At 40.4% G+C, this 144,179-nt stretch overlaps 2 protein-coding genes and 1 long non-coding RNA gene across 4 annotated transcripts in view; all 3 read right to left on the bottom strand.

Annotated features, from left to right (window-relative positions):
* The window catches only part of LOC143883675 (uncharacterized), a 2,663-nt gene extending 818 nt beyond the window's left edge, over window positions 1–1,845 (bottom strand). The window contains exons 1-3 of the long non-coding RNA XR_013252476.1: window positions 1,701–1,845; window positions 156–877; window positions 1–59 (exon numbers count right to left, since the gene is read on the bottom strand). The exon at window positions 1–59 is cut by the window's left edge and continues 8 nt beyond it. This is a non-coding gene — a long non-coding RNA (uncharacterized LOC143883675). The remainder of the gene's footprint in view (window positions 60–155; window positions 878–1,700) is intronic.
* Window positions 1,846–46,103: 44,258 nt separating this feature from the next.
* LOC143883096 (uncharacterized) lies at window positions 46,104–46,889 on the bottom strand. The gene is made up of 3 exons (XM_077386458.1): window positions 46,865–46,889; window positions 46,416–46,683; window positions 46,104–46,305 (listed from the first exon to the last, which is right to left on the bottom strand). The coding sequence occupies exons 1-3, from the start codon at window positions 46,887–46,889 to the stop codon at window positions 46,104–46,106; spliced, it is 495 nt and encodes a 164-aa protein (XP_077242573.1).
* An 8,899-nt stretch (window positions 46,890–55,788) lies between these two features.
* Window positions 55,789–132,048, bottom strand: LOC143885391 (phosphate transporter PHO1 homolog 3-like). 2 transcript variants are annotated; one of them, XM_077389546.1, is made up of 13 exons: window positions 131,363–132,048; window positions 126,590–126,914; window positions 126,373–126,421; window positions 86,083–86,154; window positions 85,276–85,405; window positions 79,145–79,265; window positions 78,404–78,662; window positions 77,066–77,170; window positions 76,936–76,980; window positions 57,424–57,573; window positions 56,547–56,825; window positions 56,323–56,459; window positions 55,789–56,152 (listed from the first exon to the last, which is right to left on the bottom strand). In XM_077389546.1, the coding sequence occupies exons 1-13, from the start codon at window positions 131,919–131,921 to the stop codon at window positions 56,053–56,055; spliced, it is 2,331 nt and encodes a 776-aa protein (XP_077245661.1). In that variant the 5' UTR covers window positions 131,922–132,048; the 3' UTR covers window positions 55,789–56,052. The 2 variants fall into 2 exon arrangements, with proteins under 2 accessions (XP_077245661.1, XP_077245662.1); XM_077389547.1 differs by lacking the exon at window positions 76,936–76,980.
* Window positions 132,049–144,179: the final 12,131 nt, after the last annotated feature.

The raw sequence follows: 144,179 nt of genomic DNA, 5'->3' as shown, positions 1-144,179 counted from the left end.
TCAGTCTTTCGCGCTTCAAAGGTCGATATTTGAAGAAACATCCCCAACATTTGAAAACTCTAAAAATAAAAATACAACTTTAATAAATATCAAGTTCCAAGTCAAAATCAATAGATAGAATTATAGAAACACACTAAAAGAATTAAAAATATTACCATTTTCTACGGTTTCAAGATCCTCCAATGCTTCTTCCACATTAATCGGACATGAAGATGATCGAAGCCAGTCTTGAGTACATATGAGAGCTTGAACTATCGCAAGAGTCAAAGAACTCCTAAATGCATCAAGAACTCGCCCCCCTGTGCTAAACGCCGTCTCTGAGGCAACAGTAGAAATAGGAACCGCCAACACCCACCGAGCAATTTTTGATAAGATGGGAAATCTAGGACTGTTAACTTTCCACCACCCTAAAATATCAAAGTCCTCAATGTCTTCTTCGATAGCTTCACTTAATTATCTTTCCAACGCCGATTTATTATCCCCACGTCCGGATTCAATGTTGTGCTTCTTAAACTTCTCCTTCATCATCTTTCTCACATGTTGTCTCGGTTCTTCCATTTGTGATCGGTTGGTAATTCAACTGAGTTTGCTTTGTGATATTGGCGGGAAATTGTTTGCATGAAGAAATATGATTCTTAAGTTCGGAAGTTCCATTTTTTCACGGATCAGCACAATACTCCCTCTCGCAATACTTACACCTACGCTTAGTTTCACCCTCCTCATCAAATTTTTTTATAAAGTGATCCCACACTCCTGACCTAGGCTTCATTGCCTTTCTCTTCTGTGAGGTTGCAACCATTTCACTTGAGTCCATGGGATTTGATGATTGCTCGCTAATAATAACATTAGGAGCCTGAGCGTCTCCTTCTTGCGACATCTAAAGAGATAATAGAAACAAATCAACAAGACACCCTTTACCCAACACATAATAAGATACCCAACATAAGATAATTATAGCTGTCAGTACTCACAAGGGAATCTGTTAAGAGAAAAAACAAGCTAAATTTAAGCAATCCAAGAGGGCTGAAATGAAAATACAGAACATTTAACAAATAGATGCTCCAACAGATGTTCTGTATTTTCATATGCTCCAACAGATTTAACATTTACAATTTATCTATTTTCATTTGCTAAAATGAAAAACAAGCTAAATTTAATCAGGTTAGAACTTAGAAATGGAAATCAAAACCCAATTTAATTCACAGCCCAATCCTGCAGAGTACAGATCATCCAAATATCCAATACACTTACAAACATTCAAACAACTTTAAACCCAATGCTTCAGAGTTCAGAGAATCAGAGTAACCTCAAAAGTCAAAACCCAATTTAATTCACAACCAAACCCACTACAAACTCCACTTCGATCCAAAGTTTCTACAATCTCATCTTTCTTTAATTCACAGCCAAACACACTACAATCTCATCTTCCTTTAACTTACAACCCAAGACAGAACACCCACCATGAAATATTGAAATCTCCAATCATAGCCACCATGAAACCCTAAATCCAAACAACCCAGCAGGCCAGCACCCACAGATCCACCATGAAACCCCAAATCCATACAATAAAACCCTCCCTTGCTCTCCAAACCGGCAAACGGCAAACCCACCACACTCATCCAAACCCACAACCAAAAACATGAAGAAAAACCCAAGAAGGCAAGAATATGCGTATAAATAAGGGAAAAGCTACAACATACCTTTGATTCTTCGATCTTTGAAGTGGAACGAGTGATTGATGGCCGTCAAAGGTCGAAAACCGCCGGAGAAATGGCCGTCAAAGGTCGAAAACCACCGGAGAGAATCTAGAGATGGCCGTCACGGTGTCGCGGTTCTTCGGATGGATAAGGTAGGGTCGTGGATCTCTCTCTAGCCCTCTTCTCAGTTCTCTCAAATTCTCAATTCTCACTTCTCCTCTCTCAGTGTTAAGGAAAAAACCTCAAAACCTCAAAACCCTAGAAAAAAAGAATCAAACGAGGTATATTATGATATATCGCGAATTCACAAGTGATTTTTTACTCTGGACGCCCCCCCTGAGTCATTACTACTCTTTTTTATTCTAGTGGTGGTTGCCCCAAGTAAAAAAAAGGGGTGAATATGACATTTTTCATTTTTTTCATTTTTTAAGCAATCCTCCCAATTCGGTTTTTCGGTTTAAACCGAATTGTTTTACCAAAAACCGACACATAAACCGAAAACCGAATTTGATGAGAAACCGAAACCGAACCGATTTAATATTTAACAGAACCGAAATAACTGACTGAAATCGGTTCGGTCGGTTTTATTTCGGTTTTAACCGCACAGTGCACAGCCCTATCTTAGACCCATCCCCTCAACATGCCTGTCAAACACCTTTTGACTAAGGCGTTTGGTAAAAGGGTCTGCCTCGTTATCTGCTGAGGCAACCTTTGCAATAGCCACATCCCCTCTGTCAATGATCTCTCGTATCACATGATACTTTCAAACTACATGCTTGGACATCTGGTGAGACCTCAGTTCCTTTGCTTGAGCAATCGCTCCGCTGTTATCACAGTACAACATAATGGGTCTCTCAATAGAGGGCACGACTCCAAGGTCGTCCAAAAACTTTCGCAGCCATACCGCCTCTTTCGCTGCTTTACTCGCAACGATGTACTCAGCCTCAGTCATGGAATCTGCCGTAGTGTCTTGCTTGCAACTTCTCCATGACACAGCCCCATTTGCTAAGGTAAACACAAAATCTGATGATGATTTCATGTCATCAACATCAGACTGGAAGTCTGCGTCGGTAAAACAGAAAACGACCAACTCGTCTGCACCGTAAACTAAATAATAATGTTTAGTTCTCCTAAGATACTTGAAAATATGTTTAACTATTATCCAATGCTCTAGACCTGGGTACGACTGATATTTGCTAACCACACTTACAGAGTGACAGATATCTAGTCTTGTACATAACATAGCATACATAAGACTTTCCATAGCCGAAGCGTAGGGAATGTCATAACCTGCTTATCCTCAGGTTTCTTGGGAGACATCTTCTTGGATAACCTCAATCCATGCCTGAAAGGAACCAATCCCTTCTTGGAATCTGCCATATAGTACCTTGCCAATATCTTATCTATGTAAGTTTCTTGTGATAGCCCAAGCTTCCTATTCTTGCGATCTCCAAACAATTTAAGTCCTAGAATGTATGAAGCTTCTCCCAGATCTTTCATAGCAAACGTGCTTGAAAGCCACAACTTTGTACTTGATAGCATTCCTACATCATTCCCAATGAGTAGGATGACATCTACATAAAGAACCAAGAACGTAACCACGCTCCCACTGACCTTCTTGTAAATACAAGCCTCGTCTATGTTTTGACAGAAGCCAAATTCTTTGACTGCTTGATCAAAACGAAGGTTCCAACTACGGAAGCTTGCTTCAATCCATAAATGGATCTTTGCAACTTGCACACCTTTTGATTACCCTCTGCTGTAGCCTCAAAACTCTCCGGCTGGATCATATAAATATCTTCCTGAATGTTTCCCTTCAAGAAGGTGGTTTTGACGTCCATCTGCCAGATTTCGTAATCATAATGTGTAGAGATAGCTAGTCAAATCCTAATGGACTTTAGCATGGCTACTGGTGAGAATGTTTCCTCATGGTTAATACTAGCATTTTGACTATATCCCTTCGCCACTAGCCTAGCCTTATAGGTCTCCACCATTCCATCAGGGCCCTTCTTCCTCTTGAAGATCCATTTGCATCCAATGGGTTTAATACCCTCAGGTGGATCAACGAGAGTCCAAACCTTATTGGAATACATAGGGTCCATTTTGGATTTCATAGGATCCATCCATTTTCCTACATCGATGTCTAACATCGCCTCTTTGTAGTTAAGGGGATCTGTATCTTCTGTATTTGCTTCACCCAAGTAGACAAGTCTATCAGGTTGTCTGACCTCCCTACTACTACGTCGGAGGGTTGGAATAGGTTTAGTGGGTACTTGCTCAACTTCCTTATATCTCTCTATTGGATTTTCGGGTTGCTCTTCTAAGGCAATCCTATCCTTTCCGCTCGCATCTTGAATGAACTCTTCTTCTAAGAATGCGGCATTCCGGCTCACAAAATAGTTTTGCTCACCAGGGTTATAAAACATATAACCCTTTGTTTTCCTAGGATATCCAATAAAGAGACACCTATTGGTTCGTTCCTCCAACTTTTCAACACATATCTTTTTAACATGGGCAGGACAACCCCATATCCTCATATGATTCAATGCGGGTTTTTTGCCCGTCCATATCTCATATGGAGTCCTTGGTACTAATTTAGTTGGTACACGATTAAGGATGTAGAGCGCCTTTTATAGAGCGAATTCCCATAGAAACAAAGGTGCTTGTGCAAAACTCATCATAGATCGAAGCATGTCTAACAGTGTTCGATTTATCCTCTCTGACACATCATTTAACTCTGGTGTTGCAGGTGGAGTCCATTGAGCAACTATTCCGTTTTCTTTTAAGTAGTCCTTAAACTCATCAAAGAGGTACTCTCCTCCCCAATCGGAGCGAAGTGTCTTAATCTTCTTGTTTAGCTGGTTTTCTACTTCATTCTTGAACTCTTTGAACTTTTTAATGTATCAGACTTACGTCGGATTAGGTACAGGTAGCCGTACCTTGAATGGTCATTCATAAAAGTCACGAAGTAGACAAACCCTCCTCTTGCAGGATGTGAAAGAGGACCACATACATCCGTATGTATCAATTTCAATACTCTTTCTGTTAGCCCAAGGGTTCCCATGGGTTCAACCATTCATTTTTTCCTTCTTGTTTTGATACTAGCAAACCTAAATTGATTAGCTTTTATGGACTAATGTATTGTCTTGTAGTAGTGTGCCTTAAACAGGAAAGTCAAATATTAAACTAAGTTAACACAACACATCTCAACACATAGCTTGCGGATCAACATGTACAATGAATCAAAGAGCTTGTACAGACAGTGGAGACATCATCCTTCGAAGATGTTCAAGTAAAGAGCTCAAGTTGAAGATCCCACAAGCTTGCCTAGCAAAGTGTCTAGAGAAGCTTGGAGATGAGCTAGCATTGGTGACCTTCTCACGTATCTCTCAACATGTTCGAAGAATGGAGGAAGTCACAAGACCCAAACCAAGTTGAAGAGATCACTCACAAGTGGAAAATGTCCAAGAAAGTGCTAAGGAGCCAAGCAATTCAAGTAGACTCAAGGTCATACCATTTTTAGATTGTATTGGAGTCCTCTTGTTTAAATGTGTTTGCACTTTTCAAAAAGGTTTTCAAATGGTTTTCTTAAAACAAATTTGACGTCGTTAGAAACCATCCACACACCCAAAAAGTTTGTTTTCAAATGGTTTTCAAATATTTTGTAGTTCATCTTGTCCATCTACATGCTCTTCTATATATTGTGATTATTCTGGTAGATATGGACATAACAAATCTAGATGTAGGCTTAGAATTGTAAAAAGTTTCAAGTTTGTTTGGATAGAAAAGATATACTCTAAAAAACAAACTTGAATGAACCTAAAGTGTTTTGGGTTACAAAGTCCCCCATTCAAACTATTCATTGAATATGTTAGTCTTAGGGGTTGTGATTAATGGTGATACCTCATGAATTCCTTCTAGATACTTCATCTCATTGCATTAATTATTCTATCTAGATTACATGAACTTAAATAACATATCTTTTCGTCCTTAAATGTAGATACTTAGGTTTATGTGTTTTCAATAGAATATATCTACATTATTGAACTTAATGATCCCATAATCTACTAGCTATAGTCTATGAAGGAACCAAAAGTACAATTATGCCGGACTATTCTTGTGCTACATTGAACATCTTTTTGAAAAATTCCTCTAATTGAAAAATCGCACCATTTCACACTAAGCATCCACAAATAGAGAGATCAACATGTCAACACCTTGCTAGATATAGGTCAAACATGTGTCACACTTCTCACTTAGCAAAATCTATCATAGAACATCCACAAAGAACTCAAAGAGAAAAATATGTCACTTCAATCACTTAAGTCAAATGGAAGAAAAGTGGAAATAAATTTTTAGATATCTTCACACGGCCAATGGAACAAATTTACAAGATCATTATAATCCCATGGAAAAGAGAAAAATAGGAGAAAAATGATTGGACCTTGAAATCCCTAAAAATACTGAAAATTTGAAATCAGGGAGTTGGCGGGCGACCGCGATAGGCTAATATGCAAAAAATAAAAAGATTCAGGTCATATGCGGAGGTCAAGCGACCCAGTGGCGGGCGACCGCTGTAGGTTAAAAACACAAAAAATAAAAATGGACAGAAAGTGTAGACACCCCATTTTGACCGTGCCCTGCACCTCCATGTTTTGTGCTTAACTTTCCCAAATCAGTGCGTTAGGGTCCCAAATTGCATCCTGAGCTAGCTTAGGGTCCCACCGAGGTCCCTGTGAAATTTCATCAAGATCCGACCACGTTTGCCTAGCGAACGAGCTAAGTGTAAACACCCCATTTTGGCAGGACCCTAAACCCGCGTATTCGAATGAAATCCCGAGGTCAGGCGGAAAATGAATGAATGCGGGGGCCGCTGATATGAGACCCGCTTGTGTGGGACCCATTTGTGTGGGGCCCGCTGATGTGGGACCCGCTTGTGTGGGGCCCGCTGATGTGGGACCCGCTTGTGTGGGGCCCGCTGATGTGGGACCCATTTGTGTGGGGCCCGCTGATGTGGGACCCGCTGTAGTGGGGTCCACTGATGTGGGATCCGCTATATTCACGGAGAGAATAAGGACAGTAATCATTTCCCTTGTTTTTAAATTGCATGTAATGAGTATGTTTTGATTTTTTATGGCATCCAATGCATTTGATTATTGTTTTTTATTTTTATTTTTATTTTTGCAAAAATATAAGGGAATTTGGGGGGGACAAGAGGGGGACAAAAAAATTCTCATTTTCTCCCATCATGATGACTCATGATGGGTCTTCTGATCTCTCTCGCGAAGAAAAAACGAGAAGAAAAAAAAAAACGACAGTAGAGAGAGAGGGAAGAAAAACCAGAGGAAAAAAAGAAAAAAAAAAGGGGGAAGGGGAGAGGGAAACCCACCTTCCCCCGTCTTCACCCTCTCCACCACCACGGCCAGCCGGAATCCGGCGAGGCCAAACCCATCTCCGGAAAGCCGCCATCACCGGAGCCACCATCTTCCACCAAGCCATCATCCCCAACCCCATTTCTTCTCCTTTCATCCACCATCCTTTGCAGATTTCCCAAAAACCCATTTCAAACCCCATTTTCGCCCAGCCACCACCTTAGCCATCATCTCTGCAAACCCATTTCATTTTTCCCTTTTTTTTTTACCTCCTTCTCCATCTTCTCCGATCCCACTCCGCCGGAGCTCCGGCCAAACCACCATCTCCAACTCCCCCAAGATTTAAACCCGATCCCATTGAAAACCCATCCACGCCATCCGATCATCATCGGCCATCATCCGCCATTTTTTTCGACCATCCAAGGTCAGATCTGCTGCCACCTCTAACCCAAAAATCCAACCCACCCCTAGCATCAACCCAAACCCACCTCCACCATCCCCACCTCTTTTGTCCACCAAACCCTCTTCCATTTTCCTGCAAACCCGATCGGCCCGAGTTCCACCACCATCTCCACCATTTCTGCTGCCCCATCACCCATCTCAACCACCACCACCGCACCCAAAACCCCTCTATAACCACCGAAACTCTCTCCTTAAACCCCATCCTCTCCGGCCGTCCTTGCCGGAATCCGGCAAACCCTATTCCATCAAAACCCATCTCACCAAACCCATCCACTCTGGCCGGCCAACCTACATTAAATCCGTCACCGCCTCTCCATCTTCTCCAAACCGCCACCTCCTCTGCCATTTTCGTCCCAACCCACCTCCATCTCCACACAGCCACCTCCATCAATATTCCCACCACCATCAGCCACCTCCATCAATCCCCACCAATATTCCCACCACCAACTCCGGCCATTAACCCCTCTCCTCCTCTGTTCAACTCCACCAAACCACCTTCCGGCCAGCCGCCCATCCCACTCCTCTAGCCACCATTCTTCCGACCCTCAGCCATCTCCATCTCTTCCCTCCACCTTCTGCCATCCCTAACCTCCATTAAACCCTCTCTTAAAAACCCACATCAAACCCACCTCCATTAAAAACCCTTGAAAACCCATCTCTCAGCCACATCTATTCCCAACCACTTCTCATTCCCATTTCCCAAATAAATCCCCCACTAAACCCATTCCCTCTCCATCATTTTTCTAACCCTCTGTTTCACGCCCATCCTCAAAACCCATTCCGACCCAACACCATTTCTCCGGTGGGTTTGCTGGAATCCGGCAAAACCATCGTGGACGCCATCATTTTTTCCCCTGAACCCATTTCATTTTTCCGCAACCCCATCTCTGTTACGTCCATCACCATTACTTCCAAAAATCCCATTCTTTATTACCGGAAACCCAATCTCTTCCATTAGCCATCTCCATTCTGATCTGCTGCCTTCATTCCCATCATCAGACCTTTGATCTAGGGCATTTTGAGGTCGGACCCACTTACTATCAACTTAAATCCGAAGTCTGTTGTAGTGGAGCTCAGCCATTTTCTTCGTTGATCTCATCAGCAGTGGTATCTTTTCCTTCTTGATAATCTTGGTTGCAACTCAGGTAACATCCCTAAACCCTTGTACTACTGAAATTTGTATGGTTATTTACCTTATCTTATACGGCATAAATTCGGGAGTTAGATATTACAGCACAATTTTGGATGCAATCTGATATTCTGTGTTTGAATGGATTACGGAGTAATGTATGTTAAATGGAAAATCTGAATCAGATGATCATCTGGCTCCACGTTGTGGGCTGTATGATTACATAGTTCATTTGATGGAGTATGATTATCACCTATTGGGTTGGATCTAAAGCATTTCTATCATATTTTAGAGTTATTCTCCTCTTCACCTGCAATGTTCAGCTGGTAGTATATGATCGTAATCTGAATCAGATGATTTGCACTATTCGATGTCCTTGACACGAATATCGTTTGATTTCAAGGCGGTTTGTAGAAATATTATACGTGTAGGAAATCAGATGATTACTTTGGCATCATCTGATTTCATTGGAGTCTCCGTATTGGGGTTTGTGGTTGGTTTTGAAGTGTTTGATATTGTTTTACTTTATTAGGCTATCCAGCGGCTGGTCTGGACTAATTAATGTTGTTTATCATTTTATGATTGCTATTCTTACAGATTGTGCACTCTTTAGTTGCTAATACTTGATTTGTTTTTATAATAATTGAATGGAAATTTGAGATTACCTGGTAGCATTTTTCTTCTCTATTTTGATTAGACTAACACAGTCTTATAGATTTCTGTTAAATTTCTTTAGATACTAGAATCCCCTCTCATTGCGAGGGCGATGAAGGCGCTAGCCCAAGCCCATCCTTAGGGGACTTGCTCAGTCCAAGTAACATACCCCTCATTTGTATATAGGAGACTTGCCCAGTCTCACTCTCTTGCTAAACCTCCTCTTTGTGCGTCGTTTGGTTTTGGGAGAACACCCTACTCGGCTTGGCAGCATACCCCTACCCTTATGGGTATTGGGTTGCACATTTGTTGCACCCTAGGGCTAGGTAGCTGTCCGGCCCGGCTGGGTGTTTTGCCTTTGCCAAATGTGCACAGGGTCTCTTATTCCTTTTTACGTCATTTGCGTCTCGGAGACAAGCCTTGTCTCATGTAGAGAGTTTCCCCTTTAGGAGGCTTACCTAGCCTCATGTTAGAGTGGCCTCCTCTTTTAGAGTTGAGTCTTTAACTCGGTAGTGTTATTAGAGAGTCTCTGACTCATTTGTTCCCCCCCTTTAGTGTTGTTAGTTCGGAGTTTCTCCTTTAGAGTTGTTGATTACTTCGCTCTTATTAGAGACTAACTCAGTCTTATTAGAGCTTTGCTTGCTTGGGATCTTGGATCGTTTTCTCTCTTCTTGGGACGCTATCTTTCTTGTTGTGGTTTGTCTCTTTGCGACGCTAGTTGCTTATTCGGGGTTTCCCCTTTTGGATTTAGGGCTTTGCCCTAGTTTGTGGTTGTTCTTGCATGTTCCCTTTAAGATTGAAAACATTTAAAGGTCCTAAGCATTGGAAAAGCTTTAAAATCCAAAAACATTAGAAATTTAAAACTCAAAAATATTTGAAAACTTTAAAAATATCAAAAACATTTGAAAAACATAAAAAACCTTTAAAAAAATCTAAAGTATTGAGTGTTTCTTTTAGAAGCGTAGTTTGAGAGTTCGTTTCGAACTACGTTGGCTTGATCCTCTCTCACGAGGTACGTAGTGCAGCTCGGGATTTATATCCCAAGTCCAGCCAAACTTTTTTTATAAATAAATGTTTTAAACTTTCTTCAAAAACCCTTAAAATCTTGTTTTCAAAAGATCTTCCTCTAGACTTAGGAGTTTCTCCTAGATAGAGAGTTTTAGAGTTAGGGTTTTTCTTTTGATAGGTTGTTTGATTGTTTGTTTGCTGTGTGCTTGTTTTAGAGTTAGGGGTCTGTCCTAGAGTTATAGGAGCGCCTCCGTCCGATCAGTCGGCGATCCACATCGCCGAGAGATGACTAGAGTAGGATACGCTAGTCCACCCCTGGTTTTCCTTAGGAAATACAGCCTAGTCACACATAGGTTGTAGGAACCACCTGCATTAGCTTAGGGCTAACCTGCATTTAGTTAGGGCATATAGGGTGTCTTAAAATTCACAATTCACTGGAATTTAAATAATCGTACAATAAACTTTAATAATTGGTCTGGTCTTTTAGATCGAGTCTAGGATAGAGGTCTAGGTGTCTTAGGCATCCTAGCTTAGAATAGGCGCGAAGAACTACGTTGCCTTGATTCTCGTGGAGGCGGGGATACGTAGGCTTCTTTGGATGAATACCAGACCATCCGAGGACTCGGGCTAATAATTTAGAGTCTTAGGATTTTGTTTAATTATTGTATGTTTTGATGTGTTTTCTTACTTTCTAGTACTGATCCTATACCTTTAGCTATAGCTTGCATGTGTTTGTACATCAGAACTTAGACACCCATTAAGCTTGTCACTCATAACCTAGCTATGCTTAGGTGACACATCTTTCATTTTATTTTATATGTGTTTATTATTTTTATCCTCAGGAAATGCATGCTTAGGTAGACGAGTCCTGAGGATTGTTCCCATTTCACATGATTTTTATTCAAACTTCTTTGGAGTTACTAAAAATGGCATAAGAGACCAGGTGCTTGCACTTGGGCGAATTGGGGGCGCCTAACCCCTTCCCCATTCGTAACCAGGCACAGACCTTTTGTATCTCTGGTTATCCATTGCAAACAGAGCATTTGTTTTGGTTCCATGGCGTGTCCATGGATGGTGACTCTGAGTTTATTTCAGGTATGTCTCGGTTTCGAACCTCGGTTCCGGATCGAGACATATCTCTTTCTTTTATATCGCCACTCATGCTATGCTGTGAGGGTGGCACCGTTTCGAGAGTTCCCTGGTAGAGCTCTCCTTCACGTTGTGGAGATCTTAGAGGATCGCAGGAGGGATCTCGCGTCCCTCGCCGCACTCGTCCTCTCAGGATCGGGGTCCACAGAAAGGTCACAGCGGGCGACCGCTCGACCCCGATCGACCTCGGATGTCGAAAACTGCTTTTTAACTGACCTTCCGTGATTCAATTCTTACCTTCCGCCACTCATTTTTCCTCTAGGGTTTTGCTTGTTCTTCCCTTCCAAAGCCTATTCCGACCAAGATTTGTCAAGATTAGGGTGATTAGGTAAGATTATTCCATCAATCTCACTCCATCTCTCGTTTTCTCTCATTTTTCTTCGATTTTCACCTTAACAAATCATTTTATCTTCCATTCCTTTCACTCTTCTCCACAAATCTATCCATCCCTCTCATAAATCCATTGATTCCTCACCTTTTCAATCCTATCTATCCACTCTTCATCATCCTACACAAAAATCTCAAATTTCTTCTTGATTACTTTATCTTCCTTAGAAACCCTAACTCTAGAATGGCATCTTCAAGGAAGACAATCGCTAAAAAGGGAAAAAGGGCTAGAACTGAGTCAGAAGAAGAAGTTTTTCCCATTGAACACTTCTTCAACAAGCAAGCGCAAGATAGGTACAATGCTCTTAAAGGTCGAGCAGTTATCTCCGGAAGGAAAGTTTTGTTCCGAGATTTTCAAGCCTACGACCTAGCTTCTCTATTCTTCACACAAGGTTGGATTATCTTTCTTGAGAATGGTTCTATGGTTTATCCTGAGTTAATTAGATACTCTTATGCGAATCTAGTTGTGGCACATGGGGGAGTAGTGATGAATGCATATGTTCAGGGAAATTTGGGTTAAATTTGGCAGAGTTGTACAACTGGATTGATGTCCCATACGCAGGTAGAAGGATATTCTTTAGGGGAAAAGATGAAATAGATAATAAGTTTCCAAGAGAAAAAGTATATGAGACATTAGGAACCAATCCTCCTCCAAAAGATAAGTTGAACATCCAGGCTAGTAAAATGAATGATATGGCCAGGGTGATTCATAGAATTGTAGCCTACATTTTCACCCCACGAGCAGAAAACTTTGATACTGTTAAGCCTTTCGAAGCCCTCATGATTCATTGTATTATGAAAAAGATCCAATTTAATCTACGTTTCATCATTTTAGGATACATGGAAGAGGCAATCAAGAGAGGACAAGGGGGATTGCCATATGGGATGCTCATCTCTAAACTCTTAAGGCTTAAGAAGGTGAACCTGATAGATGCTTTCGCTAGAAAGCCTGACCCTGTACTCAACCACACTGGAATCAAGGGTACCACAGAAGCAGGCAGCAGTGGAGTTGGTCCTAGTGCAGTTCCAGTAGATGAGGTAGATGAGGCAGTGAGAGAAGCAGAAGAAGTGGCCCAGAGAGATGCTGAGACATGGGCACAGGCTCACCAGCATCAGGATCCCACCGCTGGATCATATGAGGAGCTTGCTAGAGATATGGGGTTCTTGATGACAGGTCTCGACAACCTCATTACTAGTTTTGTGACGGCCGAGAGTCAGAGAGCCTCTGATCACACTTAGATGATGGAGTTCCTTGGTGCCCAGGGGAGAACCCGAGCAGAGGAGCATGCTGAACTGCTACAGGCCTTTTCAGGGAGCCGTGGCGTCCGATACTACACCAGGACTCCACCTCGTGACCACCAGCCTCCTCCTCAGTGATGGATGTACCAGCATCTCATGTTGCTGCTAGCTCATCCAATTCTATTCAGCTTCTTCCTGCCCAGACTGAGCTTTTGATCCTGGATGTTTACATTTCTGTTTGTTGGTTGATGTGTGTCTCGCCCTAGATGGGCTTTTGGATATTATTAGCTGTGATACTTTTTGTGTTGACATGGATGTTGCCCAGTATGAGCTTTATGGTTGGATATATGTGCCCAGGAGGGGCTTTATCTTTACTCTGTTATGGATGGTGGTGGCATGTTTGGCATAAATGTATATGGATGTTTGCCCATAGGGGCTTTATGTTTGTTTAGTTGTCTGTGTAGGGTTTAGGTTCAGAGTTCATTTGATTCTGACTGATGTAGAGATGATGAGAAGCACTAGACTCTCACACCCATCTATGTAACTCTGATATTTTGAAAGGATGTGAAGAAGGACTGTTTCTTCCATCTTTGATCATGTATATGGATCTTCACATAGTCTTACCCATCTATATATATATATATATATATATATATATATATATATATATATATATATAAACATGACATTTCTTTTGCCATGGATGTGTACTCTCTTTTCATTTTCTTATCCATGCACCTCTGTGTTTATATCAGACTGTACTCACTCCATTTCCACATCCTTGGTCTGACAATCATCCATCTGTATTCAAACTGTAATCTTCTTTCGATGGAATTACCTGAATGGGTAAAGGTGCTAACTTCAAATTAAAGGCTCTAGTGTCTTGAACTGTTATACTTAGATTATATGCACATAGTGAGGGGGAGCATGTCTTGACAGGATATCACATATTCTCACTTGACATCATTTAATGTATCCTTAGAAGCCATGCAATCTGTAGCCCACGGGTTGTTGTTCAACCAATCACCTTTTCAATCATTTTGCCTTGTCATGCCTTATCTCATAGGTTTTACCGAAGGCCAATGACAAATAATGCGGCGGAGAGCCAAATGGTATTATTTTCATGTTTATATAGACCATGGTGATGTGCTCACAAAGTCTATTGCCACATTGGTTGTGCCTTACATGTAAATCTTCTAGATCAAAATTAAAAAAAAATTGGGCTTATCCTGCACTTTACTTGATTTTTCTTCTGAAATCTCTCTGATAAGCATGATAAGACCTTGAATGTCATATCATACAGTATGTACATGGCTTATATGAGCTATTGTACTCTTTGACACTCTATTTGCACTTTCACTATTAAATCTTTCCTTTTTGATGTTGCCAAAAGGGGGAGAATTTTGGAATTGATTAGGTAGTCCATAATCTATATGTGTCCTTATCTTTACATTGTTATAGTTCACTTGTGCATATAGTGAGGGGGAGCAATGCTCTATTGTTATATCAATTGAACCTTATATGTCTATTACCTTGATATCTCCTCCCTCATAATCAATTTGTTTGCCATCATAAAAAAAGGTGCAGAATGTTAGCCCAAGGGTTCCCATGGGTTCAACCATTCATCTTTTCCTTCTTGTTTTGATGCTAGCAAACCTAAATTGATTAGCTTTTATGGACTAATGTATTGTTTTGTAGTAGTGTGCCTTAAACAGGAAAGTCAAATATTAAACCAAGTTAGCACAACATATCTCAACACATAGGTTGCGGATCAACATGCACAATGAACCAAAGAGCTTGTACAAATAGTGGAGACATCATCCTTGAAATATGTTCAAGTCAAGAGCTCAAGTTGAAGATCCCACAAGCTTGCCTAGCAAAGTTTCAAGAGAAGCTTGGAGATGAACTAGCATTGGTGATCTTCTCACGTATCTCTCAACATGTCCGAAGAATGGAGGAAGTCACAAGACCCAAAGCAAGTTGAAGAGTTCACTCACAAGTGAAAAATGTCTAAGAAAGTGCTAAGGACCCAAGCAATTCAAGTAGACTCAAGGTCATACCATTTTTAGATTGTATTGGAGTCCTCTTGTTTAAATGTGTTTCCATTTTTCAAAAAGGTTTTCAGATGGTTTTCTTAAAATAAATTTGACATCGTTAGAAACCATCCACACACCCAAAAATGTGTTTGAAAACTTGAACAAAAGCCTAAAGACCATGGCTCAAATCCCTGGAAATTTAACATTTAAAATAAAATTTTAAACAGAGCCGGTCGACTGGGGTGTCACGGGCGACTGCGGTAATGTGGCTTGAAATCCGGCACTTCCCAAAACTTAGCGGGCCGGTCGACCAGGGGTGTCCCGGGCGACCACGGATGTGTTTATGAAAAGTCAGAAACAATCCAGCATGGTTGGGATGGTCGACCGCGGATAGGTTTCTGGACCAAAAATATAAAGTCTAGAAAGCCCTCTCTACGCGACTATCATAGGCTCGGTCGACCGTGATGGTTTGAAATTTGAAAATAAAAAGGAGCCCGATAAGGGCGGGCGACCGCCATACCCCGGTCGACCGCCTCGGTCGGAAAAACTATCCGTTGGGGCTTGCGCAACTTGACTTTTTCAACCCAATTTTTTATCATATTGCCCCCAACGGTCATATTTTCAAATGGACTATATATACCCTATCCTAGACAAACTAAACAACCTTTTCGCAAATTATTTCACATCTATTTGAACCCAAACTTTCATATCAAAGGTTTATCCTCTCCTATGCCTTAAATTTGTGTATTCTACATTCAACAAGAGAATCCATAGGGATTTTACATTTAGTTTCGCTTGGAGAGTTTTGTGAGCTGTCATTTGTATATTAAGCCTAATCAAGAGGCTAAGTGAGTTTTTCTTTTGTTCTTCTTCATTATACTTGAGGGTCTCCGATTCGGCCCGTTAACAAAGGCGAATCTTGAAGTTTTAAGAGGGTCTCCGATTTCTCCTGTTAAGAAAGGTGAATCCGGAGTTGCAAAGAGGGTTTGTCCCCTTGGAGGCGGTACTCTTGTAAAGCTTGGGACTCGGCATTTGTAGAAGTCCAACATAGTGAAGGAAAATTCCAAGGAAATACCAAGTACTTGGGTGGTGGAGTAGGTCCGTTTGTGACCGAACCACTATAAATCTTTTTGTGGTCTCCTTGCTCTCTTTCCTACCTCCTTGTGGTGATTGGTAATATCTAACCTTTCTTTATGTTTATAATTATCTAAACAAAGGTCAGATTTTGACTTGTGTTAATTTCAAAATCATAATTGAATTTATAATTGCTAATTGCTAAAATTGATTTTTCCATTACACTTAATTAGGCAAAAATTTTAAATTGACCAACTCACCTCCCCTCTTGGGTTGCCCTACTTGTATTTCACTTTCGCTTCTTCCACTCTTGCCTTTGAAGGGAATTTTAGTCATTTTGCCTTGGAGACATGGCTCACAAGTTGGAAAGGGTTCCACTTGGATTGAATCAAATGGACAATCTTTAACTAATCTTGTGATCCGCTCTAGGCCAATATGACCTAATCGAAAATGCCAAAGATGTGTTGGAATTACCGTGTCCTTTGCCCTTTTGAGGTTTGGAACATTAACACTCGGAACATTCTCAACGTTGCTCACATTCTCTAAGGCGTTAATTAAGTATAGACCATGACTCATTGTACCTTCCACAATTAAGGAATTTCCCTTTATAATAAAAATAGAACTTTTATTAAAACTAGTAGAATATCAATCATCAAACAATTTTGAAACTGAAATTAAATTTCTTCTTATTGAAGGTACATAGAGACAATCTTTTAATATTAGATAACCGCCTGAGAATGTCAAAATGTAATCTCCTACAGCTTGGACAACAACTGTTGCTTCAGTTCCAACCTGTAGGGTGAGCTCACCCTTAGTCAACTTTTTTATTTTTCTGAACCCTTGCAAAATATTGCAGATGTGTGAGGTCTCACCTGTGTCAACACACCAGGAAAATACAAGTCCAATCATATTGGTTTCAGCAACAAACACTTGCAACATGCTTGGGGTTGGCTTGCTGCCCTGCTGGGCAGCTAGATAGCTCCTGCAGTTCCACTTCCAATGTCTAGTATTTCTATAATGGAAGCAACCATCGTTGCCCTTGGTTGACTTCTTCTTTTTAAAGTTCTTCTTGTTCTTTACCACTGACATGTTCTACTTAGAACCTTTGCCTTTTGCTCTTCCTTTCTCTTTAGCTTTCGGCTTAGGTGCTGAGGGTATATTACCCTCTTCTAGGAAGGCACTTTTCTTATTTAGCATTATATCTGAGGCCGCTACCATTCTAATATGTTGCTGCTGTAGCACATTGGACATAGAGCCAAGGATGTAACACTTTGCCATCTCATTGTCCTCAAGCCATTTAGACTTTCTACCGTTGTCTGCTTGAGGCGCATCGGGACCAGGTAGTTCAGGCTCCTCAGTGGTAAGAACCTAATAAACTTTAACGGCCGTGAGCACTAGCATTAGGTTCCCTTTCCAGTCGAGGTAATTTGGACCAGTTAACTATTTCATCTACGATCTTAGTTAATGGGTTGAATGAAGCAATGGTAACTACGGGCAAAGGAAAGAGGCATAATTAGCAAGACTACCATTTACTTAATTTCATGATATCCATCAGATCCGGAATTTTGATCTACGATGGACCTGTCCATTGCATGTCTCATTCATGGGACCCTCAACCTCGTTAATCAAGAGAAATGTATAATTTCTCCAATGGGCATCGGAAACTTATTCAACAACTTTGAATAAGTGGATTCATCTAATACTTTGAGATCTGATTTATGTTCGGCCTCCAAGCATTGCAGTATGTATATCCTTTGGGCGTCCATACCCTTTGCTTGGTTAAGTTATACCCACCGCCTGGGGAAACTATGCAATCTACAATGGCTTCTGCTTTGGCATGTGACCAATATATCATGCACATTCTCCTTATCCTAGTAGGAATCTAACGGTTTACTCTAGCCAAGAAACAAGATTGGCTTCTGCTTTAGCATGTGACCGTCCTATTTCTTAGACTAGCCAACAGTTAGATGGCTATGGAAGGCCACGAGGTCTTGTCCTTTCGATTTAATCCCGTTTATCAACTTAATATTTTTAAGAGGGTTAATTAATGTGGGAGTTACAATCATCATTGTGTATGTTTGATTAGGCATCCATTGCATAAAAGAAAAACATACATCGCAAACCAAACCATGCCATCCATCACATGAATAGCAAACCAAACCATGCCATCCATCACATGAAAAGCAAACCAACAAACCATGGAAATAAAAACATACCATCCATGAAACCCAATTTGGCATCTTGAGTCATAGGGACTCTCCCACTAACCTTAGTTGAATAAGAGAATCCTACAACCCCATCTTGCCAAATTGAGGGTGAATTATGGGCAACTTTGTGCAATGGCACAAAGAGAACTTCGCTGGCCGCAAAGCGAATTTCCAAAGGAGCGTAATCTGATTTGCCTCATTATATGAAGCATAAGAACATCAGCACGTTCATCCCTCTTTGGTTAGATCGAATCCGGCTCCATCTGCCAGTCAATCTGGAGCATCATTATGCCACAATATCCACGATTCATCGGTTGAGCGCCAAGAGAATGATCTCATCTTCAATTGGTCTTGGACAGACAAATATAAACTACCCTAGTTTCCTACACTAGCCTAGGTAATCTATACATCATAATCAATCTCCATGAGAAACCAGTCGTTCGCCCAACTGCTCAGATGGAGTAATTAAAAAATCAAATAATTAAATTACATTGCGGACTTTAATATTACAAACCATGAAATAAATCATCACATCAGATCATAACATCCATAAAAATATCATGCATCTCATGCATGAATTGAGGTCAAATCTCCTTTTTGCCCATCTTTCACCAATAGCGATCAATTGCACAAAACCGGGTTAATTCAGTTTTGATCAACACACAACCATCCCGATTTTAATTAGAAACATTATAAAACCTTTCTATATGGTCTAATAAATCAGCGTACCAAATTTTGAGTGAAAACAAGATCGTTTGATTTGTGAAAAACAAAATTGTTCCATACTGGGAACATAATCAGGATAGCATGACCTTTCGAGTAACTTTGAGTGGGATATAGTTACTCAAATGCTTTCTCAAGGATCTGATCATGCTACAAACACCCCAAGACATTATTAGAAAAGTCTATGCCTGGGTTATATATTTTTCAAGTCATTTTGGGTGGAGAAACAAAATTCTAAATCAATTTTGGGAATTAATTTCCTGAATTCCAATAACTTTTTCCAAACTTTGAGAAATCATATCTCCTAAATCGCTCGTCGAATTTCAATGATTCTTGATGTGATGGATTCGTATTGAAGTCTACTTTCCAACCATGTAAAGTGATCAGTCCAGAAATACACCATGTGGTTCAGTTTTGCTATTTTCCGACAAACAATCCTTTATTTATTAAAAACACACAAAAACTAAGAACCTTGGATAGTCGGGATAAACGTCTTGAGTCACAGCGGATCACCACATGATCTATCTTTGGTTCATTAGCCTCCTAATCTATTCCCTAGTTAGCTCTGATACCACTTGTTAGATTGGTTATCAAACCCTGAGCAAAATCGCTACATGTTGCATAAGAATAAACTTTGTAGAATAAAATTTTAGCTCTAACCCAGGATTCCTACGGACTAATTAATTTTAATGTGATTTAATAAACATAAATATAAATACCTTATTTTGCTGATGAGAAGAAAAACGTCTGCGTGATCTACTCCTCGAAAATCCACCAACAATCTAATCGATGCGAAACCACAAGTTGAACCGATGGATTCCTTTCGTTGCACAAATGATATTGTAAATAACTCTTTGTTTACTTAATAATCTGATCAAAATCAAATTATAATATGGGAATATGTATTTAGATCAATGGAGCTTGGTTGGATGTTTGTCTTCTTTTTATAAAAGACAAAACTAGTTGATGGAATTGAAGAAGAAGAAGAAGAGAAAGACTTTGGAGTGTCTCTACCAATTTTCAGCCTATGAAATTGTAGAAGAGCTCTTGAAAACTCCAGTCATATGTCTTACATTTATAAAGTTCTCAATTTTCATATGCACAATCCAAAGTTTCTAGAGAAATCCTAAAAACAATGGAAACTAACCATAATTGGAAGCTCCAATTTGGAAACAAGCTAGTTTGCTTTTTCAAAATAGAAACCAAACAATGTGGGGAACGATTTAGAAACTCTTGGACTTTTAGAAATCCCTAAATTGAGGTTTTCTCCAAGTAAAAAACGTGGCTGATTTATTTGATAAAAACAATCCCTAAAATATCTCCTACACTCTTTCCTTTTTCTACATTCCCACTATAAACCTGTGGGTCAAATTTCGACCTCATTTTTGGACAAGTAAATGCCCTAAATAGAAAAAATTATAAACTACAAAGTTGTAGATCTTTCAAAATTCTTTGAAACGAGTACTTAGACATTAATTTTTGGCCAATAGATGAGTAAGTTATGACTGTTTTAGTAAAATCCCTCTATAAGCTAAACTTACAATTCTTTATTTAATTTTTTAATTAAGTAAACATATTTCCTCTCATCCAATTGAATAAAAGCTCCATCCATATTTTTTAATTAAACATAATGCTTCGTTTGGTTGCAAGTAAAAAAAATGCCGTTAAATTTTTGTGGAAAAAGGGAGGAGATAAGGGAGGGACAAGCATTTATTAGACAATGATGTCATTATGAGTGGAGAGAGATGGAAGAGAGAGTGAAGAGAGAGAAAGAGAAAGAGAGAGAGAGAGCACCATTCTCTAGAAAATTACATGGGAGACTTCTAAGGTAATGCTGATGTCCCCAAGTCTCTTTGAGAGATATTTGGTTGTTTGGCAACCTTTTGGAGAGAGCATGTTGTCTCAACTTTGGTGGGGAAGACCGTAAGAGCTAACGCAGCTGGTATGGTCCTTTGAATGCTTCAAATTGGCCAAGAGCCAATCAGAATTGATTCTGCTAGAGGGGGTCCAACAATACCGGGGAGTCAATGTTCTATCGACAATGTGAAGAATTGACACCGAAGGGGTTGGTGAACATTTGCTAATGGCATCGAAATTGGTCGGGTTTGACAATTTCTATGCTATGACTCTGAAGGGGATGGTGAACATCCGCCAATGGTTCGACCGAGTTTTGACAAATCCATTGATAGAAGGATTGTACAAGAAAGGGTCCTTATTCAGGGGATGCCTAAAAGACATTTATATGCTATGACTCTACTGGGGAGACATAATTAAGCATTTGATTTTGTGAAAGATAAACCAAGGTTTATCAATCTTTTGGGTACATGTCATGGCGGCGAGGACTCTCTGGAGAGTCTCAGAGTGACCTTGTATTGACGGGAAGTACATTGCGCTCTGTTGGAGAGGCTTGGGGTGGCAGTAAGTTGCCTTGGAGTAGACCCATTGGTGAGTGAATGCTGATACACTCAGTTGGAAAGAAGTTGGGGCAATCGGGTGCCTCAGATTAATTTTGCCATGATAGGGGACTCCTTTGGAGTGATTGGGCTCTGTCGGGGATGATCTAGGAGGTATTTGATTGCCTCCAAGGATCCTATTGGAAACGCTTCTTTGTAAGGTGCTGACTGCCTCGAGAATGCTTTATAGAGACTCAGTGGGGAAAGACATATAAATCTTTGGCAATTTAGGAGTCTAAACAATTTGATTATGGGGGGAGGACACCGAAAAGATGCGCCTAGAAGCTTTGAGGAGTGCCCAAAGAGTTGTTTGATTCATCGTTTGAAGATTTTGGGAGTCTACGAGAGAAAAAATGGTGAAACGGGCCAAAAATGGCGACAAAACGACAGAAAAAGGGGCTGAAAGCCCGAAATTTCGAGGTCTGCGAAAAATAATTTCGCAGTCCGCGAAAATTTTTCACTTTTCGCAATTTTTCAAAACGTATATATATATATATATATATATATATATATATATATATATCCGTACGACGTTTGTTTTATTCATTCCCGTCCCTTTTCGTCTGTTTTTGCTCTGATATTTCGAGTTATGTTTTGCGCCTTTTCTGTGTTTTTGAGTTTTCATCTACTCTTGGTCATTATAGTGCACTTACGAGGGTGGAGGGATGCTGGGAGGGAGTCCTCTAGGGAAGAGGCATAGGATCGTGACCCTTGGTATCGAGGGACACTTCTCATGCGTACCGTGGTACATATCTCGTGGCACTTCTGCCACAGAGAGGTATGTCCTTTGGACTTCGTTTCTGATTCCTAAATTTTAGGATTGCTCTAACTTTTGAATTTTTCTCCCGTTTGGGAAGTATTTTGATTGTTCTCTTGGCTCTTTGCACAGGGTCTTCCTGCTATGACCATGAGAGGGTCATTGAGAGATCTTCGGGCGAGGTGGAGGACTCTCCATCCCAGAGCTCAGATCTACTTTGAGGGGTTGGGGCTCCACAAAGTCATCTCTCTGGAGTCAGAGGGAGTGGGGCTAGGCTTCATGATGGCCCTAGCAAAGCGTTGGTGGGATACGACCCACACCTTCCACTTCCCGATTGTGGAAGTTGGGATGACTCCGTTGGCTTTTTTTGCGCTGACGGGGTTTCAGATGGGAGGGATTCCCATCAATTTGACTCCGATTACAGAGGAGGAATTCAGAGAGACTCTGGGGGTGCTAGAGCATGACAGTCGGGATCAGCCCGGGGTGCCACCTCACGTCTCTAGGTCAATGCTGCGGATGACCATGTTGGACCACTGGCTAGAGAGACCAGAAGAGCCAGACGAGAGGTACTATCACCAGCTGGTGATGAGTTTTGTGATGTCCCTTCTGGGACAGAGCCTGTTTAGTGGGACAAGCAACACACTCAGTAGGCACTTTTTGAGCATGGTTCGCCACATAGACAGACTGGCTGACTACGATTAGGGAGGAGCTTCTTACGCCTTCCTGATCAGAGAGATGGACTTGCTGTCGCGAGGACGATGAAGTCCATGTGCGGGCTTTGGTACATCTGGGCAGTACGTCTTTTATCCTTCTCTTTTTGAATTTTGAATTTGTTCGCTTTTTAGTTCATTGCTTATGATATGAACTGTTTAAGAAACTTTTGTTTGATGACTCTTGTACAGGCATGAGCCTTTGAGTGCTTTGGCCTTCTTGCCCCTGAGCCCAAGGAGCCAGACATGGTTTATTTCCTAGCACATCTAGGAATAGGACCCACAGGGTCACGCCCCACTTATACAGCGGACCAGGTCCGCCGAGCCATTGACCGAATTCAGCTAGACGCTGTTAGTACTTTAAATTGTTTTCATTTTCAGTACTGCATTCTTTTTGCTTTGAGTTGTCTTCATGTCTTTGACACATGGCATGTGTCCTGACAGATTCGGTGGAGACCACTGGACGATCACCAGGAGGTTTTGAGAGGGGAGTTTGCGCACTCTAGGCGAATTACTCGGAGGATGGTGGTGTTCCACTGCCATTTGGGGCCTGCAGTTTACCTGCTGGACCGGATAGCCCGCCAGGCACTAGGGCACGAGATTTAGAGTATACCTCCTCCTGCTTTCGACAGCTTGAGGATCTTGGACTGGGTCGAGGTGGCTTAGCTAGAGATCCTGCAGACTCGAGAGTTTGAGATCCCTGAGGATCATTTCTTGCCTGGGGGCTACATGGCCTGGGCTTCTGTGGAGCTTATGCCTCCATTGACTGCATGACATGTATTCTCTTTCACGTTCCCCTATTCCTTTCAGTTTTGATTTGATCGCTATTGAATTCAAATTATTGATCTAAATCATTCTGTTTTCTACAGGAGGATCCTGAGGCAGAGGTTTCCCCTGAGGCTCCTGTCTTCGTAGGGGAGCCTTATGATGAGGACCGGGCCATTGATGAGGCCATCAGGGCCACAGCTGCCGTCATGAGAGGCGGTCCGATATTCAGAGAGCCTGATCCTGTCCCAGGGAGCAGAGTAGGGAGAGGGAGGCCTTCTACCCGTGAGAGGGGTAAGGGGTCGGCAGTGGTCGAGACTTCTTCGTCGAGGTCTTCTTTTCCCGAGTGACGGGGGCGTCGTTCTTTAGTTCAGACGTGGTTCACAGCCTCAGGGTTCAGCAGACGGGTTCTTCCTCCAACTTCGTCAGAGGCTGGCCCATCCACCATTCTAGAACACTACCTAGTGCCAGACTGGGGCGTCCCGGTTTCCGACAAGAGAGGGGCGAGAGAGATCTTTCTGACCAGTCCTCCAGAGGCACTTGGGTACCCACTTCCTGAGAGGTCTCTTGGGGTGAGTGATTTTCTTTATTCATTTATTAGTTTAAGTACTTTGAAATTGTTTGCATATTTCTACAAATGTGATCTTTGGTGTATTTGAACTTAGGAAATCCTCTAACAATTTCTTTTGAGGAGAGGGTCGAAATGAGATCCATTCCGGCATGACCCAACCTCCTATGCCACAACCAAGAATCTTCACTAATGGCATTAAGACAAGTCACATTTTGGAGTCTAAGATCATCTAGTCCAATAGTGTAAATGTTATTGTCTCTAGAACTTATGAATTTCACTTTTCCATCTATCTTATTTTTAACAATGCATTTGTCAGGGTTGAAGACTACTTCAAAACCATTGTCACACAATTGACTAATGCTAATAAGATTATGGGATAAGCCATCAACATAAAGTACATCATGTATGGGAGAGGTAGAGTTACCTATGGTGCCTTCTCCTTTGACTTTTCCTTTCTTATCATCTCCAAAGGTAACGTCTTCACCATCCTTGAGTGATAGGGATGCAAATTGAGTAAGATCTCCTGTCATGTGTCTAGAGCATCCACTATCAAGGTACCATGTGTTCTTCTTGTTATGGCTTTTAAGGCATACCTACATATGAATAGGCAAGTGAAATCCTTTAGGTACCCAAATTTTTTTAATCTTGATAAGTTCATTTGTTTTCACTTTGGAGTTCAATTTGATTTTATCTTGTTTAGCATATATGCAAGCAACTTTATAATGTCCTTCTAGACCACAATAAAAACAAGTTTTTGTACCACTAGAAGAAGCCTTTACAAATTTGTTTTTATAATTTGATATTGTAGTATTCCATTTATGTCAAAGTCCACTTTTATCATGTGACATTATTTGAATATTAACAAGCTTATCCAATTTTAATGAACTATGCTCAAATTTTTTAAAAAGTTTCTTTAGTTCATCATATTTATAAGACAATTTACTATTTTCATGCTTTAGCTTGTTGTTTTCAATAGAAAGTTCTTGACGATTTTCATTTAAGATTTTGATAGAAGCATTTAAATCATGAATTTCAACTTTATATTTTTCATTTTCATCCTCTAAAAATTCATGGTCTTTCTTTAACCAACCAAATTCTTTTGTCATGTTAGAAAGAGAATTTTCAAGTGATGCATTTTTACCAAATTCAATTTCAAGTTCATCATGTGCATTTTGCAAGGAATCTAGAACTTCTTTTAAAATAATGACATCATTCAAAGTATTTACTTCTTGATTGTCGTTTGTTGAGGCCATGAAGCAAATGTTTTTTGCTATCAAGCAATCTTCTCCATCATTTGGTTCGCCTTCACTTTCAATTTCTTCATCCCATGTGGCGGTCATTCCTTTCTTGCCTTCTCTTCTCTTGAAACGATTATTTGAGGTAGGCTCATTCTTGAGTGGACAATCCTGGCGAATGTGTCCAAGCTTCTTACATCCATAGCATCGTGGTTGAGAAGATCCGTCACCGAGCTCTTCTTTCTTCTTGAATGGAGGATTGGTTCTTCTATTTTTCATGCCTCCCATGTTCCTTTGCAAGAACTTGATCTTTCTCGTTAGGAGGGCAACTTCATCTTCCATGTCTTCCTTTGCATCTTCATTATCACCTACATTACAAGCAAAAGCAACACCTTTTCCTTTTTCAATTTTAGTTTCAATTTCGGGTGCTTTTGTTTTAAAAATCATCTCATGGGTTGTCAAGGACCCTATTAGTTCATCTAGGTTCAATGTATTCATGTCCTTGGCTTCGGTGATTGCGGAGGTTTTGGATTCCCATGACAAAGGTAGGGATCTAAGGATTTTGGTCACTAAATCTCTATTTGAAAATTTTTTTCCAAGTCCCCTTAGTCCATTTACAAGGTTAGTGAATCTAGTGTACATGTCGGCAATAGTTTCATCGGGTGTCATTTGAAAGAGTTCATATTGCCTAAATAGATGGTTCATTTTAGATTCTTTAACTTGGTTGGTTCCCTCATGGGTGACTTCTAAGGTGTTCCAAATTTCCTTAGCCGAATTCAAATTTGACACTCTATGAATTCACCGGGTGACAAAGCACAAATTAGGAAATTCATGGCTTTGGCATTGTAATTTGAGGCTTGTTATTCTGCTTCGGTCCAATCATTTAGATTTCTAGTGGGTAATGCATATTCATTATTAATGGCTCTCCACATTTGGTAATCTTGGGTTAAAAAGATTTTCATTTTGGTTTTCCAAAATCCATAATTTGTTCCATCAAAATAGGGTGGCCTAGTGTTTGAGTAACCTTCATGGTGTTGAGGATATTTTGCCATTTTTAGAATCTTTTCTCTAGACCGGTTAGGGTTTTTAAATAAATTAGAGACGAGGCTTTGATGCCAATTGAAATTAACAAGAGGGGGGGGGGGTGAATTGGTTTTACGGTGAATTGGTTTTAACACTAATTTATACCTTTTTAAAATTAAGTATTAAACCTAAATTAATTTTTCTTCTCTTGATTAGAATTTTGGTTAGTGCAAATAAGATTAAAAACAAAATGAAGTGTCAAACCAAAAAGAATGAAAGTACAAGATAATGAAAGGAACACACCGATGTATAGTGGTTCGGGCAAAGCCCTACTTCACTCTTCTTAAGATCGTCCTTAAGGATTTCCACTATGCGAGACCTCCACGATGCCCGGCTCCTAGGCGATTACACTTCTAAGGGATATTAAATAAGGATGCCCTTACACCTTTACACCGACTCTCCTTCTTCGCCGAGTTCTAAGCGATTGCTCTCTAGGGAATTAAGATAGGATGCCCTAGCCACCTTTACAAGATATAGAAGATGAAATAGCTTGGCTTCTCTTGAAAGCTTGATGCACTTTGTAGTCCCTTGATTGCTCTTCAATAGTGGTTGCAAGTGAAAGCTCTAAATCCAAACTTAATAGATTTGCAAGTGCAAGGCAAGTTTGGGGAGAAAACAAAATCTTAAGCTCAAATGGGTTGCAAGTTTTCTTGAATACTTAAGGAGGTTTTTCAAATGTTCAAGAGAGAGAAAATAATCCTCTTGAAGGAGTATAAATAGCTTCTCAAGAAAATATGACCGTTTGGGGGTGTTGTTATCAAAAACCAAAATTTAATTCAAATCCCAACGGCTATTTTCTAAGCTGTCGCGACGTTCTCGGAGTTCCGAGAACCATTCTTGGAGTTCTGAGAGAACGGCCAGAAGATGAAAAATTCTATTGGACCATTTCTCGGAGTTCCGAGAAAATGACCAGATACTACTGGACCATTTCTCGGAGTTTTGAGCTCGGAGCTCCGAGAAAAATCTCGGAGTTCCGAGAAGCCTAAAATAAGCAGATTTTTTAGTTTTTATTGCTTATTTGATTTTGGGCTTTTGGAACTCAACTCTTATGATAATTTTGGAATGTTTATGAGGGTCCCAACATGTTGGTCGACCACATAACCATTCCCTAAACCTTTTAAGTTCTTAAGTTGTTTTTGAAAAACTATTTTAAAACACTTTGCCTTGACTTAGAAATCTAAAGAAAAAGGATGTACAATGATATCTATGTAACCTTCAACTTCTCTTTAGTCTTGGTCTTCAATTGAACTTCCATCTTGTGTATGCTTGCTTGAGATGATGTGAGCTCCACTTAGCTCCTTTGACTCTTGTTTGGGACATCTTCAAGCATGACCATGTAGTGTGTTGGTTTCTTCAATGATCAATCCTATCTTAAACACAACACTTCAAGGCAAATTGATTAGTATTCAATAACATAATCAATTATGTTTAGAATCATCAAAACAAGATAGGAGAGTAGACCCTTAAGCTTACAATGTCTCAGGGGGATTATGCTGGCTTTGAACGCCTAGTTCAGCTACCATCTCTATTGTGAATGTGGGTGCAAATTCTGCTGGGGATTTGGTTGCAAATTCTGCTAGGAATTTGGGTTCTGATTCCACTAGGGATTTGCGTTCAAACTCTGCTGGGGATTTAGGTACGTAGTCCCTTCTGATGTTTTAGGGTTGAAGCTCTGAGATCGTACATTTTGAAGGCCTGGTACGAAAGATTACCTGGGGCCAAGAGGCACATAATTCGCTAGGAATATGAAATGTGCAACTCTTTGGGGATACAAATATTTTTGGGAAGGAAAGTCAATATTTTATCGACGATATCGAGAATCGATTCTGAAGGGGATGTAAACATCCACCAACAGCGTCAGAATTGGTCGTGTTTGACCGAATTTTGATGAATTCGTTGACAGATGGATTGTACAAGCATGAATTCGTGTCGAAAGGTGATTGAAAGGTCTTTGTTCACCTTGACCTTGCTTGGGTTAGGTTGTCCAGTTGGGGAAGAGGACTAAAGGCGCACGTTCTCTGTGGGGAGTTTAAACGTATGTGAATTGCTGGTGAGAATGACATGAGGATGATATGAACGAAAGCAGCATCTGCCGGGGAAAAGGGATTTTTCTGATTGCTTAGAACGACGTTTGGATTGATGATCAACTGAATCCAACTATATTGGGAATCGGCGTTCCGTCGAACATATGTAGGTTTTCGACTCTACTGGGGAGAGATATAGCTTTGATGGAGAGGATTTGGGTAGCAAAGGTTGCCTTGCATATTTCCAAATAGCGAGTACGCATTGGCATACTCAGCTGGGGAGAAACCGGGGTGATCCCATGCTCATGATTGGATTTGACGAGATGTGGAACTCGCTCAGAGTGATTGGACCTTGCCAGAGATGATGCAAGGTGTATGAGATTGTCTCCTAGGATCTCATATTTATGATGTAGGAGATTTTTTGATAGGCGTTGATGCCTAGAAAATGTCCTATGCAGACTCTGTGAAGAGGGATGTGCGAATCCTTGATTTTTCGAGAGTAGGGGAGACCTGATTCTGCTGGGGATACTCCGAATGAATGTTTTTGAAAATCTTGGGGACTGCCCAGAGAGTTTACTTGATCCATTGTTGGAAGATTGGCGAAATTCGCGAGCGTATTGCATGCAAAATGGGGGAATATTCCCCTAATTTTGCCCCAGGCGAATTCTAATTCGCCTTGGGGGAAATTGGGAGGGTACGGGTATATATATCCGTACGACCTTCATTTAATTCATTTCTTCTTCGTTTGAGTTGTTCTCTCTCTGGGTTTTTTTTGACTTTTTCTTCGCGTGTTCTTTGAGGTTTCTTCAGTTTTAAGCAAAGATGGTGCGCCGGCCTCATATTCGGGGGAGAGATATGGGGCTGGAATCCTCTGGGGATGAGGAGCAGGCTCGCGCTCCATGGTACCGGGGTAAACGTTTGAGGGGCACGACTACTCATATCTCGCGATTGTATCGCAGCGGAGAGGTATGTCCTTCGAATTAAGCTTTTTTATGATTCCTAGATCTTAGGAATGTATTTAGCATTGATGTTTGCTCTTCTTTCAGTAGTATAACTCTTTCATTTGTCTCTCGTTATTTTTGTACAGGCCCTTCCTGTTATGGTTACGAGAGGGTCAGTGAGATATACAAGGATCAGATGGGATGCTCTACATCCTCAGGCTCGAGCGTACATTGTGGGGACAGGTCTGGACAGATTTGTCTATACATATTCTAAGGGGGTAGGTGCAGACTTTGTATTGGCTCTCGCTGAGCGATGGTGGGACACGACCCACACTTTCCACTTTCCGATTGGAGAAGTCATGATGACTCCTGTGGCCTTTTCCGTGCTGACAGGACTTCAGATGGAAGGGATTCCCATTCTGCCGATCGATGTTACAGAGGCAGAGGTTAGAGAGCTCTTGGGAGTGCCAGAGCAGGATCCGCAACATGAGCCCGGTAGGCCTCCACATGCTTCCTTGCCGAGGTTACAGATGAGCCGATTAGATCACTGGCCGGCGAGACCAGAGGTGCTAGAGGATGACTACTATCGCCAGTTGGCGAGGAGCTTTGTTATGTCCCTTCTGGGGCGCACCTTGTTCAGCAACACAGGGAACACAGTCCGGAGAGAGTTTCTGAGCATTGTCTGCAACATTAACAGGCCTGCAGACTATGACTGGGGAGGAGCGGCTTACGCTTATCTGATTCGAGAGATGGACACTCTATCTTGAGACGGGTCGCACTCATTGTGTGGCCTCTAGTACATATGGGTTGTACACTCCTTTCTCTTCTTTCTTTAATTTTGAAGTTATTCTGGTTGCTCCTTTTAATTCATTGCTTGGTGATATGAATTGTTTAAGCAACTGCATTTGACTTTTGACTTTGATGACTCTGAATAGGAATGGGCCTACGAGTGCTTTGGCCTCCTTGCCCCTGTACCGAGGGAGCCAGCGAGAGTTTTATTTCCAGCGCAGATGCGTTGGGCTGTTGGATAGACATGGTCTCATCCCTTATACTCTGCGGAGTAGGTTCGTTGGGCGATAGACCGGATTCAACCAGATGCTGTGAGTACTTCAAATTTGCAAATTGCTTTCATTTGTCAGCACTGTATCTTCTTTTTGCTTTGAATTGTATCCATGTTTATGACACATGGTCTGTGCTTTGACAGGTCCGGTGGAGGCCTTTGGATGATCACTATGAGATCATGAGAGAGGCATACGCTCATGCAAGGAGCATTACTCGGAGGATGGTGGCGTTTCTCTGCCAATTGGGGCCAGCTGTCTATATGCCAGACAGGATTGCTCGACAGTCGCCTGGGCATGAGAGTTAGGGGGTTCCTTCAGATCCAGCTGGTAGCTTGAGGGTCCTAGACTGGTTACCTGCAGACCAGCGACAGATCCTGCGGACAGAGGGATTTGACATCCCAGAGGACTATTTCCGATCCGAAGATTACAGAGAGTGGGCCTCTGTAGAGCTGATGGGTCCTCTGACCTTAGGAGAGGTATTCTTTTATACCTTCCTTTTCCTTTCTGCTTTGGATACTTGCCTTTTGAAATTTGATCAATTGATTTGAATCATCCTGTTTTCTACAGGAGGTTATTGAGGTAGATGCTGCCCCTGAGGCTCCTGCTTTCGCAGAGGAGCCTTATGACGAGGGCAGAGCTATTGACGAGGATGTCCGACCCACAAGCGCCTAGGTCAGAGGTGGTCCGGTGTTCAGAGAGCCTGCACCTATTGCACCGGTGCCAACATGCAGGGTGGAGAGAGAGGGGCCTGTTACCCGCAGCAGGGGAAAGGAGCCAGTGGAGGCGTCTCCTTCAAGGTCTTCTTCTCCATAGAGGCCGGCTCCTCGTCAACTGATTGTGTTGAGAGTACCAGCTCGGGAGCCGAGCAGACGAGCGACCCATCTGACTTCGTGAGGAGCTGGTCCTTCTTCATTTCCCTAGTATTATCCAGTGCCAGGCTGGTCGGTACCGACCTGTGATAGGCAAGGGGAGTTTGAGTTGGTTCAACCGCTAGGACCCGCAGGATATCCCATTCCGGAGACTCTTGCCGGGGTAACTGAAATTGTTTATGCATTTATTTCAGAGTTCGAAATTTGCTTGCAAATTTGATTGGATTTTTCTTTGAGATTGTAGATTCCTCGTCACCAGGAGAACGATTTGCTGCTGTTGATAGGGTGCTTGAAAACTCTAGCCGGAGAGCAGATTGGCATCAATAAGCAGCTAGAGGCGGCTCGAGATGAGGACAAACAGCTCATTCTTGGACTTCAGCAAGAAAACGAGACCTTGAGACAGAGGCTGGAGGCGTATGAGGGTCAGCCAGCTAGACAGGTATAAGAGTTTGTCTTTGTCTCTGATTTTTGAAATTCTGCACATATGTCTTGATACATTTTTGAGATTCTGACGTACTTGTGGGTGCAGGAGGAGGATGTGTATAGGCCGACGATGCGTGTACCAGAGGGTCGTGACAGCACTGATGAGAGAGACGACGAGTCTGACGAGGACTACGTTGCAGAGGAGAGGACACAGAGGCTGACGAGACTATCCCGCCTGAGAGAAGGCGGGGTAAGAGACCGATGAGACAGAGCCACCCTCTGGCAAAGAGGGTGAGGATCAGAGTAGGTACTGGAGGGATGTTTGCTCCTCCTTCTACTGAGCCAGAGGCGGGCCCTAGTGACATAGCAGCCAGCTACTAAGGTGGAGTCATGTTCGACCCGAGATTTCCTTGATATTGGGATGGGGTCTAGTTCACTAGACCGCTTGTTGGGTGACGTTGGTGTTTTCCTCCTAGGAGAGTCTTCAGTTTCTCAGCCGAGGGTAGATGCTTCGTCTTCCCCGGGGGTAGTTCAGGATACTTCAGATCAGTGTCCGAGAGATCCTCCACCATCCGAGCAGTGATTCATGTTTCTTTTTGGCTCCTCCAGTTGGGGATGGGATGTATTTCTTTTTGTATTGATCAGACATATATACATATATATATATATATATATATACATATATATATATGTATATATATATATATATATACATATATATATATATATATATATATATATATATATATATATAGATCAACTTTGATTTGTTTGCTTTTATCTACAATTTTGTGTTGTTGTATTGAAAAATAAAGAGTATTTTTGTATAAATAGACGTCTGGTTTAGATGGATATTTATACAAAAAATGCCCCTAGTATAGTTCTTTAAACAACTTGGATTTTGAGTATTTGCATATTAACGAAGGCTAACTTGATTTTGAACATTATGCATAATAATGCAAAATGCCCCTTGCATGGTTTCTTAATTATTTGATCATGCATTTTGTATTATTAATCATATTTCTATGATTAATGATACAAAATACCCCTGGTTTATTCATTCCCATAGACAGGAGAAAGCTAAATACAAGGTGAAGAACAAAGGTAGCAATTTCTTTGAAAATAAAAGGAGAATATATTCTGAATGTCCCTGACAGTGGGGTTACATTTTTCTGTGCAAGGAGCACCTGACTGGATCCTGGTCTTCTGAGACCAGTATATGGAGCACTGAGCTAGATCTTGACCTTCTGAGACTGCGTACACGGAGTACTGAGTTGGATCTTGACCTTCTATGATAGGAGAATTCGTTGTACCTTCTTTTACTGTATGATTATCTTTGCTGGGTTAATGTCTTAGATGAAGAATATGAGCTTTCCTTTTCTGAATTCTCAGATAGGGAGGTAAGGAGGGAGACTTGATTTAACTGAAACAAACACTTTTGATTTATTTAGGTAAGTCAAAACCCTAGATAGATGAGTTTAAATGTTCTTCTGCATAGGCTGTGTTCCCTGCCTCTGGTTTTTTAATCATGGTCTAGAGACCCTTTAGATTGTTTGAAGTATTAACTCATCTTATTTTGGACCAAATAATTCCTTATTTGGTCTTTCCAAAGGAATGCCCCGTCGACAATTAAGTTGTCCTTTGTAGATTTTCAACTTAACGGACCGTTTATACCTTAACTTTTGCTAGAAACATGGTTCCTGTTGTGTTTCTACAAGTATGATGACCTTAATTTTTGCCTAAGCCGCCCTTCCAGGTTTTCGACTTAGCGGATCTTCAGATCTTCTTGTTCTGGACATTGGGAAGACTTGTGGGGATCCAGAAAAGGTTTGTCGGTTTCACCAACGGTGACCGAGCCTGAAAGGATCAGGTTACCTACGTACCCCCAGGAAAAGTTAGGATCAGGTCCGCATAGTTCGAGTTTTTTTGATGAGGAGTGTGAGTGATGGGACGAGTTATTTAGGCTCTGGTTGGCACATAAGGGCCTTTGATATTTCAAGAGTGATATCCTTTTAATTGATGGAGGTTGGTGGGTTCAGAAATTCTATCCCTGTTTTGGTCAAGAAGTCTGACGGCTTTTTTGGACAAGATTTCATCAACGATGTAGGGGCCAGACCAGTTTGGTCTAAATTTTTCCTGTGGATCGAAGACAGAAGCTCGCTGCTTTCAACCTTGTCTCATCCATCATACACAGCTCTTGATGACGAATGCGGGTCCATTCAGATTCCGGTAGACTGCTTTCCATTAGGATTCTGAGTGACAGGATTTTTAACTCGATGGGTAGGACAGCTTCCGTGCCATATGTGAGTGAGTACGGAGTGGCTCTGGTGGATGTACGGACAGACGTTCTGTATGCCCAGAGTGGGAACAGAAGTTTGCTTGACCAGTCTTTATAGGATCGAATCATTTTCCAAAGAATAGTCTTGATATTCTTGCTAGATTCTTCTACAACGCCATTAGTCTGAGGTCTGTATGGAGACGACTTATGGTACTTGATTCTGAATTCTTCACACAGGGATGCCACTTCTTTCTTGAACTGCGAACCATTTTCTGATATTAATTTGTGAGGGACTCCATATCTACAGATGATGTTGCCCCTTGATGAACTTCGCGACTGATGCCGATGATATCGAAGCATACGAAATTGCTTCAATCCACTTAGTGAAGTAATCGATTGCGACAAGTATGTATTCGTGCCCACTGGATGACTTAGGAGAGACCTTGTCAATGATGTCAATACCCCAGATTGAAAACGGCCACGAAGATGTGAGCGAGTGAAATTATGACGGCGGCACATGTATCAGGTTAGCATGGATCTGACATAAGTGACATGTTTTGATAAACGAAAAGCAATCTGCTTCGAGGGTAGTCTAGAAGTAACGAAGACGAAGGATCTTCCGTGCTAACATCTTGCCATTCATATGAGGACCACAGACACCGGAGTGAACATTTTTTAAGATTTCTGTGGCTCTATCTTCATCAACACAAAGAAGCTGGACTCCATTAAACGATCTACGGTGGAGGTCTCCTCCACAAATGACATACCTGGATGCCAGTTTCTGCAATGCTCTTCTCTCCTTTAAAGAGGCCTATGGGGGGTGTCCCCTGCCGGAGATAAGATTTTTGTATGTATGCTGGGACAGCATGTCGCTTTACTGACAAAGGACGGACCATAACCCAGACCGGGATATCAACCATAGACGCAAGAGTAGCTAACGCAACTGCGAATCTGTTTCTTAATCTAGAGATGTGGGTGAAACTGATGTTGTGGAAACTCTTAATCAGGCTCATAAGGTAGGTGTGATATGAAATCAACCTATCTTCTTTGGTGAGCCATTTTCCATTCGTTTGACAAATGATTAACAAAGAATCTCCGTATATATCGAGGTCTTGTATCTCTAATGACAGGGCTTCTTCCAGACCGGCTATGCAATCTTCGTACTCAGCCACATTGTTGGTGCAGTCGAAATCTAGTTTGATAGAGATTCGTATATGTTCGTCTCAAGGTGAGACAATGACAGCACCAACCCCTTTGCCTTTTGAATTTAATGCTCAATCAAAGTACATGGTCCATGTAGTGAGGCTACGCGCATCTCTGATTGACATGACTCCTTCGTCTGGAAACTCACGCCTCAGTTCTGTATCTTCAGTGGGTGCATCAGCTAATTTCTCTGCAATGATTCTGCCTTTGACAGACTTCTGGGTGACATATGTAATGTCAAATTCTGACAACAATAACAGCCAACGAGCCGTTCTGCCAATCAGGGCTGGTTTCTCGAAGAGATACTTCATTGGATCCATACAAGATATGAGGAAAATCCTCTTTGATAGCAAATAATACCTAAGCCTTTGAGTGGCCCATACTAACGCTAGACAAGTTTTCTCCAACTGAGTGTAATTTAGTTCATAATCCAGCATCTTTTTGCTGAGATAATAAACTGGCATCTCCTTTCTTATTTCTGGATCTTCCTGCACCAACATACATCCGAGGGACATGTCCGTAATTGAAAGATACAGAAGAAATGGTCGTCCGTCGACTACTGGTGATAGAACTGGTGGTGACAGCAAACAATCTTTGATCTTTTCCAAGGCTTTTTGACATTCGGGATTCCACTGTTTGGACGCATTTTTCTTCAGAAGATTGAAGATCGGCTCGCACGTACTGGTAAGCTGAGTTATGAAACGACTTGGGTACTGAACTTTTCCCAAGAATCCTCTGATTTCTTTTTCTGTTTGTGGAGACGACATCTCTTGGATTGCTTTGACTTTGGCTGGGTCCACTTCGATTCCTCTATGGCTAACAAGGAATCCTAGCAGTTTTCCAGAAGTAACTCTGAAAACGCACTTGTTTGGGTTAAGCCAGAGCTTGTATTTTGTGATTTTTTCAAAGAATTTCCTCAAAGTACGGACATGATCCATTCGACCTTTGGCTTTGACAATCATGTTATGGACATATACCTCTACTTCCTTATGAATCAAGTCATGTAAGAGGGTAGTCGCAGCCCTTTAATAAGTTGCACCAGCATTTTTGAGACCAAATGGCATTATCCTGTAGTAGTAATTCCCCACTGTGTAGTGAAGGCTGTCTTGGTCTTGTCTTCTGAAGCCATCTTGATTTGATTGTATCCGGAGAAACCATCTATACAGGAGAGCAAAGCATGACCTCCCGTGTTACCGACGAGGATATCGATATGAGGCAAAGAAAAGTCATCCTTAGGACTGGCTTTATTCAGATCTCTGAAATCGAGGCAGCAACGTACTCTTCCATCTTTTTTAGGCACAGGAACGATGTTTGTTAACCACTCGGGGTATGTGACGACCTCTAGAAAGCCTGCTTTCAATTGGTTTGTGACTTCATCTTTGATCTTAAGGAGCCATTCAGGCCTCATCTTTCGGAGCTTCTGCTTCTTCAACTTAGAGGGAGATATGTTGCTGAACAATGTCCTCACTTAATCCTGGCATGTCTTTGTAAGACCAGGCGAAGACTTCTTTGAATTCTTTTAACAGTTTGATTAATTCTGCACGCTCTTCAGGGGATACGGTTTTGCCAATCTTAATCTCCTGAAGCAGCGATTCAGTGCTTATGTTAATAGTTTCAAACTCATCTTCTAATGGTTTTACTCGATGATGTTCCCTTCGTTCGATTAAGTCTTTGATCTCGAGGGGAGTTTCATCTGTTTCCTCGTCTGACGAGGTTTGTTTGATGTTATTTATAGCATTTATTATCAAGAGACAAAGGCGAGTACAAAGAAAGTTCTTTCATTAATTCAAAAGATATATTGGAAGAATTGACTGGCGCGCCTTCTTTAGGTTCATTTACAATTGAAATATTTTTAGAAGATGAGTTCGAATCAGAAGAAGAATCTGACTCGGAGGACGAGAAGTATGTATCTAACGGGAAGATCGTAGTGAGGAGTGGAACAGAGGTGTTTATCGAGTTGGAGAGTTCTGAATTACCAGCATTGGTAATCATACTCTGAGGGGAGTGTAGTGGAACAGATTCCCTAATTATGCAGACTGTAAGAGGGTCTTTTTGGAACATTGATCGCATCAATACCGGTTCAAGGTAATTAGCCCAATCGAACTTCAAAGTATCTGCTCGCCTGTACTGTTTTCTCCACCAAATGCCATCTTCTTCACATGGACATGGCGTAGCAAGGAAGATCTGAAAACCAGGAACTCTCTCGCCTGTGATAGGATGTGTGGACCATTCTGAGAAACCATAGTAGGGGAAGTCCTCTCCTTCCCGACAGAACTGACCATTCAGTGTTAACTTGATATCTGGCATTGGCATGACCTCACCAGCTTCTCTGTATAACCTTCTTTGAGCTAGGTTGCGGTACATATCTTGTTCCTCCCGATGTGTGTTGCGGTAGCAGAGACCAGTTATCCCGATATTGGAAGGGAAATGAAGATAATTGAATTGGACTACTCGTTGCTGATATCGTCCTAATCCCATTCTTGGGAAGTATCCATTGATCTTGAGCATGGTAGATACAACAGGATCGATATCGTGAGGAAGTGTAACAAATTCTTTCTTGGCTTGTTCCCAACTGATATGAGTGACATCGTGATGGAAACCGTTGAGGTAGACACTACCTTCTGTTGACTTCCCATGGGGATCTGACAGGATGGAGCCAACTTCTAAGTCTTTGTCGCCTCGAACTGTGATGACTTTGCTACCTTTCATGAACTTGAGCATCTGATGCAGAGATGAGGGTACAACTCCCACTTTGTGAAGCCAGGGTCGTCCTAACAACAAATTGAAGGAGGACTTGATGTCAAGTACTTGAAATTAGACATCAAAGGTTTCACTAGCCATGAAGATGGTGCTGGACAAGGTTCCGACTACATCTCGTCGGTAGTTGTCGTAGGCCATGATGCCTTGATCAGATGGGGTGAAGTTGCTGGGACCGAAACGAATAGCTGTGGCCGTGCTCAGCGGACAGATGTTCAAGGCTGAACCATTGTCCATGAGTACGGCAGGTATTTTCTTCTGATTACATAACACAGTAACAAAGAGAGGCTTGGAGTGATTCTTTCCTTCAAGGGTCAGATCTTGGTCTGAAAATGAGAGGGACATGGAGGCCCTAACTGTTGAAACCAAATTCGTAAGCTGCTCGGGTGCAGTGTCTTTCGACACTTGGGAAGTCTGTAAACTTTTGAGGAGTACTTCTCTGTGTTTAAGGGAAACCAGCAATAGCCCCCAAGGCGAGATATCTGCCTGAGTCTTGCTGAGTTGCCTGATGATATTCAGATCTTCCTGATCAACCTCTGTGTTAATGAATTTTTGTTTGACAACATCGATCTATTCGTCTGACTTGAGTTCCAGGGGTTTGTAGTTTCTACAACCCCTACTAAGATGTCCGACCTCTAAGGTTTCAGGACCATTGATTCCGAGATCTTCTAATGAAAGGACGAACGGAGTTTTGTCTATTCCAGCTTTATCTAGATCTAGAACATAGGGTTCTTCATTGAGATCTGCGCAAATGACAAGAGGATATGGTTCCTCTTCGCCGATTTCTCGTATGTAATTATTATTATCAGTTCCCCACGGATAAGGTTCGATAGTGCAAATTAGAGATGAGAAATCGATTTGTGGAGATTCGACAAAGATGGCATTAGTAGTGGACGAAGATGGATTGTGATTTGGGAGAGGGTTGGTATCGATATTTGGCCCAGACGGGAGAATGAATTATTTTTTGTCCAGAAGGTCTTGGATAGCATGTTTCAGAGCGAGACATCTATCTATTTGGTGTCCTTTACCTTGATGGTACTCACAATATTCTCTGTTGTTCCAGATTCTGGGCAGAGGATTAGGAGGCCGACGAGGTGCAAGTAGAAATATTTTCTTTGCCTGGAGAAGCAATTTCATGATGGTGGTGGGGGTAGCTGGTAAGGGAGTGAATTCCTTGAGTGTTCTGTTTACAACAGGCGGTCCTGAAGGAGTGATGCCTTGTTGCCAAACTACCAGAGGTTCAGAGGTTTCTGGAACAGACTTGGTCTCATTAACTTCTTTGGATACAGGAGGATTTTTGGGTTGAGTGTTTCTAGAGTCAGAGGAGGCTTTACTGAGCCAACCACAAGCTAAAGAACCCTCGATCTTGTTGCCAGTATCTATGAAGTGTCTGAGGCTAGTGAAACTCTGAATGGCCATGGGCTGCTGGAACGACAAGGTCAGGTTCTGCTGCATCTTATCGATCTGCTCTTCCTCGGTGGGCCGATTGAGCATTTGAGCTGTCTTATGACGCCAATACTTCACAAAATCGGAGGACTCCATGGGTTCCTGTCTTGTGGTCTGAAGATCCCGACGGGAGGTTTCAGTGCCATCTTCATAAGAGAACTGCTTGATGAACTCATTCATAATTTGTTCCCATCCCATAGTTGGTAACTCAGGCAAACTCAGAAGCCATTACTGTATGACGCCTTTCAGAGACATTTGGAAGACAAGAGCGAGTTGTTCTTGGGAGAGACCCTGTGATCGCAACATACTTTCAAACACTGCGAGATGATTTTGACGAGAACCAGTCCTGTCGTACTTGTTGATGTCAGGCCATTTGAAGTTGGCAGGGAGCTACACATCAGGAAACAACGAGACATCTTGGAAAGAGAGTCATGTTGATCCTTGAACTTTGATAAGTTTGAGGTCTTGACTGACCTTGGCAAACTTATCTCCCCATTGCTTCAGAATCTGAGAAAAAGGGTGATTCTCATCCGCATACTGTTCTCCCAAAAACGGATCTGAAGGTTGAGCTGTAGACTGGTTAGTGGGCGGAGTTGGTATAGTTTCTTGGACTAGAGGAGTAGATTGTTGAGGTATAGCAGGCGGTGCATTGGCCTAAGGAGGTGATCTTAACACAGTATTTTCTTTTGAGAGACGTTGGAGATTCTAAGTGAGATCAGCTACTAGTTGTTGCAGTTCTTGGATAATCTGCGATTGATCTGAACACTCAGCCATGATGGCGAGAGGGATTGAAGGACTAGAAGGTTCTGAAATTGCTACCGAAGGAGTAGGAATTACAGAACTGTGTGGTTCTGAGGTCCTTTCTAAATGGGCTTGGGTTCGGGCCCAGGCTTTTGACTTCTTTGATGCAATGGTTTCAGGTGTAAAACCTTTCTACCTGTAGATGGGAAGGTACACTAGTTTTAGATTTTACCTATGCAAGGTGGAAGAGTTGTGCAAATAATTGGAAGAGTACAAACAAAGCTTTTTATTTATTCATATGTCTGACCAATATCTTACAACTTATGATAATACAAGGCCTGCGTTAGCCTGACTTCGAACCAACCTTTTTACAAGATTTTACAAAGTAAAAAAGAAACTTTGTTATATTCTGTACAAGAGTAGTAAAAAATCTGACAGTCCTGAGCTGAACGGATAGTAGCAAGGAACTATACATCTTCTGAGGAGTCCATAGACTCGGTCTCTGGAGGGATGTGCAGGATTAGTGCTGAGTAGTAGTCTAGATGTATCCTTTCCCCGTGAGGAACCAAAAGTTTGAAAATGGGGACTACCTTGCGCTTTTGCCATGCTGAGTATACAATATCGGCTTCAATTGCATCAAATTCCTCCCGTGAACGGAAACGTCAGAGAGGTTTCCATGGCTTTTGTTTTCCTTCAAATTGCCTCATGATTCGGTGGGGAATATAGAAAGAAGTATTTTGAAGACCTAGGATGTGAACATAATTGGACTTGAAAGTAGCCAAGGTAACAGAGTTGGGACCTCGGAGTTTCTAGAGTATGTCTTCATTTGAGAGGGTTCCCAGCCAATTATACCACTCGATCTCGCTATCAAAATGAATGTTATGGGTCCATGACCTGAAATTCAAGATGCAAGGAATCATATGCGGTTGAGGGGTTTCTACACGAAGTTTTAGACATAACCAAATATACACAAGGATCGGGCATCCCGAAAAGGGACGGTGAGGATATTTAAAGACACGATCTAACCCCTGAAGGTCTCAGCCAATATGGTGGGTATGGGATTGGCGTCTAATGGTAGCTAGTCCAGAACACTAAGGAGGGACAAGGAAGCTGTATTGGACTTTTGAAACAACAGATGCTTCACATATGCACAAAGTACGTAGGCTTCATGACGACATTGTTGAAACATCAAGTCATTCAGGTTTCTAATAGGAGCATAAGTCCTAATAAGCCTATCTATGTAGATACCTTCTGGCATTATGAAATCGCTGGGGTTTTGCCATGGCATGCAAAGCAGTTGATAACATAAGAATTTGTTTGACCCATACCTAAGCTCAGGGCGAAAAAGGGATCCATCATCTAGGTACTGCAAAAGAGTACAACCCTCTTCGAAGGTAGGACACATTTCCTCTAGACCAAAGAGGAAAACATCATACCGGGGATCCTAGTATCGGGTTGCTGCTTGAGGAGATTCCAATCTATTTGGATGGACTCACATTGGGGAAAGAACTGTTCATGGTAAGACCTGCGGTAAAACAATCGGAAGTTCTCGGGCTGGCTGTAATTTTGAATCCATTTGAACATCATTTCTGTAGACATGGTCTGTTCCATATAGAAGATAATAAAGATATTTTCAGACAAACAAAAAGGTTGATACAATACCTATGCACATACTTTTTATTTATTCACATTTCCTTTCTCTTTTATATAGAGGCCTTTGATAGGCTACTTACAAAGCAAAAACCGGTAAAAGAAAAGAAAAGCAGTGCTCTCTGTCTTCTTAGCAGGCTTGATCAAAGACCAAGAGTTAGCATTCTACTAGTTTCATCTCTATGTAGGGAGAGGTAATAGTTAGGCGATACCTTGTTTTCTTGGACTTCAGAGATGTAGAGGTTGGAGATGATAATTCTCTTTTCCCATCTGGCGGCGACTTTGTTTGTGGTACGCTGGTTCAATATTATTGGAGGACAAAATCGATAAATGGGGTGGAGAATTTCCTGTGTGGACCCATACTGACGCTTAATACAACCTGGAATATAGAAAGAAGTTTTTTCTAAAGCCAAAATTTCAACATGGTTGGATTATGGGTTGTTAGGGAGAAGGATGCATGTCCATCTAACTTCCACAATATGTCCCCCAACAATCGACTGCCTAACCAAGATTTCCATTCAGGTTGGGTATCAAAATGCGGTCCGAATGCCCAAACGTTGAAGTTGAAGATGGAGATATTATACTGAGATCTTGGGATAAAAACTTCGAGTTTAAAGGTGAGCCATATGTACAACAGAATGGGTGATCCTGAAAAGGGTGACTCCGATTCTGTAAAGACTGCATCTAGACCATTAAGGGTTTCTGCTAAGATAGTAGAAACATCAATATGATCACAGTTTTTAACCTGTCAGGTGATAAAAGCCGAACATCAGAGACCCGCAGGAACGTTGCAACCGCTTTCTATTCCTGAATGGAAGTGGGAGGAGATTACAATGGCCTTTGTGACAGCATTACCTGGTACTCCCTTAGGCAACGACATCGTGTGGGTGATAGTTGATCGATTGACCAAGTCAGCTCATTTCATACTTATTAGAACAGGCTTGGCTTCTAAAGGACTAGCTAAATTGTATGTTGAGCAAATAGTGAAGTATCATGCAGTGGCCAAGACCATCGTGTCTGATAGAGGCACTCTATTTGTATCTAGATTCTGGAACAGTGTACATTCAGCAATGGGAACTTCACTCAAGTTCAGCACCGCATTTCACCCTTAGAAGGATGGTCAGTCTGAAAGGACGATTCAGATATTGGAGGACATGATATGGGCATGTGTGATGGATTTCAAAGGCTCTTGGGACAACCATCTCCTTCTAGTGGAATCTCTTATAACAACAGTTACCAAGCAAGCATCAAGATGGTGCCTTTCGAGGTTTTATATGGAAGGAAGTGTAGAACGCCCTTGTGCTGGGACGATGCGAGAGAAAAGAAGCTTTTGAACACTGAATTAGTTCAGCAAGCCGTGGATAATGTGCAGATAGTTTGCGAGCGCCTTCGTACAACGCAAAGTCGTCAGAAAAGTTATGAAGACGACAAAAGAAGAGAGCTGAAATTTGAAGTTGGTGATAAGGTGCTCCTGAAAGTATCACCTACGAAAGGAGTGATGCGAATTGGAGTTAGAGGGAAGTTAAGTCCAAGATTTGTGGGACCTTATGAAGTATTGGAAAAGATTGGGAAAGTGGCTTACAGACTTGCTTTGCCACCGTCGTTATCTGGAGTTCATAACGTATTTCATGTATCGATGTTACGGAAGTACATTCCAGATCCTAGTCATGTCATTAACATAGCACTGTTGGAATTGAGCGAAGACCTATAGAGCTTAAGGAGTTGACATGACATTGGCGTAGCTCTTCTGCCTACTCTCCGCTGTTCGGAGCCACTCACTGATCAAGTGAACCTTTTCTTCTGCCTGTCGTACTAGGTCCGGGCCCAATATCTGCCTCTCACCAACCTCATCACAATGGATGGGAGACCTGCACTTCCTACCATAGAGTGCCTCATAAGGGCCCATCTGAATGCTAGATTGGTAACTATTGTTGTATGCGAACTCCACCAAAGGTAGTTGTCGATCCCAAGAACCTCTAAAATCCAAGGCAAATGCTCTCAGCATGTCCTCCAATATCAGGATCGCTCGCTCTGACTGCCCATCGGTTTGTGGATGATACGTTGTATTGAAGTTCAACCTGGTCCCCAAAGCTTTGTGGAGACTCCTCCATAACTGAGACACAAACCTCGGGTCTCTGTCCGACACAATCGACACTAGCACTCCATGCAGCCTGACAATTTCCTCCAAGTACCACTCTGCCATCTGATCCAGTGTCGAACCAACTCTATAAGCTAAGAAGTGAGCTGACTTAGTCAACCTGTCGACTATCACCCAAATGGCATCATTCTTCTTCAATGTCTTCGGCAAACTGGTAACAAAATCCAGAGTGATGTGCTCCCATTTCCACTCTGGGATAGGGAGGGGCTCTAACTTCCCTGTAGGTCTCTTGACCTGCTGGCAGATTATACAGCGAGCCAATAACTCTGCAATCTCTCATTTCATGTTATTCCACTAGAAGATTTCTCTGAGGTCCTTGTACATTTTGGTGCCTCCAGGGTGTACCGAATAACCAGAACTATGGGCCCATCCATAATCTCCCTCTTCAGATCTGTATTAGCAGGCACACACAAATGAGTTCCGAACCTCAAAAACCCATCCTCATGGATTCTAAAATCTGATGGGGATCCTTCTTCAACTCCTGCCTTGATCTTTTAGAGTCTCTCATCAGTATTCTGAGCAATCTTTATTCTTTCTAACAAAGTGGGATGAACTCTCAGGTTCGCAATTTGCACACTAAGCTCATGCTGCCACACCTCAAAACTCAACCTCCCCAAGTCCTCTATGATTTGCCTCTTATCAGTTATCAAAGCTGCCATTTTACCCTGGGCCTTTCTGCTCAAAGCATCCGCTACTACATTAGCCTTCCCTGGATGATAGCTAATAGTCAGGTCATAGTCTTTCAGCAATTCAAGCCATCTCCTCTGACGCATATTTAATTCCTTCTATGTGAACAAGTACTTTAGGCTTTTATGGTCTGCGAAGACCTCACATGGCTGCTCATAAAGGTAGTGTCTCCAAATCTTCAATGCAAACACCACTGCTGCTAACTCTAGATCATGCGTCGGATAGTTCTGGTCATATGGCTTCAACTGCCTGGAAGCATAGGCCACTACCTTTCCATGCTGCATTAACACACAGCCCAAACCACTCTTAGAGGCATCACTATATATGGTGAATCCTCCACTCCCAGATGCTATAGTGAGGATCGGGACCGATACTAACTTTCGCTTCAACTCTTAGAAGCTCTCCTCGCACTTATCAGACCATTCAAAGTTGGTTCCCTTATGTGTCAAACGGGTCAGATGTACGGCAATCCGTGAGAATCCCTCTACGAATTTCTTGTAATATCCTGCCAGACCTAAGAAACTACAAACCTTTGCGACATTAGTCTGCCTGCTCCAATCCACCACTGCCTCAATCTTTTGGGGGTCTACGGACACTCCATCCTTTGAAATCACCTGTCCCAGGAAAGCCACTCTATTAATCCAAAACTCACACTTCTTGAATTTCGCATATAGTTGCTCTGCTCTCAGTACCTGCAACACCTGCCTCAAATGCTCTTCATGCTCTTCTTGGCTCTTTGAGTAGATTAGGATGTCATCTATGAATACTACTACAAATCTATCTAGGAATGGCTTGAACACCCTATTCATCAAATCCATAAATGTTGCGGGTGCGTTAGTCAAACCAAACGACAACACCAAGAACTCGTAGTGTCCATATCTAGTCCTGAAAGCTGTCTTGGGCACATCTTCTGGCTTGATCCTTAATTGATGGTAACCCGAGCGAAGATCGATCTTAGAGAACACTTGAGCCCCCTGTAACTGATCAAACAGGTCTTCAATCCTCGGCAATGGATACTTGTTCGTCACGGTTACCTTGTTCAGCTCTCTGTAATCGATGCACAACCGCATACTCCCGTCTTTCTTCTTCACAAACAGCACTGGTGCACCCCAAGGAGAAACACTGGGTCTGATCAACCCCTTGTCAAGAAGTTCCTACAACTGCCCATTCAACTCCTTAAGCTCTACTGGAGCCATTCGATAGGGAGCCTTCAAAATGGGACCCGTGCTAGGCACAAGGTCAATGGAGAACTCGATCTCCCTATCTGGAGGCAACCCAGGCAAGTCCTCGGGGAATACATCTAGGAAGTCTCGCACAACTGGGATGTCCTCTAATCTGAGGTCCCCTGGCTGACATCTGATACAGTAGCAAGAAAACCCTGACAACCCTTCCTTATCCATCTGCTAGCCTTGCAAACTGAAATAATACGGGAAGATGTGCCCACTGGACAACCCATAAAGCTGAACCCTAGCTGCCCTGGCATCTGAAAAGTCACTAGGTTACTGTGACAGTCTAGGTTGGCATGATTCGTAGCCAGCCAATCCATCCCCAGTATAACATCAAAATCCCTCATCTCTAAGACTACCAATTCAGTGGGTAATTCCCTATCACCGATCTTCACTACACATGACTTGAAAACTCGGTCGGTAATCAGGCTACCTCCTACAGGTGTGTCTACACATAGCTCTACATCTAAAGGCTCATGAACTAATCCATGCTTCACAACAAACCGGGCTGATATAAAAGAATGTGACGCGCCCAAGTCAAATAACACATGCATGGACCGAAGCTACTAGAAGGGTGCCTACCATAGGTGTTACCTACTATTAACTAAGCAAACATCAAAATCCAATACCTTGAAATTCTAGATAAACATTGATAGGTATAAAATATCAACAACTAACTAATACCATACCTGCCACCACTGCGTTAGAGGCCATTGCGTCCTACTCGGTCAGTGCATAGACTCTGCTTGGGATCCTCTGCTTCTAATTCCCTGTCCGATTTTGTACTTTGGGTGGGACCTGTGCTGTTGGGGGTGCTCCTGTAGCCTAAAAATTCTTCTTCCGAGGACAATATGCTACCTTGTGACCTAGTTGGCCACAATCAAAACATGCCCCACTGACCCACGGGCAATCCTTTTCTACATGAGGTTTTTTACCTTTGGCACACAAACCAGACTCCTGTGTGGTAGGCCTCTGACCAGCATTCTGATGATGCGGTTGATGGTCAACGGACCGCTGCTGTGATCCGCCTCCCTAGTGGAGGAAATTAGGCCTCTTAGCTGGCCCTCCTGAACTCTGACCCTCCTGCTGACCTCCTATCCTGAATCTCTTCTTCTGCTAGTTCCTATGCTGCTGGGACCTGAGGACACCTTCCTCAACCTGTAAGGCCTTACTCAACACATCTGCATAGGTTCTAAGCTGGAAATCTTTTACTCGATGCCTGATAGGCTCCCTAAGTCCGTCTTAGAAACGACGAGCAAGAAGCCCGTCGTCCTCTACGATATGGATGCAAACATTCCCAATCTCGTAAACTCTGCCTCATAATCTATGACAGATTTGCTCCCTTGCTTTAAATTGAAAAACTCATTTTCCTTCAGAATTCTCACACTACCAGGAAAATATTTGTCATAGAAGGCGGTAATGAAATCATCCCATGAAATGATAGCGGTCCCCCTGACACGCCTCTCCATCTTCCACCAAGCATATGCGCCTCCTCTAAGCATGAAAGTGGCCGCAACTACTTTGGCCTGCTCTGCCATCCCAAGGAACTCAAACATTTTCTCTGTCTCTTGCAGCCATTCCTCAGCCACGAGGGGATCAGTGGTCCCTCCATTAGTATTGGCCATCCTCTAAAACTCAGTCATCCTACTCAGCGGCGATGCTCAACTTGTTGTGGCTGCGGCTGATGTTGCTGCTGTTGAGTCACTACCCCAACCAAAGTCTCCATCATATGCTCTAATCGGGGTCACCTGTCTCCTCTTGCTGAGTCCTCTCTAAAGTATGGACGATAGGTGTGGGAGCCTCCTCCTGATGAGTCCGCCCCGCTACATTATGGACAATAGGAGTGTGAGGCTCCTCCTCATGTGCCGGGTTTGGCTGCACAGGAGCCGGTACAGGGTTTCGCTGAAATGGAGTTTGCGCAACAACAGGGGCATGAACGAGGTCAGCCACTCTCCTCGTGCGAGCCATACCTATGCCATCAATACCAAACACTAGTAAGGCTCCAGGTCATAAAATACAAGCATAATAATAATAATAATTGAAACATAGTAAAAATACAATTTGCCTGAGGTACTGCAAGTTGCTCTTATACCACTTTAACTGTCACGTCCCAGCCCGAGATGCACGTTCAGCACACGTGACAGTCGCGCACGCCCGTGAGGTGACGCCACAAGCTTGCAAGGCTCACAAACTAATCACAATTTCCAATTCGATGCATACAGAGCTAGTTGTTAAATATTGGCATGAAATTTAATTTATCATCCAAGTCTAACATGATTGAATGGTTCTTAAACAATTCCAACTCCATAATACTTTCTATTATAAAATCACCTCAATGAATAACGTCTCTGAATAACTAAAATCTAATTTAAGTAACTAGAAATGAAGTCCGCGTTGCCGATCCCCGTGCTCCAAGGTCCAACAACGATCCACCTACTGCTTCTCTTATCTGAAAAATAGTTGAACAACATAATGAGCACAAAGCCCAGTGGTTTCCAAGCAAAAATGAATCAATGAACGATACGGCAACAACATGAAGAATACCTTTTCTACTTTATAGGTAAAGATCAACGTGTGTAAGGCAACTTTTTTTTAGCAATGCTCGTACAGAGGATAAATGTACAGTGAGACATGATAAACCATGCATAATTATCTGAAGTTCAATCCAAATCAATAGAACAGTTCATTTCTTATTCAAAATCAGACCAAAACTGAAAATTTCAATGGCATTACTTCAATCTTTTCCAAGGCCAATTTCCCATCCTATTGGCAGGTGGCGTACCCCCGAGCGAGCACACGTTCGCAGGACTCACCAGTCCTAATACAAAGTAAAGATAATCCATGCCAGAGATCAACCTTACTGGTAACCCGAGATCAACCTTACGGGTAACAAGATCCCTATTCCCACCAGAGATCAACCTTACTGGTGGGGCCCGAGTTCAACCTTATAGGTGTTAGGGTCAATATCTCCATCAGAGATCAACCTTACAGATGGACACGGGGTACTAAGATTTTCCGCCGGAGATCAACCTTACCTTACCGGTGGAGGGGTGAATTCCATACTAAGACTGAGCACGATCAAGGTTTCCCACAACTTACCAGGTGGGTTCACGAGCACTAAGTTCTTTTCAATGTGCTCTACAAGCACACACCCTTTTCTTGTTCAACATATTTTTCTCAAGTGTCGATCTTATGGAACATGAGAAATCAAGAGGGCCATTCACAACCCTCAACCACTTAAAATATTGGTGCTCAATAGGCGCTATCGTCAAACAACATATGATTGAACGATCAATACTAAGTCTTGTTCATTTCAAGCAGCCACTAGTGTTTTGTAGTCCATATTGTCAGTTTATTATGTAATTGAGCATTCAATATAGAAATATTATTTTAGTGGGTATGTACAATGGAAAACTACATAACTGTTAAAGGGTGTTATGGTTGATGCGGCCAATTTCATTGGTTCTACAGTGTTGACATGGATCTTAGGTCCCACCTTCATTAATGAGAGAAATAAGTTGAATAAAAAAATATCAAAATGCAAACATGGGCAGTACCAAGATATAATTTTCAAGTCAGGGATGGCTACTACATCAACTTGAGGGGTGGAAACCTACCTTGATCGCGATTCCCAAACCGAGCCCGCTAGTTGGAAAGATCCGGCGTGTTTGCGTCCTCTTATCCGAAACACCACTCTAGCATAAGAGAAAAATAACAAGACTATGTTACAATACTTGTTTTTGATGAAAAATATCCATCCCCCTCTCCCATCCAACAGGCCTTATTTACAAGAAAGTCAAATTGCCTTGATCGACCATGCCGAAAAAGGTATGTAGCGTAATTGGATTGGGCATATTGCCTTGTTTGCCCATGGCCAAAACATTTTAACCAATTATTTTGTTTATCCTAATGGCAATAACTCAATTGCCAATCCAAGATTCTAGACACCAACGAATTTGGCCTCATCTTTCCTACTTTCCTTCATCGAATAAGATTTATACGGAAATCTCTCTCTCTTTCCACTATCCTTAATGAATAACCATTTAGAACACATGGCAGTTTACTAATATAGCACTTTAGTAATCCAAGGGTTATCATGACCCATTAAATTTTAAAACACTTCCTAAATTGCTATTAGTTACTGAACTAAAATCCCCACTGAGCCAAAAATTTTATTCCTACTTTATTTAGAACCTTTACTTAAAAGCATAGCTATTCTTAATAAAACATCATACACAAGATTTTGATAATGACACCCAACTCAAAATAGCACTTTTAAAACTACCCTATTCTAAAGGCATGGGTTTTGATAAAGACACTCGCTTTCAAGCAATTAATCCTAAGCTCGGTTTTGGTAATGACACCCATTCCTAGGAAATTAATCATAAGTCTAATTTTGATAATGATACGCATAAAAAAAGGAGAAATTATATGATGCTCGACCGTGAGAATGTAAAGGGCGGGTAGAGACAAAGCCTGCTGCCTTGGTTTTTGAACCAAGGAAAAGTAAGAAAAATGGCTTTCTCTTGGATTAAAAATCAAGGGAGAGATGGTTTTCTCTCTCCGCCCTTTATAATCTCAAGGTTGGGCATCATATAAGTTTTCAAAAAAAAGTTCACATGGGGCCGGGTATTACAGTTATGGTTTATGGTTAGAGTTATGATTTGTGGAGGTTTAAAATGGATGGCTAGAAATTACGCTCCTATAGATCGGATGGTTAGGATTATGGTATGGAGATGGTTTCTTATGAACATCCTATCTATGTGAGGTGCTACAAATGAATGGGTTGGATGAGTCAAACACCTATGGGAGATGGGGTATTGTAAGCTCTAGCGTAGGCTGACCTCTAGCTCACGAGCCGCGCCCCCATATATATATATATATAGAGAGAGAGAGGAAACTGTTGGTGCACTTAAGCTCACCATTTTTTTGGTGCGCTTAAGTTGTTATAACGCCTGCCATTCGTTTAAATGTTTGGGTCCCGCTTAAGCGCACCAATGGGAGGCGTTATAACAACTTAAGAACACCAAAAAAATGGTGCGCTTAAGCTCACCAAACTTATGGTGAGCTAGCTTGCCCAATCACATGGGGGCCCACTTTGTTAGGATGATCCAAACCATTCATTTGAAAGTCCCTTACATAGATGGGGGGTGTACCAAAAATCAGCTCCATAAGATCATCCTAACCCCTCCATTTGTGGAGGACAAAAATGGGGCAGATTTGTGTCTGTCCATTTTTTTCCTCCACAAATGGAGGGGTTAGGATGATCCTATGGAGCTGATTTTTGGTACACCCCCTATCTATGATAAGGCCTTGCAAATGAATGGTTTGGATCACACCCCAAAATGTGGGACCCATGTGATTGGGCAAGCTAGCTCACCATAAGTTTGGTGAGCTTATATATATGAGGAAAGTGTTTGTGCGCTTAAGCGCATGAGAAATATGGTGCGCTGAAGGGTATTTTCGTTATTTTCGTTTCAAGTGGGTCCCACTAGCTAACGCAGATGAAAAACCCAAACGCCATTACCCTCGTTTTTTAAAAAGGTTGATATTTTCGTTATTTTCGTTTCAAGTGGGTCCCACTAGCTAACGCAGATGAAAAACCCAAACGCCATTACCCTCGTTTTTTAAAAAGGTTGTAGAAGTTGCAGATGAAAAACCCAAACGCCATTACCCTCGTTTTTTAAAAAGGTTGAAGAAGTTGCAGATGAAAAACCCAAACGCAACATACATACATACATACCCTCGTTTGGGAAAAAGCTTGAAGAAGATCAGAAGTTGCAGATGCCCTCGTTTGGGAAAAAGCTTGAAGAAGAGAGCAAAAGTTGCAGATGCGTCGTTTTTTAAAAAGCTTGAAGAAGATCAGAAGTTGCAAAATAGCCTAAATAGGTTATGCCCCAAAATTATTTCCATTGGTTGATTCTAACCCTCCGATCTATAGAGGGTTAGGATCAACCCTCTAACATTCAGATTGGAGGGTTAGGATCATCCTATGGAAATGATTTTTGGAGCATAACCTATTTAGGGTATGGCCCATCTAATGGACGGTTTGGATCATCCTATGGTGTGGGCCATACCGTACTTTTAATAAAGTGAGAGTGCGCTCATATGAAAACAGTAGTGTTGGTAACATTCCTTCTGTTTTTTATTTTATAACAATTTGCTACCAAACTTCTCCTATGGCAACTTCTCGGCATGTGGCCATAGGGTGCAAAGATGCGAACATGGCAAATATTTGGCAAATGTTGCTAGCAAAAAAAAAAAAAAGAAGCAATCATTACACGAGAAAAGTAAAATAGCTAAAGTATAAAGTTTTAAATGAAAAATTACATAGAAATGTTTATAAATTTGTAAAATTACGAAAAAAATACCAATAAAATCTCGGAAGTTATGACAATTACCGGAAAACAAATGAGGTCAAATCCGGAGAATTATTACAAATTTTTGACTGTCCAGATTTAAACAGAGGCCCTGAAAATCACTTTATTGTTCAACACCTACCTTGTTTAAATCTGTTGATACCACTGAGTGGTATTAACTCAGTGATCTCTCTCTTTAATGGATTTTAATGTTTCCTGAGTTATAACATTATCCTGATGATCTGTCCCTCACAAAAAATAATCGGACCCTTCCAAAGGAGCGTGGTGCAAGAACTGTTTGGAAAAGAAAAACTTATCTTTTTCAGCATTTCTTGTTTTTCCATCGTTTGATTACAAATGAAATACTAACATGAACCACCGTAGTTCAAGTTTTACTTAAGAAGGACCTTCAACTTCTAATGATTCATTATCCTCTAAATCATAGTAAAAAAATCCTATGAAAGTATTTTCCTTGAGAAATATTTTTCCTGCATTCCAAACAGGGTGTAATGGAAAAGGAAATGCTATCAAAACTGCCTTGTCTTAATAATGCCACTCCTTTCTTCATTTTACATTCTTGGAGAAAGAATCTTTCAACAGCTAATTAAGAAAGTGCTTAATAAAGTGAGGAGTGCCAATATCACTTCCAAAAATGGAAATATAATGTAACAGAAGGAGGAATACAGGGAGACGCTTCTCACCAAACAAAGCTAGAGACGCAATCTTCCCCAGAAACCCTTTCCCTCTCGCTCTCTCCTCCTCCCAAAACCCTCTCATTTTTACCCGATTCCGGCGAAAATCTTTGAAGATTTCCGGCGGAGAGCTCCTTTCTCTCGAAGAAAAACCTCGGCGTTCAAAAGTCCAGCTGTTTCCTGGATTACAGAGGTTAGGTTTTTTTTTTTAATGTTCCCCCATTCTGTTTCTTTCCATTAGCAAGAGAATGAAACAAACAGAGGTTAGTGTTGTTTCTAGAATGCAACAAAACCCTAGATTTGGAAAGAATAAAAGTTAACAAAAATAATTATAACACGGGATACTGTAACTGTCTGTAACAAGAGAAGCATAAGCAAGAAATTATTTTTAAACTGAGACTGTTAGAAACATTCTCAATCAAATTTAAGTACCCTTTGTTGATTGAATTTTTTTTGTACCAACATTTTTGCTTGTTTCTTTGGAGCATCATATTTGTTTAATTCCCTAAGGATCTGCTTGGATTTCAAGAAAAAAACATTTCTGGCAGAATTTTTTCTTGTTAAAGATAAATGATAAGATTATGGTTAATTTAGAGGGTTTTTCATCTGCAACTTCTTCAACCTTTTTAAAAAACGAGGGTAATGGCATTTGGGTTTTCCATCTGCAACTTCTTCAACCTTTTTAAAAAACGAGGGTAATGGCGTTTGGGTTTTTCATCTGCAACTTCTTCAACCTTTTTAAAAAACGAGGGAAATGGCGTTTGGGTTTTTCATCTGCAACTTCTTCAACCTTTTTAAAAAACGAGGGTAATGGCGTTTGGGTTTTTCATCTGCAACTTCTTCAACCTTTTTAAAAAACGAGGGTAATGGCGTTTGGGTTTTTCATCTACGTTAGCTAGTGGGACCCACTTGAAACGAAAATAACGAAAATACCCTTCAGCGCACCATATTTCTCATGCGCTTAAGCGCACAAACAGTTTTCTCTCTCTCTCTCTCTCTCTCTCTCTATATATATATATATATATATATGGAGAGAGAGAGAGAGAGAGAAAAGTGTTCCTGAGCTCGAGCTCAAAAACACATATGGTCTCACATTTTTGAGGTGATCCAAAGCATTCATTTGGAAGGCCCATCCATGGATAGAGTGTGTACCAAAAATCAGCCCTATAGGATCATCCTAACCCTGCCATTTGTGGAGGGAAAAAATGGGCAGAAACACGGACACACAGTGTCTGTCCATTTGCCCCTCCACATTTGATTGGGTTCTGATGATCCTATTGATCTGATTTTTGGTACACACCCTATCCGAAGCATTCATTCGAAAGGCCCTTACATAGATAGGGTGTGTACAAAAAATCAGCTCCATAGGATCATCCTAACCCATCCAAAAGTGGAGGGCAAAATAGACAGACACCGTTTGCCACAAATCTGCCCATTTTTGCCCTCCGCTTTTGGAGGGGTTAGGATGATACAATGGAGCTGATTTTTGGTACACACCCTATCTATGATGGGGCCTTGCAAATGAATGGTTTGGATTACCACAAAAAATGTGGGACCCATGTGTTTGGGCCCTCAAGCTCATATAAGCTATATGAGCTTCAAGCTCACAATCATTTTCCTCTCTCTCTCTCTCTCTATATATATATATATATATATAATATATATATATATATATATATATATATATATATAGGGAAAACGGTAAATGAGGTAGAGCTCATTTACGCTAAATGAGAGGTAGAGTCCCACAAAAACATGGGTCTCATATTTTTTGAGGTGATCCAAAGCATTCATTTAGAAAGACTTTACAGAGATATGGTGTGTACCAAAAATCAGGTCCATAGGATAATCCTAACCCATTCAAAAATGGAGGGGGAAAAGGACAGACACTATAGGGGACAAATGTGCCCATTTTCGCCCTTCACTTTTGGAGCGGTTAGGATGATCCAATGAACCTGATTTTTGGTACACACCCTATCTATGATTTGGCCTTGCAAATGAATGGTTTGGACCACCACAAAAAATGTGGGATCCATGTGTTTTGGCACCCTACCTCATTCAGCGTAAATGAGCTCTACCTCATTTATAGGAAGCCCATATATATATATATATATATATATATATATATATATATATATATATATATATATATATATATAAGAGAAAAGTGAAGCTAAACATACGTGTAGCTAACTTAGCTACACCGACGACTTAAAATAGAGTGGACCTCACATTGCTTGGCTGATGCAAACCATTCATTTGATGGGCCCTCACATAGATAGGTTGTGCCCAACAAATCAGCTCCATAGGATCATCCCAACCCTACGATTTGTGGAGGCTATCTATGTGAGGGTCCATCAAATGAATGGTTTGCATCACCCAGACAATGCTGGGCCCACTCTATTTTAAGCCGTCGGTGTAGCTAAGTTAGTTACACGTATGTGTAGCTAAAGTTCTCTCTCTCTCTCTCTATGTGTGTGTGTGTGTGTGTGTGTCTATATATATATATATATATATATATATATATATATATATTATATTTCTTGCACAGTATCCTTCCCATGCGCTTATGAGATCCGACCATTTGACATAACACAAGTGTTGTTACAAGAGAGATCCGACCATTTTACATAACACAAGTGTTGTTACAAGAAAATGTCAATTGACTACAGGCCGAACCCAAATCAAATACTTGATTGGCGATGGATTTTAGCTACTGGGGATATTCTCACATTGCTAAAATTTCTGTTTCTTCAACGAATCTACAAGGAAACTGCTGCGTCCTTCTTCATCGCCTCTATCACTTTGCAGACCCTTGTGTACTTACTATTCATCCTTGTCTTCGTCCTCATCATAGTTGAAAGGGAGTGGCACTGACTTGAATGCTCTAAACTTCCCTACATTGTTCAAGTGCTCATTCTCCAACCTGATTCATGAAATACCCCGACTATGTTATCATTAAGAAGGAAACGAAAAAAAATAAAAAATTATGCACACAGTACTTCGCACCAACGCAACTGAGTAGCTATGCTGTTCAAAGTACCTCACTGAGTTACTGAACATCAAGATGGTCCGAAAATTAATAATATAACTGACCTGAAAAAATTCCAAATCCCACGCCGAAGAATCTCCAGACATGCGACAATTGCACTCATGGCATTTCTATGTAGGAAAGACACCTCAAAATTCAACACTGACTGCACCCAAGCAAATCTCAGCAGGACATTAAGCACCTGCAATTTGCATGAAAAATGTCAAGGTATCGAGTTCGGCATGAGTTCTCAAAAGGTCAAGACAACATTATCTGATTTACTTCATACCATGGCTGCAAAGTAGACGCTTTTGTGTGGTACAAGGAGTTTGTCTCTCAACCATCGGTTTTTGGAATGTCGTTGCAAAAGTCCCCAGTCCATAACGATGTCCCAATATGTACTGTAAACTGTGGCAATGGCTGAAGTGAAAGCAGCCATAACCTTCCAAAACATTCCATTATTCAAGCCAAAAGCTGTCCTCATCACAACAGCGACAATTGTTGAAAAGTATTTCAGCCCATTATATCCCTGCATTGCATCCTTCTCTTCGAACATTCGTCGGATGCACTACAAAAGTCATGTGAACATAACCCCAAGCAAATCGAAATGGAAGCAGACTACTATCACGAAAGGGGCATGCATATGCACACACTATGGGAAAAAAAGGAAGAAAGGAAAAATGATACAAAAAAATTGGAATTTTGTCTATATTTAAGGAAATTTTAAATAAAGCCACTTGAAAATTTGAAGAATTTAAGGGTCAGGAAATGTTAAGGCCCAGTTCATTTTGGATTTTTAGAATTGATTTTGAGTCAAAACTGATCATTGGACTCAAAATGCAAGTCCAATAATCAGTTTTGGACTCAAAATCAATTCCCAAAATCCAAAATGAACAAGGCCGACGTAGAATTTTGAAAATATTAAAACAAGCTTTCCAAGGCTATGAGAGAATTTCGCAGAAAAGTTTATAAAAAAATAAGCCCAAAACAAGTGTAAGATTGTGGGTCTGATATGATCTTTTCTTGCAAATCTTCACCTTTTGTTTCCAAACTCTCTTTCTCCCTCTATCCAAAGAAGTTGTTGGGTTTTCAATGCCAGCTTACTGTTTAGGATGGGTAAGGTGGGTAGAAAGTTTATACATGAAGTTTTTGTTGGCAAGAGTTACCTGCATGAGGCGGGACCAATATGGAACCACTGCAATTATGAAGTAGAAGGAGTCAAAAACACTGCTTTTGCTGCAATGCTGCATTCTATGTTTGACATCTCCCCAACCATAGTAGCAGACGTAAAATTCGAGACACCGAATAGCTTGCACCTGAAACAATTCTTGTAAGAAATTTAAAAGTATGTTCTATCTGTGTTCATAATCAAGGTTGGACCTACAATACTCTCTCTATGTATATCTACACACACATATAACTACTATATATATATATATATAATATGTATAAGGGAAATGATATCTGCGCCAAGTGTTTCAATAAACATACGCTCCACTTGTTTGTCGTGTAGTATTTAAAGGGTTTAAAGAGCTTTTTGAGAACCGTAATATCCGCTGAAATCCCTTTAAATACTACACGACAAACAAGTGAAGCGCTTGTTTATCGAAACACCTTGGCGCAGATATCATTTCCTTATGTGTAAACATGGAAGTGGACATGTCCTTTCAAAATGCATCCATGACTGCTAAAAATCTTTTTGATGTAAATAGAACCAAATTAAACTTTATACGTAGCATATAGACAATACCAAATAAACAATGTATGGTGAAAATGCCTATATTGTTAGATTGGTTGTAAAACCCCGAGCAAAATCACTACACGTAGCGGAAGAATAAACCATGTAGAACAAATTTTTTGCTCTAACACAGGATTCGTAGTGACTAATTGATTTTATTGTAATTTAATAAACACAAATATAAATATCTTTATGTAGAAAAGAACTTGTCCGCATGGTCTACGCCTCGAAAATTCGCCGGCGATCTAATCGACGCGAAACCGCAAGTTGAATTGATGGATTCCTTTTGTTGCGCAAATGATCTTGTATATAACTCTTCGTTCACTTTATAATCTGATCTAAATTAGATTATAATGTGGGAATATGTATTTAGATAAATGGAGCTTGGTAGGATGTTTGTCTTTGACCTAGAAAATACAAAATTAGTTGATGGAATTGAAAGAGAAGAAGATGAGAAAGACTTTGGGGTGTCCTACCAATTTCCAGCACATAGAAATATGGAATAGCTGTAGAAAAATCCAGAAATATGTCCTGTATTTATAGAGTTTTTAATTTCCATATGTACAATCCAAATTTCTAGAGAACTAGTCATAATTGGGAGCTCCAATTGGGGAAGCAAGCCAACCCACAATTTGCAAAATGTTAGCCCAAGGGTTTAACAAGTACTCCCATTGACATGTTTTGATGATTAACAAATTCAATTTGATATAAAAAGACCTTATGTACTAATGATTTCCACTGGCTAAGTTATTGTATTCATAGCTTTAGTACATTCAAGATTGCACAACAAATGGCAAATCATTCAAGCTCAAAGTGATATTAAAGGCATCACCGTCACAAAGGCAATCCAAAGACAAGAGAATACCAACACAACGACTAGTCAAAGGTATTCAAAGACAAGGTTGAATTCAAGCCCAACAAGAATAGAAATCAACTCAATAGCTCAAGCTTGGCTCAAGCATCAATGGAGTTGAGTGAAATCATGTCAAAGCCTCTACTAGGTGCCAACAAGATTGAAGACCATGCAAAATTAGAAAGTAAATGGTCTATCATGTATAGTCTAGGTCTAAGGCACAAAGGAGAGTTAAAATCAACTTAAATAGGACTTAATTGGTTTGTGAATGTTCATAGTGCTGTCCCAACATTATTGGACCCTTATGACATTCCATTTATCTTGATAAAATAGAGTTCCAAAAGCCCAAACAAAAATAGCACAGACAACAGAAAAAATCTGCTGTGTGTAGGCTTCTCGGAACTTCGAGAAAATTCTCGGAGCTCGGAGCTCGGAACTCCGAGAATTGTTCCAGGTTCAAATTTTAAAGGGATTAAGGTCCACTCGGAGCTCCGAGCCCCGACTCCGAGAAGACTGTTGGGGAGCTTAAAAAAGGCATATATTTCTCCCCTCTATATATATGAACTTTGGGAGCTTTGGGAACTGTAAGCCCAATGGTTTTCATCTTGGCATTCCTATCTTATTTTGATGATTCCAATACACAAGTGATTTATGATCACTAATGTGTTTGATTGTCTAAGTTGTAGATCATAATTGCTTAAAGACATCATTGCTTGGATTAAGGCCAAAGAAGCTCGCATTGGACCACATTCGGAAGGCCAAAGACATCGAAGTCCAAGATAAATGAAGACTTGAAGAGTCCATTGAAGATCAAGTTATATTAGATTGTATTAAGATCCAATCCTAGTTTAGGATTTTGAAAGGCATAATTAAGGAAATAAACACACACCCTAAATTTATATGTGATTGTCTTTGTGGTGTTCCAACACCTTGGAACCCTCATAGCAATCCCAACTTGGTGTTAAGTTGGAAGCCTAAAGACATGAAGTGAAAATCTGCTCTTCATAGGCTTCTCGGAACTCCGAGAGAAATTCTCGGAACTCCGAGAATTCTCGGAACTCTGAGAAATATTCTCGGAACTCCGAGAAATGGTCCAGTAGACCTTTTTCATCTTCTGTTTGTATTCCCGGAACTCCGAGATTTTTTCTCAGAACTCCGAGAATTCTCGGAACTCCGAGAAATATTCTCGGAACTCCGAGAACACTATAACAGTCATATTTTAAGCCGTTGGGAATTTTGCTGGAATTACCACAATGCCATTGAACGGTCATATTTTGGTTTTTCTATATATATGGGCATTCTAAACTTCAAGACCATCAATCCTTACACTCTTAAACTTCATTTGAACATCCAAAGAGTGAATCAAACTTGGTTATGCCTCTCATCCTCTAAGATTAGGATTTGGATCTTTAGGCTATATTTGTACATCTTCTGCAAAGTTGTAAACCCTTGTGAGGGATTTTTGTTCTTTCTTTCTTATTCAAGAAATTGTATTCGGGCGAGTGTTCGGAGAAGCGTAGCCCACTCTTCGTGGTGAAGATTGCCACCAAGGTTAAAGGTAATCGGAATTTGTAATCGGAACCGATCTTCGCCGAAGTTAAGAAGATCACTTAGTGAAGCCATCAACGGGTCTTTGTTGGTGGAGTGGAGTAGGCCTCGCATTTTGAGGACCGAACCACTTTAAATCTCGGGTGCACTCTCTCTTGAACTCTAGCTCTTTATTTTGCATTGCACCTCTAGATTTAACTTGTATACTTGAATTTCATTTTGATCTCTTAATTTCCAATTTAGGTTTGAGTTTTCAAAAGATTAAAACTTGTTAGAAACCTAATTAATTTTCACTCCTCATAGTTGCCGTACTCGGGACCATCCTTGGAATTTCACTTGGTATCAGAACAAAGGCTCTTAAAAGATTTTCTTTTTTTATAAATCTTTGGTAAATTTTTCTTTAAAAATTTCAAACAAGGGAAATATCATAAGATCTTTGGCAACTTTCTAATTCTGAAATGGCGGATAGAAATGGAACCAGACTTCCGGAGGGCCATTCCACAACTAGACCTCCCTTCTTTAATGGGTCCAACTATGGACATTGGAGGACAAGGATGCGCATCTATCTCCTTTCGATAGATGTGGAACTTTGGCACATTGTTGAAAATGGATACATGTTGCCTTCCAAACCATTTGAAGAATGGAATGTCGTAGAAAAAAGGCATGCAAATTTAAATTACAAAGCTATAAATTCTTTGTTTTGCGCCTTATCTACGGAGGAGTTTAATCGATTTGCTCTTTTTGATTCCGCCAAGGTTATTTGGGATACACTTGCCGTTACCCATGAGGGAACATCTCAAGTTAAGGATTCCAAAATAAACTTGTTAAAGAGCAAATATGAAATGTTTAGAATGGATCAAAACGAAAGCATTTTCGAAATGTATACCCGTTTTTCTAAAATTTCTAATGAATTAGCAAATCTTGGTAAATCTTATCCTACTGATGAGCTTGTGAGTAAGATGCTTAGGTCTCTTCCTCCATATTGGGATCCAAAGGTAACCGCCATACAAGAATCAAAGAATCTCAAGACGCTAACCATGGAAGAGCTTGTAGGATCTCTCATCACCCATGAGATGCTCCTCACTAGTCGACAAGAGGAGAAGAAGCCGAAAGAGAAAGAGAAAGAAAGTCGATCTCTAGCTCTAAAAGCCTTCAAAGCAAACTCATCATCCTCTAGCGAGGCGGATAGCGATGAAGAAGAAGCTTTAAGGAAATTTAAAAGCTTATGGAGAAAGAAACATAAAAAGGATAAAACGAAGAAGAAAGAAGAAAGTAAAGTAGAAGGAGGAATAAGGTGCTATAATTGCAAGAAGGCCGGACACAAAAGACCGGATTGTCCACTTCTCAAGTCATCTTCCTCAAAATACAAGGGAAAGAAGGAATGGAAGAAACATAAAGCTCTTGCCGCCGGATGGGATGCTACTAGCACCTCGGGAAAGAGTTCAAGCGAAGGGGAAGAAAAGAAAGACGATCTTTGCTTCATGGCACTCACCCATGAAGACGAGGTAAACTCTAACCCTTCATGTTATTCATCTAGTAGTGATAGTGAAAAAATATCATATGATGAATTGTGCTCAACCTTGCACTCTCAAATTTCTAAAAATAAAGTTCAAAAGAAATCCATTTCAAAATTAGAAAATGAACTTAATTTTTTGAAAAATAAATTTTCTTCAAAATCTCAAATACAACTTGAAAATTTTAAACTAGAGATTGAAACCCTTAAGGGTTGTTTGGATGAGAAATCTTGCCAAATTGCAAAACTCCAAGATGTGGCAAGCTCTTCCAAATCTTATGAAGATGAATTTAATGATTTTCTAAATCAAATAACCCATCTTCATAATGAAAATGAAAGGTTAAGATTATGTCTCCATGGATTCTTAAATGGTGACAAAATTATTGACATAATCTTAAAGAAGACTAGTCAAAGACCTAAACATGCATATGATAGGACTAGCGTATCTAACCCTCATGTTAGATGCCATTATTGTGGAATAAATGGTCATTACCAATTCCAATGTGCATCTAAGATTAGGGATTATGGTGGAACCAAGAAATCTTGGGTTCCCAAAGCCCCCATATGATTTTCATCATATATGCTTAGATTAGGGGCTAATGCTTAAAATTGAATATCTTTTTCAAAGTTAATTAAATATCCCCTCTTATGTTGAATAAAAATTCTAAATAGGGGGAGTTCTAGGCTTGTCTTTTTCCTTGAAAAAGGGGGAGCATTAAATTGAATATTTCATCCCTTTGTTTCTCTTTTACCCAATCTTTTTGATTGATGCCAAAGGGGGAGAGAATTTAGTATTAGGAAAAATATATGTGCTTTTTATTAGAAAATCTCTTGTGTTTGTCATCATCAAAAAGGGGGAGATTGTAAGCCCAATGGTTTTCACCTTGGCATTCCTATCTTATTTTGATGATTCCAATACACAAGTGATTTATGATCACTAATGTGTTTGATTGTCTAAGTTGTAGATCATAATTGCTTAAAGACATCATTGCTTGGATTAAGGCCAAAGAAGCTCGCATTGGACCACATTCGGAAGGCCAAAGACATCGAAGTCCAAGATAAATGAAGACTTGAAGAGTCCATTGAAGATCAAGTTATATTAGATTGTATTAAGATCCAATCCTAGTTTAGGATTTTGAAAGGCATAATTAAGGAAATAAACACACACCCTAAATTTATATGTGATTGTCTTTGTGGTGTTCCAACACCTTGGAACCCTCATAGCAATCCCAACTTGGTGTTAAGTTGGAAGCCAAAAAACATGAAGTGAAAATCTGCTCTTCATAGGCTTCTCGGAACTCCTAGAGAAATTCTCGAAACTCCGAGAATTCTCGGAACTCCGAGAAATGGTCCAGTAGACTTTTTTCATCTTCTGTTTGTATTCCCGGAACTCTGAGAATTCTCGGAACTCCGAGAACACTATAACGGTCATATTTTAAGCCGTTGGGAATTTTGCTGGAATTACCACAATGCCATTGAACGGTCATATTTTGGTTTTTCTATATATATGGGCATTCTAAACTTCAAGACCATCAATCCTTACACTCTTAAACTTCATTTGAACATCCAAAGAGTGAATCAAACTTGATTATGCCTCTCATCCTCTAAGATTAGGATTTGGATCTTTAGGCTATATTTGTGCATCTTCTGCAAAGTTGTAAACCCTTGTGAGGGATTTTTGTTCTTTCTTTCTTATTCAAGAAATTGTATTCGGGCGAGTGTTTGGAGAAGCGTAGCCCACTCTCCGTGGTGAAGATTGCCACCAAGGTTAAAGGTAATCGGAATTTGTAATCGGCACCGATCTTCGCCGAAGTTAAGAAGATCACTTAGTGAAGCCATCAACGGGTCTTTGTTGGTGGAGTGGAGTAGGCCTCGCGTTTTGAGGACCGAACCACTTTAAATCTCGGGTGCACTCTCTCTTGAACTCTAGCTCTTTATTTTGCATTGCACCTCTAGATTTAACTTGTGTGCTTGAATTTTATTTTGATCTCTTAATTTCCAATTTAGGTTTGAGTTTTCAAAAGATTAAAACTTGTTAGAAACCTAATTAATTTTCACTCCTCATAGTTGCCGTACTCGGGACCACCCTTGGAATTTCAGGAACTTATCAAATGAGTTAAGCTAACATTCTAAGAGCATTCAAAGGCATTAATACTCATTTTCTTCAAGATTTTCACTCTCTCCCTCTCTCTTGTGCTTTGACCTTGGATTATTCTTGAGATACCTTAGGCTTTTCATTTGTACATCTTTTTCTTGTGAGAGTGAGTGTGCTTTCTACTTGTATTAGCCTATTTAGAGGCAAGTGAGCAACATCCTTTTCTCTTCATTGTATTTGGCAATAAATGGCGCCGTAGATGACCCTTGGAGCTTGGAGCTCGGACTGTACAAGGCTAAAGGAACGCCGTATTTAAGTTCCTTGGAGAAGATAGTGGAAATCTTAAGGAGCCAAACTTGAGAAGAGTGGAGTAGGTCTTTGGTTAAGACCGAACCACTATAAAAATCCTTGTGTCAATCCTCTTTGTCTCTTCACTCATTCTCTTGTGGTAAACTCTTTACTTTTATCTTGAATCTTAATATTGATTTTCTAATCAATCTAAAACTAGTGCAAATAAAGTTTTTAAATTAGTAAGATTTTAAAAGAAACCCAATTCACCCCCCTCTTGGGTTGCTAAGTGGAATTTCACAAACCCATATGGGATGTCCGGTTGAACCATATAAATGTCTTCCTGAATGTTTCCATTCAAGAAGGCGGTTTTGACGTCCATCTGCCAGATTTCGTAATCATAGTGTGCAGAGATGGCTAGTAAAATCCTAATGGACTTTAGCATGGCTACTAGTGAGAAGGTTTCCTCATAGTCAATACCAGCCTTTTGACTATAACCCTTCGCCACTAGCCTAGCCTTATAGGTCTCCACCTTTCCTTCAGGGCTCTTTTTCCTCTTGAAGATCCATTTGCATCAAATGGGTTTAATACTCTCAGGTGGGTCAACCAGAGTCCAGACCTTGCTGGAATGCATAGAGTCTATTTCAGATTTCATAGCGTCCATCCAGTTTCCCGTATTGATGTCTAACACCACCTCTTTGTAGTTAAGGAGATCTATATCTTCTATATTCACTTCACTTAAGTAGACAAGTCTATCGGGTGTCTGACCTCCCTACTACTACGTCAGAGTATTGGAATAGGTTTAGTGGGTACTTTCTCAACTTCTTCATATCTCTCTATTGGATTATCGGGTTGCTCTTCTAAGGCAATCCTATATTTTTTGCTCGCATCTTGAATGAACTCTTCTTTGAAGAATGTGGCATTCTGACTCACAAAATAGTTTTGCTCACAAGAGTTATAAAAAATATAACCCTTTGTTTACTTAGGATATCCAATAAAGATACACCTATTGGTTTGTGCCTCCAACTTTTCAACACCTATCTTTTTAACATGGGCAGGACAACCCCATATCCTCATATGATTCAATGTGGGTTCTCTGCCCATCCATATCTCATATGGAGTCCTTGGTACTGATTTAGTTAGTACTCGATTAAGGATGTAGAGCGCCGTTTCTAGGGCGAGTCCCCATAGAAACAGAGGTGTTTGTGCAAAGCTCATCATAGATCGAACCATGTCTAACAATGTTCTATTTCTCCTCTCTGACAGACCGTTTAACTATGGTGTTGCAGGTGGAGTCCATTGAGAAACTATTCTGTTTTCTTTTAAGTAGTCCTTAAACTCATCCGAGAGATACTCTCCTCCTCTATCGGAGTGAAGTGTCTTAATCTTCTTATTTAACAGGTTTTCTACTTCACTCTAGAACTCTTTGAACTTTTCAAAGGTCTCAGACTTACATTGCATTAGGTATAGGTAACCGTACCTTGAATGGTCATCCATGAGAGTCACGAAGTAGACAAACCCTCCTCTCTCAGGATGAGAAAGAGAATCACATACATCCGTACGTATCAATTCCAATACACTTTCGCTTCTCCCACTCTGGCCCTTGAAGGAAATTTTAGTCATTTTGCCTTTGAGACATGGCTCATAAGTTGGAGAGGGTTCCACCTGGATTGAATCCAATGGACTATCTTTTACTAACCTTGTGATCCGCTCTAGACCAATGTGACCTAATCGAAGATGCCAAAGGTGTGTTGGAATTACCGTGTTCCTTACCCTTTTGAGGCCATAACTCATTGTACCTTCCACAATTAAGGAATTTCCCTTTTTAATAAAAATGCAACTTTTAGTAAAACTAGTAGAATATCCATCATCAAATAATTTTAAAACTGAAATTAAATTCCTTCTTATTGAAGGTACATAGAGACAATCCTTTAATATTAGATAACCGCCTAAGAACGTCAAAACATAATCTCCTACAGCTTGGACCGCAACTGTTGCTTCAGTTCTAACCTGTAGGGTGAGCTTGTCCTCAGTCAACCTTTTGATTTTCATGAACCCCTACAAAATATTGCAGATGTGTGAGGTTGCACCTGTGTCAACACACCAGGAAAATACAGGACCAATCATATTGGTTTCAGCAACAAAAACTTACAACATACTTGAGGTAGGCTTGTTGCCCTGCTTGGTAGCTAGATAGCTTCTGCAATTTCGCTTCCAATGTCCAGTTGGTCCACAATGGAAGCAACCGTCGTTGCCCTTCGTTGACTTCTTCTTTTTAAAGTTCTTCTTGTTCCTTACCACTGGCATGTTCTTCTTAGAGCCTTGGCCTTTTGCTCTTTCTTTTCCTTTACCTTTCGGCTTAGGTGCTGAGGGTCCATTATCGTCTGCTAGGAAGGCACTTTTCTTATTACTTTTTTGTAGATCCTCAGCTGTCTGAAGTTGATTAATCAACTCTATCAAAGACGTTGTCATTTGTTCATGTGGTAGGTCATAACGAACTCTTTGAATGACCCACATAGGGAAGATGAGACAATGTTGGTCTGCGTCTCTGCATCCATGATGGTCCCTAAGATGTCGAGCTCGTTAAGATAGCCCATCATCTTTAGCATGTGATCCCTAACTAGGATTCCCTCTACCATCTTGGTGGATATTAGGCATCTAATCGCCAACAGCTTAGCTGTGCGATGTCGCTCTCCAAATATTTATTCAATATTTAGCATTATATCCGAGGCCACTTGTAAGCCCAATGGTTTCTACCTTGGCATTCCCAACTTATTTTGATGATTCAATACACAAGTGATTTAAGATCACTAATGTGTTTGAATGTCTAAGTTGTAGATCATAATGGTGTCAAGACAAGATTGCTTGGATTGAGGCCAATAAGCTCTCATTAGACCACATTATGAAGGCCGAAGACATCGGAGATCCAAGACGATTGAAAACTTGAAGAATCTATTGAAGATCGAAGTCTATTAGAATGTATAAGATCCAATCTTAGTATTAGATTTTAAGAGGCATAAATTAAGTTAATCTCACACTCCCTAAATGTATAAGAGATTGTCCTTGTGGTGTTCCAACACTTTGGAACCCTCATAGCAATCCCAACTTGGTGTATAGTTGGAAGCCCAATGAATAAAAAAACAGAATTGAAAATCTGCTACTGTTAGGCTTCTCGGAACTCCGAGAGAATTCTCGGAGCTCTGAGCTCAGAATTCTGAGAAATCCTCGGAGCTCCGAGATTTGGTCCAGTAGAAATTTTCCAACTTCTGTTTGTATTCCCGGAAATCCGAGAGAAATTCTCGGAACTCCGAGAAATATTCTCGGAACTCCGAGAACACTGTAACGGTCAGAATTATAGCCGTTGGGAATTTTCTCAGGAATTACCACTATGCCCTTGAACGGTCATATTTGGGTTTTTCTATAAATATGGGCTTTCCAAACTTCTAAACAGTCAATCCTAACACTCTTAAACTCTACTTGAATATCCCAAGAGTGAATAAAAGCTTATTTATGCCTCTCATCCTCTAAGATTAGGATTTGGATCATAGGCTCAATTTGTACATCTTATTCAAAGTTGTAAACCCTTGTGAGGGATTTTTTAGTTCTTTCTTTCTTATTCTAAGATTGTATTTGGGCGAGTGCGAAGAGGACGCGGAGCCATCCCAAGAGCGAGTGCAAGGAGACGCGGAGCTTTCTCCGGTTCGTGGCAAGTCTTGCGAGGCGGAGCCGAACCAAATTGTAATTGGGTTGATTCCTCGCCATTAAAGGAATCCTTAGTGAAGCCATCAAAGGGTTTGGTTGGTGGAGTGGAGTAGGCCTCGCATTTTGAGGACCGAACCACTTTAAATCTCTGGTACACTCTCTCTTATCTTTTGCCCTAAATTTGCATTGCACTTAGGATTTAACTTGTGTGCTTAATATTCATTCCTTGATCCCTTAATCTACAAAATTAGGTTAGAGGTTTTTAAAAGATAAAAACTCGTTAGCAACCTAATTTTATCTCCTCATAAGTTGTCGTACTAGGGACCACCCTTGGATTTTCACTTGCTATCAAAGCCTTGGCTCTTAAAAGATTTTCTTTTCTAAAAATCTTTGGAAAATTTTGTGTTTTCAACAAGAGAAAGATCATAAGATCTTTGGCAACTTTCTAATTGTGAAATGGCGGATAAAAATGGAACCGGACTTCCGGAAGGCCATTCCACAACTAGACCTCCTTTCTTTGATGGGTCCAACTATGGACATTGGAAGACAAGGATGCGCATGTATCTTCTTTCGATAGATGTGGAACTTTGGTACATTGTTGAAAATGGATACATTTTGCCTTCCAAACCATTTGAAGAATGGAGTGTCGTAGAGAAAAGGCACACAAATTTAAATTACAAAGCTATAAATTCTTTGTTTTGCGCCTTATCTACGGAGGAGTTTAATCGAGTTGCTCTTTTTAATTCCGCCAAGGTTATTTGGGATACACTTGCCGTTACCCATGAGGGAACATCACAAGTGAAGGATTCCAAAATAAACTTGTTAAAGAGCAAATATGAAATGTTTAGAATGGGTCAAAATGAAAGTATTTCCGAAATGTATACCCGATTTTCTAAAATTTCTAATGAATTAGCAAATCTTGGTAAATCTTATCCTACTGATGAGCTTGTGAGTAAGTTGCTTAGGTCACTTCCTCCTTATTGGGACCCAAAAGTCACCGCCATCCAAGAATCAAAGGATCTCAAGACACTAACTATGGAAGAGCTTGTAGGATCTCTCATCATCTATGAGATGCTCCTCACTAGCCGACAAGAAGAGAAGAAGCCGAAAGAGAAAGAGAGAGAAAGTCGATCTCTAGCTCTAAAGGTCTCCAAGACAGACTCATCTTCAAGTGATGCGGATAGCGATGAGGAAGAAGCTTTAAGGAAATTTAAAAGCTTATGGAGAAAGCAACACAAAAAGGATAAAAAGAAGAAGAAAGAAGAAAGTAAAGTAGAAGGAGGAATTATGTGCTATAATTGTAAGAAAACCGGACACATAAAACCGGAGTGTCCACTTCTCAAATCATCTTCCTCAAGATACAAGGGAAAGAAGGATTGGAAGAAACACAAGGCTCTTGTAGCCGGTTGGGATGGGGAAAGCACGTCGGGCAAGAGTTCAAGCGAAGGGGAAGATAAAAAAGATGATCTTTGCCTCATGGCACTCTCCCATGATGTTGAGGTAAATTCTAACCCCTCTTGCTATTCATCAAGTAGTGATAGTGAAAACATATCTTATGATGAATTATGCTCAACCTTGCATTCTCAAATTTCAAAAAATAAAGTTCTTAAAAAATCTATTTCTAAATTAGAAAATGAACTTGATGTTTTGAAAAATGAGTCATCCTCTTCCATATCAAAATCTCAAGCACATCTTGAAAATTTGAAACTTGAGATTGAAACCCTTAAGGGTATTTTGGATGAGAAAACTTGCCAGTTAGCACAATTTCAAAATGTGGCAAGCTCCTCCAAAACTTATGAAGATGAATTTAATATTTCTTTAAATCAATTAACACATCTTCATAATGAAAATGAAAGGTTAAGATTATGTCTCCATGGATTCTTACATGGTGACAAAATTATTGACATAATCTTGAAGAAGACTAGTCAAAGACCTAATCATGCACATTATGATAGGACTAGTTTATCTAACCCTCATGTTAGATGCCATTATTGTGGAATTAATGGTCATTACCAATTCCAATGTGCATCTAAGATTAGGGATTATGGTGGAACCAAGAAATCTTGGGTTTCCAAAGCCCCCATATGAGTCTCTTCATATGTTCTTAGATTAGGGGCTTATGCTTAAAATTGAATATCTTTTTATGGTTAATTAAATATCCCCTCTTATGTTGAATAAAAATTCTAAATAGGGAGAGTTCTATATTTGTCTTTTTCCTTGAAAAAGGGAGAACTTAAATTTGTAAATTTTATCCCTTTGTTTTTCTTCTACCCCATCTTTTTGATAGATGCCAAAGGGGGAGAGAAATCTAGGTTAAGGAAATATATGCATGCTTTTATTGGAAAATCTCTTGTGCTTGTCATCATCAAAAAGGGGGATATTGTAAGCCCAATGGTTTCCACCTTGGCATTCCCATCTTATTTTGATGATTCCAATACACAAGTGATTTAAGATCACTAATGTGTTTGAATGTCTAAGTTGTAGATCATAATGGTGTCAAGACAAGATTGCTTGGATTGAGGCCAAGAAGCTCTCATTAGACCACATTATGAAGGCCGAAGACATCGGAGATCCAAGACGATTAAAGACTTGAAGAATCTATTGAAGATCGAAGTCTATTAGAATGTATAAGATCCAATCTTAGTATTAGATTTTAAGAGGCATAAATTAAGTTAATCTCACACTCCCTAAATGTATAAGAGATTGTCCTTGTGGTGTTCCAACACTTTGGAACCCTCATAGCAATCCCAACTTGGTGTAGAGTTGGAAGCCCAATGGTTTCCACCTTGGCATTCCCAACTTATTTTGATGATTCAATACACAAGTGATTTAAGATCACTAATGTGTTTGAATGTCTAAGTTGTAGATCATAATGGTGTCAAGACAAGATTGCTTGGATTGAGGCCAAGAAGCTCTCATTAGACCACATTATGAAGGCCGAAGACATCGGAGATCCAAGACGATTGAAAACTTGAAGAATCTATTGAAGATCGAAGTCTATTAGAATGTATAAGATCCAATCTTAGTATTAGATTTTAAGAGGCATAAATTAAGTTAATCTCACACTCCCTAAATGTATAAGAGATTGTCCTTGTGGTGTTCCAACACTTTGGAACCCTCATAGCAATCCCAACTTGGTGTAGAGTTGGAAGCCCAAAGAATAAAAAAATAGAATTGAAAATCTGAACTCCGAGAGAAATTCTCGAAACTCCGAGAATTTCTCGGAACTCCGAGAACACTACAACGGTCAGAATTATAGCCGTTGGGAATTTTCGCAGGAATTACCACTATGCCCTTGAACGGTCATATTTGGATTTTTCTATAAATATGGGCTTTCCAAACTTCCAAACAATCAATCCTAACACTCTTAAACTCTACTTGAATATCCCAAGAGTGAATCAAAGCTTATTTATGCCTCTCATCCTCTAAGATTAGGATTTGGATCATAGGCTCAATTTGTACATCTTATTCAAAGTTGTAAACCCTTGTGAGGGATTTTTTAGTTCTTTCTTTCTTATTCTAAGATTGTATTTGGGCGAGTGCGAAGGGGACGCGGAGCCATCCCAAGAGCGAGTGCAAGGAGACGCGGAGCTTTCTCCGGTTCGTGGCAAGTCTTGCGAGGCGGAGCCGAACCAAATTGTAATTGGGTTGATTCCTCGCCATTAAAGGAATCCTTAGTGAAGCCATCAACGGGTTTGGTTGGTGGAGTGGAGTAGGCCTCGCGTTTTGAGGACCGAACCACTTTAAATCTCTGGTGGACTCTCTCTTATCTTTTGCCCTAAATTTGCATTGCACTTAGGATTTAACTTGTGTGCTTAATATTCATTCCTTGATCCCTTAATCTACAAAATTAGGTTAGAGGTTTTCAAAAGATTAAAACTCGTTAGCAACCTAATTTTATCTCCTCATAAGTTGCCGTACTAGGGACCACCCTTGGATTTTCACCTCTACCATTCCAATATGTTGCTGCTGCTGCACATTGGACATAGAGCCAAGGATGTAACACTTTGCCATCTCATCGTCCTCAAGCCACTTAGACTTTCTATCGTGGTCTGCTTGAGGCGCATCGGGACCAGTAGGTCAGGCTCCTTAGTGGTAAGAATCCACTAAACTTTAGTGGCTGTGAACACTAGCATTAGGTTCCTTTTCCAGTCGAGGTAATTTGAACCAATTAATTTATTTTCATCTAGGATCTTAGCTAACGGGTTGAATGAATCCATGGTATCTATGCGCAAAGGTAAGATGCATAATTAGCAAAACCACCATTTTAGTTAATTTCATGACATATTGATCGGATGTGAGATTTTGATCTACGATGGAACCGCCCATTTCACGTCTCATTCACGGGCCCCTCAACCTCGTGAATCAAGAGAAATGTATAATTTCTCCAATGGGCATCCGAAACTTATTCAACAAGTTTAAATATGTGTATTCATCTAATCTTATGAGATTCAATTTATGTTCGGCCTCCAAGCATTGCAGTATGTATATCCTTTGGGCGTCAGTACCCTTTGCTTGGTTAAGTTATACCCCACCGCCTAGGAAAACTATTCAAATCTATAATGGCTTATGCTTTGGCATGTGACCAATGTATCATGTTTATTCTTCTTATCCTACCAAGAATCTAATGGTTACTTTAGTCAAGAAACAGGATCAGCTTTTGCTTTGACATGTGACCATCCTATTTCCTAGACTAGCCGGCGATTAGAGGGCTATGGAAGGCCACGAGATCTTGTCATTTCAACTTAACCCCGTTTATCAACTTAATATTATTAAGAGGGTTCTTTAATGTGGGAATAATAATTACCATCGTGTATGTTTGATTAGGCAACCATTGCATAAAAGTAAAACATACATAGCAAACCAAACCATGCCATCCATAATATCAAAAGCAAACAAACAAACTATGGAAATAAACACACACCATCCATGAAACCCAATTTGGCATCTTGGATCATATGGATTCTCCTACTAACCTTACTTGAATAAAGGAATTCCTACAACACCATCTTGCCAAATTGTGGGTGAATTGTGGGCAACTTCGTGCAACAGCACAAGGGGAACTTCGCTGGCCTCAAAGCGAATTCCCAAAGGAGTGTAATCAGATTTGCCTCATTATATGCAGGATAATAATATCAGCAACAACAGCAAGTGCGTCCCTCTTTGGTTGGATCGAATCCGCCTCCATCTGCCAGTCAATCTGGAGCATTCCTATGCCGCAGTATCCACGATCCATTGATTGAGTTCCAAGAGAATGATTTCATCCTCAATGGGTCTTGGAAAAATAAATATAAAGTACCCTAGTGTCCTACACTAGTCTAGGTAATCTATACATCATATTCAATCTCCATGAGAAACCAGTCATCCGCCCAACTGCCCAGAGGGAGTACTTTAAAGGCTGAAATTACTAAATTACATTGTGGACTTTAGTATTACAAACTATCATATAAAACATCAGATCATAATATCCATAAAAATTCACGCATCTCGCTCATGAAGTGAAGTCCAATCTCCCTTTCGCCCATCTTTCACCAATAGAGATCAATTCGCACAAAAATCGGGTTAATTCAATTTTGTTTAACACACAACCATCCTGATTTTAGTTAGAAATATCATAAAAAAGTTTTATATGGTCTAATAAATCATCGTACAAAATTTTGTGCGAAAAGAAGATCGTTTAATTTGTGAAAAATAAAATTATTCCACACCGGGAACACAATCTGGATAGCATGACCTTTTGAGTAACTTTGAGTGAGATATAGTTACTCGAATGCTTTCTCAAGGATCTGATCATACCACATACACCCCAAGACATTATTTGAAAAGTCTATGCCTGGATTATAAGCATTACAAATCGTTTTGGGGTGGAGAAACAAAAACCCAAATCAATTTTTAAAATTACTTTCCTGAATTCCAGCAACTTGTACCAAACTTTGAAAAATCATCTCTCCTAAACCGCTCTTTGGATTTCGATGATTCTTGATGCGTTGGATTCGTATTCGAGTTTACTTTTCAACTATGTAATGATATAGTCCAGAAATCCACCATGCAATTCAGTTTTGCTGTTTTTCGACAAATAGTCCTATGTCTATTAGAACACACAAAGACTAGGAACCTTGGATAGCCGGGATAAACATCCAGACTCACAGCGGATCACCACATGATCTATTTTTGGTTCATTAACCTCCTAATCTATTCCCTAGTTTGCTCTGATACCACTTGTTAAATTGGTTGTAAAATCCCGAGCAAAATCGCTACACGTAGCGGAAGAATAAACCGTGTAGAACAAATTTTTTTCTCTAACCCGGGATTCCTAGGGACTAATTGATTTTATTGTTATTTAATAAACACAAATATAAATACCTTTTATGGAGAAAAGAACTCGTCATCTTGATCTACTCCTCGAAAATTCGCCGGCGATCTAATCGGCCCGAAACCGTAAGTTGAATCGATGGATTCCTTTTGTTGCACAAAGGATCTTGTGTACAACTCTTTGTTCACTTTATAATCTGATTTAAATCAAATTATAATGTGGGAATATGTATTTAGATCAATGGAGCTTGGTTGGATGTTTGTCTTTCACATAGAAAAGACAAAACTAGTTGATGGAATTGAAGGAGAAAAAGAAGAGAAAGACTTTGGGGTGTCTCTACCAATTTCCAGCACATGAAATTATGGAAGAGCTGTAGAAAAATCCAGAAATATGTCTTGTATTTATAGAGTTTTCAATTTACACATGCACAATCCAAATTTCTAGAGAAATCTCAAAAGCTAAGGAAACTAGTCACAATTGGAAGCTTCAATTGGGGAAGTAAGCCAACCCACAATTTGGAAACCCATATGGGACGTCCAAGGGTGGCTTGCTTGCTGCCCAAGCAACCCTTGGTTGCCCATGTGGTTGATAAGTTTCCAATTTTTTTTCATTCATTCTTTCTCTCTCTCTTTCCTATTTCATCACATGTGTTGCTTTAATTTGAAAAAACAAATCAAGCAATAATATTCTAAATATTATTTGAATTCCAAATTGATAATGGCACACCACATGGGGCGTGTGGACATGGGTCCACCCAAAATCGTCCCATGTGGGTCCACTTATCCAATTCAAATTTCCATTGCATTTCACCTTTAATTCTCAATTAAATTAATGCAATCCAATGCTATCCAATAGGATTTAAAGCTCCAATATAATTTACGATATTTTCAAAATACCCTTATGGTTAATACTTAACCATTTTGGTATTCCCAATGTATCCTTTAGTGCATATACACTTTATATACATTGTGTATATGCTTTCAATGCATCAAATGCCACGAACTAGTTCGTGTAAGTAACCAAATAAATGTAGGACCTCTATCTAATATATTATAATAGGTCAATCTAGTAGTGAGTGGGATCGTAGCAGGGATTCAACGGTAGATCCTGCAGAACACACAAGAGGCCTCCATTGCGATTATTGCTCCGTAGCTAATGCTACAATTGCATTAAGTCAGTGGCCTCCATCGAGTCGTAAGCCTGAAGATAATCGTCAAATCATCATACCTCTAATCACATCAAATGTGCATGTCCTTTCTCTAAGTCCACATCTGCCGAGTTGAGTCCTACGGGGGGGGGGGGGGGGGGGACATCAACTACCCTCTGGGCTCATTCATGGTATACCTTTCAGTCAAGCAGTGTCGGCCCGCAAATGCATTTGCTAAAACTATTTCAAAACGTATTTTGTGAAATCCTTTTGATAAACATTTTATGAAATCCACCTGGCCAGGTATTTTTCTAGGCCTACTGCTCTGACCAAAACCATAGATGTTATCCTATAAAATAGATGGAGAATTACATGTCGGGTATCACTATTGACCTCGAAGGTTTGTCCAACACTCTAGTACTACCCTCTGGTAACTCCAAGAGAATCACAGTTAGATAGACCAAAAATGAGAGACTCGCCAACATACCAATATGACCCCTCAGGTCAGAGGACATGCAAATGGTCTTGTCTGATAGAATAGCTCAATTGTCCCCTGTCCACAAGTTATTCTAATATGATCCTATTCAGTATGCAATCCCATTGTCATACCCATTCTATCTTGCTTAGAGTCAACTACCCAGGTGATTGAGATAAGTCACTCCACATCTCGTGCATATAAGCAAGATAGATGCTAGTTGTATATAGGAGGAGGTGTCCAACCACAACCACAACCCCAACTAGGAACTACTAAGGTCTGCAAAGAACCAGAATCCCATATCTCCTTGCTCCCTAGGATCTGTGAATCCATGAGCATGCGTTTCTTACTTTGCTACCTAAGGACAAATATGTGTAAATAGCAAGTAATATATCACACATATTCATTTTTTAGTACCCATTAATTGTCATTAAAAGAAATATTGATTGATTAACATGCGAAATATACTGCGTTTTAGGCCACCAACTCTAACATATCTGTTATGCTTGGATTTAAAGATTGATGGAAGGTGGGTGTCATTAATCTACCTAAGTTTTCCCCTTAGTAGATGCTATTGTTATGATTGTATTGCAACTGAAACATGTTATCATGAGTCTTGATGATCTAATGAGTCATAGCCTTACAATTTTTGTTTGTGCTTTGTAACCCATTTGATCTGAAGTAAATTTTAGGATTCATACATACATACATACATACATAATTATATATATATATATATATATATATATATATATATATATATATGTGTGTGTGTGTGTGTGTGTGTGGCATTTGCTAGGGACCTTTCCAGAAGGCCTTTCACCGGCCAGAAGTTGCATGAGAGAGCAGACACGTAGGCTCAGATTTTGTCTTATTCATTTAATTCATCTAAGGTGGTTGCTCTCTCATGCAACTGCCCACCTGCGAAATGCCTTCGGTTATGGTCGCTAGCAAATTCCTACACACACACACACACAATATTCATCAAACATGCATGATACCAGACCTGGCTAGTTAGCTGATCTGCCAAGAAAAAATCTGGGAGCGTAACCTGCAGAGAGAAAAAAGAAACATTTCATCATTGATTTTTTTTGCTTTTTAATGTGTTTTATGTTGCCGTTAAGTTTAAATTGTACCTTGTAGAGAGGAGCCAAAATGCAATGATAGGCACATCGAAGAAGAAAGAGGCGACTCGAGTGATATATGATTTTGAACGGGCAAAATGTTATAAGAAGTACCATCTGCATAGAAAGATCATATAAATCAGTTTCTGAATATTCTATTGTCACCCTGTAACTTTTGTGCACAACAAAGGAGAAAAGATGCATGATTAGATGCTTTAGAAACAAACCAAGCAGTTAGCTAGATGTTCCAGAATTATTAATATCCATGTAATTTAGACACCAATTTGTGTGTTGGCATCAGATTGAGTGATTGCTGAAATGGATGTTTAAATTACTCCTACCCACTCAAGAACTCACCAGAAAGTTTTTGATGAAGTTGACTCTAGAGTCACAAGATGTACCCAGAACGTTTTTGATGGACTTAGATGAGTGAATGGGCTTTTTTGTTGACTCCGTGAGTTTAAACTGAGTCGACTCAGACAAGTAAAAGGTAGTTCCATTGTGTTTTGAAACATTGTTGGATACTCGGCATGCGGGCATATTTGTTTGGTTACATGACAATATTAGAATATATACCAGTAGATAAATAGGAAACCACTATTATTGTCCTAATTCTTTTCTATAAGCACCCCTTTTTCGATTCTTTTACACCACTAACCCAATGTAAAATTCATTGAGTCAATTATTCAGTTAGTTGTATCTAATTGCTATTGGCCCTACACAATCAATCAAAAACTCCTTTGACTTGCCCATGTCGATAACCGCACCAATCATTTGACTTGCCCAAGTCAACTTGGGTTTACCTGAGGTAAGTTCTCTTGAAAACTAAACACAAAATCTTTCTACGGTTTGAAGTAAAATATTTTGAAACACAGAATAAAGCGTGCATAAATTTTGGAATAGATTTTCAACACAACGCATCCTAAGCTCTTACCACTTTGTTGGAATGAAAACAACTAGATGGAGGGAGAAGATGAGATTCAAGAGAAGAAAATTGTTCTTTTCATGCCAAACACACAAAGAATATGAAGCCATTTTAGTGAAATTTGAAGTATAAATTTGTTGCATCTTGACTAGTGCACCAACTCGGGTTTGCAATCCTAAGCTCTGGTACCAACTAGCCAAGATACTACAAATTTAGACTTCAAATTTCTCTAATATGGCTTCATATTCTTTTTGTGTTTCGCATCAAGAGAACAATTTTCTTCTCTTGAATCTCATCTTCTCCTTCCATCTAGATAAATAGAAACAAGCCAAGTTGCATCTTTGTCGTGGCAAGAGCTTTGACAAAAAACAATTTCCATGGTACACATCAACACTTGGAGAGAAATTTGGTAGAGAGATCCTTACTGTAACTAAGAACATAGGTTCCAATTGGGTGAATGTCTTGTACTCTTTCGTTTTTGGATCTATCTCCATGTCCATGTTGGAGAGGACAGCAGCCAGTGCCAGTACTGCAAGTGTCGAGCTGAGAAGGCAGACTTCTCTATAGCCCAATTCAGTCCCTTGCTTGAAACCAAATATAAATGGATAATTGACCCGATAGTGCCTCCAAAAGTAGATATTTCCAGCGTACATAAGCATATGTAGGATGATGAATAAAAATATGCTGCAATAAATTCCATGGCACTTCATAAGTAAAGAAACTAACTGTAGACACAAGTGTAATGAGTTTGAGAAAGAATACTTTTGTCGTACACTAGTGCCTAGTGAAAGAGAGTAGTACTTGAGGAAACAATTGTCAACTAGAGACATTATGGAAAATTATGCCATAAAATTGACAATGCAGGTGGAATTCTAGCAAAAACTTATGATCAATGCTCAAAAATTTGATACAGTTTGTAAGCTTGGAATAGATCATACAATCAAATTGAGTTGTTGGATTAGGAAATTCAATGTTTTGGCCTTATTACGATTCTTTCTTTTGAGATTGCTTGTACTACAGAGGAGCTTGCCACACTTTCTTCGTTCTCTCCATTTGCTTTACGAGTCACATTCTGAAAAATGAAATCATGTTTCTATATGTTTCCATCTAAATTTTATGCTTCTGATCTACGCACGGATGAACTTTATGCTGAGTTTCTTCCTTACCTGTAAAGTGGGAACATGTTTTCCATGTACGTAGTTGCCCCTCTTTGTGAAAGGATTTTATGAGCACGAATTACCAAAACAAGGGCCACCAGAAGTGCTATTGAGCAGCCCGCAGTAAAACCTACAGATGAAGATAAAAGATCAATGATTTACTTCGACACCTACATGATTTTAGAGAGTAATGTCTACTTTTTAAGAAAAAAAACAATGATTGAAATGGAAAACTAGACTTTCCTTTACCTACAGATAAGATTTATGGCACTTGTTATGCACTTCAAAACCAAGTTTTGTAGAAATAAATGATAGAATCTTCGTTCTTTCAACAGCCAGGTGACTATTTTAATTTTATTTTTCTTTTTGGGATTTTGTTTTCATATTTAGAGTATCGGATCTCATTGTTGTCGAGTACAAGAGTGATGTAGTCTTTATGTTCATACAAATTCTTCATCTCATCAACAACCCATTATTTGTGCAGCATAATTGGCTAAATTTAATCTACAATCCAAAATTCTTTCCAAGAATATCAACTTGTTACTAAATCATCTTTGAGAAGTTCACCGAGCTGTAATTTGCTACAGCTGGAGATTAAAGCATTTGTTTCAATTGCAAATCTATGTCTAACAAACAGCATAGAGGGGCTATAGGTTATATATATATATATATATATATATATATATATATATATTTTTTTTTTTTTCAAAAAATTCTGAATCTAGAACCTTCATTAAAAGAAACCTTAGAAAAAGACACAACTATAAGCACATAAATCCACATGAACAGGGCTGCACTCTCTCAATGCTAATGCATGAGTTGATGATGCAGGTGCAATCCCGGTACAAGCTTCTGACTAATTTTCAATCACTTTTTGGTCTATTAAGTGGCAGAATCATGAAAAATGGTAAACTACAAACTTGTAGCCTTTTATTTTATGTTTCGAACGGATATTTAAGATCTTAATTTGGCAAATTGGTTAAAGAGTTATGGCCAATTTAGTAGACTATTTTATGTTTCCAACAGATATTTAAGATCTTAATTTGGCAAATTGGTTAAAGAGTTATGGCCAATTTAGTAGACTGTGTCCCTAGGTCTTTGACTAGCCAATGTTTTGAAGTTCCTAAGCTATTTATGATGTTTGTATGTCCCTTAACTTGTAGTTGGCTAGCTTGAACGTTTCTTGTCATGCATTCCTCTATTTAAAGTCCGGCAAACATTTGTAATGGAGTTTCAGTTGGAAAAAGAAAAGCTTTTCTAAGCATTTGCAAGAATTTCACTTCTTGTTATCTCTCCACAAACCTAAGGATTGCGTTAGTCAATCCGAACTGTATTCAAAGTGGTATCAGAGCATCTAGGTGTAACCTTGCGACGCTGATCGTGAAATGATCCTACTTTAGTGCTTACCAATGAGAAATTTCTGCTAGATCAAGTTTCTCAATGGCCAATCGACGTCGCCGAGGTCCGATTGAAAGAGAGGCTTCTAATCGAGAGAGGGATTTTTGTGATATTGAGATTGAGGAATTGAGGCGTCAAGTCCAAACCCTCACTGAGAGGTTAGCTCTTCAAGAGCCTCAAGATGAGGTGGAGGAAAGCAATGGATCAGAGTTGGATGTCAACCCTTTTGCTCAACCACACCAACGCCAAGGAGAGAGTGACGTTTCTTCTTCGAGACGTCCCCCTTCACATCAACGTTTCACTGATGTAAAGGTGGGGATTCCTGAGTTTGAAGGAAAGATGCAATCAGATGTCTTCAGAGAATGGCTTGCTACGATTGAATGGATTTTTTATTTCAAAGAAGTTCCCGATGAGCACAAAGTGAAAATCGCAGCAATCAAACTTCACAAGCATGCCTCAATATGATGGGAAAGATTAAAGCTTCGTCGAGAAAAGACCGGAAAATAAAAAATCAAATCATGGGACAAAATGAAGAAAGACCTTCGTAAGAAATATTTACTGGAAAATTATCTACAAAATGATTTCGTGGATATGTACCAATTCCAACAAAGGACTCGTTTCGTTGATGAATATACAAAAGAATTTCACAATATGGTGGTGTGATGTGGAGTTGGCGAACCCGAAGAACAAACTATTGCTCGTTATCTAGGAGGTTTGAGGAATGATATTAAACAAAAGGTGCAACTCCAACCTTATTGGTCCTTCAATGATATTCATCGCTTGGCAAGCAAAGTGGAAAAAGAATACCGGCTACGGCGAGATCAAGGGCCAACGAGTTATTTTACAACTCGGAATTTAGGTCATGAGTCTACTCCTAACCAGGGGAGTACGTCTCATCCTTGTCCCTCTAATAATGTCTCTCGACCACCAAGCGTGATGTGGCACCGACTTATAAACAGCCTAATCCTTCGTCACCCCAATGTTTCAAATGCCAAGGATATGGTCATATTGCATTGGGGTGCCCCAATCGTAAAGTTGTCACTTCTGTGAATGATGAAATACAAGAGAGCGAAGATGAATAACCAACAACCGAACATTAAAAAGATGAAGAGGAAGTCACCCATAGTGATCAAGGCGAGCTCCTTGTGGTCCGAAGAGCTATGAACATGGACCGCTCTAAAGAAGACAACGACTGGTTTCGCCACAATATTTTTCATACCTGTTGTACTTCTCATGGCAAGGGTTGCAATGTTATCATCGACCAGGGTAGTTGCGAACATATTGTCGCAATGGTGATGGTGGAGAAATTGAACCTCAAGACTGAATCTCATCCACATCCTTACACTTTATCTTGGATTAATCATGAAAAAAGGTAAAGGTCTCTAAGCATTGCCTTGTTCCTTTCTCCATTGGTTCTAAGTATAAAGATGAAATTTGGTGTGACATACTACCTATGGATGTATCATGTATGTCATTTGCTTTTGGGACTCCCTTGGGAGTTCGATCGCAAAATCATCCACAATGGTTTCAAGAACACTTACTATTTTTTTAAGGATGAAGTTAAGATGATTTTGGATCCCTATAGAATGGAAAAAGGACTCAAACCCGACAAGGGGGAGAGTAACTTTTTTCTTTCCAAGACCGAATTTGATCAAGAGAGCAAGGAAAACGGCATGTCCTATGCTCTACTCATTGTTGAAGTTAATGAGGAGCATGATTCTTTCCCTACGGAGCTTGCGCCAATCCTTGAGGAAATTCAAGAAGTTGTGCCCAATGAAATTCCTCCAAGACTACCTCCTATGACAAGCATCCAACATTGTATTGATTTTGTTCCGGCCTCTTCTCTTTCAAACAGGTGGCTTACCGAATGAGTTCAAAAAAACATGAGGAACTTCAACGGCAAGCTAATGCATTCATCGCCAAAGGCATGGCGTGTGAACGCATGAGTCCATGTGCCGTCCCCACTTTACTTGTTCCAAAAAAGGATGGCTCATGGAGGATGTGCATCGATAGTAGAGCGGTAAACAAGATCACCATCAAATATTGTTTTCCTATTGTGAGACTGGATGATATGCTTGACCAACTTGCCAGTTCAAAAGTCTTCTCAAAGTTGGATCTTAGAAGTGCCTATCATCAAATCCTGATGAGACCCAGGGACGAATGGAAGACGGCATTTAAAACTCATGATGGATTATATGAATGGCTTGTTATGCATTTTGGACTTTCCAGTGCTCCAAGTACCTTCATGCGTCTTATGAAGCAAGTCTTCAAGCCCTATATCGGTAAATTTATATTGGTTTATTTTGATGACATTTTTATTTATAGTAAGAGTCAAGAAGAGCATTTGGACTATCTTTGGCAAATTTTCACTGCACTTTGAGAGGAGAAGCTATATGTCAGTCTTTCTAAGTGTGAATTCTTGACCAATAGCCTCATCTTTTTAGGCCATGTGATCTCAATTGAAAGCATTAAGGTTGATCCAAAAAAGATTGAAGCTATTACAAGTTGGCCGATACCGCTCAACATTCATGAAATCCGAAGTTTTCATGGTTTAGCAACTTTCTATAGGAGGTTCATTCAGTATTTTAGTTCTGTGATGGCTCCTATCACAGATTGTCTTAAAGGAGGAATTTTCCAATAGACCAAAGAAGCCCAAGATAGCTTTGAACTTATCAAGAAGTTGATGATGGAAGCTCCCTTACTTGCTCTCCCCGACTTTGATAAGGTTTCTGAAGTGGATTGTAATGCCTCCAATGTGGGTAGTCAAGAAGGACGACCTATTGCGTCCTTTAGTGCTAAGCTTGGTGATGGGCGGAAAAAATTATTCTACCTATGATAAAGAATTTTATGCGATTGTAGAAGCCCTCCGTTATTGGCGTCATTATTACATAAGGAGTTTGTTCTATACTCTGATCATGAAGCCTTCCGCTATCTCAACGGCCAACACAAATTAAGCATTCGACATGCTAAGTGGGTGGAGTTTATTCAATCTTTAAGTTCAATCAAGTGGCGGACGCCTTAGTCGAAGGCACACTCTTCTCTCCACTCTTGAAGTTAGAGTCATGGGTTTTGACTTCATCAAGGATCTTTCTGTTGAGGATGTACACTTTGGCAATATTTGGTCTCGATGCAAAGAAAGTCCTTGTGACTACTCAATCCATGAAGGTTATTTGTTCAAAGGAAGCCTTGTGTGTAATCCAAAATGCTCTCTACGGCAAGCCATCATTAAAGAGGCTCATGACAGAGGACTTGGTGGACATTTCGGAAAAGACAAACAATTTCTCTTATTAAAGAACACTATGGGTAAAGATGTTGAACGTCATCTCCAACAATGCCGCATTTGTCATATGGCGAAAAGTAGAGTGCAAAACACCAGTCTCTATACCCCCTTCCCGTTCCTCAAGCTCCTTGGGATGATGTGAGTGTAGATTTTGTTTTGGGCCTTCCCCTCATACAAAGGAAGAAAGATTCGGTCATGGTGGTTGTTGATCGTTTCTCTAAGATGGCCCATTTTGTGGCATGTAAAGAGACTTAGGATGCATCCAAAGTGGCCGATCTTTACTTCCGAGAGATTGTTAAGTTGCATGGTACTCCAAAAACTTTTACATCGGATAGGGATCCAAAGTTTGTTGGTCATTTTTGGAGAACATTATGGGCAAAGATGGGTACTAAGCTCCAATTTAGTTCTTCTCACCATCCTCAAACCAATGGCCAAACGGAAATGATTGATCGAACTCTTCGCAACCTTATTCGGAGTTATATAGGTGGCAATAAGAAACAATGGGATCTTGTACTTGCACAAGCCGAATTTGCATTTAATCATTCCACTAGCCACACCATAGGTGCTAGTACTTTTGAGGTAGTGTATGGGTGTAATCTTCAAGGCCCTCTTGATTTAGTTCCTCTTCCTATTACTACTAAGTTGAGTGGCGATGCGGAGGCAAGAGCGAAGGAGATTAAGAAAATTCATGAAAGAGTTCGATCTAATATCGAAAAGTATAAGGCACGGGCGGACAAGAATAGGAGAAAGGTTGACATCAATGAAGGAGATCTTATATGGATTCATCTTCGGAAAGAGCATTTTCCACCCGAGAAGTTTGCAAGCTTCAAGATCTTGCAGATGGTCCTTTTCATGTGCTTAAGAAAATTGGAGATAATGTGTTCAATATTGAATTACCTGGTGATTACGGTGTTTCAGCTACTTTCAATGTTTCTAATCTCATTCCATATCATGAAAATAACTAGGTCAAATCAGGAACGAGTTGAAATTCAACCTAGGGAGAATGATGCAGGTGCATTCCCGCTACAAGCTTTTGACTAATCTACAAAGTTGTATCCTTTTCTTTGCTGATTTCAACGGATATTTAAGATCTTAATTTGGCCAAGTGGTTGGAGAGTTATGGCCAATTTAGTAGACTGTGTCTGTAGGTCTTTGACGAGTCAATGTTTTGAAGTTCCTACGCTATTTATGATGTTTGTAAGTCACTAAACTTGTAGTGGGCTAGCTTGAACGTTTTTTCTCATGAAAGTCCAGCAAACATCTATAATGTTGACAAAAGTAAATCTTTTCTAAGCATTTGCAAGAATTCTACTTCTTGTTATCTCTCCACAACCCTAATGATTGCGTTCGTCGATCCTGTATCAGTTGAACACACACATTATTTTGATGACTTTAACTCCATAGAGAATTTAAATAAGTTCAAAATATCATAAAACATGTATGATGCATAGATCTATCTTACCCAAGAAAAATGTTATTCTATGCCTTTCTCTTCTTGCTGTTGGTCTTAAGAATTTTATGCCTTGCCTACGGTTTGAGTTTGAAAAATGCTTGATGAAAGTAGCTTCTACTCTCTCCAACAGCTTGCTAACCTGTGAAGGAAATGTGGATGAGATAGCGAAGTTATTGAATAACTGTGAGACAACTGTTGCTTGGTAAAGTATGATCAATGGGCATTATAAAATAACCCTATTTAACTAGGACATGGCACATCCATGTCAGTTTGCAACATCGATACGGCCACTTATATGATGTGGCATTACCAAATAACTAATTATAACATTACAAGAATTATTATTAAAAATATTACTTCATAAAAGCATAAGAAATAGAAAAGTTCATATGGACTGATTGATTGGAGTACATCAGATGTATTTACATTATAGGCAGTCATGAAAAATGATTCCATGTATTATTCATCTGCGAAGGAGGCAGACGGAGAGGGAGAGGCCTGAGAGGACAGGATTGGAGAGAGCTTGAGACGAGCATGAGAAATCCTTAAAAATTGTGAAAAAATATGCTACTTTAAGTTGGGACTTTTTTTTTGTTTTTAGGGGCTTTTCATGCTCCCTCACGCCCATCCTCTCACAACTGGCCCCATAAATATTTCATGGAATATTTTTCATCGTTGCCAAACATGCATTAAATGAGTAAGGATTTTGTTGGAAAACCATGTTGCATGGTAATTTTCTTAAAAATTAAGTGCCTTGTTACATAGTATCAATAGGATTGTGTTGCTCATATAAGAGGGATAAATATGAAATCCAACCTCATCAGAGCTGCCAAGGTAAGAATTGTCCACCATTCTTAAGTAAGATCTAGATGCATTTCTTGAAGTGATCTGCAGTTTTGGGAAAAAGAATTCTCTCATTAAAAAAATAACAATAAACATGATCAAACAGGGCCCTCTTCACCTAAACATTATTTGCACACAATTTACATACAATAACAGGTATAGTTTTATATATATCTTAGTTAATGGCTTCCTAAGTGGCCTAATTATCTCATTAATTTGCTAGTAAGATTTACTTGAAATAATCTTATATTTAAATATGGGCCCATTTTGGTGGTATCCAAAGAGGCCCAATAAGCGAGGGGTACTCCATATGTATGCAGGAAAAAGGTTTTCATTCTTGAATCTTTATACCCATGAAGTGATGCTTCTGAAAACATGGTCTTGTTTCTGACACAGTCATTTAAAACCATAAAACTACACAATGTTGGTTGCATACTTCTCTAGGAGAAAGCATGCAATTTTCTTTTTATTTATTATCATTTTTTCTTATTTTGCTTAGAAAATTTAGGCGCATTGCCTTTCATTCTATGGGAACTGCATATTTTATTGGTGAGAAACCCTAATTGCAAGTCAATGGAATTAAAAAATTCCACCTTCAGCTCTCACCAAACAAAACTACTAATACATGATATCAATTATCTAAGATTCAGATTCAACTCATAAATTGAAATTTCAATTTTTTGAGTCCAACTTGGATGAGTCGGTGTTGTGCCACAAAATCGGATAAGGGTCTGTTTAGATTTGTTGGAGATTTGGAATAAATGCGTGGATAGGTAAGGTTGTTGGTTTAACTGGTTCCACACACATGTTGATATAGTATTTGGTTTCAGCTTATCTGCTTTGATTTTGGTAGAGATTTTCTAGGTTTTATCTCTTATGATTTGGTTAGATATTTTATGAAGTAGAGTATCAGATCCCTGGTATGTAGGAGAAATAATAAAGGGGTGGGAATTGTAATCGGAAGGCATTCTGGAAAAATCAATTGAAATAATACCATTGAGGTTTTCCCCCTGGACGTGGGAATTGTGTTGCAACTGTTTTCTTCTTCCAATAGTCATAACATCTGGTATCAGAGTGGTCTCTTGGGCCATGGAGAACCTGTATATGGCAGATGGGACTAGATCACAGGATGTTCGATGCATGGAGGAGTCTATTAAGCACATTCGCGATAGTTCTGACCAACAGGCTGAGGCTCTTACTGAGCTCAGGAAACTAGTATCAGCCATGAACTTGGAATACACCAGCTCGTTGTAAGAGTCCCAACACAAGTGAGTGATGACCAGGCTGATTCCATGGGACACTCTCGCGAATCTTCGTCCCTCTCATGCAGACCCGTGTAGACCAAGTATGCGAAGATTGCTTTCCCACGATTTAACGGAGAAGATCCGAAAGGGTGGGTGTACCGCTGTGAAAGATTTTTTGATTTTAATCAAATAGAGGAAGATTGCAAGGTTCAATTAGCTTCAATACACTTAGAAGGGAAGGCACTACAATGGTTTTGTTGGCTGGAAACACCCAAAGGACCAGTAAGGTGGGCTGATTTCATCCAATCTCTAAACATGCGATTCGGTCCAACTGCACATGAGGATGTAGTGGGCGAGCTGACGAAGCTGAGACAAACTAGTGCTGTTAAGCAATATCAAGAACAGTTTGAGGAGCTAGCTAATCGTACCAATGGCTTACCCGAAGATTTCTTTGGAAGTTGTTTAATCAGTGGCCTTCGGGACGAAATTAAGACATGCGTTCGTATGTTTAAAGTTTAAACCGACAATAATCAACCAAGCCATGGGATTGACGCGGCTAAAAGAGGAGAACATAGAGGCTCCGACTATAGAGTCTCCGACTAGAAAGACAAAGGGGAATTGGAAACTGCCGGCGCTGAATAATCCTAGCTCTAAGTAAGCTAACCCTCCTTTACCACCTATTCGACGCTTGACACAAGCTGAAATGGATGAACGCAGATCAAAGGGATTATGTTATAATTGCGACGAACAGTACACCATGGGCCATAAATGTATGAGGCAGTAGATTTTTCTATTCGATGGAGTTGAAGAGGACGAGGAACCAGAGATGTTGGATGATGTTGTGGACCCCACTAAAGAAGAGTTCCAGATCTTGCTTCATGCATTGGCGGGATCTACCTCTTATCACACCATGCGGATCAAGGGTTACATCAAGCGGAGGCCTGTGATTTTACTCATCGACTCGGGCAGTACACAAATTTCTTGGATCCGAAGGTGGCCAAGCGTACAGGTTGTGATGTAAAACCTACCAATCCCCTTCCCCAAGAGACTCGGTAGAGAGTCTAACTACTTAAAAGATATGACCCATAAACCGACACCCCAAGAGGCTCGGTAGAGAGTCTATCTACTCAAAAGATACGACCCATAAACCGACGCCCCAGGAGGCTCGGTAGAGAGTCTATCTTCTTAAAAGATATGACCCATAAACCGACGCCCCAAGAGGCTCGGTAGAGACTCTATCTATTTAAAAGATATGACCCATAAACATACGCCCCAAGAGGCTCGGTAGAGAGTCTATCTACTGAAAAGATATGACCCATAAGCCGATGCCCCAAGAGGCTCGGTAGAGAGTCTATCTAACTGAAAGATACGACCCATAAATCGACGCCCCAAGAGGCTCGGTAGAGAGTCTATCTACTTAAAAGATATGACCAATAAACCGACGCTACAAGAGGCTCGGTTGAGAGTCTATCTATTTAAAAGATATGACCCATAAACCGATGCCCTAAGAGGCTCGGTAGAGAGTCTATCTACTAAAAAGATATGACGCATAAACCGATGCCCCAAGAGGCTCGGTAGAGAGTCTATCTAACTAAAAGATACGACCCATAAACCGACGCCCCAAGAGGCTTGGTAGAGAGTCTATCTACTTAAAAGATACGACCTATAAACCCATGCCCCTTGAGGCTCGGTAGAGGGTTTACCTTCACCAAATTCTACAACAAAAGGTGAAGCCAAAAACCGATGCCCCAAGTGGCTCTGTAGAGCGTCTATCTACTTAAAAGATGCGATCCATAAACCCATGCTTCTTGAGGCTCGGTAGAGGGTATACCTTCGCCAAATTCTCCAAAAGGTGAGACAAAAAATCGATGCCCCTTGAACCTCGGTAGAGGGTCTACCTTCGCCAAATTCTCCAAAAGGTGAGACCAAAAACCGATGCCCCTTAAGGCTCGGTATAGGGTCTACTTTCACCAAATTCTCCGAAGACCAAAAACCGATGCCCCTTGAGATTCGTTAGAGGTTCTACCTTCACCAAATTCTCTAACAGGTGGGACAAAAAACCGACGCCCCTCAAGGCTCGGTAGAGGGTCCACAATCCCCGAATTTCTCCAACATTGGGTACACTCTGAAACCGACGCCTTATGAGGCTCGGTAGAGTGTCTATCATTGCCAAATTTCTCCAACGGATAGGTACGCTCGAAAACCGATGCCCCATGAGGCTTGGTAGAGTGTCTACCTTCTCCACCGACGGTTTCTCCAATGTAAGGTACACTAAGAAACCGACGCCCCGAGACTCTCGGTAGAGTGTCTACCTTCTCCAAATTCTCAAACGTAAGGTACACTCAGAAACCGGCACCCTGAGAGGCTTAGTAGGGTGTCTACCTTCTCTAAATTCTCCAATGAAAAGGTACACCCAAAAAACCGTAGCCCTGAGAGGGCTCAGTAGAGCGTCTACCTTCTCCATCATCGATCGCCCTTCCACAAGGCCATTCGACCTCCAAAGGTTGAAGAAGACACAAGTTGGACCCCAACAAAGGATCTCCACCAAAGCTCGGATACACCAAGGATAGACTCCACACTTCCGAACTTCATATCGCCGAACCTTAATAAGCTCGACCGAGCATCTAAAAGCACCTTATTGAAGGTCAGTACCGAAAGATCTTAAAATATCTCCAAAGCCTAGAGCTACTTCTTCAACCTGAAAATGGGTCAAGGAAGTATGAACGATATGACGCTTTAAATTTATTTCAAGTTCTCGCCAAGGATGCTTCAACTCCATTATCACCAAGCAGTTATTAACAAGTAGGTCAGTACCGGGCTCTCTCTAAAAAACTTAACTACTTCCTTGACCCGCATAACGGGACAAGAAAGTAGGGGGCCAGTATGTTGGGGGTAACATCGGTATGCCTGGTACCGATCCTCAGACCAAACCATGGTACACAAATGGCTCAACATAAACTCATATAGAGAATTATCAACACCGACCCTCAAGAAGAACCAGACACGATCATAGGAATCTCACCGTTAAACGATCAATCTAGGCAACTGTTACGCTTAAGGCGTCACATTCAAATTCAAAACATCTCTCCAAGACCACCTTCCACGATCTCCACCCAATATTCCAGGGAATCATATCCGTAAGATTTTATTCTCCACCCAAATCATATCCCCACGATTTTATCCTCCACCAATCACGCCCCACGTGGGCTAAATCAAAGGCATGTTGGCACCATGGACATCATGGGCCTCCCCTCCTATAAAAAGGTACCCCCACGCTCAATGGAGACCATCTTCCTCTACCCCGAAAATGCTCTCTTTCTCTATGAATTAGTATTTTGCTTAGATGTCTGTTCGCGCCGATTTCTGACTTGAGCATCGGAGGGTGCCCCCGGAGTCCCCCTTCGGGGACCCTTCTAACGGTGTTTTCTGTGAGTGCAGGCACCCACTGATTTGAGCTCTACCAACCCGAACAGCCGCATCCGTCTACAATGCTCATCTGATTGTCATGTACGAATTTTGGCGTCATCATGTTCCAATGGGAGGGTGGACTTACCAAATTAACTAATGGTTAAAAGTTGAGCTATTGGGCATGGAGTGCCCTTATCAATCGGAGCAAGACTATCAGCCTTTACATGGGGTGTACTTATCAATTTGGGAGTGGGTAACAAATGAATTTTGAGCTCATTTTTGCAAGTGTCTTGAAGAGAGGAATCGGGTTGGGGATAGAGGGCCCCACTCCATTTACATCTCCATCCCTTTGCTTAAATAAGATACCCCGTAACAGTACACTCTCTCCCCCTCTCCATGCCTTCTAGTAATGAGATACCCCATCACCCATACATTCTCCACCTACCTGCCATAACCCGTAACACAAAAAAATTAAACCCCTCATTACTACCCACCCTCCATTTGTCCTTTTAAGACTACCATTTCCATCTCCCGCTACCTCTCTTCTCCCCACACTAGCAAATGAACGGTTTGGAATTGCTACCAAAGAGGTATTCCACCTATATTCCTACCAAAGAGGTATTCTTCTTCTTCTAATCTCTCTCCGTCTCAAATCCTATAGAATTAAAATAATCCCTTGAAGTATACCACCTAGAGATGCCATCTCCATTAAGTCTGTAACATTGCCAAGGAAATCATAGAGATCCGTATCTTACCTTTCAAACCTCTGAAACTCTTGTTTACACTTCTATGTTAGCATTGTATTCTTGGAGATTATTTTTTTTGCTGTTTTGTAGTCATAAGAAACCGGTCAAGTGTTAGTTATTTTGGCAACTGGCAGCCATGGTGAAGACTTGGAATGCAAGTTGGAGTAGGACTTAGGATCCATTAAAGAAGAAATCTCAATTTTCAAATATTTTACCTTAATAGCAAACAATATTAAAAGAGGCTATATGGTCAGCCCAGCCTCTAAGGCAAACCATATTGGAACCATGTCATGTAGTTGGTCTGGTGGGATTAATATCAATCTGATAAACAATGGCAGTGGGTTCCAATATTAAAAAGGAATATCAGTCACTTAAATTGCTCACCCTCAACGATAGGAACATTAGTGGTGAGTACTTATAAACAACAAGGAATGCAACTACTAAAACAAATGGATTAGGAGAATGGCTTGCTTATAGGCTAAAATCATTATCCTTGGACATCACTGATTACTTGTGGTTTTATCAATGTAATCAGTCTCGTAGATCCATATGGACACAAGCGTGGCCCATTCTCTGTGCCCACCCTTCTCACTAAATGATCCTAGCCCTTGCACTATTAGGCCATGCTAAGGATTTTGCTAACATAAGCCAAAGCCTTGATATTTTTGGCCATAATACGACAGATGGGTCTAAGATTAGAAATAAGACTTGGACCATATGGGTTGCCTCATGATGATCCACCAAATCAATGGTCTTGATTACACCCATCTACAACACTATCAAAGCGTTACCGCGGCATTTTTCTCTTATCCAAGTGTCTACTTGGTGTACATCTAGAAAATTATTACGGACAGTTAACTAAAGTTACAACCATAACCTTGAAGGCGACATCCAAACCTCAAGACACTAACAAGTTGGTATTTGAGATAGGATCTTGAGATTCTGCGTAAGAGGTAGGTGATCCTGTTATAAAAATTGATGTGCAAATCTGTAATTTAGGATGAGATAATACCTTATACGAAATTAATCTGGTAACTCCAAAAGCAGATTTCAACAGTAACAATTTCTTGCAATAATAAACTGTAAAGGAAGAACAAATCGTTAGATCACTTATCGAGTTGAGGCACGAAGAATCTTCGCTGTCCTTAAGGCAAATCTCGCCCCCACTATGACGAATCAACGGTGCAGATGGGCGTCACGGCGTATGCCTCCAGGATACAACAACTCTCGCTCCAGGGGTGTGCACTCACGCAGCCCGAATGCCTAACAACTTGCTTATATGTGCCAAAAGCCTTGATCAGAAAGGTTGGGGAAAATCAGAAGGAAAACCAGAGAGAAGATAGCAGAAGAAGAATCCGTTCTGTATATCTTTCTATCTCTGTAAAACCGTTTTTATAAAAAATTAAGAGCCACGTCGCACTCTTTTAGTGCGTGAGAGACGTTTCCCAAACGGTCACAAAATCACGATTTAAGAAATCTCAAACGGTAAAAGTATTAATTAATGATTAAAGAAAAAGAAAGGAAATAAAAAGGCTTTGGGCCCACGCGCGCGGCCGGCCGAGCCGGGCGGCGCGCGTGTGTGGTAATACCAAAAGCCCACCGGACCCAAGTGGGTGATCCGTGCGCGTAGGATTCACATGACCTCTTTCTCATTCACAAGACTAAGAGAGTGAAAGTATATATATGGCCACTCTCACCCTCTCACACTTCCCATCTAGGACTAAAGTTTTCTCATGGCTTTAGTCCTTTTGGAGGGAAGCTCTAACTTTGAGTGAGAAGCCCTAAAGCAAAAAGCAAAGCCAATGTAAAAGACTAAAAGCACCCCTTTGTAAGATTGAATTACAAAAAGACTTTTGCATAAAAAGTCAACAGATCCTACCCTATATTGGTATATTACGATTTTTCTGCCATATATCCATATTCTATATGAGTGCTATCCATGTTTCCCACTTTACAACTTAGATATAAAGATTAGTATTCTCTTTAAAATATTGGAAGGTACTTTGTATTTGAAGTATTAAACTTTGTTTATTCTTTGGATACTTGATGTTGGTACAATTTCGTAACTCAGTATAATTGCTTTAATTTGGCACCTTATTACAAACCTGATTTTATAAAATATATTGCAATGAGATTGTACATTTAAATGGATTTAGAACTCAGGAGTTCCAAATGGTGTGAAACATAGTGAAATATCATTTACATGATATTAGAAAAAGCATTGAATTGTTTTTACCTACAGTCTTGGTATGGAATGGGTTCCACTAGTGAGGTTGACCTCTAGTGGGGACCTAGTACCTAACCTAACAGTGGGTGAGTACACTGGTTGTGATCACGTAGACCTGTCAAGTTTATTTGTTCATAAGGTTGATCTTGAGCTGCCAGTAGGGAATCCTCTGGCCATTGATATTACCATATTGCGCTCTTTAGGATCTGGGAGTCCTGCGAACCAGTGTTCACCTTGGGGTACGCTACTTGCCAATAAGGTTGGAAATTGGCCACACAGAAGACTGGTTAATACTCTTTGTCATTACTTTTCCAAAGTGGAATATTGCAAAACCGTGTGGTTTAAAGTACTCTTTATCATTGTTTTTATTTTCCAAAGTGGAATATTCCAAAATCGTGTGGTTTGAAGTGCTCATTATCATTGTTTTTCAAAAGTGGAATATTGGAAAACTTTGTGGTTGAAAGTGCTTTGTGCAAAAGTAATTATTTTACCATATATGAATGCCTGTTTGTACTAGCTGATGTAGATTCGGGAAACCTACTGGCTATTTGCCTATCTGGATAAAAATTTCAGGCATCAAAGAACAGTAGACTGATCTTAGTTCGATCCCTAAGAAGAAGATCGTTGGCGAAGGTTTCAGCTTCAGTGTGGTTACTTGTATTTCAGTTCTTCAGACTTTGTACTCAAGGTGTTGTAATAAATAACTAGTTATGGTGTAATAAGTAATGAGAAAATCCTTAGATTAAGTGTTTTAAATAAATCATGTTTCCACAATTCTTTAGAAGCTCTGTATATTATGGATGGTAAAATGAGAATGAGCCTTGCGTACTCGTGGGGGGCGACCCTACGGGCATTCGGCGGTTGTCGCGCTTGTCCCGGGCCTTCACACCTTGGGCCGGGGCGTGACAGTTAAAGTGGTATCAGAGCATAGGTTTAGTTGAAGAACCTATAGGCTACGAGAACCTAATAAGAATTTTAGGGATAAAAACGTAGGATGAAAGATGGGTAGACATAGGCAAGGGGCACATAGGAAATGACATGATAGATTCGTGTGTGCCTTCCACTTGAGTTAATTATGTTGTTAGGAACCATGTCACAAACTCACGTGCATTGGGGACGCCTGGTCGACGTGTGAGTGAGTTCTGTGGGTATAAGATAACTAATTTAGTTGAGAGCCCCAAGGGCGCTGTAGGTGAAGCAGGAACACTTAGTTATGTAAGGGTTGTGTGTTGATGCAACAAGGAAAGGTAGTGGCGTATGCTTCCAGGCAGTTGAGGCCTTATGAGCAGAACTATCTGACGCATGATCTTGAGTTAGCAGCAGTGGTGTTCACACTAAAAATTTGGAGACACTACCTGTATGGCGAACCATGTGAGGTTATCACTGTTCATAAAAGCCTTAAGTACTTGTTCACACAGAAAGAGCTGAATATGCACCAGAGAAGATGGCTTGAATTACTAAAAGATTATGACCTGACCATTAGCCACCATCTAGGAAAGGCTAATGTTGTCGTAGACGCCTTGAGCAGAAAATCCAAGGGTAAGATGGCACCTTTGATGACCAACCAGAGGCAGATTTTGGAGGACCTGAGGAGGCTGAACATCGAAGTGAGATAGCATGAACCTGGTGTGCAGATTGCGAACCTTCAGGTTCAACCCACTATATTAGAAAGGATTAAGTTGGCTCAGAGTGCAGATGGACGACTCCAGAAGATCAGGGTAGGAGTTGAGGTAGGATCCCATCCAGATTTTAGAATCTATGAGGACAGTCCTTAAGGTTCGGTAGTCAGTTGTGCATGCCAGCTTATGCAGATATGAAGAGGGAAATTATGAGTGAGGCCCATAGTTCTAGTTATTCAATGCACCCTGGAGGCACAAAGATGTACATAGACCTCAGGGAAATCTTCTGATGGAATAATATGAAGTGAGAGATTGCAGAGTTTGTGGCTCGATGTATAGTCTGCCAACAACTCAAGATAGAGCATCAGAGACTAGCAGGAAAATTAGAGCCCCTCCCTATCCCAAAGTGGAAATGGGAGGGCATCACCATGGATTTTATGACTGGTTTACCGAAGACCCTGAAGAAGGATGATGCCATTTGGGTGATAGTTGACAGGTTGACTAAGTCAGCTCACTTCTTGGCTTATAAGGTGGGTTCGACACCGAGCAGATGGCAGAGTTGTAGTTAGAAGAGATTGTCTGGCTGCATGGAGTGCCAGTTTCGATTGTATCGGACAGAGATCCGAGGTTTGTGTCTCAGTTCTGGGGGAGTTTGCATAGAGCTTTGGGGACCAGGTTGGACATTAGTATGGCGTACCATCCACAAACCGACGGACAATCAGAAAGGACGATCCAGACATCGGAGGACATGCTCAGAGCGTGTGCCTTGGATTTTAGAGGTTCTTGGGATCGACAGCTACCTTTGGTGGAATTCGAGTACAACAATAGCTACCAGTCCAGCATTCAGATGGCTCCCTATGAGTCACTCTATGGTAGGAAATGTAGGTCTCCCATCCATTGGGATGATGTTGGTGAGAGGCAGATGTTGGGCCCGGAACTAGTACAACAGGCAGAGGAAAAGGTCCATTTGATCAAAGAGCATCTTCGAGCAGCGCAGAGCAGACAGTAGAGCTACGCTGATGACAGGAGGCGTGAACTTGAATTCGAGTCTGGGGATCATGTTATCTTAAGGGTGTCTCCTACAAAGGGAGTAGTTAGTTTTAACATCAGAGGAAAGCTGAGTCCCAAGTATGTTGGGCCATTCGAAATTCTTGCGCGGGTTGGGAAGGTTGCCAATCAACTTGCACTACCTCCTGGGTTAGCTGGAGTGCATAATGTCTTTCATGTCTCGATGCTGAAGAAATATGTTCCGGACCCAGACTGTGTGGTGGAATTGGCCTCGTTGCAGATCGGGGAGGACTTGTCATAAGAGGAACATCCAATACGTATCGTCCATCGGAAAGACCAAGTCCTCAGGAGACGCACATTCCTTATATCAAGGTTTAGTGGAGCAATCACTCTGAGCGGGAGGCGACTTGGGAACTCGAGGAAGAGATGCAGGAAAAGTACCCACAGCTTTTTCAATCACCAAGTACGTAAATTTAGAGGACGAAATTTTTATTAGGAGGGGAGAATGTAATACCCGACCCATACACACACACGTTAAAATTTTTTTGAATGGAGTGTCTTTATAAAAAACTAGTCCTTGATTTATTCTAGGAATAGGTTGTCATTATCAAGTTGAACCTATGATCATTTATTAGGTTCAAACAATTAATTGGACCGCAGTTGGTACAAGAATCCACAGAGAAAGTTACATTGATCAGAGATTGGTTAAAAACAATACCAAAGTGTTACCGCAGCATTTTTCTCTTATCCAAGTGTCTACTTGGTGTGCATCTAGAAAATTACTATGGACAGTTAACTAAAGTTGCAGCCGTAACCTTGCAGGCGACATCCAAACCTCAAGACACTAACAAGTTGGTACTTGAGATAGGATCTTGGGATTTTGCGTAAGACGTAGGTGATCCTACCCTATATTGGTGTATTACAATTTTTCTGTCATATATCCATATTCTATATGAATGCCATCCATGTTTCCCACTTTACAACTTAGATATAAAGATTAGTATTCTCTTTAAAATACTGGAAGGTACTTTGGATTTGAAGTATTAAACTTTGTTTATGCTTTGGATACTTGATGTTGGCAGGATTTCGGAACTCAGTATAATCACTTTAATTTGTCACCTTGTTACAAACTTGATTTTATAAAATATATTGCAATGAGATTGTACATTTAAATGGATTTAGAATTGGGGAGTTCCAAATGGTTTGAAACATGGTGAAATATCATTTGCATGATATTAGAAAAAGCATTGAATTGATTTTACCTACAGTCTTGGTATGGAATGGGTTCCACTAGTAAGGTTGATCTCTACTGGGGACCTAGTACCCAACCTACCAGTGGATGAGTACACTGGTCGTGATCACGTAGACCGGTCAAGTTTATTTGCTCATAAGGTTGATCTTGAGCTGCCAGTAGGGAGTCCTCTGGCCATTGATATTACCATATTGCGCGCTTTAGGACCTGGGATACGCTACTTGCCAATAAGTTTGGAAATTGGCCACAGAAAAGACTGATTAATACTCTTTATCATTACTTTTCCAAAGTGGAATATTGCAAAACCGTGTGGTTTGAAGTACTATTTATCATTGCTTTTACTTTCCAAAGTGAAATATTTCAAAACCGTGTGGTTTGAAGTGCTCATTATCATTGTTTTTCCAAAGTGGAATATTGAAAACCTATGTGGTTGAAAGTGCTTTGTGCAAAAGTAATTATTTTACCATATATGCATGTCTGTTTGTACTAGCTGATATAGATTCGAAAAACCTACTGGCTATCTGCTTATGTGGATAAAAATTTCAAGCATCGAAGAACAGTAGACTGATCTTAGTTCGATCCCTAAGAAGAAGATCATTGGAGAAGGTTTCAGCTTCAGTGTGGTTACTTGTATTTCAATTCTTCTGACTTTGTAGTCAAGGTGTTGTAATAAATAACTAGTTATGGTGTAATAAGTAATGAGAAAGTCCTTAGATTAAGTGTTTTAAATAAATCATATTTCCGCAATTATTTAGAAGCTCTGTATATTATGGATGGTAAAATGAGATTGAGCCTTGCGTACTCGTGGGGGCGACCCTACGGGCATGCGGCAACTGTCACGCTTGTCCCAGGCCTACATAACTCGGGCCGGGGCGTGAGAGCCGGCTCATTAATCGCAACAACAAAGCAGTGGCACAGGTTTTGGTGAAATGGTCCAATTCTTTTGCAAAAGATTCTTCATGGGAAGATTGGCAGTCTCTTTCTTCTCGGTTCCCTCACTTCAGACCTTGAGGACAAGGTCGATTCCATGGCAACGGGAATGTTATGCCACGTATTAGGTAAGGGTCTGTTCGGATTTGTAGGAGATTAGGAATAAATGCGTGGATAGGTTGTTGGTTTCACTGGTTTCACTCACATGTTGGTATAGTATTTGGTTTCAACTTATCTACTTTGGTTTGGGCAGAGATTTTCTAAGCTTTATCTGTTATGATTTGAAGTAGAGTATCAGCTTCCTGGTTTGTATGAGAGATAATAAAGGGGTGGGAATTGTAATCGAAAGCATTTTGGAAAAATCAACTGAAATAATGCCATTGAGGTTTTCCCCCTCGACGTGGGAACTATCATGCAACTGTTTTCTTCTTCCAAAAGTCATAACAGTCAGTCGGTGGGGGTTAAAACACGAGTCAATGATTGACTTGGCCGAATTAAAACGAGATTTTTGACCCAGGTCTTGGAGCTCAACTGGACATATTGACTCTTTGTTGCTCAGTGAGTCTTTAAACGTTACTTTATATAGCTTGTACATTAGGAGAGTGAGGACATGCATGGAAGTATTGTACAACGACCACCCAACTTGCAAACAGTGACTAGTGCGGACAACGACACTATTAAGGCTCGTTTAGTGCACTTGGATTTTCTGAGATATTCCGACACGGAACCTACAGTGGCTTAATCACGCGGAACAATTCTTTCGCTATCGAGACACGCCTATGGATCAACGTGTATTTCTCGCTTCGTTCGACCAAGAGGGAGAGACGAACCAGTGGTTCCAATCTATGGAGCGCTCCTACCATTATATTACGTGGGGGATGTTCTCAAAGGCATTGTTGGTAAGGTTTGGCCCCAACGAGTATGGGGATTTTGATGAAGAATTAGCAAAGATTTTCCAACAAGGATCCTTGCGAGATTATCAGCGGGAGTTCGAACTTCTTTCCAATCGGGTTCAAAATTGGTCAGAAAAGGGGCTTGTTGGTGTTTTATTGGGGGACTTCGAGAAGATATTTCAGCCGATGTGCGGATATTTCACCCCAATACCCTCATGGCTTCCATTGGGCTAACGCACATGCAAGAGGAGAACTTACAGCACATTCGTCAGAACCAGTGCCCGAATTTTGGTGGATTTGTGAGAGCACCACGTCGCCCTTCCCCCAGCAGTAACATTGACCCCAATACCAACTATTACAACACTGATTTGTCGGCTCACATGGGCTAAGATGCAAGCCCGGAGCAACAAGGGTTTATGCTACAATTGTTATGAGAATGTGGCCTGGGCCATAAGTGCAAGTCGCAACAATTTTTTTTGTTGGTGGTGGAGGATGAAGAAGGTGAAGAATATCATGAGTGTGCCACCGCCGGTCATTGTTCGGCTCTTGACGTTGAAATTCAAGGGTACTGTTGTAAAACGAATATGTGTCTCCTACCAATGAACGGTGCTGATGTAGTATTGGTTATACAATGGTTGGAGAGCCTTGGGCCATTACTACGTAATTGGAAGAAATTGACTATAGATTTTTCAGTGGGTACTATTAAACAACATTTCGAGGTCAACGCCCTCTGGTTTCTCAAGCTGGCTTCACCTCATTCTATAGAGCACTTCATTAGGTTTGATGCCCCATGTCATTTATTATACCAGCTGCATGCAAATTAGGGTAACTCTCCTACTCATCCTCTTAATCTTCAATTATTGCTAACAGAGTTTGTTGTGGTCTTTTCGGAACCCAACGGGTTACCACCATCGCTTGCTCAAGACTATAAAATCGAAGTACAAAAGAGTTCATCACCTACAAATGTTCGGCCATATAGCTATCCGCACTTTCAAAAAAAGTGTGATAGAGCATTGTGAGAAGGAGATGTTAGAAGCCGGCCTTATACAGCCTAGTATTAGTCCATATTCTTCTCCAGTGTTGTTGGTCCATAAAAAATATGGCACTTGGCGTTTCTGTGTGGACTATAGGGCGCTCAATCAGATCACCGTCAAGCATCATTTTTCAATCCCAGTGATTAACCAGTTACTGGATGAACTTCATGGTGCCCGTTATTTCTTGAAGCACGATCTCCCTTTCAGATACCATCAGATCCGTGTGAAGAAATCAGACATTCCCAATACAGTCTTTCACACTCGTGACTGTCACTATGAATTTCTAGTGAGGCCCTTTGGCCTCACGAATGCACCATCTACTTTTCAAGCAGTCATGAACGAGATATTCTGCAAATTTTTTAGGAGATTTATTTTGGTCTTCTTTGAAGATATTCTGGTTATATTGGTAGCCGGGAAGAACATTTACTCCATTTACGAGAGGTTCTACAAGTGCTCGAGGAACATCAGCTCGATGCAAAATTATCAAAATGCTTATTTGGGAGAACATAATCAGAATATTTGGGGTGTATCGTTTCAGATAGAGGGGTGTCTGTCGATCCCTCGAAGATCCAAAGTATGATTGATTGGCCCGTTCCAAAAAATGTCTGTGAGCTTCGTGGATTTTTAAGCCTCATTGGGTATTACTGTCCTAAAATCGTAGTGCAATGGCTCAGACACCGGTCTTGGTGCTTCCTGACTTATATAAACTATTTGTGATAGAGTGTGATTTGTCAGGAGTTAGCATAGGGGCCATACTAATGCAAGCGGCTAGACCTATAGACTACTTTAGCAAAGCTTTATCGGGCGGTCGTTTTCCACGTCCACATACGAGAAGGAGATGCTCTCTAATATTCTTGTATATTTTAAGGAGTCCTAGGTTTTAGGGAGTCCTAGAGTTAGGAGTCCAGCCTCATCACGGACGTTTGCTATGGATAGCAACCGTGCCATAGGTCTAGCTACACTAGTCACCTAGTCTTTCCCTAGGACAAACCTAGTTACCTAGGATGTAGGTTAACCTGCATTAGTCTAAGGAACAACTTGCATTTAGATAGGATCATATAGCATCTTAGATGGAATCCTAGGATAATAAAATCATCAACTTGAATTAAATAACTTCTCTTAAAACTGTTGAGGCAGTCAATCCAATCTAGGTTGGTGTCTTAGTTGAGTTAGGAATAGGTAGCTTGGCTTAAGTGCACCGAACTACGTCGACTCTGATCCCAGTGAGGCTTGGGTACGTAGGCAGCTTGGATGTCTGATGGCATACCAACCACGAGTCGGCTCCACAACAAATTGTGGGGTTTTGTATATTAATTTTCTTGTAAATTCTTAATTAAATCACTTAGGATTTTCCATGAAATTAGAATTTTATGAGAACTTTCACTTAGATTGAATCCAGACAAATTAAGAAATCAAGATACACATTTAGGATTCACATTGAAATTAGATCATAGGATACATGTCACATAGTTTGCACACTAACAAAGAGTTGAATGAGCCATTTAAAATAAATTTAAAAGAGTTAACTTTTGGAATTGAAGACCGATTATCGGGCAGGAATGGTGCATGTGGTGGATAACTCCCCATACCTTCCATTCTTGTAACCAGGTAGCGAGTCTAGATTTCTGGTTAATTATGGGTCCTAGATCCCACATCTAGGTGGCGACTCTGTCAGTCTCTTTTGTGTGGAATTCGGATTGCCTTAGTGATCCCAAGTTCACATAAAAGATGAATTAAAATCAATACTAAAAAGGCACACGCCAATCGCGTGGGTACGAGAGACCAAGCGAGAGTGTGGCGGCTCGCGCCCCACCCCTCTCGCGGGATCGGGTCCCACAGTTTGGCGACTCTGCTGGGGATCACCTAACTTCATCAAAACTTCAAAGGATAACTCATTTGAATTTAATTTAACTGGCTCATAAAAACTCTATCTTTTATATACTTGTTATATTAGTTTGTATGCTTTATTTTCTCATCACATTTTACTCGAACTTAATCTAACAAAACCTGAAGGCATCATAGATTGCGCAAATATGTTGCACACACTTACATCACTTGCATCTAAACCCTTGCATCTCACATGCACACACGTCCTATTTTAGGAACCCGGAGTGTTATCTAGCATGGTTGACTGGGATTTCATCACCTGGTGCCTCTGTGCTAGAGAAGCATTCCACCCTTAGCCTAGCACCTTATGGTGCGTAAACGGATCTCTTGTTCACGTACTGATACGCCGGACACTGGTACAGTATATCGAACATGGATTCGCGCTAAATGAACTCTTGGCCTTACCCCTAGATTAACCCACACATGCATGTAGTATACAAACACATGTGCATCACGTGTGTGAGCCTAGTTTAGGATATCCTACCCATTTGTGTCTAGATTAGGCCGTAGTCCATCTTCCAATGGCTACGATCGGTCCTTAGGTACACAAACAAAGTCATGAGTCGAGATCCTCTCTCCACTCCGCTAGATTAGGATTAGGGTTTGATGCCTTCAGGTAGCACTGCTAAAATGTACGAAGATTAAAAACTTTCCCTTTGGGGTTAGGATATAAATCCCATCATTTCCAAAGATCTCATAGGATTAGTCATTCATGATCTATCCGTTGAAAGCAATCTTATGCTATCTCATCTCATCTTTGATCGTAAGCCTTTCATTCTTCTATCATGTGATTCGATCATATATTCATACTTTCTTTGTACTGGCAGGAACTTATCCCAATCTCATGTTCATGTAGTCTTGATCATTCTTGTATCCCCTCTCTTAGCTTACAGGCACCATGTCTGCTCGTACAATTCTTGATTGGATCCGTGGTACATTAAGAGAATCTCACATCTATGCCATATGTGAGCAAGAGAAAAATCTCTTTGGCTACGTGGCAACCATTAAGCTCGATTGGGGATTACTCTATGCTGCATCAGAGTGTTGGGATCCCGATCATCATGTCTTCCGTTTTGGCAACCAAGAAATGTGTCCCACCTTTGAAGAATGGTGTGCCTTATTGGAATATCCTGTGGATGGCCCTCTGGTGAAGCCATCCTGTGTACCAGATTATCGTCCTTTGTTCCTTCGCTTGATGAATAATCCAGATGAATCCATGAACTCTTTCATCAAAGGCCAAGAAGTGTCCATGTAACAACTGATTGACATTTACCCTCCTCTTGGACACATTGGTACTGTTGATATTCAAAAAGTCCGACGTCGCGCTTTGAGATTCTGCTCATTTGCTAGGTTCCTCACTGTCCAGCCTTCTCGCTTTTCGTCAGCTGTTCTTTTGGACCTTGTTGATCAAATGGATCGTGGAGCCAATCCAATTCCTACTATACTTGCAGAAACCTTCAATGGATTGGATGACATGGCTCGTCTTCATGCCAGCTCAGGTCCACCTTCTTATGTCGCTCTTTCGTTGGGTCCTTCTCAGGATGTCCTGCATTACTTCAGGTGTGGTTATGCCACAAGCTAAAAATTGCAGCTCCTGTCCATTTTGACCATACATTGTATACCTTTAGCGAGTGGCGTCATGATGTTTCCTTTGATCACAAAAATGATTGGGTTGAATGGTTAAATTCTCGCCAACAAGATCAGATTTATTGACAAATTCCTAGAATCCAAGAAGCCGTCTTCAACACTGGAGAAGCTAACTACGTTCGTCTTCTTGGTCTCAAAAAGACTTCCTTCTATGTTCCTGCCAGGATTCAGCGTTAGTATGGGAGGGGGCAATCAATTGTGCCTCCCCTTCGTCATTTCTATCCGCCTGAGGATCTCAAGCCCAAGATTGTCAAAGCCGTTTCATCTGCTTGGGATGTCAAAATCATCAAGCCTTTAAAGGAGTCAGTTGAGGAAGATTGTCGTCCGAAGAAGAAGTCTAGAAAGAATGCTTAGTTCCATGTTTAATCTTATCCGTTCATCTTTGAAAGAATAAACCATGTACTCGAGCTTTAATGATTAATCAATAAAGTCCATCCTTCTCTTTCATTATCTTTGTCTATGTGTGCATCATTGTCTACTTCTTTCTGATTTTAAAATATGTCTTTCAAATATTTCAGGGCAGTAAACACCATAGCTAACCCTACTACTCCTTGGATTCGGATGTCTTCACGATTGGAGAGGAAATCTGTATCCCCGCCACCTTCTCTGAGAACCCCAGCATCTCCTTCTTTCCCGTGCTCATCCTCACCAATGGCAGAAAACCAGGACGGTCTTCCACCCGCTACTATTATCGATACTCTTACTTTGATTCTCCAGCAGCTTCAAGAACTCAAAGAAGAGTACCGAGTTATCAAGGCTCAGCTTTCTGAGAAGTTGGGGCCGTCATTGTCCAAAGATAAAGGGCCTGTGCACCATACAGCTACTTCAGCCGCACCTGCCCAGCCAGTATTCATACCTATCCCGGATAAGACCGAAGAAGATTTGGAAAAAGAGCAGTACAGCGAGGATCGCAGCAGGCCTTCTCAGTCCATGGTTGATAAAGCAGTTATGGAGAAATTAGAAAGTCTTACCAGAAAGGTTCAGGACATCCAATTTCAAGACCAAGGTGGTTTCAATCCAAGTGATCTTACACTGTTTCCCGAAATCCCTCTCCCTGCCAATTTTCAAATGCCAGATTTCGACAAATATGATGATGTGGGTTGTCCAATCACCCATTTGCAGATGTTTACCATCATGTGTCAGCCTCAAGGCTTATCTCCTGAGCAAATGGCTCAATTGTTCCCGGTTTCCCTAACTAAGGTTGCTAGAAGGTGGTTCATGGTCCTAGACAAGACTCGTTATAGGACGTGGAAGGATATCGGTGAGCAATTCATCAGGCAGTTCAAATATGATGATGGGACAGAAATCACTAGAAAGGATTTAGAGAGAACCAAGCAAGACTCGAGGGAATCCTTTCTAATTTTTGTCAAAAGATGGAGGAGATTAGCAGCTCAGATGATGGAGCGCCCTTCTGAGGAAGAGCAGGTCCAGATAATCATGAAAAATATTTCCCCCCAACTCCAGTATCACATGTCATTGCAATATTATCCAGACTTCAAGCACTTCATTGTGGCAGGCACCCAGATAGAGGAGGCTATGGCTCAAGGTGTATTCAACCGTAGCAACCCAAACCCCAGAGATTTCAAAAAGTCCCCTCCAGCCCAAGTCAGTAGTATCTCTCGTTCCAGTGCTCAGTCCTCTAAGTCCCAAGAACCTCTGGTAATGGACTATGCTCAACCCGCGACCGCACCTCGGCAACAAACCCGGGTAGAATTTACCCCTCTTCCCATTCCATCTTCAGAGGTGCTTAAGCAGTATCTTGCTTCAGGTCGCATAACCCTACCTGCCATCCAGCCTCCCCCCAATCCTCTACCTGCAAATTGGCGAGCTGACCTGCACTGTGAGTATCACAGGGGTCCTGGTCATCTTACTGACAACTGCATTGCCTTGAAATTTAGAATCCAGAAACTCATTGATGAGAAAGTCATTGCATTCCAGCTAAGACCCAATGTTACCCAAAACCCGCTACCTGGTCATGCTAACCCTCCTGCTGCCGTTAATGCCATAACCATAGGAGATTCTGAGTTTGACCTCTCACCCTCATATGTGCCTTAGAACCCATTTCCGAGCCTCAAATCATCTTCTGTGATGAATCATACCTAAGAGAGTCTGTACCTCCCTTGGTGATCACCTATGAGCCGCAAATCCCTCAAGTTATTACTTATGATGAGCCAGAATTGGATGAAGTTAGACATGTTACAAGGGGCGGAAGAATTTTCAAACCTGCTGAATTAAGAGTCTAAAATCCAGGGGCATTGGCTTTAGGAGAAGAGCCGCAATATGTGAAAGACCCAAATGATGAGGTTGTGCAACAGTTGAAGAAAAGTCAGGCCATTATATCTGTTTGGGGATTGTTGATAGCATCAAAGAAACACAGAGAAGCTGTGTTGAAAGAATTGAATACCACACAAGTGTCCTCAGAAATATCTCCGGAGCAACTGGCTGAAGTTGTCGCTCTGACCCAGGCCACCAGGGTCATTAGTTTCTCAGATCAGGAGCTGCCTCCTCAAGGTCGGAATCATGCCAGAGCTCTTCATGTCACTATTATCTGTGAAGGCAAGAAAGTACCATCTGTGTTGGTTGATAACGGATCCGCGTTGAATGTGTGTCCATTGAGAACTGCCATTACCTTGGGTTTCGGTCCCACTGACTTCGCCGAATCAACCCTTGGTATCCTCGCATATGACAACACCAGCAGAAATGTGGTCGGGGTCTTTACCATCAAGATCGTTGTAGGCGGTCAAGAATTTGAAGTTGAGTTTCAAGTTATTGATATCAAGGCCTCGTTCAATATGCTTCCGGGACGTCCCTGGTTGCATAAGGAAGGCGCTGTTGCTTCAACCCTTCATCAAAAACTGAAGTTCATTAAAGATGGAAAGTTGATCACTGTTAGAGGTGACGAAGAGCCAGAAATAGGACAAATAACAGGAGAAACTCTGATCCTTCCAGTTGCAAAAGCAGAAGACTACAACTTGAATGGTTTCGCGTTCGACGTTGCTGCTATTTCCTATGAAGAGGCCTCTCGGGAGGAGTTGTATTTACCTTTTGCCATCAGTCCTGTGGTTGCCAAGATGATGAGAAAAATGAATTATTTTCCTGGTATGAATTTGGGCCGTGATCCAAGTAAGGCATCTCACTAGCGCCCAATCAAAGCAAATCATGGAATTTTCGGTCTTGGGTATATACCTACTGAGGAGGAGGAAGAAGCCATGGAAGAATTATTGAAATTGAAGGAAGAAATCCGCCGCACCGGAAGGGTACTCCCAATGGCTCCATATTCCTTATCGATGAATGGTCACTTTATCAAAGAAGACGAGACTTCTCCATACTATGGGTTTTCCGAACCATGGTATGACTCGGTGACAGGAATCATGATACCTGGTTTTGAAATATTCAGTGGCCTCGCTCTCCCAGAAACAGAACCGCCGGTATATTATGTTGGGAAAGCTGTTGAGGACTGGTTAGTCTACATTGAGCAAGATGTGTTGGGGACCTTGTTTGAAGAGGGTGAGCCTGATGTTGCTTGGCAGGAGTTGCCAGTTTTAGACCATTCTGAAGAGCAAGAAGAGACAGACTGTGAAGATGTGCTAGTAGCAGTTATTCAGAGCAATGATACCTTTACTGAACCTCAGAGTCAGATTGCACCTGCAACCGAAAATTTTTTAAACTGGAGTTTTGATGTTTTTCCTACTTATGTTATTGCTAAGTTGAGTCCAGTCGAGTCGATTAAATCCGTGTCAGTGCCTAGTTCAGGCGAGTCATTTTCTAATTTTATTTACAATGTGAATCCTGAGCCTGTTCAGGATGAGTCTAATGATAATGATGTAATTTCTTTCCAGTCAATGAAATCTGATTCTCAGTATGTCTTTGTGTTTGCTTCTGACTTTAATAATGATAATACTCCCTCCTCAGATGAGGAAGAAGGGATCGACGAAACTCCCCTTGAATTGCAGCATATGCTCAAACAAAAGGAGGAGCGCCGAGCCCAGCCTCTTAAAGATGAAATCGAGATTATAAACATCGGAACAGAAGATTTAATACAGGAAATACGAATTGAAAATACTCTATCCTCTGAAGAGCGCGATGAATTAATAAACCTACTTAAGGAATATAAAGAAGTTTTTGCCTGGTCCTACAAAGATATGCCCGGGTTGAGCGAAGACATTGTTCAGCACAAGCTACCTTTGTTACCGGGAATTAAACCTAAAAAGCAGAAGCTAAGGAGAATGAAACCCGAGTGGGTCTTGAAAGTAGAAGAAGAGGTTACTAAGCAGTTGAATGCTGGGTTTCTGCAAGTAGTGGAATATCCAGAATGGCTCGCAAATATAGTACCTGTACCGAAGAAAGATGGAAAGGTGAGAATGTGTGTAGTTTTCAGGAATTTGAACAAGGCAAGTCCAAAAGATGATTTTCCTCTACCACATATCGATATCCTGGTAGACAATACGGCCGGGCATGAATTACTATCTTTCATGGATGGTTTCTCGGGCTACAATCAAATTAAGATGGCACCCGAGGACATGGCTAAGACCTCGTTCATTACACAATGGGGGATTTGATAAAATGTTTATCAAAAAGAATTTCACAACATAATTTTTGAAATGGTTTTAGCAAATGCATTTGCGGGCCAACACTGCTTGACTGAAAGGTATACCGTGAGTGAGCCCAGGGGGTAGTTGATGTCCACCCCCCGTAGGATTCAACTCGGTAGATGTGGACTTTGAGAAAGGACTTGCACTTTTGATGTGATTAGGGGTATGATGATTTGATGGTTATCTTCAGGGTTACGTCTCGATGGAGGCCACTGACTCAATGTGATTGTAGCATTAGCTAAGGAGCAATAATCGCAGTAAGGCCCACTTGTGAGTTCTGCAGGATCTACCGTTGAATCCCTGCTATGATCCCACTCACTACTCGATTGACCTATTATAATCTACTGGATAGAGGTCCCGCATTTATTTGGTTGCTTACACGAACTAGTTTCGTGGCATTAGCATTGAAAGGATATACACAATGTATATAGTGTATTTGCACTATGCGATATATCGGGAATACCAAAATGGTTAAGTATTAACCATAAGGGTATTTTAGGAATAACATAAATTATATTGAAGCTTTAATCCTATTGGATAGGATTTGATTGCATTAATTTAATTAAAAATTAAATGTGAAATGCAATGGAAATTTGAATTCGATAAGTGGACCCACATGGGACGAATTTGGGTGGGACCCATTGCCACATGCCCCATGTGGTGTGCCATTATCAATTTAGAATTCTAATAATATTTAGAATATTATTGCTTGATTTGTTTTTCACATTAAAGCAACCCATGTGATGACCTTGGAAAGAGAGATAGAAAGAAAGAAGGAATGAACAAAATTGGAAACTTGTGAACCACCTGGGGCAACCAAGGGTTGCTTGGGCGGCAAGCAAACCCTTGGGGGACATCCCATGTGGGTTTCCCTAATTGGGGTTGCTTGCTTTGCCGAATTGAAGCTTCCAATTGTGGTTAGTTTTCATAGTTTTTTGGGATTTCTCTAGAAACTTTGGATTGTGCATATGGAAATTGAGAATTCTATAAATATAAGACATATTACTGGAGTTTCATGAGCTTTTCCATAATTCCATGTGCTGGAAATTGGTAGAGATACCCCAAAGTCTTTCTCTTCTTCTTCTCCTTCAATTCCATCAACTAGTTTTGTCTTTAAGTGGTCAAAGACAAACATCCAACCAAGCTCCATTGATCTAAATACATATTCACATATTATAGTCTGATTTAGTTCAGATTGTAAAGTGCACAAAGAGTTGTACACAAGATTCTTTGCACAACAAAAGGAATCCATTGATTCAACTTGCAGTTTCGCGTCGATTAGATCGCCGACGAATTTTCGACGAGTAGATCAAGCGGAAGAGTTCTTTTCTATATAAAGGTATTTGTATTTGTGTTTATTAAATCACAATAAAATTAATAAGTCCCTAGGAATCTTGGGTTAGAGCAAAATTTTTGTTCTACATAGTTTATTATTCCGCTACGTGTAACGATTTTGCTCGGGATTTTACAACCAATCTAACATATAGGCCCCACCCTATTGAAAGGACGAGAATGTGGATCCTCACATGTTGAAACCTTAACCTAAAAGGGGTTTTCCAATCTTCTCTCTCATATTTATTACTTTTTGATAAACTAGGATTTCATTACATGGAGAAACTTTTCGGCGAGCTTTCCAGCTACTGGTTGGGTGTAAACCTCTTTCCCAAGCTTCTTGGTTAGCGGTTGCGATTCAACTCATCTTCCTCCTTGAAGATTTTCATTCCTTATTGTTGTTTCTTCTGGTGAGCATCGAATTTCTTGATTTTAATAAGTTCTGACTTTTATTTTCTTTAAAAATGTCTAATGCAAGTGATTCTCAAAATCCTTCCAGTGAGTCCATAGTAGTTTTGGAAAGGACCAACCAAAAAAGGTAAATCGTAGACATAAGGTTTCTATTAAAGGCAAGGGCAAAGGAGGAGCATCCCAATTCCCTTAACATTCCAAGGACTCTGAAATTGGGTCTAGGGTTTCGGGGAGAGGATCTGCATCTTCAGAAGATAATGGCTGGAGAAACGATCCGTCCTGAAGGGGTAATGTTATTCGAATGCACCCTTAAGAAGGGGGCAGTAGAAAGGATTAGGAATGAATATCGGATACCCGTAGAGTACGGCATCCGACTTCCTACTGCCGATGAGCGGGCGTGTGAGGGCTCATCTGAAAACGAGGTAGCCTTCTACTGTAGAAGCCTTTAGGGACGGCGTCCGGTGTCCTCTGGAATTCTATCGGGTAGCCCCTACCCAGTTAGTAGCGAACAGTTGGCATACCCTTTTGGCCTTTGTTTCCATGGGCCACTTACAAAAGGTCAATCATGCACTAAGTTTGCTTCGATGCTGTTTTGCTTTAAGTACCCAAGTGAAGGGTGGCGGGGTTGGTTATACCTAACTCACCACCCCCAAGTAAATATTGCTACGAATATTCCCTACTCTATTGAAAAATGGAAAGAGGAATTCGTTTTTATCACTCCCCTAGCAGATGCCAACTAGAATTTTCCCAGAACGTGGAAACGTAGTGTTGACTCCAGAAGGAAACTCATGCCCGATCCTTCTGACTTCAATAAGTTTGATCTGACAAAAATTATGGTCGGTGACCCCATTGATGTTTCTAAATTCAAAGAGGAGAGAAATTTAAAGAAGTATAAGCTATATCAAGCCCCTGGTGGGAGAATTTCGAAGGTAGCTGAAGTGGTGGGAGAGAGCTCTGCCAGTTATCATGGTGAGCCCTCCTCCTCCTAGTAGGTCCTTCCACTCTTTGACTTTCTATCCTTAAAAGTTGTTCATATGACTGAATATGATTTATCACTCAATAATGACAGAGACGGCGTTGAAAGATACTCCCCCCAAGGGGAAAACGATTGGAGGAAAATCATCAAAAAGCGGTTCAGAGCTTGCGAGAATACCTCCCGAAGTGATGGCAGCGGCACAAAGGAAGTTGACGGTGCAGCCCGGGTCCTTACCTCCGAGCGTTCCTAGCCGTACCGTTGGGGCTAAAGATAAAACTCAACTGTAGACACCCCATTTTGACCGGACCCAGATTCGCTGTGTTTGTGCAAAGCCCCATCCAATCACCAAGCTGGGATCCCAAATGTCATCATTAGTTAAGATCGGGTCTCACTGAGGCCCCCGCCAAATTTCATCAAAATCCGATCTGATTGGTCAAATAAGACGAGCCGGGAAAGAGGGTGAGCATTACAAATCAAAACGGGGGCGAATTATCCTGTGATGGTCGCGCCCAGGCCAAATAGGACAAAAATGGCGGGCGCGACTCATCCAGATTCGCGCGCCTCATCAAAAGGGGGTGCGAATATCAACACAGATATTTTAATATATATATAAAAAAAATCAGAAATGAGAGATCACTGTTCATTTTCGTGAAAATCCGAGAGAGAGAGATCGCGGTGAGAAAGAGAGATTTGGGTTTTTCGTCTTTTCCGGCAAGAATCCGGTTGGATTCCGGCCAATTCCTCCTCCGGCAACTCCATTTTCTCCGATCCTCTTCTCCGGTACCTCCACCACCGATCCTCTTCTCCAGTATCTCTACCACCGATCCTCCTCCTCTGCAGATCCACCGGCTCCACCTCCTCCACCATCGCTCCGGCCATCTCCTTCTTCCACCTCCGGCAACCTCTGCAAATCCGACCGGATCTACCTTCTTTCCCTCTCCGATCTACCTCCATCTACTCCGGCGAGCTCCGTTTCTTTTCTCCTCTTATGTGATCATCACCGGATCGTGACTAATTTTCGGCAAGAATCACAAGATCCGGCCGGCTGTTAGTGGTTCCCAGATGAGTTTTTCTGCCATTTTCTTCTTTTCCCTAATCTCAGATGTGCCTTCCTCTCAACCATTGTAAATCCTATCTCATCTTCCAAATCGGAATTTCTCAGATTCCGACGAGTTTTCTATAGATCTGACGATCTAATTCTCCCTTTTCCCTTCATCTACTCCGATTAATCGACCATTTTCTCTAAGATCCATCATCTTATCATTTTCTTCTTTGTGTTGAGCCATAAACCTCGAATTTTCATCACCTCCTGCAAGATCTGACAGAATCTGGCCTTGTTTCTATCCTCATCATTTCTCAGATTAGATCTGGTTCATCTCTACCATTTATATGGTCTAAAAAAATGCTAGATCCGGTTGTGGAAATTTGAGATCAGATTTTTTCTTACCTTATACATCATTTGCAAGCAGATCTTGGCATAATACCTTTGCAGAAGAAGGAAAAGGCTTAGATCTTCGGAGGTAAGTTAAATTTAAGATATGATTTGTTTTTCTTCTCAATTTAAAGATTTGTGTTGATTATTTAGGATGTATTTCCTTTGTAGATCTAATTTGAACATGATTTCTTTAATTTCGGTTGTGATTTGAATCTCAATATTTCATGATTTACTGTGATCTATAAGGAAAGTTGATTAGAAGCTTTACTAATTTATAATGTTTTGATCTTGACCTTGAGCTATGATGTGCAAATCAAATTTTGTTCGATTCTATGTCTTGATGAATAATGGTGTTTTTGGAAGTGAATGAATTTCAGTTGAATATCTTAAGATTTTGAACTCATGCTAGTCTGTATTTGTTCCTTGTGGTATTAATATTAAAAATTAATAATAATAATAAAAAAATTCTGATAGTTGTTTTCTTATATTACTAAAATTTTTGTAAATCAGAATACTTAGAATTGATAGTGATGGTATGCTGATTTATTTCAATTGGTGGATGGATTTGAGCATGTTCTGATTTCAAAAGAAAACTTGATTTAGATTTGAGAGTTTAGAGAAGAAGTATACGCTTGTAAATTTTGTTTTTGGGATTGATAACTGTTAAATCTGTAATGGAAATTCATGAAGTTGAGCTCAGTTTTGAGGCTGATATAACTCATGAAGGTTGTGATGTGCAGTGTTCATGGTTCAGTTAGTTTTTTTTTAATGATGCTAATGTTTACTTGTACAGTATGGATGTTTGTTATTAACCTATTAGGATACTAAATCTATTTGTTTGGCTCATTTGTACTTTGTGGAAAAATATGAAATGCCGAGACGAGCATGGTACATTTAGTAGGATAATGTGTGATGTATCTTATGATAATGATCTTGTTTATTGTGTCTGATTGCCCAAAACAGCTTTCTTATTTGGTTACTCACAAGTGCTTTCATTGTAGCATTGAAGCATAATCCATAGAGTCTAAACAGATTGAGATGATAAGTCCTTTCAATTGTGCTTACTTCTGCCATGAATTGCTCTTCAACTATGTTATCCTAGCTTTGGTTGAGAACCTTAACGGCCACTGTCCAGCAATACATAACTATTGTCCTATAGGTTGCCTGCTTTATTGTTGTCATTTTGGTTGGGTTAAAGTGTACATAGCTGCTGTCCTCTATGGTCATATGCTCGGCAGTTGTGATTTTGGTGAGTTAAAAGGCATATAACTACTGTCTATCATCACACAACTGCTGTCCTACACCGTATAATTGATATCTTACACTGCACAGCTGTTGTCCTACACCACATAGTTATTGTCCTGCTGTACAACTGCTGTCCTGCATACATAATTGCTGTTGAACATGCGCATATCTGCTGCCATCATCGCATAGTTGTTGTTCCATAGTTTCATTACTTTATAATGATGATTTTGGGGTGAATTAGAATGCACATATCTGCCGCCATCATCGCATAGCTGTTGTTCCTTAGTGTCATTACTTTGTAATGATGATTTTAGGGTGAATTAGAATGTGCATATCTGCTGTCCATACTATCTTGCAGTTTATAGGCTTTAAAATTGTAATTTGGCTAAGTTTACATGTTATGAGATATCGTCTATGATTAGAACATGCTCCTTTGCATGCTATAAGTATTTGAGACATTTGTTTAGTCTTTTGGTTACCTTCAAATGTTGATTTTCTTTTCATTACAGAGAGGGCAATGATGACGATAGTCGGAGCCTCCCCTTTAGAGAGACAATTTAGGTCTCTATAGAGCTAACCCAGCTTCTTAGGACTTACTCAGTCCAAGTAGCGTTCCTCTCATTTGTATAATAGACTTGCTTAGTCTTTTAGATGCCTCTTAGATATTAGTAGCCCCATTCAGTGATAGGGCGATGAAGGCGCCAGCCCAAGCCCATCTTTAGGGGACTCGTTCAATCTAAGTAGCGCTCCCCTCTTTTGTTTAGTAGGCCTACCCAACCTTTCAGATATGCCCCCTGTTATGCATCAAAATTTATAAAAATCAGAAATATCATTTGATGCATTTGTATAATCTGTTAAAATTTTTAATATTCTTCTCTTGTACTAAGCTTTGAGTTAGGGTTTGGAGACGGTAATAAATGGTGTTCAGGTGAGATTATCTCAAAGCTTATCATACTCATTCCTTTTTATTTTAAATAAATTGTTTAATTGAAGAAGGAAATCAGATGATTTGCACTATTCGATGTCCTTGACACGAATATCGTCTGATTTCAAGGCAGTTTGTAGAAATATTATATGTGTAGGAAATCAGATGATTACTTTGGCATCATCTGATTTCATTGGAGTCCCCGTATTGGGGTTTGTGGTTGGTTTTGAAGTGTTTGATATTGTTTTTACTTCATTAGGCTACCCAGCGGCTGGTCTGGGCTAATTAATTTTTATTAAATTGTTTGATTGAAGAAGGAAATCGGACGATTTGCACTATTCGATGTCCTTGACACGAATATCGTTTGATTTCAAGGCGGTTTGTAGAAATATTATATGTGTAGGAAATCAGATGATTACTTTGGCATCATCTGATTTCATTGGAGTCCCCGTATTGGGGTTTGTGGTTGGTTTTGAAGTGTTTGATATTGTTTTTACTTCATTAGGCTACCTAGCGGCTGGTCTGGGCTAATTAATGTTGTTTATCATGCTATTTGAATTTGAATTTGAGTTTGAGATTGCCTAGTAATTCTTTTCTACTCTCTTAGTGGACTAGCGCAGTCTTCTAGATTTCTTTAGATAATAGAACCTGTACTGGGAGACATACTCTGTCTCGTTAGGCAATCCTCCTTTGGAGGCAAGCCTCATTTGTAGAATCCTCTCTGAGATTGCACCTCAGTTTGTTCCTTTGTTAATTAGAGACCAATTTGGTCAATTAGTTGTCTAAGCCCTGCTTACCCCTTGAGGGCAATGATAAGGTTACTTGGAGCCCATCTTTGTGTGTGTTTGGGAGACCCGCCCGGTCTCATTCTCTCGTTAATCCTCTTTGTGTGCTTTTTGATTTTGGGAGAACACCTTACTCGGCTTGGCTTCATACCCCTACCCTTATGGGTATTGGGTTGCACATTTGTTGCACCCTGAGGCTAGGTAGCTGTCCGGCCCGGCTGGGTGTTTTTACCTTTGCCAAATATGCACAAGGTCTCTTATTCCTTTTAGACCCGCCCGGTCTCATTCTCTTGCTAAACCTCCTCTTTGTGCTCCGTTTAGTTTTGGAAGAACACCCTACTCGGCTTGGCTTCATACCCTTACCCTTATGGGTATTGGGTTGCACATTTGTTGCACCCTAGGGCTAGGTAGCTGTCCGGCCCGGTTGGGTGTTTTACCTTTGCCAAATATGCACAAGGTCTCTTATTCCTTTTGCCTGTAAGCTTCTCCTTATTCGATAGTTCATTCGCATAGGAGTTAGCCCTTGATGAGAGAGTCTTTGACTCATTCATCCTTTAGATGGTGTTATTAGAGAGTCTTTGACTCATTTGCCTTTTAGGTGGTGTTATAGGAGAGTTTTTGACTCATTTGTCTTTAATGTAGTGTTATTAGAGAGTCTTTGACTCATTTATCCTTTAATTAGCATTAGTGGAGTCTTTGAATCGTGTTTTCATCTCTTCTTTGACTCATATATCCTTTAGTTGTTGTTAGTGGAGTCTTTGAATCGTGTTTCCATCTCTTCTTTGACTCGTATATCCTTTAGTTGTTGTCAGTGGAGTCTTTGACTCGTGTTTTCTTCTCTCTTAGAGAGTCTTTGAATCGTGTTTCCATTTCTTTCAGAGAATCTTTGGCTCATTTATTCCTTTGGTGATGTTATTAGAGAGTCTTTGACTCATTTATCTTTTTCGCAGTTTTCTTAGAGAGTCTTTGACTCATTTGTTCTTTCAGTTGGATTTATTAGAGAGTCTTTGACTCGCCTTTCCTGTTGCATTATCATTAGAGAGTCTTTGACTCCGTTATCTCATTTTCAGTGTTATCAGTTGCTCTTATTAGAGAGTCTTTGACTCATTTATCCTCCAGTTGCTCTTATTAGAGAGTCTTTGACTCGTTTATCCTCTAGTTGCCTTTATTAGAGAGTCTTTGACTCGGTTGCTTCATTTGTGCTGTTATTAGAGAGTCTTTGACTCATTTGCTCTTATAACGGTATTATTAGAGCATAGTTTCCCTTATTCACCCTAGGGTTTGTCCCTAGGATGTTATTTTGTATATTCCCTCCGGTCTTTGGCCAAAAGGGTGAAAACATCAGAAATTTTAAAATCCATAAACATTGAAATCATCAAAAATCTCAAAAACATTATAAACTTAAAACATAAAAAATAGTTGATTTGCTGTAAGTGTTTGTTAGGTAGAAAGTTCGTTTCGAACTACGTTGGCTTGATCCTCTTCCGAGGTACGTAGTGCAGCTTGGGATCCACATCCCAAGTCCAGCCAAACTTTTTTTGTAAATAAATGTTTTAAACCTTCTTCAAAAACCTTTAAAATCTTGTTTTCAAAAGATCTTCTTCTAGAGTTAGGAGTTTCTCCTAGATAGAGAGTTTTAGAGTTAGGTTATGTCTTTTGATAGGTTGTTTGTTTGTTTGTTTGTTGTGTGCTTGTTTTAGAGTTAGGAGTTTGTCTTGGATTTGTTGTGTGCTTGTTTGTGTTTGTTTTAGAGTTAGGGGTTTGTCCTAGAGTTATAGGAGCGCCTCCGTCCGGTCAGTTGACGATTCACATCGCCGACTGATGACTAGAGTAGGATACGCTAGTCCACCCTTGGTTTTCCTTAGGAAATACAGCCTAGTTACACATAGGTTGTAGGAACCACCTGCATTAGCCTAGGGCTAATCTGCATTTAGTTAGGGCATATAGGGTATCTTAAAATCCGCAATTCAATGGAATTTAAATAATCGTACAATAAACTTTAATAATTGGTCCGGTCTTTTAGATCGAGTCTAGGATAGAGGTCTAGGTGTCTTAGGCATCCTAGCTTAGAATAGGCGCGAAGAACTACGTTGCCTTGATTCTCGTGGAGGCGGGGATACGTAGGCTTCTTTGGATGAATACCAGACCATCCGAGGACTCGGGCTAATAATTTAGAGTCTTAGAATTTGTTGTGTAGTCATCGTATGTTTTGATGTGTTTTTCTTACTCTCTTGTACTGATCATGTACCTTTAGCTATAGCTTACATGTGTTTGCACATCAGAACTTAGACACCCATTAGGCTTGTCACTCATAACCTAGCTATGCTTAGGTGGCACTTCTTTCATTTTATTTTATGTGTTTATTATTTTTATCCTCAGGAAATGCATGCTTAGATAGACGAGTCCTGAGGATTGTTCCCATTTCACATGATTTTTATTCAAACTTCTTTGGAGTTGCTAAAAATGGCATAAGAGACCAAGTGCTTGCACTCGGACGAATTGGGGGTGCTCTCAGACCTTCCCCATTCGTAACCAGGCACGAACCCATATATATTTCTGGTTATCCATTGCACAGAGGATTTGATTTTAGGGTTCCATGGCATATCCATGGATGGCGACTCTGAGTTTATTTCATGTATGTCTTGGTTTCGAGCCTTGGCTCCGGATCGAGACATATCTCTTTCTTTTTATATCGCCACTCGTGCTATGCTATAAGGGTGGCATCCGTTTTGAGAGTTCCTTGGTAGAGCTCTCCTTCACACGTGGATGATCCAGAGAGTGGTAGGGACCCGTTCCCTCGCCGCCTATCTCGGATCGGGCTTCACAAACCTTCCCCAGTTAAAGGAGCAGAGCCATCAACCAAGAAGGCTACACCCTTGTGCACTTCAGAAGGAAAATCTGCTCAGTCCTCCAACACTAAGTCTGCTCTCCTAGCTGATCCTCCTAGCCAAATGGAAAGATCCAGTATGACGAAGCTAATTCTGAGCCAAACTCCCTTAGTTGATCAACAACTGAAAATGCAAGGAGAAATGTTCAAGCCGGACTGAAGGATAGGAGATGAAGATAACGGTCTTCAAAATCTGCGAATTGGTGTGGAGATGGGCCTTATGACCGCACTACCCGGCGAAGAGGCCGAGTTGGAAGGTCATTCCCGAAAGTCCATTGCTGCCCATTATCTTAACTTTGGGCATTGCATAAGCAACCTTTCATTTCCTTTTTTTCACCATCTGGACTTTTCTTTCCCATTTTCCTTCTTTGATTACTCTCGAATGATATTAAACAGGCCCAGAATTTGGCGAGGAGGATGCTGGAGCACATGCTCTAAGATGAATCTGAGCTGAATACTTTCCGAGAGAAATATTCTCATACAGATCATCGTATTAGAAAACTTGAGTGGGCAGAACAGAGGAGAGACCAAGCCGAGAATAATCTGCTCGTCGCCCGAATTACTCGTGCGAGGAGTTGGCTCAGGCTCGGGAGGAGTGGAGAGATTCTGTAGAACTTCATATGGCGGTGGCTCTCTTCTGTTTACCAGTCGAAATTGATGCCTTTACAGAGTGCCGTCGATGAGTGCATGAGATTGATCTGACCTTCCCACTAGAACAGTTGATGCATGATTCTGAAAGCCCGTGCGGCCCGCACGAGGGGGCTGTCATTGGCGAGGAGAAGAGAGGGACAGGGGATGGGGGATCACCGGAGGTCCCCACGGAGGCCGTACCCCCTTGTGAAAAGGATCAATAGGTAAGCAGTTCTCCTTATTCCCATCAGACATTTTAAGAACTTATGAAACTTTTAATTGGCCTTGTTGAGGCCATTATGTTGGATCTGTAATAACTCTAGATATATACTCTGTTTTCTGGGGGTTAATTTCTGAGAAATTGTTTTACTGACTTTTCCTTGTATGGAGAACGTCGAACCCATCTCCTGATGGTTGTAGGAGAGAAAGAATACCTCTACCACGCCCATGTGGTTGTGGCATTAGGGTACTCCTTTTGTTTGCCGATCACCTTCCTCTCGAGTGATCAGCTCGGAGTTGATAGACCCGCTTGTCCTTTGTAGGAGCAGGTCTTTTACATGGGAAGCATTTTAGGGTATGATTTTGGAGATCATCCCCCATTTCACCTCTTCACTTCCTGTTCCCTTCCGGTGACCTCGTGGTTTGAACTGGAGGGCGGAAATTCGTATTGACTCTTTTGTAGATATGTCGAGAAAGTATCATTTCATTGATCTTTAACATGATTACATAGTACTGCTGAACCTGCCAAAAACAAACACAAGAAACACATTGTACTTTTTTCAAACAACCTTACCTATTCATTTTACTGATAAAACCTCCGCAAATTATCTATGCTCCAGCTTCGAGGGACAGGAGTGCCGTCGAGGTGCTCCAATTGGTAGGCTCCTGGTTGGAGTACTCGAATGACTCGATAGGGGCCCTCCCATCTTGGGGCAAGTTTTCTTCAGTTTCGAGGGTCTGATACTTCTGACCGCCACAGCACCAAGTACCCTGGTCAAACTGAACAGTTTTTTGTCTAGTACCGAGCAACTTTCTGTTGGTAAGCTGCGATCCGTTGCCGAGCCCATTCTCTCTTTTCCGTGATAAGGTCGAAGCTATTCATGAGAAGCTCTGGATTTTCCTGTTCATCAAAATTTTCTACCCTAAAAGACGGGATTCCCACTTCTACAGGGATGACTGCCTCTACACATAACGTTAAGCTGAATGGGGATTCCCCAGTAGTAATCTGAGGCGTTGTTCGGTAAGCCCACAAAACATTTGGTAAGGCGTCAATCCAAGATTTGCCCGCTTCTTCTAAACGCTTCTTGAGGCTCTGGAGTAGTATTCTGTTTGTCACTTCTACTTGCCCATTGGCCTGCGGATGTCCCACTAATGCGAATCTCTGTTCTATGTTGAGTTTGTCACAGAAATTGTGAAACTCAGTGCTGGCAAATTGAGTCCCATTATCAGTTGTTTTAGAATTTTGTCTTACAACGGCTTTAACTTCCACCCACTTAGTAAAGTAGTCGATGGCAAAGTAGAGCATAGTATGCCCTCCTGGGGCTTTTGGGAACGGACCCACCAAGTCCATCCCCCACATAGCAAAGGGCACTGGGCTGGATACTGATGTGTAGAGAGTGGCTGGTTGTCGGGGAACCGTTGCAAATTTTTGGCAAGGACCGCACCTTTTGAAAACTCCTTGGTGTCGTGTAGGATGGTTGGCCAAAAGTACCCATGTATCACAATTTTCTGTGCTAATGTTCTACCTCCTCTATGGTCACCACAAATTCCTTCATGCACTTCCCTTAGAGCGTAGTCGGACTCAAACGGCATGGGGCATCGGAGGTACAGCCAAGTGTAAGAGAGTTTGTACAACTTTTCTCCATGGAGTACATAATGAGCCGACCTCGCAACTAATCTTCGGGCTTCCAGTTTGTCAGTAGGTAATATTCCATCTTTCAGATATTGCACAATAGGGTCCATCCAATTGGGCCCTACTTGGATTTCCATGACTTGTTTCTCCTCAATGCTAGGTCGAAGTAGAACCTCCGTGTACACGGAACCAAAGTTGAATGTTTCCTTTAGGCCATCTTGGAAAGAGTGTGGGCCCGGGCATTCATTCCCCTTGGGACATGTACAATTTCAACCTCTTTTAGTCCAGCTATTTTTTCCCGCACCTTCTCCAAATATTTCGGCATTCTTTGTTGTTTTGTGACATAGAGTTCGTTCACTTGTCCCACTACGAACTGTGAATCGCTATGGACCTTCAGCTTGTCCGCACCCAATTCCATAGCTAGGGCCAACCCTGCCAACAGGGCTTCATGTTCAGCTTCATTATTAGAGGTCTTGAAATATAGTCGTAGCGACGTGTGGCCGCCCTTAGTCGTTTCATGTCCAAATCAGCTGAGAAATGTCAACCATTTTTTAAACTCTTGAAAAATATAGAGGAGTTCGAATGGACCCCCTCCTGTCAAGAAGCATTTGATTCTTTGAAACAATATCTCCAAGCATCGCCCCTCCTTACCAACCCCGAGCTCGGAGAAGATTTATTTCTATAACTTGCAGTGAGCTCGACGGCGGTAAGTGATGTTTTAGTTCGACAAGTAGGCAAGCAGGAACATCTGATATACTATGTAAGTCGAATCCTCCACGGTGCAGAAGTTCGATATCAAAGTATCAAAAACTTTGCCTTCGCCGTTGTAATCGCCGCTCGGAAACTCCGCCCGTATTTTCAGGTACACACCATCGTATTGTTGACGGATCAACCTTTACGAAAGATTTTGTAGAAGCCTGAGACATCGGGGCGATTGATACGCTAGGCGGTCGAGTTGGGAGAATTTGATATTCAGATCCGACCGCGGTCGGCTATCAAATCTCAAGTCTTCGCTGACTTCATTGTTTAATTTACTGCACCACCATTAGACCTACCAGGTGATGAAGACGTTATGACTGAGCCCGGCCCTTTGTCTGAAGACACTCGCCATGTTGAAGTCGGTCCACCATTGGAGACCGATCAACGAACTGAGACCATGGTTTTAAATTTCAGCGGAAATGTTTCGTTTCGGTAACAAAATTTACATAAAGTCGTTTCTTTACAAGATTCGGCAAAATTTCACTGAAATTTCACCTAAATTTTAACAAAATTCCCAAATTTCGCTGAAATGTCACGAAATTTCGTTTTTAGCCTTTTTTACAAAATTTCCACCAAAATTTTAAATAGATCCACCGAAATTTTTAAAAAGTCCATCGAAATGTTGTAATTCCCACCAAAATTTATGAAATATTCACCGAAATAGCCAAAATTTCCACTGAAATCGCTGAAATTTACACCGAAATTTTAAACATTTCGGTCGAAATTAAAAAAAAATGAAATCATAATCATATTTTTACATGATTTTGCCCGAAATTTCGGCCAGAAACCGAAACGTTCCACACCGAAACCAAAATTTAAAACCTTGACCGAGACAAATGTATACCCGTGGGTACTCCATGTGGACGGCTCTGCCAGCAACGGAGGATGAGGTGCCGGGGTTGTCTTAATGGGACTTCGATGGTGCTTTAAGGGAGAGTATGCGTTCAGCATATGCACGTCGTCCTGCAGTAGTCAGATCTCCGGATGCAGGTCCCCCAGCAATGATATTAATTTTATCGGCTATCGTAGGAGGTTGTTCTGGGTCGGCTCATGGTGGTGGGCCCTGTCCTCACGATACCCTCTTGGAGACCGGTGATGCCTGGAAGTGTGACGGCGGTCTCGGGAACGACACCTGCTTCGAGATCGTCGTGGGGAACAGTGCCGGCCTCAAGAGCGACAGGACGGGAATGGTGATGTGCTTCCGATCGCGGGTTGGATCGCTTGATCCTTGTCGGACTTCTAAGATACTGGTTTAACTGCCCTTCTCCGGCCAATTTCTGAATTTGTAACAAGAGGTGATTGCAATTATCTGTATCATGACCATGATCCAAATGGAAATCAAAATACTTTCCGGTGAGGCGCTTCTTAGAATTAGTTTTCAGTCTCTTGTGAGGGGTCAGAAGACCTTGGTCTCTTATCACAAAAAGGACGTGTGATAAAGGGACCTTCAAGGGAGCGTATCCCAATCTCTCAAAACCCGCCAAATCCCTATTCCGGTCACGACTACAAGCTTCCTTTGCACGGATAAGCTTGCTAGGTTTAGACTCAAGTTCCTGTAAGTCCCTGGGCGGTATGAGTGTTAGGTGCACTTTCAAATTTTGATAAGTGGTAGTGTGCTTCAAGGCAGCTACCACTATCTGAATGTCGATGTTGGTGAGCTGGGACAGTTCGGTATTGAACCTAACCATAAAATCTCTTAAGGTCTCACTTCTTCCTTGCCGGAGGGTGAGGAGGGCAACTGCGGGATCATGGCGAAAGCGATTATTGGCGAAACGCTCGTGAATTTCCTACCAAACTTGTGGAAGGAACTACTGGAGTTGGACTCCGAGCGCAGATAACAGTTACTGGTACTTTTTCTTAACAAGGAGGCAAATGCTTTACACATGAATCCATCTGACGCCTTGCGAAGCAACATAATTCTCTTAAAAGTTTGCGAAAATTCCAACGGGTCAGTGGTACCGTCATAGCATCCAAACCGTGTCAAATCTATTGTTATATCGACTGGAGCCCTGGTTATTTCTGAAGTAAAAGGGGAGGAAGTCTCCCTTTCCCATTCATCCAAAATATCGTTGGTGTAGGGCTTTTTAATTTCTCGCTAGACCTGCCAAATCTGCCTTTGGAGTTCGACAAACTGATCCATACCAAGCAGCTGGGCTGAGGTTGCCACTTCTTCTTCACGAGCAGGAGCCAACCCATGGGGTCGGGCTGCCAGGATATGATTAACATGATACTGAGTAGTCAGTTTAAAAGTGAGCGGTCGGCGTGCTCTGGCCTGACGGGCTCCTTCTTTGAGAGATGTTAGACTGTTGGTCGAAGGGGAAGCGGCACACTCCTGCTCCAGCTATCACCGAGGGTGGTGGTCTTCCTGTGATTCCCCACTGTCCTCCTCGTACACTTCAGTATGTCCACAAGGGGCAGGGGGATTTCCGGAACTAGAGGTGTAGGATGAGGAGGCAAGCGCGAGAGAATTTATTGGCGAAACTCATTAAACATTTCCATTGTGGGAAACATTTGGGGGGCACTTGACACATGCAAATTTTGCCCCGAGGCTCGTGACTCTTGCTCCCTAGAAACGAAAACGTCCGCCGCTGCACGTTGAGCCTAGCTTCTAGTTACTGCTCCATCTTCTTGCTGGGGGTGAGGTTTCTCATTGCCACAAGATGTTCTAGCAAAAAAGAGTCTGACGGATGGTGCCAATCTGATGGTCCCAAAATCTCAATCTGTGATCGTGCGGCTGATAGAACCTCCGCTGGATATCTACAATCACAGAAAAGAGGGGTTCAGGGGGTCCAGGCTTGGTCCCGGACGACCACTTTGACACCTAAGTCAGATTTTAACCCAACAAGATAAATGAACAGCAAGATGATGAAGTGGGTAACAAAGTTACCAAACTCAACTAAAGGTTCTTTCTAGGGTATAAATGACCAAGGATGGATGTAGGGCTTGGGGAAGGGGAGTGCGGGTATCCAGCACCTTTTCTCCTCCTTTCCAGTAGTTGTACTAGCCTTAATGAGCAATTAAGACCTTTCTTTAATGGTGAACATTCCACTAGTTTGTGTTCTAGGTTTCCAATAGGCAAATATCGAGTCATAGGTGATAAAAGGAGCCTCTTCTTTGTAGTGTGCTATCACGTATATATATATAAGCTTGTTTCCTTCTCCATGTAACTTTTTGTCTTCGTGCGCCACGTAGATTCTTCTAATCATTCGACAAAAAGCTTTGATTCGCATGATTGGGTGGGGCATTAATTACTATGAAGGGTTAGTGGAGTGTTTGGTTAGTTGATTATGCTTGTAGGTAATAGATAATAGTTATGATGGATAATGATGGGAAATCGTTTAGTGATGCGCATGGACACGTGGCATAATCCTACGGTTATGCCATATTTTACCCCATCACATGCTGAATAGGAGTCTTGAATTTTATCCTTGTATTGATGGGGCTATAGTTGTTTTTGTCTTGTAATCGGGCGTCATCATGTCCTTGGCTATTCTCAGTTGGGAAATTGTTCTCGCCCATTCATTATAAATATCTTATTCACATTGGAATGAAATTGTCACCTTTCAAAAGAAAAAAAAAAAGAGCAAGGGCACTTGGGAGATACACAACCAAAGGTCCCATGTAGATCTCCACTAAAAACACAAATAAAACACCAAAATAAAGACCTATATATATATATATATATATATATATATATATATATATATATATATATCTCAAAAAAACTTACGAGTGACTTGGTGTTCTTTTCTGTTTTTCTATAGAATCTTTACACTTTTTCTCCCATGAACCTTTAACCTTGATACTTTACGCTTTAAGCTTTCCGTTGAACCTTCTCCTTAAGCTTACAATCTCTACACAAATGACTTCATACTTATAGACACAAAAGACTCTTAGAATACCTAAATACATTAAACATTTTGTTGTAGTCCCCATGAGTCCTTTAGGTACCTAAGCAACATCATCGGAACTCCCTTGGCTCTTTATAATCTACCCTAGACACTAACAATGACTTTTACTTTTTCCAAATATAATAACTATCGTAGAAGACCACAAAGGATTTTCACAAAACTATAAACATTGATTTTGATTTACAATTTCCAACATCTGAGAACAAGGGCCTTTCCCACTAAAAGTTGTCTTTACTTTATGTTAATTGGGTATAGTCTTATGAGAAAATAACAATTATACTAGTTTTGTATATTCGTTAATGGCTTCCAAACTGACATTAATGTACCATTTCCAAATAGAATCAACTTAAAATGAACCTATTCCAAATAAGGACCATTTTCGTGGCATCCAAAGCAGCAGAACCTTTAATGAATCTAAACAATATTGCAAAATCTCAGAATTTTAATACTATCATTTGGTACTTGTGAATGCATGAAAAAGAAATCAAACACAGGAAATAAAGCAGAGTGAAAGAGAATCGAATACCAAAGGCATACAATCCTTTTCATTAACTCAAATCAGAGCTATTAAGCTTGTGAAGCTCAATAGAATAAAAAAAATAGAGTTCTTTAAGTAGAGAGACCTGACCTTGTTATATTTCTTCAAGATCTTGGCAAAGCCCAAGAGATTTAGAAAGCTGTTGCACCCATTAGCAGAAGTATCAGGTATGCATGTAAATAAAACCATCTGAAATCAAAGATACTGGCAGTCCAACTGTCTAAAACTAGCACTCAAGATCCATTTCTTCTCCTTACCTGTTTTAAAAAGGGTCAAGGTGAAAAATGTTGTACAGACTCAAGCTTACCTATAGCTCTTTAGAAGATGAAGCTTTTGATAAAATTCAATAAATGCCCGTTTCAACTGTTTTTCAACTTTCTTTAGCTCAAGCTGGTTGAAACTTAGATCTCTACTGTTGGATTCCAAAAGCATGCCTCTCAATGTTGACCGTGGAGTTTCGAGCTGGACATTGAGCTTGACACGATTAAGAACTAGTAGTGGAGCTGGTCGAGATGTCGTGCTGTTGAAATTCAGTCTGTTGCCGACTCTAACTCCATGGGCCTCATTTGAACAATCGTCACTGCTCATCTCAATTTCTTGTATTGCATCCAAACGAGCATCAGCCATTCTCACTGCACAATTGCATTTTTAATAATTCATGAGTAAAAGATTGAAAAGGTTCTAAAATGTGTTATCATATCACGAGATAAAATCAATCAAACTCTTTTTTAAGTGCTTTTGTCACAGTTCAATCGCATCTTTGCATGCCACTGATCTGTTGTCTAAGACATCTGAAACACCATGATATTTAGATAAATGCACATCAATGTAGCAGCCCATCAGATCAACAATTACAAAATGATTTGTTAAGGGATACATTGAGCAGAAAAGTATTTTATACTTTGGAAAACTGCTAACATGAAAAAGTAAGTAGAGGTGAGGGCCACTTGTTGTATAATCAAAAGTTCCAAACCATTCATCTGCCAATTTAATTTGGACTATCACATTCTTATTTTTTAACTATGATTTATTAGCCATAAACGAAAGGGTCATGATCATAAAATATGATATACCTAGTGGGGTTTTTAGTTGATTCTTTCCAATATAAAAAAATAGCAACGCCTTGATATGGCTAGAGCTCTGCTGCTTTGACCATTACAATGGTCGGGAAGAGTCTAACCTTTCGAAAAGACTAGTTTGTTTTGAGCAGAGCTCGGACACTATGACCATAACGATGGTCAGGAAAAGTCTATATTTATATGGAAAGATAGATTTGTTTGAGCAGAGCTCCGCCGCTTTGATCATAACGATGGTCTGGATGGGTTTAAACTCATTAAAATGACATGTTTTCCATTCCAAGCATTGTTTGGTGTCATGTACTCTTTCAAGGGAATGTATCCGTGGTCTAGGGCTTTGCCATTTGGCACTTTGGCGTACCTAAAATGTTTACGGTTTAAAAGGAGCCAAATAACATTCTCCTTCCCCTTTCCCCATGGCTAGAATAATTAAGATGGTGGTCCAACTTTGCTGTTCTTTACTTTTCGATGTCGCTCTCGCCCTCAATTTTAAGATCATGGATCTACTCTACATTATTAGCACTGATGATAATCACATGCATTCTTCTCTCAATTAAGGCCCTGTTCGTTCTAGATTGTGACAACCAATTGTGAGCCCCAAAGTGATTGCTAGACTCAAAATTACGTAATTTTGAATTTTGAGTCCATTAATCAGTTTGGGGCTCACAATCGGCTGTCACAATCTAAAACAAACAGGGCCTAAACAATGATTAGGGCATGTTTGGCTTCATTAATTTTTGTGGGTTCAAAAAAATTTACTTTTTTATATTCTTATTTACATAAAACTAAACATGAAAAAATGGGAACTAGGAGTAAGATTTTATATCGATTTTACGTCTAAACAAACGGGCCGTTAGGCACCATTTCTTTTGACGTAAAATGGGCGTAAAAGAAATTTTATGCCCATACACCCAAAGTGACCAACCCACCTTTCAAAAATGTACATGGGCATGTCGGAACAGAGTGCAATCTGTGGGTGGGAGCGATTGCATTTCCAATCATCCATTTGAATGTGTTATCGCCACCACATGGGTGAGCATGAAATGTTGGAATCACATTCTACTCAATTTTTCCACGGAGGTTTTCAATGAAAACTTGGAAATTCCTTACATTGGAAAATGATGTTGTCCACTTGAATGTGTGGGTCGATTTGTAGGCCAAAGAGAATTTTGAGTTGTTGGGCCATTTTTCAAACTTGCAACTTGACTCATATAGAAATGTTTATGGCTAACTTTTTTGTGATGGGCCACTCCATGTTTCACATATCTTCATTTTTTTCTTTGATTAGGAAAAAGGGATTGGGATTTTTCAACTAAGGAGACATAAATCCCATCTCTGGTCAATGAAGGTCAAACGGGATTGGGATTTTTCAACTAAGGAGACATAAATCCCATCTCTGGTCAATGAAGGTTAAACCAACCTCTCAAGGCAATTCAAATTCCCAATTATTGCTGTGGGGTTAGAAATTATTTCTTGAAAAAAAAAGAGGGGCTGCTAAATTTCCTAGACACTCCCATTCAGGCAGAAAAACTGTGTGGTGTGGCGGCAGGCGCGGTGGGGGGTGTTGTTTCCCTATTTCCTTGAAGACTTTTATGGGGAGGTCTTGGAAGACAGATCATTTAAGGAGAAGATTGGAGTGTTTGGCTAGGTAAGATCTTCTTTCTTCCTTCTTCAAAACTTCCTTTTTCTTCTTGTCCATTTCGTCTTTCAATAGATCTTCTCCATTCTTCAATTCAATTCTTTTTCTTTTCTTTTTTAATTCACCCTGTGTTCTTAAATTCTATCACAATTTCTGCCAAATTCCTACTCAAGAACATTCAAAATATCTTCATGTTTCATTTGATAGGGGCAACGTTGGCCTCCCCGATCCAATTTACATCTCATATGCACTCAAAATCAAGTCTCAATATCCAAAACTAACGGCCTAATAAGTTAAGTTACTATTGGCGTATTAAAAACATACGGCTCTCTGAATGAAACCAAAACGGGACTTTAATGCAAAATGAGGGCCCATTTGGATGCCGAGAAGATTTTGATTTGGATCTCTTACATTTCCATAGCGCTTTTTGTGTTGTGATGTGGATCCGGATCAAATTCTTTGATTTCCAAATCAGTGACTGACACTGAAAAAAATCAGATTTACAAATACGCTATGGAAATAAGTAATTGGAAATCCACAGATCTAGCAGTTTCCTTTACCAACTCTGCTAGGTGTGTAAACGAGCCGAGCCGAGCCGAGCTTGGCCAGGCTCGGCTCGGCTCGTTAAGCTCAAAGGCAAGGCTCAGCTCGGCTCGGGCTCGGCTAGGCTCGGTCAGGCTCGCGAGCCGCTCGCGAGCTTTATCGAGCTTGGGTTTATCGAGCCGTGGGTTATAAAGTTTCTCACATGCGAAGGTTCGGTAGCAAAACCAAATAAATAAAAAAAAGTAATCATTACAAACAAAAAGCAAAATGGCTGATTTTATAAAGTTTAAAATGAAAAATTACCAAGAAAATGTAGTAAGTTATGACAATTAAGAAAAAAATACCAAAAAAAGTTCAAAGTTATGACAATTACGGGAAAAAATTAATTTTCGATTTTTTACAACCGTTTGATACACCCAACCCTCGGTACGTTTTGCAGATGATGTACTATGATGTTGACATGGCGAGCTTAACGAGCCGAGCCGAGCCGAGCCTGGCCTAACTCGGGCTCCGCTTGTTAAGCTTAACGAGCCGGCTTGGCTCGGCTCGTTAAGGATTCGAGCCGAGCTCAAGCCGAGCTTTTTTCGAGCCGAGCTCGAGCGAGCTTCCGAGCCCGAGCCAAAATTGACACCCTTACACTCTGCTCTTCAACCTCTCCCCTCCAGTAGGAAGTACCCCCTTCCCTCTATGTCTCCCCCAACATGAGCTGGCAGATCTATTCATTTTGTTTTCAAAACTCAATTCCAAATCCAAAATACAAAATATGAGGTATCCAAACGGGGCCTAAAATTACTTAAGGCCTCTTTGGAAGCCATTGACTATATTACTTTTTACAGCTACTATAATCATTATTTGCAAATAAGCAAAATGCATCCTTCAATTGTGTCAGCTAGATTTGGACTCCTTCACGATTCAGAAAGTAGATTGATAGACTATATTTTATTTAATAACTAGCTTCTTAATTATAGAAAGATTATATTGCCTGATCTGGGACCAAGAAAAACCAATTATTTTCTTAAACGATTGAATAGCCATCATCCACCATAGTTAAAGAGAAATCAATTTCTATAAGGACTTCTTTCTTTGGACTTAAAATGGGTGTAAAACAAAATTTATACCTGTTTTAAGTGGGAAAAAATGAGCTCAAAGATTTGTTTTAGGAACATTCCCTGCAGAAAGAAATGGAGCCTAAAGAAAAAAAAAAAGAAACAACCCAACTGTTCTTGGCCTTTGGTAAGAAAACGATTTAACTAATATCGCATTATAACAGAGTCCCAATCAATGTTTATATAGAGCACAGGGGATTAAGATAAAAAGAGATGAAAACAACTATATATGAGATACGTAATCTAGTTGTATATTCTAGATTGGAATTTGCTAGGGATATTTGCAGAAGGCATCTCTTGGACTAGCTGTTGCATAAGAGAGCAGCCACATAGGCTCCGATTTTGGCTTATTCATTTAATTCATCTGAGGTGGCTGCTCTCCCATGCAACAACCATTAGGATAATAAATGCATTCTGCTATGGTCCTTAGATTAGTTACCTAATCTTGTACTTGGACAATCCAACGGTCATATATGGTGAGATCTGATGTATTCCAACGACCGTTGAAATATCAGTAGCCTAAAATAAATTGAGAATTCCTTTAAAAATTTTTTTTAAGATGAGTCTGTCTACTTCTCAGACGCCTACACTAATTACAATAAGGAATGCTAGGGAATTTCGCGGAACGGACTTTTGCACGAGGGCTCACTTTTCCACCTTCGTTATTCTCTCGTGCAAAAGTCAGCCACGAAATTCCTTTCCGCAAAACACAGTACCTGAGGGCATAGGCATTTCGGTGGCATGGATCATTGCCGGTGAAGAGTTGCAGTCTGAATTCAGAAGTGTAGGTGAGAAGTTGGGATCGACCTTGATTCTTAAGGCGATGAGAGCGTCCATTTGCTTATTGAGAGCATCTGCTTCGTTGATAATATCCTTCACCTTGGCCTTGTAAAAGTTATTGGCCTTATTGAATTCCTCGTCTAGCCTCTTAAAAAAGAAAAGCTCGATATGGCCACCCTCATTGGAAAACAAAAGGAACATGGTCCGGTACTCTTCCACTTCCACAGATCCCTCCTGTTTTTGTATCAGTATAACTTGATCATCCTCTGAATCTGGTGATTTGGTAGGGCTCATGAGATTGTTGTAACGTCGGGTTAGGCCACTAAAGGCTCTATACAGAGTCATCTTCCTCTTCAGTGTGCGTGTTGGATTTGGATTTGACTGCTGCTTGAAACGGAGGACGTCTTTCAATATGGTTTTAAGTTGGTTGTAGTCCATGTAAGCTTCTTGCCATTCAGGAACCATCTGTGACGTGAATCCCTTCCCAAACTTCATGATGATGATTCAGGGGAATGGAAGGAAAAGAAAAAGGACAAAGGAAAGGTTGTGCGTGTGGAGGCCTAACAACCATAAAAAAAAAGAGGTTTGGAGATTAATTCTACAGACCTTCGGCAGTTACATATTAAAATGATGCATTTAATTCGAGATTCAAGATATTTGTTGTAAAACATATTAAAATGATGCATTTAATTCAAGATTCAAGATATTTGTTGTAAAACCCCCACCCCACAATAGTGATATGTAGGCAGTTACATATTAAAATGATGCATTTAATTCAAGATTCAAGATCTTTGTTGTAAAACATATTAAAATGATGCATTTAATTCAAGATTCAAGATATTTGTTGTAAAACCCCACCCCACAATAGTGATCTGTAGTTTCAACAGCAAAACAAAACCAAAGTAAGGAAAAACAAGCAAACACATATTTTGTGACCCGGCCGTTTCTAAGTTGACCCGCAGGTCAACCCAGCCCGTCAAAACTGGGCGGTTCCACAGGGTCCGGGTGGAACCGCGGGTGCCGTAGAAGTGAAACAAAGTAGTTTGTCCGTAATTGTCAGATTTCCATACCTCTTCCTTGTAGTTTTTTCTGTAATTGTCATATAAAGTTACCCTTTTTCGGTATTTTTTTCCATAATTTTTGTACTTTACAGCATTTTTGCCGTAATTTTCCTCCAATACCTTACTACCTTGTGATTATATTGCTAGCTTCTTTCGGTACTTATTATTGCTAGCCACATTTCCAGAAATAGTATTTCCGTGCAGTTTTCAACAGGTCTAATAAGACAAATCTCTCAACACATAAAATTGGAAAGGATGGGCGAGAAGTAGCCTTTGGAGAAGGTGGCTAGCAAATACCTACAAATACCTATAAAAACAAAAAAAAACAGAAAACACAAAAATTTACTAAAAAAACGGGTGACCCGCGGGTCGACTTGGCCCGTATGGGCCGGGTGCGGGTCCAAGATTCGTGACACGTAAATTTTTCCAGGACATTTTTACCTAGCGCGTTTGACCCGACCCCATGCGGGTAGGGTCAAACCCGGCCCGGCCCACCCGTTTGCCAGGTCTACCTAACAACCATAAAAAAAAGGTTTTGGAGATTAATTCTACAGGCTTTCGGCAATTACATATTAAAATGATGCATTTAATTCAAGATTCAAGATATTTGTTGTAAGACCCCACCTCAATTACATATTAAAATGATGCATTTAATTCAATATTCAAGATATTTGTTGTAAAACCCCACGCCACAATAGCGATCTGTAGTTTCAACAGCAAAATAAAACCAAAGGAAACACAAGCAAACACACAGTGATTTACATGGTTCGGCGTAAAGCCTACATCCACGGCAGAGGCGATGAGAAATCCACGATAGAAGCAGGAGATTACAAGAGAAGATCAACATCTCTCACCAAACCCACCAAGAAACCCTAGTACACCCCTATTCTCCCTTTTGGTTATAACCAAAGTTTTAAATTTCGACCCAAACCCGAAACGCATATTAATCGAAACGTTACTTTATTTGGTCCAAAATTTAAGGGATTTCACCAAAAATCTAGAATCTTGATCATTGTCAACATTTGTGTGACCCGTTTCTAAGTTGACCCGCGGGTCAACCCGGCCCATCAAAACTGGGCGGGTCTGGGTGGACCCGTGGGTGCCCGTAGAAGTGAAACAAACATAGAAGTGAAACAAAGTAATGTCTCCATAATTTTCATAGTTCTATTAGTTTTTTCCGTAATTGTCATATAAGGTTACCCTTTTTCGGTACTTTTTCCATAATTTTTCTTCTTTACAGCACTTTTTCTGTAATTTTCCTCCAAAACTTTAGTACCTTACGATTATTTTTGTTAGCTTCTTTCGGTACTTATTATTGCTAGCCACCTTTCCCGAAATAGTATATCCGTGGAGTTTTCACCACGTTTAATAAGACAAATCTCTCAACACATACAATTGCAAAGGATGGGCGACAAGTAGCCTTTAGAGAAGGCGGCTAGCAAATACCTATAAAAACAAAAAAAAAACAAAAATTTACTAAAAACACGGATGACCTGCGGGTCGATCTGGCCCGTACGGGCCGGGTGCGGGTCCAAGATTCATGACCCGTATATTTTTCCGGGTCATTTTGACCTGGACCCGTACGGGTCGGGTCCAACCCGTCCCGGCCCACCCTTTTACCAGGTCTACCTTACAACCATAAAAAAAGAAGGGTTTGGAGATTAATTGTAATAACCGGTAAAAAAAATATATATATATATATATATATATTTATATAATAAATAAAAATGGCTTCATAGGTGGGGGTAATCATCGGCCATTACTCATTTTTTCCCGAGTTAATCGGGCATGAGGACGTCTAGCATAATGGGGCTTACGCGATTTGAACCCGACGCTGAGTGTGGATTGAACGGCTTCCTACCACTAAACCACCACCCCATATGTCAATTAGAAATGAGTAAATATGCTTACATATATTAAATATTACCAATAGTCACTATTAAAAATTACTATGCATTCACATTATTTACATCACTATTCATATTTACTATTCATATTTACTATTCATATTTACTATTCATATTTACTATTCACAATAGTCACGATTCAAAATTACTATATGTGGACCCCGATCCGAGAGAGGCGGGGGACGAGCCCCCACGAACAATCTCTCTGGAATCATCCACGTGAATGGAGAGCTCTACCAAGGAACTCTCGAAAGAATGTGCCTCTCACAGCATGAGTGGCGATGTAAGGTGAGATACCTCTCGATTCAAGGACTAACTCGGATTCGAAACGTACCTTAAACAAAGAAGAGTCGACATCCAAGGAAGTGGGCCCTGCATCCCATACTATGCTCTGTTGCAACTGATAACCAGAGATATAAAAAGAAGGTTCGTGCCTGGTTATGAATTTGGAAGGTTCGAAGAACACCTCATCCACCCAAGTGCAAACACCTGGTCTCTTATGCCATTTACTTATTGATTTTGAAGAGTTTTGGGCGAAAGTCATCTGAAATGGGAACGAATATCTCCGAGAAGACGTCTATCTAATCATGCACGTCTCGGAGATGATTAATAAACACACATAAAAGAAATGAAATAAGTGTCACCTGAGAATAACTAGGTTATGAATGTCATACCTAATTGGTGTCTAAGTTCTGGTGTGCAAACACATGCATGCTACAGCTAAAAGTATAGGATCTGTACATGAAAGTAAGAAAACACAACAAAACACACAACACAAGTTAACTCTATACACGACTCGACAAGACAAATCCACCCTGGCTGCTCTACGTATCCTGGCCTCGGAAAGAATCAGAATCAACGTAGTTCGATGACCTATTCTAAACTACGATGCCTAACTATCTAGAACCGCTATCCTAGACTCAATCCACTAGACTCGACTGATTTTTAAAGTTTTTGGCACGATTTACTTAAATTCAAGTGAATTGTAATTTTTAAGACTCTCTATATGCCCTAACTAATGCAAGTTGATTAGCCTTAAGCTAATGCAGGTGGGCCATACATTCTATGTGTATCTAGGTTGTGCAACCTAATGAAAACCAAGGGCTGACTATATGCTTCCTAGTCTAGCCATCAGTTCGACTAAATGTCTAACCGATCGACTCAAGGCCTCCTAACTCTAGGGACACTCACACGACAGGACACACCATATCAATATAAACAGGACAGCCTCATAACTCTAAAACGCTCCAAACAGCTAGGACAGACTCCTAACTCTAGGGGAAGATCTTTTTGAAAAAAGGTTTTGAATAATTTTTGTATTTTTAGAGGGTTTGAAATGTTTATTTTTAAAGGTTTGGCTGGACTTGGGATATGAATTCCAAGCTGCACTACGTACCCTGTGGAAAGGGATCAAGCCAACGTAGTTCGGAATAGAATTTCCTAACTACTCCTAACGACTCAAGACTTTTGAGATTTTTTGGTTTTCAGATATTTTTCAAGTATTTTTGGATTTTGAAATGTTTTCAATTATTTTTGTTGCTTTTGAAATCTCGAGTTTCTGATGTTTTGGATTTTTAAGAATTTTAACCCTTTTAGCCAAAGGGAAATAAGGAGACAACCAGAACGAAAAGAACACTCCTGTGCTCCATAGCCTGGAGAAGTGTCAGACGAAAAGACGAAACCCTTTTAGCCTAAGGATTGTCCTAAACAAGCAAATCGGTGTCTCAAATTGATAGAAATGATGAAATCCTGAGAAGGTGTAAAAACCTAAGAATATTGAGTTAGAAATGAAGTCTTGCACTGCTCCTCTCTGAAAGAGTGCGGATGAGACAAGGCTTGTCTCTCAAATGAAAATGACCATTAGGATCAATGAGACATAGCCTGTCTCCTAAAAGAGAAGAATTGACAAGAAAATGAGACTGGGCAAGTCTCCTAAAAGAAAAGAATGAGACTGGACGAGTCTTCTTAAAAGAAAAGGATGAGACTGGGTGAATCTCCTAAAAGAAAAGGATGAGACTGGGTGAGTCTCCTTAAATGAAAAAGATGAGACTCGGCGAGTCTCCCTAAAACAAAGAGATAACCAGGGCAAATGAGACAATGCTTGTATCCTAAAGGGGTAGGACATTTCTACAAGAGACATAGCTTGTCTCTTAAAAGAGTAAGCTCCAACTAGCGCTGTCATCGCCTTTGCAAAGTATGAGCTTCTAATGTTCAAGGGTACACATCTAAAAGACTGAACAAGTCTTTAAAATAAAAAGAGGGGAGAATTACTTGGACTGAGCAAGTCCCCTAATGATGGGCTTGGGCTAATGCCTTCATCGCCCTTACAATTAAGGAAGAAAGAATATTTTCCAAGAGCTAAATCATTTTCTACAAAGAAATCTTCTACCTCTACCCTAATTCATTCATTTGCGAACATAATTACCAGGTTGTAAATAATTTTTTCTTTTAAAGTAAAATCATATCATCTGTTTAAAACAAAGAAGTATCTTCATATATACAGATACAAAACTATAAGCATTGTAAGAAAACTAAATGATGGAAACAAATTTCTATAATATGATTGCACCAAGTACCATTTATTAAGGAATAATCCAAATAGTAAGTAATGCTTAAATTTCCAAAAAAAATCAAGGTAAGTAGCCTTAAAGAGTACATTTTATCTTTGGCCTAGAGTTCAATTTCCCGTGACCTACACAATATGCACAGATAAGTCATAACCATATTTCTATATTCCATGCAAGATAACACAATTATTTCTGAGCATAAAAATGAAGGTGATGTAGTAAATCCTTTAGATTGAGTAATGAGGGTAACATTATGCCCAAAACATTTGTAAATCCTAAAAGATTTCCATCAATTGACCACCAACACATATTGTATCTTGAGTGTAATTCGAAAGAAAATGATTTCACCACATACACTGTCTAGAAAGTTGAAAATGTAATGAGAAATGCCACAGTGGTATTATTACCAGTATACAATGGTATAAATATCAATTCCTACTCTATGAACATGATATAAAAATGTCAAGAAACATAAGCAAACAAAGTATCAAAACTGAAATTTGCTTGAAAAAACTAATCATTATCAGATTAATTTATGGTAAAAGATAATCATTATGTCCTATAGAAGAACCTACTATTATTATCATTCGTGGCTTAAATAATTAAAGAAATGACTTGTCACATCACAGACATTAATATACAGAGGAAAAAAAAATCACCATGAACATATTCTTATAATAGGACTTCAATAGTTTAACTTCCTCTGTTCAAAACAATATAACTTTACTTACCGACAATAATATTGCTATCTCTCCTGTCTTCTACCCCGAGCACAATAATCAATGCCCATCACAGTTTTTGATAAGAACTAAGCTCAAGCAACAAATAATTAAAAGGAAGCTCAAGAACAATCATTACAGGTATCACCAAACATGTAATAAGTGAGAGTTTCACTTCTGAGTACGTGAACAAAAGTGACATACAATAGCTTCCTAGAAACTACCTTCAGATGAAAGAAAATAACAGAGGAAAGGAATTTGCCTCATTTCTATTAGATTGAACACCACCAAAAAATCAAGATTCCAAAAGTACACTACCATAAGCTGATAAGAACATTTAGGACTCGATCACACCCATGTTTCAAAGTAACATGCCATGAATCGTAACTGAAGAGTGTAGAAATTTATAAGGACAGCAGCTATAGGCTTTTAAACCAATACAAATCATATTTAAAAGGTGCAGGAAACTGTAGGACAGCAGCTATGAGTTTTTTAAGCAAACGAAAGTTACAACTATGAAGTGCACAAGCCTTATGATTCAAGGATAACATAGTGAGCAAAACTGAACAATATAGAGATAATATTCATGTCTCGAGTTATCAAATAATCATATTTCAACTTTGATTCTATGCAGTCATAACACAGAGACACAACACATATTACTGCACTAAATCCTAATAAGGTGTCCCAATAAATAATTCTAATCTAAACAAATCATATAGATTGCACATAATAACTTAACTTAAATAAACCTGGTCGAGAATATCATGTATGGATTCTGTACCATAATTAAAGTCAAATAGTCATAAACTTTAACTGAGCAAGACATCCAAACATGATTTCATTTTTTAAGCTGAAAGAAAATATTTAAGACAACTCATCAAAGGTCTTACATTACAAACAAATTAAATAAACAAAGGTCCTAGTTATTTATAACAATGCAAGCATGTAACATCTCCATTAAAATCTCAGGAAACTATCATTAAGTTTGAAGCCTAAGCAAATATTATGAAATTACTTTGAGATGCTTATGGGTTTTAGTATTCTAATCAAACTATCAAACTGCATAGTGTTGGCCATAGCAATAGAAGCAATCATTACTTATCAAACAACGACAATACATATTAATTCTGATGCCATGATCAAACTATGAGACTGATAAGTGTTGTTCACATAAATGTAAGAAAGCCTTGTACAGATACAATGTTAAGGTAGTGTGGATAGCAGGTGAGTAGAACATTTTCAACACAACAGAAAGAGATTCCATTACATTTCTAAAAAAAAAATTATACAAGCATCAATTAACAACCATGCTCTGTCTATCCCTTAAAAAAAAATTCTATGGACATGCATCAAAACCACTATTATTGTCAAAATAATCATATTATTCACACCTTTTTCCCTTAAAATTCTAAAAATACTGAAATCATAATGCACTCAGAATAACACAAAGAACGAGCTAATCATATGCTTCCAAATCAGTTTCTCGCTTATAATTCAATCTTTTTTTTTTACTCCCACACACAGTTAATACCAACATAAAAGTGAAACTCTAAAACAGATAATTAACCTCTATGTTTGTAAAAATTGAATGAGAATTCAACTTGAGACAAACTTTTCCATGTCTAAAATCTGTCACTAAAAAAAATTGAGTAAAATCAAAACAATCACATATTTAGGAATCTAAAACCTAGAGCAGGAGAAAATAACAGCCTACCACCCCTATGCTTCCTTTAATTTTTAGAATAAAGATCAGTAATCTGAAAAATGTAACTACATCATACCATTTCTTATCTACTTCCTTATTTCCAACAATAATAAACTAGAAACAAAGATCTTCAGTAATTATAGAATGATAGAAATCAAACAAATCTGTTGAAACTCCATGAACAAAACAATAAATAGATAAGAAGCCTAAAGACATATCGTGTAATTAAAAGACCTTTAAACGAAAATCCTGAAACGAAATAAAGACCTTAAAATAAAAATCCTGAAATGAAATAGGTTTTACCTTTTCCACTGAACGTTCTTTTTCTTAGAAGATGAAGATCTTCTCCTTGTGAAACCTTTCCTACTTACATTAGAAGAAAGTTTGAGCTGATGCGGAAAATTACAAAGTCTGCTGGAAATTGCAGAGGAGAACAATTTGTGCCAACGAAAAATCCGGAACAGCAATAATATTGGAATTTGCATACCCTAACTCTTTGTCTCTTTCCCCCCTATATTTCTCCCTCTTAATTCCTTACCGGTTCCGCATCTTCTCTTTGGATGGAAATAAAAAGAAACCTCTCTTTTACAAACTGATCTGTAGATGTATGGTAATAAAAAGAGGGATTTGAGGGTTTTAAAGTTGAAAGTAGGCTAAAATTTTAGATTTCAAACTCTAAATTGCAAAAATGATAGTGTTAAGGACAGATCTAAAATAGTGAAGAAATGAGAAGATGAAGTAGATTCTGATAATGAGAGAATGAACAAGGAGCAAAGGAGAAGAAGAAATAGCTGAGATTATCGCCTGAAAATGGCCGAAATCCGGCAGATAATCTGCCGGAGAAGATGATCGGATTAAGGTTTGTATACTCGAGATCCACTTTCTCTCTCTACTTCTCTCAGATTTTCTCACTCTTAAGAAGAAAACGAAAATAAAAAATCCCTTAAAAATGAGGTCAAAACTTCTACTTAGGCATTTAAAGGATACTGATATTGGCACTACCATCTGATATCGGCACAAATGCACGATTCCGACAGGCTAATTCACCCCCTACCACTTGATAACTGCACCAACTTGCTCTGTCTTTTAGTGCAATTTCTTGGCAGAAATTTCTGAGATTTTGCAGGGAGAGTCCTGAGATTCTAAGGTTTTTCAAAATGTGGTCATGGGCACCTAGAGCCTTAGGTTGACCTGGATTTCCCTCAAATACATGGAATTTTGGGGGGAAGCCTAGATAAGACTGCGCTCCTTATTTCGCTCATCTTATATGGTAATTTTGTTCGGATTCTAACGAAATTTTACAGAGACCTATATGAGACCCTAAACTAGCCTAGGCTGAAATTTGGAGTTTTAAAACATTGGTTTGGCGGGGTTTTGCTCAAACAAGGGAGGTTTAGGGTACTGTCAAAATGGGGTGTCTACAGATACCCCTCTTTAGCAGAGCGTGCGTGTCGCGCGAATGTCAAAGCTGAACAGACAACCGATTTTGTCCGACCCGAAAAAAGAAGCAAATCAAATTTTGATTTTTGATTTTGAAAACAACAATCACAAAGAAAATTGGTGAAATAGCTTTTCGCCGGACTCTGACTCTACAAACACCGGTGAGATAGCCTCTCTTCGACTCGTGACTCAACAATTGATATATGGACGAGATAGCATCTCTTGCAAAACTTTAAATGATAGATTTGATTGTGAATGATCTTGAAATTTGAAGAGAAAATGGATTTGGATGCTGTGTGAAAACGGACTTGAATGCCGTGTGAGAACGGACTTGAATGCCGCGTGAGAACGGACTTGAATGCCGTGTGAAAACGGACTTAGATACCATGTGAAAACGGATTTGAATGAATTTGAATGCCGTGTGAAAACGGACTTTGAATACCGTGTGAAAACGGATTTGAATGCCGTGTGAAAACGGACTTAGAATGCCGTGTAAGGCGATGTGAGGACGGATGCTGTAGAAAGCAAATGTTGAATGATTAAAGAAATTGGATTGGATTCGAAATTAGAAGATGATTCCAACTGACTCAATGGGGGATCGATTGATCATCTCTTGCCGAGAGAAATAAAAAGTACATGTTCTCTGCTGAGAACAAGACTTGAATGATTTGAAAAGATTTTGGGTACTAACCCTCTTCCATTTTTCAAAATAGAACTGTAAATTGAAGATTATTTTGAAAACTGTTTTCAAGAAAACTAATTTTCGAAAATATTAACTTTGCTGAAAAGAATTTGATTGGAGATCCGGATTCAAAGAATGTGCTCAAGTTCCTCTCATATTCATTTGCTGAGAATAGCCATCTCAACTGCCATTGCTTGCTTGATATCTTTTACGAGCTGAATGCTCAGGTCATAAAAGATGCCACTAGTATGATTTTACTTTCATGACAGATTCATGAGAGAGCAAAACACAGGAAAATGGTCAAAAAGTTTTCATTTCATTGAATACTTGAGGTTACAAAACTTTTCTCATATACAACAGACTGAATCTGATTGACATCTTTCTTTCATTTCTGCCAGCTGCAAGTGTTTCGAATGAGTCTGAGAATCTGCCATTCATCTGAACTCTTGTTCGGCCTTGCCTCACCCCTAAGGAAATACAACTGCATAATTTTTCTCTTATCACCCCAGCTTTGGGAGGGATACTAATCACATAGTACTACCTACACTGGACTTTGAAGCTTGACCTTGACTCGACAGAGAAAGGACATTGACAATGATATCAAGAACTTCGATGATGACACGACTTGAACTCTAAGAGAGACTGAATCTGCTTCTTGGTCTGATAAGTGTTTTAAGATGGTACAGTCCACCACTCTTAGAATCTTTTGAAAACCGTATTTAAAGGTGTTTCATTCCTCTTTCCGGTATTTTCCTCATGGTTATTATCCCTTTGGATTGCTTAGTCTTAACCCCCTTAGCCTTTAGAGTGTCAGAAGAATCTCTGCTGGCGCTTGCTCTGACTTTGAAATAATGCCACAGCAAAAATGAAAGTCCAGCTGGCTTTCAGAGGTTTTGTCCTTTATGAAGTCACTGCCATGACCAGATCGCCTTTTTTAGGTTTTCAATCTGGTGGACCGCATGCCTTATATTTTGCCTGAACTGTCTGCCCTTGCAGATTTTCCATCCAGCAGGCTCGCACCCTAATTTTTGCCTAAACCGCATTTTCGGGTTTTCAGCTTAGCAGGTGAATGACCCTAAATTTTGCCTAGACCACCCTTGCGGGTTTTCAGTCTAGCAGGTCTAAGACTCCATCATTTTTTTTCTTTCTGTTTCTCTACAAACCTGGGCCTAAATACACCAGAAGGACTTTTAGGTAGGCTTGGGTTCAATTAGGTTAACCTTTGGTAAGTTTATGTATTTTGACCGAATCTGGGCCTCCAGACTGCCTACGTATCCCCAAAGAAATGGGAATCAGGTCCGCGTAGTTCGCCCATTAGGGTTGCAAGGATTGTTTGTTTTGTTCTTTCTTTCCTTTTTTAAGTATTTGAAAGATTTGAAGGATTTGATCGAACCTGAACTGATCAGGCTACCTACGTACCATGTAGAGAGAGATCAGGTCATGACGTAGTTCAGGCTCAATATCTTTTATGACACAAGTCATAAAAGATGTCCCTGGTTTGAGTTTATCAAAGAAAGAATGTTTTTTTCTTTTCTTTTTTTTAGGCTCAAAGGGTTTGCAAACTTTTTTTGACATTGAGGTTGTAGGCTTTAAGCTCTTACCGTCTAAGGATGGCCTCCTGGTGTATCTAAGCATAGTATTTCTTTAGTTGGTCCAGGTTTGTAGGTTCTGTTAATTTTTCTCCATTTTCATTGAGGAGCCTTACGGCTTTTCCAGGCAAGACTTCATCAACAATGTAAGGACCAGACCAATTTGGCCTGAATTTCCCTCTGGGATCAAACACCGGTGCCCTGTAGGACTTCAAGACGAGATCTCCTGGCTTCAAGTCTCGAACCTTGACCTTCTTGTTGAAGGCCCTTTCGATTCTTCTCTGATACCCTTGGATGTGATATAAGGCTTCAACCTCTTTTCATCGATCATCTGTAATTCCTTATGTCTGGCTCTTGCCCATTCAGACTCTGGCAAATTTGCTTCCATCATAACTCTTAAAGAAGGAATTCTCAGCTCAACAGGCAGGACTGCTTCCATTACATACACTAGAGAGTACGGAGTTACACCTGTAGAGGATCTGATCGATGTCCTGTAAGCCCACAAGGCAAAAGGAAGTTTGTTCGACAAGTCCTTATAAGTCTCTGTCATCTTGCTGATTATAACTTTGACATTCTTGTTCGCTGCCTCTACAGCACCATTTGTCTGTAGTCTGTAAGGAGATGACTTGTGATGCTTAATTTTGAACTCTTCGCATAGGTGCACTACCTCTTTCTTGAAATGAGATCCATTGTCAGAAATCAGCTCATGAGGTACTCCATATCTGCAAATGATATTTGCACGGATGAACTTCGCAACTGTATTGGAAGTTATGAAAGCATACGAAACAGCTTCTATCCACTTCGTGAAGTAATCGATGGCTACTAGAATGTACTCATGTCCACTTGACGACTTTGGATAAACTTTGCCAATGATATCAATCCCCCATACTGAGAATGGTCATGGCGAGGTCATAGAGTGTAACTCTGACGGAGGTACATGAATAAGATTCGCATAGACTTGGCATTTATGACATTTCTTCACAAATGCGAAGCAGTCTGCTTCCATTGTGGGCCAATAGAAACCAAGTCTTAGGATCTTCCTTGATAGCATCTTACCATTCATGTGAGGGCCACAAACAC

This window comes from Tasmannia lanceolata, unplaced genomic scaffold, assembly GCF_043159265.1.
Source record: "Tasmannia lanceolata isolate RefF3 unplaced genomic scaffold, GAP_Taslan_0.1 ptg000008l, whole genome shotgun sequence".
In the NCBI taxonomy this organism is placed as follows: Eukaryota; Viridiplantae; Streptophyta; class Magnoliopsida; order Canellales; family Winteraceae; genus Tasmannia; species Tasmannia lanceolata.
The sequence above is the reverse complement of the archived record's forward strand: the minus strand, read 5'-3'. Positions and strand labels throughout refer to the sequence as shown.

Coding starts and splice junctions, on each gene's coding strand:
- LOC143885391 (XM_077389546.1), bottom strand. CDS start 131,921: ATGAAGTTTGGGAAGGGATTCACGTCACAGATGGTTCCTGAATGGCAA. Junction 126,915..131,362: donor CGAAATGCCTATGCCCTCAG/GTACTGTGTTTT, acceptor GCAATTGTGCAG/TGAGAATGGCTGATGCTCGT. Junction 85,406..86,082: donor ACCTTGGCAGCTCTGATGAG/GTTGGATTTCAT, acceptor TTTCCTTCACAG/GTTAGCAAGCTGTTGGAGAG.
- LOC143883096 (XM_077386458.1), bottom strand. CDS start 46,889: ATGGCCTCTAACGCAGTGGTGGCAG. Junction 46,684..46,864: donor CTCTAACGCAGTGGTGGCAG/GTATGGTATTAG, acceptor CTTTTATATCAG/CCCGGTTTGTTGTGAAGCAT. Junction 46,306..46,415: donor CAGATGCCAGGGCAGCTAGG/GTTCAGCTTTAT, acceptor CTACTGTATCAG/ATGTCAGCCAGGGGACCTCA.